The sequence below is a fragment of the Osmerus mordax genome, chromosome 4 (genome assembly GCF_038355195.1).
Source record: "Osmerus mordax isolate fOsmMor3 chromosome 4, fOsmMor3.pri, whole genome shotgun sequence".
Classification (NCBI taxonomy): Eukaryota; Metazoa; Chordata; class Actinopteri; order Osmeriformes; family Osmeridae; genus Osmerus; species Osmerus mordax.
In genome coordinates, this window is record NC_090053.1 from 20329205 (window position 1) to 20434252 (window position 105048).

At 46.1% G+C, this 105048-nt stretch overlaps 3 protein-coding genes, 2 long non-coding RNA genes and 1 pseudogene across 8 annotated transcripts; 2 read left to right on the top strand and 4 right to left on the bottom strand.

The window, feature by feature from the left end:
• LOC136942290 (transcriptional enhancer factor TEF-3-like) overlaps positions 1-6410 on the top strand; it is a 34350-nt pseudogene extending 27940 nt beyond the window's left edge.
• Positions 6411-19567: 13157 nt separating this feature from the next.
• On the bottom strand, positions 19568-21888 carry cdkn1bb (cyclin dependent kinase inhibitor 1Bb). The gene is made up of 3 exons (XM_067235512.1): positions 21172-21888; positions 20737-20866; positions 19568-19868 (listed from the first exon to the last, which is right to left on the bottom strand). Exons 1-2 carry the CDS (start codon positions 21617-21619, stop codon positions 20748-20750), a joined length of 567 nt encoding a protein of 188 aa, XP_067091613.1. The 5' UTR covers positions 21620-21888; the 3' UTR covers positions 19568-19868; positions 20737-20747.
• Positions 21889-23032: 1144 nt separating this feature from the next.
• yars2 (tyrosyl-tRNA synthetase 2, mitochondrial) lies at positions 23033-26490 on the bottom strand. Its single transcript, XM_067235079.1, has 5 exons — positions 25703-26490; positions 25247-25414; positions 24766-24921; positions 24054-24224; positions 23033-23377 (listed from the first exon to the last, which is right to left on the bottom strand). Exons 1-5 carry the CDS (start codon positions 26488-26490, stop codon positions 23218-23220), a joined length of 1443 nt encoding a protein of 480 aa, XP_067091180.1. The 3' UTR covers positions 23033-23217.
• Positions 26491-26910: 420 nt separating this feature from the next.
• On the bottom strand, positions 26911-53880 carry pparab (peroxisome proliferator-activated receptor alpha b). Its single transcript, XM_067235509.1, has 7 exons — positions 53726-53880; positions 43644-43886; positions 41099-41256; positions 39268-39406; positions 36930-37129; positions 31970-32423; positions 26911-31722 (listed from the first exon to the last, which is right to left on the bottom strand). Exons 2-7 carry the CDS (start codon positions 43843-43845, stop codon positions 31478-31480), a joined length of 1398 nt encoding a protein of 465 aa, XP_067091610.1. The 5' UTR covers positions 43846-43886; positions 53726-53880; the 3' UTR covers positions 26911-31477.
• Positions 53881-57211: 3331 nt separating this feature from the next.
• On the bottom strand, positions 57212-97011 carry LOC136942040 (uncharacterized). 4 transcript variants are annotated; one of them, XR_010876571.1, is made up of 4 exons: positions 96617-97011; positions 91120-91186; positions 62992-63082; positions 57212-58233 (listed from the first exon to the last, which is right to left on the bottom strand). It is a non-coding gene; the product is annotated as an uncharacterized lncRNA (long non-coding RNA). The 4 variants fall into 4 exon arrangements; XR_010876572.1 differs by lacking the exons at positions 91120-91186; positions 96617-97011 and adding an exon at positions 80311-80343; XR_010876573.1 differs by lacking the exons at positions 91120-91186; positions 96617-97011 and adding an exon at positions 73718-74155.
• Positions 90577-92935, top strand: LOC136941412 (uncharacterized). Its single transcript, XR_010876524.1, has 4 exons — positions 90577-90784; positions 90866-90956; positions 91145-91234; positions 92318-92935. It is a non-coding gene; the product is annotated as an uncharacterized lncRNA (long non-coding RNA).
• Positions 97012-105048: the final 8037 nt, after the last annotated feature.

Genomic DNA, 105048 nt, shown 5'->3' on the forward strand with positions numbered 1-105048 from the left:
CATTCCATCCAACACAGCTGACTGATCTAATGAAGACCCATGATGAACGGTGGGAGGTGTTTACATTCTGATTGAACACTTGTTGACTGAAAAGAGTTTAATCTCTCCAAAGTCCCCTCTCCATCCAGCAGAGCTCCACTGGTCAGACAGGAACCTGTTGTCGTGACAAACAGGCTCGGGAATCTAACATTCCTGTTGTCTGCTGTCTCCCCAGTGACACATCAACACGGAGACACAAACAGGGGCGTGCTAGCACGCTGGCGGCATGGGCGCTGTCTGAGAACAGCCCTGGAGACTCAGGGAGGAGGACGCAGGAAGGGTGAGGACCTCTTCTGAAGACCACCTCTGTGTGTGCGTGTGTCGCTCCACAGAAAAAAGGCCTGGTCTGGTGCGCCTGGAGGGGAGGGCTGGGAGTGGGGATGGGCTCTGGTGGGTGGGGTGGGGTATGGTGTGGTTTGGTGGGGTGTGGCTGTGGTGGGCTGTGGTGGGGTGGCTGGGTGGGGGTGGTGGTGGGGTGGGGTGGGGGTGGCTGGGGTGGGGTGGGTGTGGTGTGGTGTGGTGGGGTGTGGTGGGGTATGGTGGGGTGTGGTGGGGGTGGGGTGGAGTGGCTGGGTGGGGTGTGGTGGGGTGGGGTGGGGTGGCTGGGGTGGGGTGTGGTGTGGTGTGGTGGCTGGGGTGGCTGGGGTGGGGTGTGGTGGCTGGGGTGGGGTGGGGTGTGGTGTGGTGGGGTATGGTGGGGTGTGGTGGGGTGTGGTGGGGTGTGGTGGGGTGGGGGTGGCTGGGATGGGGTGGGGTGGGGGTGGGGTGGGGTGGCTGGGGATGGGGTGGGGTGGGGTGGGGTGTGGTGGGGTGGGGTGTGGTGGGGTGTGTGTGGTGGGGTGTGGTGGGGTGTGGTGGGGTGTGGTGGGGTGGGGTGTGGCGTTGGGGAGGCTTGGGGACAGGCTTGGGGACAGGCACCATGTGTTGGTTTTGGGGTTTGGGGACAGCTGAAGCTTCAGCTTGTTCCTGTATCACATGTCCTTCATGACACAGTGACAGTGGCCTTGCCACCACTGGGTCTCAGTCACACACACTCACACACACTCCCTGACCCAGTCCCAACACTCACACACACTCTCTGACCCAGTCCCAACACTCACACACACTCACACACTCTCTCTCAGACCCAGTCCCAACACTCACACACACTCACACACTCTCTCAGACCCAGTCCCAACATTCACTCACACACACTCACACACACTCTCTAACCCAGTCCCAACACTCACACACACTCACACACTCTCTCTAACCCAGTCCCAACACTCACACACACTCACACACAACTCTCTGACCCAGTACCCAACACTCATACACACTCACACACACGCTCTGACCCAGTCTCCAACTCTCACACACACTCACACACTCTCTCTGACCCAGTCCCAACACACACTCACACACACTCTCTGACCCAGTCCCAACACACACTCACACACACTCACACACATTCTCTGACCCAGTCCCAACACACACTCACACACACTCTGTCACCAGCCGACCCTCCATGTTTACCAACCCAGTCCAGTGTGTCCCACCAGGCCCCCACTGTCCACAGAGCAGCACTATACTGAACACTGACACACACTCACACTCCCCATGATGAATGAACCCTGTCAGGGTCTTCACACACGTCTGCCTGGTGTTGTTGTTGGTCTGGTGTTGTTGTTGGTCTCCGCGGTGGGTCACCGTCGGGTCACCTCTCACTCCCAGAGTTACGACAGGAATTCCTGATCCACGCTAGAATACCGCAGGAATTCAGGAGTCTGTAGATGACGGCCGGACATGTTTCCGATCCGGGGCTGGGTGCTGTTGGGGCGAGCGAGCGTGCGCAGGGCGAGCGAAGTGCGCCGGCCGGCTCCCGGCTCAGCCCTGACGCCTGCTCTTCTCCTGATTTAGAGGGCGCGTCTTGTTCCCTCTTTGATCCTGCGAGCCCGGGCCGAGGCTCGTCTGGCGTGATCACGTCTGACATGTTTCATATCTGCGCTCCTCTCCCGCTGCCAGGCAGCAGCGGCTGCCTGGCGTCCTGCTCTGCTGTAAAAGTGTCAGGGCTTCAGGAACACGCTAAAGAGGTCTGGAGAGGAGGAGGGGGGAGCCGGGGGAAGATAGCAGGGGAGGCTGACTGCGTTAGCCAAGTGGTCTAGGCTGAACTTCCTGTCTAGTGTTCTGGAATGGGGAGGGAGCCTGTCTGCCTGTCTGTCTGTCTGCCTCTCTGCCTGCCTGCCTGTCTGTCTGTCTGTCTGTCTGCCTCTCTGCCTGTCTGTCTGCCTCTCTGCCTGTCTGCCTGCCTGCCTGCCTGCCTGCCTGTCTGTCTGTCTGTCTGTCTGTCTGCCTCTCTGCCTGTCTGCCTGCCTGCCTGCCTGCCTGTCTGTCTGTCTGTCTGCCTCTCTGCCTGTCTGCCTCTCTGCCTGTCTGCCTGTCTGTCTGTCTGTCTGCCTGTCTGTCTGTCTGTCTGCCTGTCTGCCTGTCTGCAGTCAGGCAGGGACGTGATGTGTGCTCTCAGTCATGCGGGTGTGTTTGTGGGGGTGTGTGTGCGTGCTCAATGATGAGTGTGTGTGTGTGTGCTCAATGATGAGTGTGTGTGTGTGTTAAATTATGTGTGTGTCAGGATAACTAGATAAATACAGTAGCACCAAGGCCAGGGTGGTAGAGTCTTTGAAGATGTGTGTGTGAATGCGTGTGTGTGTGTGTGAGTGTGTGTGTGTGTGTGTGTGTGTGAATGCGTGTGTGTGTGTGTGTGTGTGTGTGCGTGCTGGCCAGGCGAGCCAGCCTGTCTCACAGTACTGTATTGATGTGGGTTCTCCTCTCTACACATGCTAGTTAGGCGGCGCCTCTCTCTCAGAGACAATTCTGCTGGGTGACACACCTGTGTTTACAGTCAAGCCATCGTGTCAACAGTGTGTGTGTGTTTGTGTGTGTGTGTGTGTTTGGGTGTGTGTGTGTGTTTGTGTGTATGTGTGTGCGTGACAGTGTGTATCTATGAGAGGCCGTATAGGCCATAATTCATACTTGGTCTCACATACACGCCATGACCTCACATATATACCATCATACTCTCACATATATACCATTATACTCTCACATATATACCATCATACTCTCACATATATACCATTATACTCTCACATATGTACCATTATACTCTCACATATATACCATTATACTCTCACATATATACCATTATACTCTTGCACATAAACTACTTGGTCTCACATACAACACCATAACCTCACATATATACCATTATACTCTCACATATATACCATTATACTCTCACATATATACCATTATACTCTTGCACATAAACTACTTGGTCTCACATACAACACCATAACCTCACATATATACCATTATACTCTCACATATATACCATTATACTCTCACATATGTACCATTATACTCTCACATATATACCATTATACTCTCACATATATACCATTATACTCTTGCACATAAACTACTTGGTCTCACATATACACCATTATACTCTCACATATATACCATTATACTCTCACATATACACCATTATACTCTTGCACTTAAACTGGCATACTCTCTTACACACACACAAATACCCTCTTATATGCACCATCATACTAAAGTATGACAATATATGTAAGAGACAAATAGTATGTGTGAAACAGAATGTTAGTATATGTACGAGAATAACAGGATGTGTAAGAGAGAATACTTGTCTATGTAAGAGAGAATACTTGTCTATGTAAGAGAGAATACTTGTCTATGTGAGAGAGAATACTTTTCTATGTGAGAGAGAATACTTGTCTATGTGAGAGAGAATACTTGTCTATGTGAGAGAGAATACTTGTCTATGTGAGAGAGAATACTTGTCTATGTGAGAGAGAATACTTGTCTATGTGAGAGAGTTTGATTGAAACGGAAGGCAGTTTGATTGAAAAGGAAGTAGTACTGAATTCTCAGTTCCTGATTGGCTTACACATGAAGAAGGATTTGGGGTAGATGTAGCTAACGCCCACCTTCCCTATCAAGACGAGACTGACTGACATGACAAGATGGATTCATTAATAACATTTTGCATACTCCAAATCCTGCGGCGTCATTGTCAGAAATGTTGTATCAAAGACGACAGCCATACACGGGGGCTGTTTCTAACGCTAACGTTGACAATGAAATGCACCGGCTCTTCAGACCTGGATCAGGTGCATCAAGGAGCGGCAGCAGCCCTCTGTCAGGAGCTAGTCTTAATGCCAGCCAAGTGATGGCGCAATCCCAATATCAAACTCCACAGTATTTCGGTTAAGACTAACTCCTGACAGAGTGCTGCTGCCGCTCCGTGATGCACCTGATCCAGGTCTGAAGAGCCGGCGCATTTCATCGTTAGCGTTAGAAATAGCCACTGTGGATGGCTGTCGTCTTTGATTCCAACATTTCTGACAACGATTCAAGCAAATCCACTAAAAAACTCAAATGTAGAACTCCATAGTTGTTTAGGAAGCTATACCGACCCCCACTACTTGAGTCAAAAGTCCTAGATCAGTTTTTCAATTGATGAAACAAACTATCATTTAAATTAAAGCCAATGCCTGTGTGAATACCGTCCCGTGGCACTGGGGTTTTAACCGTTGACGTCTTTAATTAGCCGAGTGGTCTTTACACCCTTGGCTACTAACCTAAACTTCAATGCCACAACCTGAATTTGATGTAAATCTGTTCACAACATTTTCCAGTTGGGACTTTTAAGATCCTATTTGAGTGTAGGCCCCTATGCCCGATGAGTGCCCGCACCCATTCACTGCAACGAAATAGCTTCATGGATCCGACTCGGAATCTGAGCTGAGACGCCTTGACAAAAAATGTGTTTGGCGTGTGGTGCGTTTTGGAATTGTTATTGTGATGTGTTCCCATCGTATTTAAGACGAAATAGTTTACAAAGAAGAGGTTTGTTAATGTGACTGTATACATATCTCACTCATACTGGCTAATCAGTTAACACGTTAAAGTAGCTTAGTCTACATCCAAAGTCGCTGTCGTGAAACTAGCCTCATTTTCACAAAAAGCTTTGGGGTAAAATTAAAAACCTTTAAAAACGTCTACATTTATCCAATATTATTGTGCACAAGTATTTTAGTATAGTTAATATGTAATTTAATTCCATAATGTCTCCAGGAATAACTGTAAAAACGTATTTCAGGAACGGGTCTGTCCTCCCTACATTAACGCCGCAGCATTTGGAGTATTCAAAATGTTATTAATAAGTCCAATGGCTTCATTAAGCCGCCCACTCTCTGCCATCTTGCCATGTCACTCAGTCTCGTCTTGATAGGGAAGGTGGGCATTAGCTACATCTACCCCAAATCCTTCTTCATGTGTAAGCCAATCAGGAACTGAGAATTCAGTACTACTTCCTTTTCAATCAAACTGCCTTCCGTTTCAATCAAACTCTCTCACATAGACAAGTATTCTCTCTCACATAGACAAGTATTCTCTCTCACATAGACAAGTATTCTCTCTCACATAGACAAGTATTCTCTCTCACATAGAAAAGTATTCTCTCTCACATAGACAAGTATTCTCTCTCACATAGATAAGTATTCTCTCTCACATAGACAAGTATTCTCTCTTACACATCCTGTTATTCTCTTACATATAGTAACATTCTGTTTCACACATACTATTTGTCTCTGACATATATTGTCATACTTTAGTATGATGGTGCATATAAGACGGTATTTCTGTGTGTGTAAGAGAGTATGCCAGTTTATGTGCAAGAGTATAATGGTGTATATGTGAGAGTATGATAGTGTATATGTGAGAGTATAATGGTGTATATGTGAGAGTATAATGGTATATATGTGAGAGTATAATGGTATATATGTGAGAGTATAATGGTGTATATGTGAGAGTATAATGGTATATATGTGAGGTAATGGCGTGTATGTGAGATCAAGTATGAATTAAGGCCTATACGGCCTCTCATATGTATCTGCTGTACAGAAACACAGTTGCCCTGGCAGGTGGACTGTGACAGAGCAAACATGTTATTGAGCCGTGCACTCCTGTCATCGGGACTGTACAGTCACCACAAACCCTGGAGGACAAAGGGAATCTCATCTGTGGCATTAGTACATTCCTTCTTCGTGTCGTAATGTTGGAGTCAACATGCTTGTTTTTCTTGTTTGTGTTTTTGTTTCTATATATATATATATATATATATATATATGTATATATATATATAGATGTTCCAGATGGACCAGAAAATGGAGTCTGTTCTCCAGATCCTGGTGGATCAGTTCAAGCCGAGGGCGGACCTGCTGCGGAAGCCCCCGCCCACCTCCAGCTCCAGGGTCACCGTCATGAAGCGCATGGGAGTCAGCATGGACGAGGGGCAGTGATGTCATCACCGTGGGACGCCGGCGATGGGGATGTCATTGCCACGGGACCACCGTGGCCTCCAGGTGTGGAGATTTCAACCGCCTGGCTGGCTGGGGGGGAGGGTGGGGGGCGACGGGGGGGAAACCATACAGGAAAAACTATGTTTCCCAGCAGCCCCCTCTCTCCCCATTCACAAACCTTCCTCAGCTGTTTTCTCTGTCGCTGACCTTTGACCCAAGAGGAGAGGAACTTGACCTGGGCTGGGATCCTCCACCTGAGGGCGTCTGAGGGCGTTGGGGTCAGGTGGACACCCAGGAGTGTGGCCTGAGAAGGCTGGTTTTCCTCCCCACTGTGTTCTGGGTGTGTGGGACTACAAGGGCTTCTTCTTTCCTGTCCACAGCCCCCCCTCCTGTCCACAGCCCCCCAGGCCTGTCCACAGCCCCCCCTCCTGTCCCAGCCCCCCAGGCCTGTTCCAGCCCCCCAGGCCTGTCCACAGCCCCCCAGGCCTGTTCCAGCCCCCCAGGCCTGTCCACAGCCCCCCCTCCTGTCCACAGCCCCCCAGGCCTGTTCCAGCCCCCCAGGCCCAGGCTGTGTCACCATGCTTCACACAGCTCCTGCTTGTTACACGCCTATGAGGCAGGGCGAAGGAGCCTTCGCCCACTCCAAATATTATCCCAGAGCTAAACAGCTCGTTTTAATGAGGTCATTAACAGGCAGTGAAGTGTGAGAGCCAGGGGTGGACGCCTCGCACAGAACCACCGCCGCCACGGTTACCGAGGAACTCTCCCCGATTCCTGCTGATGATCTTGGCACCGTCCACACCTCCCTCCAGGCCGGGCCCGTTCAGGCCTGTTTGTTTCTGGTGATCGGGTGACATGGAGGGAGGATGGCCTGTGATGTGTTGACTTAGCACTGCGCTAGCCACCGAAGCTAGCGGGCTGGGGAGAGAAGGGAGAGCCAGGATGTGATCTGGCGTTGATTTACTGTCATGGCTAAGATAATAAAAGTAGCCAGAGAGGCATGGCAGGGTCCAGGGCTGAGTTACGCACGGACAGAGGAGGGGTATGATCTCGGCAGTTTACTCAACGGGCCGTGCCAAGGTTTTCATTAGGATACTTCATAGAAGTGCCCCCCCCTTCACCCACTCACCTTTTTTCAGCCCCCCCTTCCCATCTCACCCCACGCTCAAACCCTCTCTCCACTCCTTCAAGGTCTCCAGAAAAAAAAGTGTGCAATTTGAAATAAATGTGTCCCATTAAAGATCTGCTTATTTTTCTCTCTCCAGCTAATTACGTGCTGAATTCCTGGTAAGGCGAGATTACTGTGTGCGAGTGACTAATGAAAAGAATCAGTTGGGTGGGAAGAAAACCTGCGTAGAATTCAAACAGAAGGTAGGAAGGAGGCGTGGCGCTGTAGGAGCAGGAAGGAGGCGTTGCGCTGTAGGAGCAGGAAGGAGGCATGGCGCTGTAGGAGCAGGAAGGAGGCGTGGCGCTGTAGGAGCAGGAAGGAGGCGTTGCGCTGCAGGAGCAGGAAGGAGGCATGGCGCTGTAGGAGCAGGAAGGAGGCGTGGCGTTGTAGGAGCAGGAAGGAGACGTGGCGCTGTAGGAGCAGGAAGGAGGCGTGGCGCTGTAGGAGCAGGAAGGAGGCGTGGCGCTGTAGGAGCAGGAAGGAGGCGTGGCGCTGTAGGAGCAGGAAGGAGGCGTGGTGCTGTAGGAGCAGGAACCCAGAGCTGCTGGTCCCAGTGTCATCCTACAATATGTTCAGGGAAGTGGGGAACAACAACCAAACTATGTAGCTATGCAAGCCATCCCATAATTACAGCAGGCACATTCCTGAAAAGACGCAGAGAGGAGGGGGGATCTGGGCGGATGGGGGGGCGAGGGGGAATCTCTCCTTTTCTTTCTGCGGCAGTGTAAATATTCTCTTTTGCAGTGGTCGAAGATTAGGTTGTATGTATTGTCGAAAGAAAATAAAATAAAAAATAAAATAAAAAGATTGGTTTTACAGAGTTTTTACACATCCCATAAGTTAACCACACTCCTGGACAGTTTTTTAAGAGTTGTATAGTTCTAATACTAACATTGGCTCACTCTGTATTTATTATCACGTGGAATGGGCTTCTAGAAAGCCATCCAGCTGTTGATGAGGAGGGAGACTGGAAAGGGACTGAAGCTGATGTCAATGACAGCCTCAACCCTGAGTGAGACTGCTGTAAATAATAAAAAGCTGTTTCATTATGCATGTGTTCTGTGTCCAGAGCCTTGATTACCAGTTTGTCTCGCTTACCTCTTTGCTTTCACTGGAATCGAACGCTCTCCTTCCAGAGGCCACGGCAGGTGAAGGTCACCCTCTGCCAGCAGAGAGGAAAGGGATTCGGATTCTTTCCTTTCTTTTTTTCTCTAAGACTGCAATCAGGGGAGCGAGAGAGGGAGGGGGGGGGCGAGAAAGGAAGAGGGAGAGAGAGAGACCAGGCTTACTTTGAACTTCCATATTCCATAACCCGTTGAGCAAGACGTGGAGGAAAAGACAATATGTCTCAAATTACCACTCCATTATATTTCCCTTCAAAGGCCAAAACACACTGGGGGTGTACCAACAACAGTACGGCACAAGCAGGGGAGAGAGGGGGGGGGGGCTCTCCAGGGTGGGCTGGGAGAGAGGAGGGGCAAGGAGGAGAGAGGAAGATGAAGGGATTTGAGGAGCGGAGAAGGAGGAGTGCACTGGAGGGGGGGGGGGGAGTGACAGGGCAGTGAAGAGAGGGATGACGTTAAAGGAGAGGAGGTCAGGGAGGAGGAGGGGAAGGAGGAGGAGGGGTACAACACACCAGAGCCATGTTCAATTAGCCAGAGATCCTAGAGGCTCCCGAGTCTTCTACTGCTCTAGTCCTCCCCTGATTTATGTCAGTGGGGGGAGGGAGACAGGGTGGGGGAGAGAAGGGGAGGGAGGGAGACAGGGTGGGGGAGAGAAGGGGAGGGAGGGAGACAGGGTGGGGGAGAGAAGGGGAGGGAGGGAGACAGGGTGGGGGAGAGAAGGGGAGGGAGGAAGACAGGGTGGGGGAGAGAAGGGGAGGGAGGGAGACAGGGTGGGGGAGAGAAGGGGAGGGAGGGAGACAGGGTGGGGGAGAGAAGGGGAGGGAGGGAGACAGGGTGGGGGAGAGAAGGGGAGGGAGGGAGACAGGGTGGGGGGGTGGGGGGGGAGGGGGAGGGGGGGGGAACCCATGTCTTCTGCTGCTGTCTACAGAGGCTGCTCTATGAGCCAGCGAGACCTCCTACTGCCCCACTTTCATCTGAGGATGGGAGAGAGAGAGAGAAAGAGAGAGAGAGAGAGAGACAGAATGAAAGAGAAAGAGAGAATGAAAGAGAAAGAGAGAATGAAAGAGAGGGAATGAAAGAGAGAGAGACTCCCCACTTCAAACGAGGGTTTGATCTCCAACCCAGGGGACGCCAGGAGGACAACCTAAGCGAGGATCTGAGGGAGCAGTAAAATTAAAAAGAATCAAACAGAACTTAAGGCCGTTGAACTGCTCTGCTCCGCTCCCCCAGAACCTGGCCTGAGCCTGGCCTCCAGTGCAGGGCATGTTTCAGTGCCTGAGAGATGGTATCGTCTAGGTAACACGTACTGTAAAGTGTTCAAGCCTCAGATAAGCTGCAGTCCAGGAGAGGAGCTGGTATTTCTGAATGTTTGATCATCCAGCTTTTGAACTTGGGCTTGTGCGTGTTTGTGTGCGTGTGTTTGTGTGTGTGCGTGTGTGTGCGTGTGTGTGCGTGTGTGTGTGAGCAGTCTTAGTGACAGCTCCTGAGGATCTGCAGGAACACCTGTCTGCAGGGCCTTGTGGAGGGCCATCAACACCATGAAAGCAGATATGTGTGAACAGGTGTGTGCATGTGTGTGCACGTGTGTGCACGTGTGTATGTGTGTGTACATGAGCTTGTCTGTGTGTGTGCACGTGTGTGTGTGTGTGTGTGTGTGTGTGTGTGTGTGTGAGGGAGGGAACCAACACTGTCAGCAGCAGCTGATGCAAGCCTCTCATCCCTAAATAGCAGAGATCCTCCCTCTGCTGTCGTTCCAGCTCCCCTCCCTGTCCCTGAATGTTCCAGATTCCCTCCTGAGGCCCGCTGACGTAGATCTCTCTCTGGGAGCCCCTGAGGGGGTGGACACGGATCTCTCCTTCAGCGATGGGCAGCGCTACAAGGACCCCCCCCCCCTCCAGGGACCCTGACCTCTGACCCCGACACGCCCTGTATCGACAGCAACCTCGTCAGCCTCCCTTCTGTTCTTAAACTGTTTTTCCACGTAACTCTTCACAAGATGTCCAGATACCGTGATGACCTTTGAACTCCTCTATGGTACATCTCCCCCTGGGAGACACAACACGGAGGTCAGGGGGTCAGTTTGACCTTTCGTGACCTTATGCCCTTTCGAGATTTCCCTCAGCCAGATGTCGTCGACTGTTGTTGTTCCATCTCGGCCAGCGACCAGAGAGGGTTCAGAACCCCAGAAACACAGCTGTTAGACGGCTACAGCGCTCAGTCTGACGTCCTGGACCAGGCCCCAGAACCCCCTCCCAAGGCTGGGTGGAGCCTGCGGGACAGTGGAGGATGTGGGGGAGGGGGAGTACACAGCAAAAATTGTACATCTGAGAGTGACATCTTGTTTTTAGATTTTAAATCTAGGTGGATTTACTTCTAGTATAAATGCTTTATCTCGTTACTTAATTTAAATGAATGGCCCATTTTAAGAAATGGGCAGTTTCTTAAAATATATCATACTGTACTGGCAGCCAGATGTACTTGTTTAAAGCGGAAGCAAACTCATGACTGATATTTGTAACACTTACATTTGATAGAGCGTTTTTGCAGTGTGATGATTGTGCTCCTTGTTTGCAGCTAGGAGGTCAGGTGACCAGGAAATCAAGTGACCGGGGTCGCTGTGTTTCCCTCAGACGAGGAGTCCTGGCCGGGCTGGAGGGTCCTCTGTGGGGCTGCCTGGAGTCCTGGCTGGGCTGGAGGGTACTCTGTGGGGCTGCAGGGATCGGCCAGGTGGAGCAGTATACCAGGACAACTGCCGCGCTGGGCTGCCTGGAGGCTGGGGGATGAAGCGAGACAGGAGAGGAGAGAGGGAGGGAGGGAGAGGAAGGAGGAAGGAGAGAGTAGATGAGGGAGGGAGGGAGGAGGGAGGAGGGAGGGAGGGAGGGAGGGAGGGAGGGAGGAGAGCAGAGAGAGGAGACAAGAGAAGAGAGAGGGAGGGAAGAGAGAGAGGAGAGAGAGCAGGCAGACGGGATAGGTGGGCTATGAAAACTGTCAGCCACTCTGGTTGTGACGAGAGAGTTGAACTGCTTTGTGTTAAGCAAGGCTTTAGTTGTGGTCTCTGGTTTGACTCATGGCTTGATGTAAGAGTTGTAAGACGAGCTGGAGAACGTAAATGAGGAAGGATTTTCTGAAGGTGACATGAGCATTGCATGGTTTCAACATGACTACGTTTCTGAGAAGGTTTATGTACACATAAATCCTGTCACTCAAACAACATGTTGCATCATGTTGTATTATCAGGAAATGAAAACTTTTACACGACTACAAAAATTGCCACATCCACTTCCTCGAAATGTTGTATTATTTTGAAATGACACCCGACATTGTCACACCCAGTCTGAACACAGCCCCAGTCTGAACACAGCCCCAGTCTGAACACAGCACCACGGCTGAACACAGCCCCAGTCTGAACACAGCACCACGGCTGAACACAGCCCCAGTCTGAATACAGCACCACGGCTGAACACAGCCCCAGTCTGAACACAGCACCACGGCTGAAACACAGCACCACGGCTGAACACAGCACCACGGCTGAACACAGCCCCAGTCTGAACACAGCCCCAGTCTGAACACAGCACCACGGCTGAACACAGCACCACGGCTGAACACAGCCCCAGTCTGAACCCAGCACCAGTCTGAACACAGCCCCAGTCTGAACACAGCACCAGGCTGAACACAGCACCAGTCTGAACACAGCCCCAGTCTGAACACAGCACCAGTCTGAACACAGCACCACGGCTGAACACAGCCCCAGTCTGAACACAGCTGGCAGGACAACAGCAGACACGTTCCAAACGCTCGACTGAGTTTCACACCCTTCAGAGTCATTCTTTTTCTTGCCTGCTGTTAACATCACAGTAGACGGTGTCCTTAGCTCCTGGTGCTGTCAGACTGCCGTCTTACACGGAGAACACATATACAGAACACACACACACAGAAAACACACACACACAGAACACACACACAGAACACACACACACAGAACACACACACACACAGAACACACACACAGAACATACACACAGACAGAACACACACAGACAGAACACACACACAGAACGAACACACACACACACAAAGTACACACATACACAGAACACACACACAAAGTACACACACACAGAACACACACACAGAAAACACACAGAACACACACAGAACACACACACACACACACACACAGAACACACACAGAACGCACACACACACCTCCATCAGCAGTATCTTCGGCTCCCAGATGTGCAGCTGCTGTGTTTAGCAGGCAGGAGCCTCAGGACGCAGGAGCCTCGCAGAGCATCCTGAGCATTCCTGACTAGATTAGACCCACGACCACCGACTGGTCACGAGATTGGACAAAGGGAGAGGAGTGTGTGCGTGAGCCAGAGATAAAGAGACAGACAGAGTGTGTGTGTGTGTGTGTGTGTGTGTGTGTGTGTGTGTGTGTGTGTGTGAGGGCAGGAGGAAGGGAAGCTCTGCCTGCTTGTTTTTGCCTCTCTACCATGCGTGCTTGAGCAGATTTACGGTGATAGCAGATAAAGGCTCTTTGATAGACTGCAGGTGCGCTCGTTTAATGAGCACTGCCGTCCCTCCCCTCCTCCTGCTCACCGGGACTAACGCGCCACAGACTCTCTCCTGCTCGTCTGTCGCTCCACGCTCCGTGACATCACCGCCCCTCAGCCTTTGCTTCCCACCAATCATGGCCTCTGTCTGTCAGACAGTCTGATAAACATACATACAACCAGACAATCATACAACCAGACAGTCAATCCGACAGTCATACAACCAGACAGTCAATCAGACAGTCATACAACCAGACAGTCAGACAGTCAGTCAGTCAGTCAGTCATGCCACCAGCCAGCCTGTCAGACAGCCAGTCAGTGTTGAGGGCTGAACAGGAACACTGGTGTTTGTTTGCAGGCTCTCTCCCCTCCACGCTGGGCTGAGCTCAGGGAGTTGCCAGTGACGTGGCTTGTGGCCAGTGCAGGAAACAGGGAGGAACTTGTGGCTTTTATATTAAGTACTGGGGCTGTTAACAGGAAAAGATAACCTGTTTCTGTTGATTTAGCGAGATGTGTGAATTCAGACCATCTTGGCGCGTTAGTCTCTTACATGTTCCAGTTTATGGGTTGCTGGTATTTCCGTGACTTATTTGTGGTTCTGTTTGGTGAGTTAAAGTGCTTCTGAGTGAGGGTAAGGCAATAAGCGCACTTCTGAAAAACAGACATCTTTCAGCTACAGAACAGAAGCAGGGGGAGTTGAGCTTGCTGCAGGTTCCTGGGGTTCATTGTCTTTCTCTGTGGCATTGAATAAACACCCTGTCAAATTTGAATGTACCTTTTATGATGTGTGTGGTAAAAACAGAGATGGCAAAAGTACACACATCCTTCTCTCAAGTAGAAGTACAGATACTCATGTTTAAAAAGAGAAGTAAAGAAGTGTGGAATCTGACATATATCAAGTTAAACTGCCTGTGTTAGTGTCACGCTGGTAACTGGACCTCACATCATATTAATACATTAATATGATGTGAGGTCAGCGCATTCACCAGGAATCCTTTTTGACCTCCCACATGTGTGGTCATGGGTGATCAGGAACGTCTCTATTCTCAGTCGTGTCGACATCGCTAACTCCCTGTGTCTCATCCAGAACGTGGCCATTCTCCTCGTTGCCTTCTGCCTTGCTCCATGGTCGCTTCGCAGACTCACTTACATTTGTTGTGCGTGTTAGCCAGGAAATTAAAAAACACAATAAATAATATTGATCATGCCACCAAATAAAGTTTGAAACTCAAAGAATGAGTCTGGTTTGAAAATGTAAGAAGTAGAAAGTACAGATATTTGTTTAAAAATCTTAAGGAGTGATAGTAAAAAAGTTGTTGGAAAAATAAATAGTGAAGTAAAGTACAAGACCAATCTACTTAAGTACAGTAAGGAAATATTTGTACTTCATTACTTCCCTTCTCTGGGTAAGAATACATTGCTACGACATTAGGTAGAATGATCAAGACATATTGAGCTCCATGTACTCTTTTTATGGGAGAACATGACTGAGGCAGGGAGAAATTTCATACAAACATTTGAATTAAGTGAGCCATCTTGTGCCATTTGCTAAAATTACAGTAATATTCCTGGATATTACTGTGTCTTCATTGTGACAACCTTGAGGTCCAAGAATCAGCTATTTATTTTTTTTACATATTTTTGTTTTGAAGGGAAACATTTCATTTGACTCATGATTTTCCCCCTTGTGGTTTGAGTGTGAGTAACACGTCTTATCAGACAAACTAAGACGGAACATGGTTAGAAACTGAATAGTGGTCCCTAATCACCAAGCAAAAATCTGAATTATCAACATTTACTATGTTGTTTCTCAGGTCTTTTATGAAGTGCTGTTTTCAAGGTCCCATTGTCCTACCAAGCTGGTGAGACAAAGCTCTGTTATAATTCCGTAACTCAGGCCAGAATAACTGCTGGGGTGTGGAACATTTTGAATATTTGATATTTGATTTTGATTTGTTATCAGCCCCGGCAAGCAAAGTGGCCAGCCAGGAACCTAAAATGATGTCACACACACCACTCCTCTAGTCACCCTGGTCACCTAGTCACCCCACACCCTGGTCCTCTGGTTACCCTGGTCACCCTGGTCACCCTGGTCACCTAGTCACCTGGTTACCTAGTCACCCACACCCTGGTCCTCTGGTCACCCTAGTCACCTAGTCACCCACACCCTGGTCCTCTGGTCACCCTGGTCACCTAGTCACCCACACCCTGGTCCTCTGGTTACCCTGGTCACCCTGGTCACCCTGGTCACCCTGGTTACCTAGTCACCCACACCCTGGTCCTCTGGTCACCTAGTCACCCACACCCTGGTAATCTAGTCACCCTGGTCATCTAGTCACCCTGGTCATCTAGTCACCCACATCCTGGTCACCCGATTCACCCTGGTCATCCTGGTCATCTAGTCTCCCTGGTCACCTAGTCACCCACACCCTGGTCATCTAGTCTCCCTGGTCACCTAGTCACCCACACCCTGGTCATCTAGTCTCCCTGGTCACCTAGTCACCCACACCCTGGTCATCTAGTCTCCCTTGTTCCCTGTGTGCAGCAGACAGCACTTCCTACTCTTCCTCCATGCCAGCGTCTCATCAGGGTGGAGGCTTCTAGACCGGCCCCTTTGTTTGGACGTGAGCCCCAGACACAACAGTGGCCAGGCAGAGGCCCCTCACAATGGGGCTCCGCACAAAGACCCTCACACCGGGACAATGGGCCCTGCCTGGAGGGGAGGGGGGGGGGGGGGGGGGGGTTACCCACCTGCACACTTCACCCTGCCGAGCCTCCTGCAGGTGTCTTCCTGTTGTTGTTTCCTGTGCTCTGGCCTCAGCTGCGCAGACTCAGGAGAACACAGAAGAGCTGCTCTGGCAAGCGCCAAAGCTGACAGGAACTTAGAGGGAGGAGGGGAGAGGGAGGGATGGGAGAGGGAGGGAGGGAAAGGAGAGGGAGGGGAGGGGAGGGAGGGGGGGAGGGGAGAGAGAGAGAGAGAGAGAGAGAGAGAGAGAGAGAGAGAGAGAGAGAGAGAGAGAGAGAGAGAGAGAGAGAGAGAGAGAGAGAGAGAGAGAGAAAGAGAGAGGGAGGGAGGGAGGGAGGGTGACAGAGAGAGGGAGAGAGACAGAGAGAGAGACAGAGAGAGAGGGTGACAGAGAGAGGGAGGGAGAGAGACAGAGAGAGAGGGTGACAGAGAGGGGAGAGAGACAGAGAGAGAGGGTGACAGAGAGAGGGAGGGAGAGAGACAGAGAGAGAGGGTGACAGAGAGAGAGAGGGTGACAGAGAGAGGGAGGGAGAGAGACAGAGAGAGAGAGGGAGGGAGAGGGAGGGAGGGAGGGAGGAGAGGGAGGGAGGGAGGGAGGGAGGGAGGGAGGGAGGGGAGAGAGAGAGAGAGAGAGAGAGAGAGAGTGAGGGAGGGAGGGAGGGAGGGGAGAGAGAGTGAGGAAGGGAGGGAGTGGAGGGGAGAGAAGAGAGGGAGGGTGGGAGGGAGAGAGGGAGAGAAGAGAGGGAGGGAGGGAGGGAGGGCGGGAGGGAGGGAGGAGAGGAGAGGGAGTGGAGAGGGAGGGAGGGACGGACGGGGGGAGGGAGGGAGAGTGAGGACGAGAGGGGAGAGAGGGAGTGAGGAGAGAGGAGGAGGAAGGGGGGAGGGAGACAGGAGAGGAGAGATGAATTAAATGAATGAGGAGAACTAAATGCCTTTGGAGGGTCAGGAGAACAGTTTAGAAGAAAAAGCCCAGTCCATTGTAATGGTTTGCCTTGTAGTTGATGTGATGGAATTTCATGAAATACTGGATTGTTTATTGTAAAAATAAAAACGTCAATGAATACGTAACATTAATGTGTGTCTTAGAGAGATTGTCTCAAATGTAATAGAAATTTGAGGATATTGTTAATATGATGTGAAATGGTTTTATCAGTTATAGTAATAGAAAACCCACAATTGGTGCGCAGAGCTATTATCTTTTGGTCCAAATTGCATATTTCATATAACAATTAAAATAAGTGATCAAGTACCTGGAAACGAGCTAAAAAATATTTGAAAAAAATAATCAAGACCATTTGTCATGAAAGACACACACACTCACACACACACAATACTTAAATCATAACGCATGTTAAAACCTGTATATACTTTACAAGTACAATACACCTTACATTAAAACATTAAATACTACTAATTTTCTGAGAAGGTTTTACATTACTTATCTGCAATCCTTAACTTAATTTCAGTAGCGCCACCATACAAATGTTACTGGCTGCAACAAGTGGTGTGCTTTGCTTGGGCTTCATTTGATTGGCTGGGCCAAACGTCAATCAAAGGGCTGTTTTCAAAACTGGCCGATTTCATCATATTGGGAGTGTCACCGTCTGCTCTGCGCTAGACGACGGTCGACTTTTACAAACTTTTACACACCCTGTACGTAGACGTGTAAGCACAGATATAGGGACATTTCATAATAAAACCCTTCAACCGAGGTGTAAAGGTTATGAAAAATCGTTTAACTACACGGTAGCAGTAATTTGGACGTGCGAATTTGACAATTATGCAGGTATAACTTGTGGCACAAGTCGTGGCACTCGATGCGCACGAGCGGGTCCAGTCAGTCTTCAAACACACAATACTAGCGTTCCATGACAGGCATTAAGAGTCAAGACTCACTTTTCTCTTTTGAAAAGTGGCCTACCTTTGAAAATCCAGGTAGGCCTGCAGTTTGTGCAAATGCATAAACAATGACGCAATGAAATACATACAACTGCCGTGTACCTCTATTTACATAGGCTAGTCTGACAAAGATACTGTCGTTTTGCAACGACACATTCCAAGACAGGATTTGATATACGATTAATATATTTGTGCCACTTAACAGCAAGTTAGTGTATGTGCAACCCAGATTGTTTAGAGCAAGTGCAAACATCAACAAATTAGATGATTCCATTTTCTTTTTTAATTGATTGCAACATATTTTATAACCACACATTACAAAATGCACATCAAATATTTTATCAGGCTCAGTTTGCAACCTTGTAGATAAAAAAACTACCAAAAATATGCTTTTACAAAAAAAAAAAAAAAATTATAATAAAAGGTAAATGCCACTTTGGATAACCGTAATCAAAAACCCATTTTATTCTACATAAAAAAGCTTGACATAAATAAGTTAGTATAATTTCTCAGTGTTTTTACAAAGTTATGTACACAGGTACACCTCAAAGATTTACACACATACACAGGCAAAGTGACATTTCTGAGAAGCACTTTAGATGGATATAGGCCTAATGTTATCGTCTGGATAGCCCATGTCTACGTAAATGAAATGGAAGATATCTGGGATGCATACATTAGCATGATCAGCAGGCTAACAACTTAAATTGTAAAAATAACATACACTATGCATACAACGGGAAAAACAAAGTATACTGGGAATACAATGTGAAGTCAAAACTAATGAAAATGTATAGTACAGACAAATCCTTACTGAAGCAACCATGTATTTGGTATTGTAGGGTATTCCACTAATCAGAAAACCTCCTCTTGTACAAGTCAAAGAATTGCCCACCCACAGTGAGAGAACAACAAGTGAATGTTACAGTATATGAGTAATACTACCTGTGCAGTTAGTATAGTCCTTATCCTTCAGTAAATGAGTACCACACACACACACACACACACACACGCACACACACACACCTCGAAAAAATACAAACCAATATAACTTAACATGCGGGCAGGGAGGAAAATTACAGAGAGAAATAAAACATTCCAGAATTTAACAGAGAAATGTATGCCTACACTGATCGTCTCTAAAACAGGTTACAATAAATATTGGGCAACTTCACATACTACCAAACCACAACGGAAATGTGTAATTTGCTGATGCAACATTTTCCTTGGGTGACCAATCTTAGAGAACTTTGAATTAGTGACATGGAAATGTCAAAAAAAGAGGAAGAAAAATATACAAGGCTACATATGTACCGTTCTTCACTTGAGAAACTAACGGAGAAGGCTCGCTGAATGATGACTGACTAGGTAATCCATGATCATTTTTCAAATGTAGCAGGATTTAATGTGTGTGTGTGTATGTGTGTTCAAAGAAAGTCACACTGCCTTTAGAGGAAAAACAAAATAAACAGCATTTTGGAAACATTTCTTAGACTACACTGCAATTCTTCAAGTCAAATCAAATTCACACGTTTTACATAAAGGAAATTTCTCAATCTTAATACGCTTTATGTGCTACATATGGAGAGGAAATATGATATATATATATATATATATATATATATATATATATATATATATATATATATATATATATACACACACACACTCGTGTGTGTGTGTGTGCGCACACACACACACACACACACACACATACACACACACACACAGGTAGTAAATAAAATAAAAAATGAGCAAAAAAGGAAATTAAACCTAATTGCACACTGCTACATGTGACTGCTTTGGAGGCAGTAACTTTATGAGTGCCAGAACTTAGTGTTTCTGTTCAGTGCGAGTACAGCATCCCCAGCCCCTGGAGACTTGATATGTTTCATTTACTTTGTAGTTCCTCTTCAAACCGGCCAAACACTCTGGATACCAAGGAGAAAAGGAAATACATCTGATCTGCAGCAGGAAAAATAAAGATCTGTTATTGGATACAGCTCAACACTTGTGTCACAACAGTGTGTAGGCTATTCCTTTACAGAGAAAAGTTTGGGATTTTTTCAGTCAGCAGCAAGGTTGAGACAACGATACAAATCAAAACCCACCACAGGGAGTTTGACTCCGACAGAACATCTGAAATCTCCCTGAAACGACTGCATTTACAATATCCTAATTGTTTCTTAATCTCGGTTATAGGCAGTTTAACGCAACATGGTTATCAAATAATGCTGATAGGCCTGTTTACATTCACTACAATAGTCAGATATTGTTATACGAAATTCTCAGAATAGTAGGCCAGTGCGTAGACTAGCGGGCCCTGCCCCTTCAGCCCGGGGTAGTGGTTGCTGACGTGTTACTATAGTGTTGTTCTGAAGACTTGTTTACAGTTTCGTAGGAAACTATACCTCACCGTGGCCACGGTTGTAGTAAATATGCCTATGTGTAGTCCGTTGAAGTTTAACCCTTTCTCACACCATGCAGTGCCTCAAAATATATAGGCCATTTGTTTATACAAAAAAAAAAAAAAAAAAAAAAAAAAAAAACATCAACTGCCTGTAAACGCGAGTAAACTACAAAATAATCTCAGTCGGAGACTATGGCAAGCATAAGATTAAAACGTTGGCCTGTTTTAAGTGTCATGTAACTACTTACATAGCCAAAGTCTCCGGTTGACAGGCTATGACCACCGAATTTTGGCTCACTAAAACCGAACACATCTTCGCCGTGTTCATTTAGCTTGGCCTTACCCCACTGATAATTGTGCTACTGAGTTTGAAGTCATATATTACACATGTCCATCAGTATTTCTTTATATTTTCGGACTTACCATTCTGATCCTCACGTTTGACTTTTTGGGTTGTTTTTCCTGGGTGTGTGTTCCACAGAGTTCGTTATGCCTTGGCAGTGACTAACTTCATCCGAGCTAGTGTGTGACCTTTTAGTTTGGGACGAGGGGTCTGCGAGGAAAAAGTAATAACATTTAGATCAATGAGAGAAAAAATCGAAAATACCACGACAGTTAGAAAAAGAAAGCACTCGGCTATATAATGTGGTAGCCCACCGATAAAACCAAACACAAATGTCCAACATTTTCTCAGTGCGCTATACCGGTAACAAATGTTCCAACTATTTCAACGTCAGGCTACATGCAAGATCAGCTCGCAACGATTTAAATCACTTGATACACAATTCATTGTATCCAGTCGACAGCTACCAAAGTTGGCAGCAGAATATTTTTTACTTTCATCAGCGGAAGCCGTACCATGTGAAGCTGGTCTTTTTCGCTGCCCAGTGCACTGGTCCTTGCGCTCCATTTGACTATCAGACCTCTCGGCGCTTTCACAGGGCTGTCGTAGAGCCACCATGCAATTGTGATTGCCGTTTAGATCCACACTGTTGTTCCCTGACGGACAAACGCCCTTTTCCAATCGTTGCTCTCTGGTGTAGAAATTAGGAAGGTCGTTACAATCCACTAATTCCCATTCAAATTTCCCGTTCACGAGCGGCATATGTTTTGCAAAATCGAAGTTCCATTTTGCAGAGGACGCTTCTTCGATCTCTTGCAAATGTCCCTTTAAATTCTCCCTTAACTCTTCGTGATCCACCGGGCCGAAAAGGTTTCTGCAAGCTGAAGGTTTGGGGTGATCCGACAATCGGGCATCCGTTCTTTCCAAAGTCGGGCTCCCATTTGAAAGACGAACATTTGACATTTTCTGAGAATCAAAGAACGTCCAAATAGGAACACTGAAAAATGCGTATTTCGTCTATGCTTCCCGCGACCGAAAACAGGCGTAAAAACGACTGATCAACACAAACGCACGCATGCCATGCATAGGTCTGGGCAAGAAAAGTTACTGCCAATATGGCAATGTGAGCAAAAGTAGTCTCCACAGATCATCTAAACAAAGTGCCGTAACTGAAGCCACTCCTGTCAATTTCGACTCTCGTAGTAAGAGAAGAAATAACAGACAAACCTTTTCAGTACCCAATATGGCGATTGAGGGCAGGCAGGCTGGGGTAAAAATGATTGACACAGAAAGCTATTTAACACAGAGGAGGGCTTTCATTGGTTAAACAGTGTGAACCCGCCTACTCGTCTTAAGGTGATCATACACGTTGCAACATCACAGCTCAATGAACGCAATTTAGCAACTTGATGTCAACTGCAGAGCAATGATGATCGGACACATGAAATGTATCGGCTCATCCAATAAAATATGATCTGAATACATCTATTTCATATGTTTTTAAATAATGTTAAGACTTATCTCTGATATTTTATTATTACATAATGAATTATAGGTGTTTTCAAGCATTTAAATACAGTACTATGACTATAAAAATGCACTGTAGGTGTAATTATGTACTAGTGAATATAAGGTACCATAAAAAGCACCATAAAAGCTCCAAACATTGAGAATACACCCAACCAGAAACTGAGGCCGTCGGCTCTAATGCTCCAAAACTCAACTTTATAAATTCAGAAAATGAGATTGAATATTTATACTATTATTTTTAATGTGAAGTACTATTTATACCCGTTTTTTAAATGAAAAGATCAGTTCCACAATAAGTCTTGGACACACTTGTGTCAACTGGACTAACACTAAAAGGCAGAAATTGATGTCAGAAAAGTCGAGTTGGCAAAGCATCTCCCCTCGTGACGACTGTATGTAATAATAGATACAAATAATGACCAAATATCCAAAGCAGCTGCCTGTGGATTTTTAAACATATTTTACTAGTACACTCTGTGAAGCCCTTCAACTCCTGTGTCTAACTCAAGTGAAATACAAACATAATCAATCTCAAAATATTACGAATCATCAAAATAAAATGGTGAACTTCCAGCGTTAGTTTTTTGACAAATAAAAAAATATTTGTACTCTCCACAATAATGTTACTACTGCAGCGCCTGTGAACAGTTCATGCCTACTGCCCTCAGGACGCTGGTCCCCCTTCCTGCGATGGGAAAGCAGACAGCGACACCTAGTGGTGTTGACCTCAATGTTCACCACTAGTTACCTGATCGACCAGCTGATTATTAGTCAGGTGTGCTAGATTAGTGTTGGGAGAGAAAATATACAGGCAGGCCTCACTGGACAAAACTCTTCCACGGAATATTCCAGTTCTGATGCATGTTTAATGTTTCATTATCATATTGCGTACAGATCACATCCATACAAACTTGAGTGGACAGCATCCCAATCCACAGGACAAGCGAGCCTCACTTCCTGTCCATCACTTCCTGTCCATCACTTCCTGTCTCTCTGCTGGCTTACAGACAGTCCCTCGGACCTCAGAGTCTTCACAAGTTGAGCCACTTGATGATGTAGAAGTTCTTCTTGCCCACCCTGATGAGTGTCAGGCCGTTGGCCAGGATGTGAATGCCAGGGGTCAGCACCTGCTCTGGATGATCAGCCCGGCTGTGGTTCATCCATACACCCCCTTCTGATACCATGTGGTACCTAGAGACACACACACACACACTGGTGGGAAGAACAAAGGAGAACTAAACAGAGACAGAATTTGACCAGGGGACGAGAGACCCTGGGGAAGTGAGGTGGGAGGTGAGGGTAGGACAGGGGAGGGGAGGACAGGGGAGAACAGGACAGGGGAGGACAGGGGAGGGGAGAACAGGGGAAGTGAGGTGAGGACAGGGAGGTGAGGACAGGGGAGGGGAGGGGAGGACAGGGGAGGGGAGAACAGGGGAAGTGAGGTGAGGACAGGGGAGGGGAGAACAGGGGAGGTGAGGACAGGGGAGGTGAGGACAGGGGAGGGGAGAACAGGGGAGGTGAGGACAGGGGAGGTGAGGGGAGGACAGGGGAGGTGAGGACAGGGGAGGTGAGGACCGAGGAGGTGAGGGGAGGACAGGGGAGGTGAGGACAGAGGAGGTGAGGGGAGGACAGGGGAGGTGAGGACAGGGGAGGTGAGGTGAGGACAGGGGAGGTGAGGACAGGACAGGGGAGGTGAGGACAGGGGAGGAGAGGACAGGAGAGGTGAGGACAGGGGAGGTGAGGACAGGGGAGGTGAGGACAGGGGAGGTGAGGAAAGGGGAGGTGAGGACAGGGGAGGTGAGGTGGGGCCTGGTGGAGTGGGAGGTGGGACCCAGGGCAGGTAGGGTGGCTGAGGTGACGGCCCTACCCTCGGGGGCCCGGGGGAATGGCCCCTGCCTGGCGGCAGGCCTCCAGCACCGTGGTCCCTGGCTCCAACAGCAGCTGGTGGAAGGGAGCCTCGCGGAACAGCTCCTGTAGCTCTGCCTCGCTCATCTGGCCCAGCGCCGCCAGGCTGCTGTGGAACAGCGCGTTGGTGCACCTGCGCACACACACACACACACACACACACACACACACACACACACACACACACACACACACACACACACACACACACACAAACACAGAGACCAGACATACACACATAAATATACCCCACACACATATATCGAGGGAGTCAGATGGCTGAGCGGTTAGGGAATCGGGCTAGTAATCAGAAGGTGGCCAGATCGATTCCCGGCCGTGCAATAATGACGTTGTGTCCTTGGGCAAGGCACTTCACCCTACTTGCCTCGGGGGAATGTCCCTGTACTTACTGTAAGTCGCTCTGGATAAGAGCGTCTGCTAAATGACTAAATGTAAATATATATACCATACATATACATACACACACACACAAAGCAGGGTCATAGGTTGCATTATACACTTTTTGTAAGCAACAAATACGTCCCCCCACACTTTTGATCAAGAAAACTATAAAATTTATGACGGCATTCTCAGTTATTAAAACAGTCTTCCCATCCATATTTGAATACAAAACTCCGCCCTGTGGCTGTGACACACCAGGCAGTGGCTCTTACCTCTTGGCGCTCTCCAGACCCTCCCTGCCATGGACCAGCTTGGTGACCTCAGCGGCCAGACGTCTGTGAGCCGGCCTCCTGCCTGGATCTCCTCTCTGCAGCTCCATCACCTTCTCCACCTCCCCCAGCGGCAGGAAGGTGAACAGCTTCAGGTACCTGCAACAAAACCAACCGACTTTTGATTCTAACCTCACAACAGGGTTCAGTATGCAGTTTCCCTGTACTTAGACACCAGCTGCTGCCACCCCCCCCCCCCCCCCCCACCCCCCACACACACACACACACACACACACAGTAATGAAGCAAGGGAGTTGGACATCTCCCATCCACTTTTTGGGAACGGCAAATTTGTCCCTCCCCAACTTTTTATTAAGAAAACTATAATTAACGACCGCGTCCTCGGTTATTAAACAAAGCTGTCCTCCCACACAAGTTCGAAAACAACCCTCTCGTGGTTAAACTGTGGTCGTGCGTCACCGACCGTTCCACGCTGCTGTCGGGCTGTCTGAGGAAGAACTGGTACAGCTCAAACGGAGAGGTCTTATCCCTGTTCAGCCACACCGCGTTCCCCGCCGTCTTCCCCAGCTTGTCTCCCGCAGAGCTGGTGACCAGCGGAACCGTCAGACCAAACACCTCCTCTCCCGACACCCTGCCAGTCACAAACATCACGTTTCATTCACTTAGCAGATGCTTGTTTTTTTTTTTTTTTATCGAAAGCGAAAGAATTAAAGTGCATATAGAATGTAGAGCTGTCTGACGGTATTTAGGTAGACAAACACACGTGGATGATGTACCATGGTGAGAAATATTGTTTTTGTATACTGGCCTATTGGATTCCTTTTTCAGAGCAAAATGCTGCTAGTTTGTGTCGTTCGCTCATTTGGTCGCGTTGGGGCTGGTGTAAATGTAATTAGTTAGTGATAGTGTTTGTGTTTACTTGTGAATGAACTCGTGTCCAGACATCAAGTTTCCCAGTTGATCAGTCCCCCCGAGCTGAATCTTGCAGCCATGATGCTGACTAAGGTGGTAGAAATCAAATGCTTGGAAGAGCTGGTAAGAGAACTCCGTCAAGCTCATTCCCTCTGGGCTTTTTAGCCTTGACTGGACACTATGCCGGCTGAGCAGAGTCCCCATTCTGAAATGCCTGCCCACTTCTGACAGGAAGGCAACCAAATTCCAGTCTTTATACCAACTCATGTTGTTCAATACAGTCACAGTGCCAAGTTTTTTGGAGTTATCGTGGAAGATGAGTTCGTGGTTGGTGAATATTCTTTGTAAGCTGTCTCTGATTCCCCGAGTGTTCTCTGCAACAACCTCGGCGGACAGCCTCTCCCTCTCGCTGGTTTTCCCACTCGGGTCTCCGATCTGCGCCGTCGCGCCACCGACCACCGCGATGACATTGTGACCTGCGCCCCGAAAGTGCAAAAGACCGATGATGGCAAGTAAATTCCCCACATGAAGGCTGTCCGCGGTGGGGTCGAAGCCGCAGTACACGCTCTGGCTCCCAGACTGGAGTAACCGAGGAAGTTGATCTTGGGCGGCGTTGTCTGGAAAAGCATCCTTCAAAATACCGCGTTTGTTCAGTGATAACAGAAGTCCGCTTGGCGAAATAGAAGATGAATGAAATCTGGATCTTAAGGTAACACATACGGATGTTTTATTTAAAATGATGCATAAACCATGCCGCGATGCATAAGTACATCTCCTTGCTATGGACGCCGCCATATTGGAAAATGTGACAACATTGTGGAGAGGCAGAACTTCGTGCTTGTAAAAAGGTCAAAGCACAGCGCCATCTAGTGTACAGGGTTGCAGACGTGGACACATTTTGGGCAGGTTATTACATTTATGCCAATCATAATAATTATTTTTTACAAAAATAAGACGGACAGAATGTTAAAAAGGTTAAAAAAATGTTCTCACCTTCATCCGTGAACTGCTAATGTAGCCTACTTTCGACTTGTTGAACCATTGTCAGCATGTTTATTAGCCTATAAGATTGTATTGCAGTTTTGTCAACAGGCCAGCAAAGGGCGCCGTATTGCTTCGTAAAAATAAAAAAGTCTCAGTTGATGACTGCAACAAGTTAGTGTTCAAATATTATACGATTTGCAATCATAGATTCACATACATTTTGGACTTTTAAATATTTTTTATTTTGAAATCTTTTAAGTCAACTTGTTTATTGTTTAATGACTAGATATACATTCGTCAAACATTTACAGTCTTGTTACCAAGCCACAGTACACATAACACATCCAAAGGCTGTTTTCCATCTATTTGCATGACACTAGCCACAAAATCACTGCATCAACTCTGACATTAAGGAAATTACAAAACAAAAAGTAAATAAGAAATTTAATTCCTATAGCTTCTGCCCCTGTCATACATACGAAGTTTGTTATAATTATGATCATATTAATTTCTTTTCACATTACTTGTATGGCAGAGTAGGATTCTATTCACTCACCTGACAATGAAAAAGGCGAATGTATCGCTATATCCTGAGCTAATTTCAGACTAAGGAAGACTAAATTCCCTGATACATATCAAAAGTCCCTTGTCAGTTCACAAAACAGCACATCTCTAAATTTCACTAATTACATGACTTGTTTCCTATGGGATTGCGGCTTAAAAGCACTTCCAACCATTTTGTTTCAGTCTGTTTAAATGATTTTGAGTGATAAGGGTATCCGTCATTGTTCATCCTCTCATATGTAGGAACATGCTTTTGAACCGTGGTTCTATGCCACATAAGAAGAAGAAAAAACAGTCATCGCTCCCATAGCTTCCCTACGTATTTCCATCGTGATTTCATATCCTGTCTCTACGCTGTATTGTGTGGCGTCCAATACTGGCACCTTCCAGTTGATGGCAGCTACCGCACATAGGGGTGTCTATGTGGCCTTAACGTGTGTCGTATCATATGGCATGGGCACACTAAGGCACAGATTGTGTGTAGTCCTTCCGAACAAGGACTAAACATTCCAAGTGAACATGAGCAGTAAATGTAAACTACAACTACAGGCGGCGGGAGAATTAGTTATCGAAGACAGTGGTTCTCAAAGTGGGCTCATTGGACCCCTAAGGGTCCGCGAACCATAGCCCGGGGGACCATGAAATAATTTGCCATAAATTATAAAATTGTAAAATTGTGCTTTATCATTAAAAAGTGAAAACATATATAATAATCTACAGATGGGGACCATTTGCACCAATAAAACAAGTATTGTGTCCATTTAAGAGCACCAAGGGTATGCTGAATGGGTTCTAAGACATGGCGTCATCATAGTTCTGCGAGTTATTATTGTACTTTAGCAGCAAGTGAGGAGGTAATCCAGAAAAATAGCAGGATACAACGGGAGTGGGTTACGACAACATACTGCATTTTAGTTACTGCATCTTGTTACTTAAGTACATCTGTTGTGATCCCACTGTGCATTATGTTAAAGTGGACGAGTTATGAGTGCATCATGTCCCATGAGAACAGAGTTTTGCTATAGGGTCACATATAAAAGACAAACCTTTGGCTTCTAACACATGGAGGCTAGCTATAGAGCATCTGTTAATTTTGGATGGTGTAGGGCACACACTGTACATCCCCTTTAATAGGTATTAAAATTCAACCTGAGATCACTGTATTACAGACTAAAACCAGCATAGTTGGAACCACACTGAGCTAGCTTGGCTGTGCTCTGTGGTTGTGTCTTAGTGTGTGAAAGTTAACAGTACATAATGTGTCACAAAATTGCAAGTCATGTGTGTTGCTCTAGTTGAGTCCAGCACATACAGGCTGGTACGTACAGGAACAAATATGACTGCCCTCCCACTCCACATAGGAATGTCCCTAATGGAATCCATATCTATATATATGTATGTATACGTGTATATATATATATATATATATATACACACATATTGAAGGTTACTTTGTTACCCATTAATCTATTTACATTGCACTATTCAACCTTAATATTCAACATTTCAGATATACTCATGAATCTGTCTCTGCTTTTGTATAAAAATACAACCCAGATTCATTATGACACAATTATGTGGCTAAGCAAAAAACAAAAAAACAGAACTAAAACATACTGTACAATTTGAAAACAATCAAAGGTATTTTACAAACAGATGAATACAAATCTGAATTACTGTTAGTAGCTTGTATACCTTTAGGTTATGCGTTTGCAAGCAAGCAGTCATATTCATATGATTTATGCACAAATCATAACTACCACCCGTTTCTGAGAGCAGGGGATAATGGGTCCATTACATCACACAATATCAAGGACTTGTGGATTTAGATGATCATTAGATGAAGAAAAGATACGTACAAAACTTTGCACAACATTGAAACCATCAGAAAAACATGTGCTCGGATGATTCTTACAGGATTTCAACAGTCTGAAGGGTGATGTGGATGTTGCCTGGTTCAAGGGTAACCAGGTTCATTCAATAAAATACCTATAAAAGACCCTAACATTCAGATGCAGTCTCTTACCATGCATTTGTGACATTGCAGAGGAGAAACTCTTCAATGGAAAAGGACAGTTCCATAACATTCATATCCCACTAAAAGTGTATTTTGTAGAAAACTCTGATAACTGTTCTCATGTATCGACAACCCACAAGGAGTTGTGTGTTTACCCCTGGACCTCAACCAGACGAGAAGACCAATGCAAGCCAATCAGGCACTGAGGCAGAGACATAGAGAGAGGCAGAGAGAGAGAGAAACAGACAGGGAGAGAGGCAGAGAGAGAGGCAGAGAGAGAGGCAGAGAGAGAGAGAGAGAGAGAGGCAGAGAAAGAGAGAGAGAGAGAGGCAGAGAGAGAGGCAGAGAGAGAGAGGCAGAGAAAGAGAGAGAGAGAGAGGCAGAGAAAGACACAGAGAGAGAGACCATATGGAGGTGCAACAGGGATGTGTGAGCAGGGGTCTGCCTAGAGGGTAACCAGGTTAACAGGCAGACTGAAGGAGCAGTACAGCCTAGCTCTGTCTGTGTGTGTGTGAGGGTTCAATGCTCTTAAGAGTTGGATCAGCCCTTGAATACAAAACAAGATGGAGTGCCAAATACCTGTGTTTGTCAAAAAGGCATAATAGAGGAACAATACGTATAAAAGAGTCTTATGTCGCATCTTCTCTGAGCACACTTGTGCTTTTAATGTAGCGTCATGATGCGTCATGCACAGTGAACTACACATGTTTGGTTTAGTTTCTTAGACTTTCTTATCCTCGTATGGGGGGGGGGGGGGGGACATTTGAAGTATGGAAGCCTATTGAGGACATGACAAGAAAGAGCGGCATGATCGCAAAGTATGGATCCAAAACTCTTTTTTTTTAAATAATTTGTTAAGACAGAGGGTCGTTCACAGTTTCAATGAGGAACTCACTTTCTGATGTCAAAACACACAATCTCAGAACCTCAGAACCATGCATCCAGGTGGTGGGTTGGGGAAAGCTTTGATTGGCAGTTACTAAGCATCATGTTGTAGGAAAGACTGTGGACGATCCCCAGTAAAGAATCATCATCCGTCCACTAGAACCTCCTCAACCTGTCTCCATGATCAGGTCTTAACTCTTCACCCCAGCTGAAGGAGAAACTTATCTTAGACCTGCTTCTAAGGGTACCTCTAGAAGAGTGAGTTCCGACAGGAAATTAGGAGACTTTCATTAGGACTTTAATATCACTGGAAATCCCATGAAATGATTGAAGGGTCAAACAGCGTATCAGGACAAAAGCTGCCTTGTTTGGAGACACAATCGTCAGAAAATCTGTGGTCGGCACTGAAGTCACTTGGGTGTTTACTGCAAAATCAGTGTGTCATTCTGTAATCTCACCTGAAAGTTTAATTTAAAAGAAAATGGAGTTCTCTAAAATCGACTGCAGGGGTGGGTTGATAAACAGCAGTTTATCTTCCCAGGGCTAGTATGAGAAGTGCATTCTACAGGACATTAATCCTAAAACCAAAACTAAATCTGTTATAAGATTGCATTCTGAATGTGAGCCCAGGTTATTTCATCTGCTTCTGATGAAGGCAGGATATATCTAAACCCAGTGATATGTGGCATGTATGTGGCGCGCTCCTAAACCCAGCACACAACACACATCTACAGTACATGGTCTCATCTCTAACGTCCTAAACAAGGAGCCGGTATGGAAGGGTCACAGGTGCTGGTACCCAGCATTTAGTTCAGTTTTTCCCAATCCTGGCCAGGGCTCAAAGACTGCAACCCTCTTTCTAACTAGAAGGTAATAGCGCCACCTATTGCATCAGAGGATGTTTAGTGGTTCAACCCTATTTTTTTTAAAGGTTTTTATGAAAAAGGACTGTTCAGCACGTACAATAACCCCACCGATTACCTACAGCGCGGGAGGGAGCTGTAGGGGTTCTGTGGAGGAAACATCCCTGACCAGGTCCCCGCAGGGTCAGTACATGTCCCTGTAGATCTCCCGCCGATCAGGACATGTCCCTTTAGATCTCCCACAGGGTCAGGACATGTCCCTGTAGATCTCCCACCGATCAGTACGTGTCCCTGTAGATCTCCCCCAGGGTCAGTACATGTCCCTGTAGATCTCCCGCAGATCAGTACGTGTCCCTTTAGATCTCCCACAGGGTCAGTACATGTCCCTGTAGATCTCCCACAGGGTCTGTACATGTCCCTGTAGATCTCCCACAGGGTCAGTACATGTCCCTGTAGATCTTCCGCAGGGTCAGTACATGTCCCTGTAGATCTCCTGCAGGAGAGGGTGGAGGGACGTGTCCTCTGTCTTCTTGATCTCCTGCACCAGCTGGGCGTGCTCCGTCACCAGCTGCCGGAGGTCCACCAGCTTCTGCAGCAGCTTGGGGAACAGGAAGGTGTCGTCTGGGTGGTTAGCCAGCAGGTGGAGTCGGAGCACCTGGATGATGTTCTCCTGCATGCGCTCGATATGGGCGACGTTCACCAACCCTGGCCGGTCTGAGGGCCATGAGGAAATAAGGAAAGCATTATTGCATACAAGAGTATTTTAGAACCGACAACAAAAACAAAACAATAATATCCTACCCACAAAACACCTGCTTAAGCCCACACGTAGCATAGTAGAGTTAGCAGAGAAACATGTCCACTGATCCCTATAGTCAATCACTTCCTATCAAATGAATTTGAGTTCCAGGTCAATCATATTTTTTTTTATCCACAAATAATAAACATCCTGTGTTCTCACCTCCGCAGCAAATGATGGCCGCCACAAACAGAGCCAAGTCGCTATCGTCCAACTCCAGCGTGTTAAACTTCATGGCGAACTGGAACTTGGGCTCCATCATCTCGCCGAAGGGCTTCCGGAGGCTCTTGAGGAACTCTCTGGTGATGAAGCCCGAGCCGTAGGCCACCAGCAGGCCGTCCTTGTTCATGCAGGACGCCAGCAGGGCGAAGAACGCCTCGTAAACGCCGTACTTCAGCAGTGTCACCTGATCGTTCAGGTCCAGGTCCGAGAACCCGGGGACCGACTTGGCGAACTCTGTGAGCTCGGTGACGGTCTCCACCGACGTGCACTGGCAGCAGTGGAAGATGCGGACTTCGGCCTCCTTGTCCTGGAGCATGCCGCCGCTGCCCACCATCCTGGCTACCACGGTCTGCTCGGCCAGCTGGAGGGTGTCCATGTCGTGGATGACGAAAGGCTGGAGGGAGGAGGAGGAAAAGGTGCAGGTTGAGTGTCTCACTTCTCCCTAAACTGTGGAACACACTACGTGTTCCGGTTCCCGTCAGAAACGCTCCTTCGCTTGGCCGTTTGAAGAATTTGCTTAAAAACGTAGCCTGGCTTTTTAATCAGACCAAGACATTGCGCATCAGGTTGTGTTTCTGACACCAGATCAGAGGAGAGTAACCGCTAATAGAGACAGACGTAACGAACAAGGCTTTCGTCGTAGGTCTACTTAAAATATATATATTTAAGCTAGTGTGCGTGCATTCTATGATTTAGAAGGCCACGGGTCGTTATAGGCCTTTGGTGTCTTACGTATGATTTGTAGAATGAATGGTTGTTTTATCATGTTTTGTTCGACGCTGATGAGATGGATCGGAAAAATTATATAGCCTATCCATCAGAGATAGGCCTAAACATAATTAAAATTAGGCTACCCACCGCACCGTGAATGTTGAATGACACGGTTGGACTGCTTCCTTTATTAAATCCCGTCATTTTGGTGATACGTCCCTTACGAAAAAGAAGTATACTTCAAGTTTAATTTGTAAGTATAAAAAGTATACTATTATCATGGCACTTAAAGTATAATAGCAGTGTACTTATTTATATACTATTTTTTGTACTAAGTAAACTGAATTGGCCCACTTTTTAGGTCATTTAGTACACTTTAAGGTACACTTATAGTGTATTTGAGGTTTGCTTTTGAATACTGTAAAGTAACCTGTGTAGTGCACTTTCAGTTCATGAAGTATACTTCCTAAAGTACCTCAAAGTATACTTTCAAGTGCACTTTCAATTAATGTAAGTACTTCAAGAAGTAAACTTAATAAATGTCCATTTACGATGATTTACTAATATATTTTAATGTTTAATGCCCCTCCAACGCCCCCGATCTTGCGTCACTTGACGAGAACAGGGGCCCGCGATAAGTGACACTGCAGATTATTTACTGAAAATTACTGTGTATACACTCTTGTAGTAAAAATCCAGCTCTTCTGATCAAACGTAACAGTCATTTAACTCTTGGTTACAATGGTAAACCAGCACAACAATGACAATTACCACGCAACGAAACACGGCATTCTAAGCAGACACATATAAAAAGCGAAATTCAATTCAAGTTACATTTGTATTTCGAACAAATGGCAAATTATAACACTATTTACCGCCTTGCATCATGGGAATTGACCAGCCAATGAGCCACGCTATCTTCATTTTTTCACGTCGTTATTTCGTTTTTCAGTCAGTTTGACAGTATAACCTTCAAATGCATAATGCAACCCTTCTGTCTGCTTCTTTTTCAAGTATATTTTTCGTTTTTTCCATTAATACTCCAATTGATCATTATTTGTGTAATAGTATAGGGCTTCAAAATGTTTTGGAAGTAATTAAGGTTATAGCTTCAGTACCAAAAAAGATTCAATGTGCAATTCATAATAGATGGTCCTAGACATGAATAATTTGAATATACAAGATGGATCAAAAAAATGTAACCTGTAATGTACTTTAAAAGTATTTTGACTGTTTTTGCTGTATAATAATAGAAAACGTACATCTTACTCCAGAAGAAATGTATACCATTTTCTGTTACTAAGCATACTTCTTAAAAGTATATCAAAAGTGAACTATTTTCAAAGCATACTTAAAAGTATATCAAAAGTGAACTAAAAGTGTACTATCCATATTTGAGTATACTTATAGTATACTTTAATATACTTCTTATTTGCAAGGGGTGACTAGTTGTAACTTTCCACAAAAGTTGTTTACATTCTTGTGTTGGCGCCTGTGCACTGTTATACCCGACAAGTAGCGCCCGTTGAAAGTTGGTCAGATCCTAGCGTAGCCTTATTGATCTGAAGAGGCACAGATCTCTCTCCCCCTTGACATAGTTTATTGTGTACACATTCTGTGTTCTGCTGCATTACTAGGTAGGTTATCATTCAGCTTACTAGTTTGGGTCATTTATATAGGTATACATTTAGTCATTTTGTTTTGTATAGTGCAACATAGCCTATATATTAATGGGCTAATTATTACTAATATATATAAGCCTAAATATACAAGTAAAATTAGTATTAGTAATGTATAGAGATGTCTTGTGTAAGTTACATTAATATTTTTTCCAACTGTTACTAATAAATAATTGTGTGTTCCCCTCAGAATACCCCAATGTCCTGTGCCTTGGAGAGAACCCCTACAGGCAGGCAGCTCTCCAGGAACAGGGTTGGAGACCCCTGCCATGGTGAAGGTGAGGATGTGTCGGTCGTGACTAATAAACTGTAAAAACCAACAGAAGCATCCTCTAGTGTTCCTCACCGACACCAAATTATAAAACTTTACAAACTCTCGTTAAGTACAGTAGTAGCAGGCGAGGGCGGACAGGCTGGCTGTTTTTACAGGGATGAAACAGCCAGTGAGCGCTTGAGAGTCACACAATGAGTGAAGATTGCCTTTATTTGTAGTTGTAAAAAGCTCTGTCCTTGACCCTCGTGTCCGTGAATTACAACTCAACTCTGTTCAATTCTCACCGTTTTATTACTGGTCTGTGTAGAAGATAAACCAATATCTTTGAATGTTGGTGTCATAAATATTACAACATAAACTCTGGGAAAACCGAGGGTTGCTCCATTAGGCACAATGTTCAAATCTCAGCCAAACAAGTTAGCCTATCTAATCTCCCTTGTTGTGCATGCCTAGCCACAAGAGGGAGTCAGGTGGCTGAGCGGTGAGGGAATCGGGCTAGTAATCCGAAGGTTGCCAGTTCGATTCCCGGTCATGCCAACTGACGTTGTGTCCTTGGGCAAGGCACTTCACCCTACTTGCCTCGGGGGGGAATGTCCCTGTACTTACTGTAAGTCGCTCTGGATAAGAGCGTCTGCTAAATGACTAAATGTAAATGTAAGATACAGAGCACAGTAAGGGCACCAGATATTGTCTGTGATCTGGGCAAGAAACAAAAGAAGAAAACAAGAAGTATTTCCCCCACTTTGTTCCCCGTCTCTCACGGTCATTCAGTGATTGTGTGCTCACTCAGGACCTGCGGTGGTGGAAATTCCCACAGATGCCAAGCCTGCCACCTGTACATGTCCATCAAGCCAGAGCTATGCTAATGCTAGGCTGATGCTAGGCTGATGCTAGCCTGGTGCTAGGCTGGTTCTAGGCTGGTGCTAGGCTGATGCTAGGCTGATGCTAGGCTAATGCTAGGCTAATGCTAGGCTAATGCTAAATGAAAGGCTACATGACAACAACAATTGACTAAACTCACATATTGTGATATAGCTACAGAATGTATAATCTTTAAAAATGTACTTAATATGTTTGTTTAGCATTTTTGGTAGCCTATTGCACGAGTCAAGTAAAAATGTCAGATTAAATATTTAATTTCAAATTACATTTACATTTAGTCATTTAGCAGATGCTGTTATCCAGAGCGACTTACAGTAAGTAAAGGGACATTCCCCCCGAGGCAAGTAGGGTGAAGTGCCTTGCCCAAGGACACAAAGTCATTTTTCACGGGCAGGAATCGAACCGGCAACCTTCCGATTACTAGCCCAATTCCCTAACCGCTCAGCCACCTGACTCCGTTGGATGCAATATATGCTAAAACAAGAATCTTAGACAAACTATTGAATTAAAATTCATAATCGTTGAACAGCACAGGTCACCAAGGAAAGGCAGACCAAATGCCCGTCGTGGTTCAGACTGTGTTGCTCCCAGCGGCCAAACCTTCACCCTGCCTCAACATGGAAGCACTGACTGGAACACCCAAGCACGCGGGAAGTAACCGTTGAAACAGGGGTGAAAGTAAAAGATGAATTCTTCAGCTGACCTATTCTGAGCCTTTCCAGACTCACAAGACAACAGACCTTGACCTCTCCCAGTCACACACCCTCACATCAAAGAATGGAGCAGGGATTGACGTATGGATCTGAAGGGACCATTTTTAGGGCCGATGTAGAAGGAGTGAGTGAGAGATGGAAGGGGAGGGAGGGAAGGGAGTGAGTGGGAGGTGGTAAGAGCACCATAGGAACCCTGGACATACAGCATGTCTTTATACTCGTTCAGCCCACTCATAACAGATGTTTCCTTGTTCATACTTGCTGGCTTGGTCTGCAGATTGGGAAAGCTGTTTCTGAAATAGACAGTTCCTCAAGGCCTGCAGGGCCCACTTCAGCCCAGATCGTATTGAGACACTGACGGCCGTTTTATTGCATCATCTTCAAGCAGAGCAACAAGGACACAAATAAAAACAAAGTTGGATTGCTCCATTGGGAATCACAAGTACACAAGCATGTCCAAAGGGCTGGCAGATCCAGACCTTCTTCCCAACCTACACACACACACACACACACACACACACACACACACACACACACACACACACACACACACACACACACACACACACACACACACACACACACACACACACACACACACACACACACACACACACACACACACACACACACACACATACCGGAGTGCTGGTCTTGCCGGTGAGGATGGTGCGGGCCTTGGCCTTGTTCATGTTGAAGTTCTTCAGGTAGGCCTCGTTGATCTGCCGGGCCAGGGTCTTCTGGTCGGCCAGCTGGGGGTCCTCTACCTCGCGTTCCCCCGTCTGGATCTCCGCCTTCAGCTTCAGCTTCTCCGACTGGGGCATCCGGCCAAAGCGGATGGCTGGGGGGACCACACGTGACGTTAGGGTGTATGTGTGGTGTGTGTGTAATGTATACTGAAACCTACACCTTTTGAAGGAGGCATTCGGAGGTCAACTAACTATAACCACGTTGGGTTTATGAATTGAATCTACGCTGTTCCACACAAGTGTGCATGCACATGCTTGTTTGTGTTGTTTTTGTTTTCAGACCACAAGCATCTCCCAGACAGACAAATCCCAGGTAATCAGATTACATTTGCACTGCTTGTAACCCTTCCACTCTGGCACACACACACACACACAATCTTACCCCAACAGGTGTACCCATAACAGTCCCTTTATTTCTGGGACTTTAAAAGGATAGAAGGGGATCGGAATTTGCTGCTTTCCACCGCAGACGTCACACACACACACACACACACACACACACACACACACACACACACACACACACACACACACACAGTATAATTGCACAGCGCTGTATTAAAGCTTAGTGGCGGACCCATTAGCTTAGTGTGTTCACAAAGTGGAAGCTAAGGTTAACCCCAGCAGATCAGGGGCTGAATCCCCGATCAGGAAGTGTGATCGCTGGGAGAGGAAGTAGAAGGGGGTATCCCTCAGTATCAGCCTTCTGACCCAGCAGGTTGGAGGTGCCCCAGGTAACAGACAGCAGGGATGGGGAAGGAGGGGAGGATGGAGAACTGACTTGCTCGCTGGGGACTGTTAGGAGACATGGGAGGGAGTGTTGTGGGTGGGGTTCAATCATTCATGTTCAAGTGAATTCATGATTGTTATGAATGAGAGAGAGGGACAGAGAGAGAGGGACAGAGAGAGAGGGAGAGAGAGAGAGAGAGAGAGAGAGAGAGAGAGAGAGAGAGAGAACTGATGGAAGCAGAGTGGAGCTACAGCTCTCAGTCCATCTGGAGCCTCAGTGCCTCTGGATTCATTTCCCCCTCCACAGAGAGAATTACATTCAACACATTATTCAACTCAATACAGACTCAAACTACAGCAGGACTACGCGTGTGAAGACGAGAACGAGATCAGGACACTACTCTACACTTATTATTTGGTTCATCTGAATCTTGGTGTAGCACTAACATCCACCCAGACGAGCTATATCTGTACTGTAAAGACCTATGGCCTAGTGAAAACGTTCAATTGTTGTGACGTTTCAAATCTTTTAGACACTCACGTGTGAAAACACACACGTCATCCCAAAAACTGCATTTCGGTCTGTCCTGGCCTCTAAGATCTTAACCTTGGTCAAGGGTCAGCCTGCCATGTTGCATGTTTGCAGGTTGCTAAGGGTGACAAGGTTCATCCAGATCAATACATCCCTCTGCTTTGCGACCTTTACCAGATCCTCCATTGCTGCGGAGGCAGATCATCTTCCAGGACATGGGCAGGAGCTCAGTGGCTCCGTCATAGAGAGAGCTGTGTGACTGTTGGGTGTTCTGTAGATGTGGTCATTTGATACCGGCTTCTTTTTTTGCCATGCTGCTGTCAGCTTGCAGCTAGCTTGTTATGCAGCGTGGTGTACAACGTCATGTGTGAGTGAGCTGATGATGAATCTCTTCAAGTGTGTGTCTGTCCATCCTGTCCCTTGCCCTGTCCCCATCCTGTCCCCATCCTGTCCCCATCCTGTCCCCATCCCTGTCCCCCATCCTGTCCCCATCCCTGTCCCCCATCCTGTCCCCATCCCTGTCCCCCATCCTGTCCCCATCCCTGTCCCCCATCCTGTCCCCATCCCTGTCCCCATCCTGTCCCCATCCCTGTCCCCATCCTGTCCCCATCCCTGTCCCTATCCTGTCCCCCACCCTGTCCCCCACCCTGTCCCCCACCCTGTCCCCATCCCTGTCCCCATCCTGTCCCCCACCCTGTCCCCATCCTGTCCCCAACCCTGTCCCCATACCTGTTCCCAACCCTGTCCCCATCCTGTCCCCCATCCTGTCCCCCATCCTGTCCCCCATCCTGTCCCCATCCTGTCCCCAACCCTGTCCCCCACCCTGTCCCCATCCTGTCCCCAACCCTGTCCCCCATCCTGTCCCCAACCCTGTCCCCCATCCTGTCCCCATCCCGTCCCCCATCCTGTCCCCACCCTGTTCCCACCCTGTCCCCTACCCAGCTGGGTCAGGGCCACCTCTCCACTCACCGTTGTGGGACATGCCGACTGACAGGCACTTCTGGAAGCGGCAGTACTGACACTTGTTGCGGTTCTTCTTCAGGATCTTGCAGCGGCGCTCACACCTGTCGTACTCCAGCTTCAGGCGGATTGTCCGCCGGAAAAAACCCTGAAGAAACGACACGAGAACAAACTAAGAAGAAGAGAAAGGCTCAGTGGAGGCCTGCATGAGCACACACACCCACCTCGCACCCCAGCTCCCCAAATCAAAGTCCGTGTTATCAGAAGCTACCGCAACGCAGGGTGAATGTGCAAATCGACTGTTTACTCAGCACTGAAATGAACCCTAAAGCACCATGATGTATTGACTTTCAGCTTGGCAAACACAGGGACGGTGAGATGAGCTCATTAAGTATCACCTCGGAGCCTTTAAACGACCAGAGGTTCACATCAGCAGACTGTGCCTTACTCCAGCACACATCCACCCTGGACATGAAGCAGCAACATATATAAACCGGCCCTGGCGCCTTATGAATGTTGCGTGTAGAGGAGTATCAGTTTGGACATACATGCTTATCAATTCCACATGGTGTAACCATAGCAAAATCTATCTAGACAAACAGTTGCATGCATCTAAGCGGTGGTCATTCGTGGCCGTGCTGAGGGCTTGGGGTGTGTTTGGGTGGGGTTAACTGGGTGGAGGGGTAATGGATAGGGAATTGCTTAAAAAGCCATTATCCCGTGAAAGGATTCAGTATTAGTTACCCTGACGTTGTGAAAGTGAGTGGAACACTGTTGTGCAAAGACACACAGATGTGCCATGCTCAAGCACGTGTTACGGACAAACTAGGTACAGACAGTAGCCAAGACGCGCACGCACGCGCGCGCACACACACACAAGCACACACACAAAGCTTGGCATGTGTTATTGTGTCTGGTAATAGAATGCTGCTCTGACCTTGTGTGTGTGTACTGGCTACTGTGTGTGTGTGTGTGTGTGTGAGGAAGGGGGAGGGCTATTTTATGACCAACACAGAGCAGCCCTATCCTGGGCTGTCAGGTGTCCACACAGTACGGGGGCAGAGAGGGGAGGGGCGTGTAGAGGGGCACATGCACACGCCTGCTAACATGTCCGTCCGTCTGACAGCCACACCCACAGGGCTCCTCTGTCGCTGCTCCCATTGGTCGACGCAGGGTTCAGCGAGTTCACCCTGACCTCAGTGTTGACCTATGGGGCCAGGGGGCCAGACGTCTTGGTCCTGTTGAGGCCCTGAGCTAGAGCTCCGCCCTGGGGCAGATCCATCCAGCCAGGCACTGCCGACCACACAGGAACATGGAGCTTGTGCACAGTACTGGATATCTATCCCTCAGGTAGAGGCCAACACCTGCAGACCTGACATCAAGATCATTGATGCAGAACCTTTGTGATTGAGTGCTCTGCTCAGAATGCCCATGTGACTCTGTGGTCTCGCAGTCCCACATTCTGATTTGTTTGGGTTTGGTGCCCCAGCAACAACACTGGCTCCGGTTGTTCATCAACACACCTCTTAGACAATTAACCTTGACACAGTCCAGCCTAGAGTGTGGTTGTGTGGTCGTATGTGTGCTCTGCATGGCTGACTGAGTTTATTGATGACGCTGATCCTGTCCATCCTGTCTTTCCTTCTCACTGTTCTGTATTGGAATCGGCCGCATGGTTTCAGTGTCACTCATGCGTGCGTTTGACTCCGTTAATGTTCAAAATAGCCACAGACATATTTCTCCATCGAAATTTGGACTAAAAGGTTGAGAAAAGCTTGAGGCCTTACTGCAGCGGCCTGGGTTCAAATCGGTGGTTTGTGTGTGTGTGTGTGTGTGTCACCTTGCAGCCTTCGCAGGCATGGACTCCGTAGTGGTATCCCGAGGCACGGTCGGCACACACCCTGCACTCCAGGTTGAGGGAGGTGGACGACAGCTCCTCCTGACCTGCCGACGCCCCGAACACCACAGAGGATGGACTGGACGCTGGCGTCAGAGCATCTGGAACACACACACAGACACACACACACACACAGACACACAGACAGACAGACAGACAATACAATTTAGCGGACATGCTGCACCTGTCAATAAATCAATGTGACAACCCTTCAGAGCTCAAGGCATGTGGACGCCCACGAGTAGAGCAGTGATGGCCTCTGACAAGCAGAGCGCAGCTTGTGCCCTCCTCAGAGGCACAGGTGACCGGCAGTGGAAATTCACCAGAGTCCCTGGCAGGTCCAGGGCACACGGCATGTCCATTCCAACCCTCTATTTATACTTGTGTACAAATATGGCGTGTGCCATCACATGAATATTAATATGAATATTGGGCAAGATTAGCAATACAGCAGTTGGTAAGATAAGAAATGTTCAACATTGTGGGGTTAAGTCGCCCCACATGATTTGGTGGTTTTCGGCTGGAAACAGATAAGTACTGTATCTGGTCTCGCTGCCAAGTGCTTCGGGCCAACCGCACGTGCTTGTTCTTACAGTCACTACTAGGACATGCATGCCACAAATACTGGGCTTGTTCTGGGTTTCTCCTGTTACCATGCCTCTCTCTCTACCTCTCTCTCCCCCTCTCTCTCTCTCTCTCTCTCTCAGTCTCTCTTCTTCTCACAACACTCCATTAACAACGTTCAAAATCCTGCTATGCTAAACACATCCTCTGCAGACCTTTCCATGACATCATCATTCGTTTCCATGCGGTTTCCCCCCTCCCCCTCCCTGTCGTCACCCTCCCCCTCCCCGTCGTCACCCACACCCTCCCCGGACAGGCACCCACACCCTCCCCGGACAGGCACCCACACCCTCCCCGGACAGGCACCCACACCCTCCCCGGACAGGCACCCACACCCTCCCCGGACAGGCACCCTTGTTTACATCATGAACCCACTCACTTCCTCACACTGCAGTGTTTGACCCTGCACACTGATATTTTCCACCATGCAGGTGGGTCGTGTTGGCTGCAAAGGATTCAACGTTTGCTTGAAGGAGGGTTTGACAGCTGAGGAATGTGTGAACTCCAGTTAGGGGGCCGTGAGTAGAGGAGCCTGGGGGGCGTGAACATGTTGGTCAGACAGACCCTCTCTGAAGCCTGGTGGGATAGCCCATAACCCCTTTTCCAAAAGCTGGGGGCGAGGTCAGAGGTTAAACAAGCCGAACGCCCTCGTTAAACTCTCCGCCAGAGAGAATTAGGGATTATCCTAAGAGTAAGGGTCCGGGGAATCTGGTTCCTCAAACAACAACGAGATTACAGGCTTGCTGTCTTTCATCCAGGGAGACACTCCAGGGGACAGTCCACCCTGATGGACAGTCATACCACATTGCCGATTCAATTCACACCAACCAAACCTATTTTCACCACAGCTGAAACGCCCTGATGATCAGTCTTGTGCAGAGAGATGGCCTCCATCTGCCATCCCCTCCTTGCTCTTCTGTTACAGGATGGAGTGCAGAGGTGAGAGACCCTTCTCCACCCGGCATGTTTGGTTTTCGTTGTGGAAACTTCTGACTGTTTAGTTTCTAACACCCATCAACAATGCTTGACACCATGACTACCCACTCAGTTGTGTGTCTATCATCAGTTACAGTGTGGTTTCTTTAGCCATTTCACTTATTTCATTTGGCTAAATCTTTGACTCTGGACTATGCTCCCAATACTGTGTCGCAGCCCCTGAGCCTGGTGGGTGACCAGAGCCCCGAGCTTGTTAGAGGCTGTCCTATCAGAGGTGCCTACCCAGAGCCCCGGGCCTGTGAGAAGCCGTCCTATCAGGAGGTGCCTACCCAGAGCCCCGGGCCTGTGAGAAGCCGTCCTATCAGAGGTGCCTACCCAGAGCCCCGGGCCTGTGAGAGGCCGTCCTATCAGAGGTACCTACCCAGAGCCCCGGGCCTGTGAGAGGCCGTCCTATCAGAGGTGCCTACCCAGAGCCCCGGGCCTGTGAGAGGCCGTCCTATCAGAGGTACCTACCCAGAGCCCCGGGCCTGTGAGAGGCCGTCCTATCAGAGGTGCCTACCCAGAGCCCCGGGCCTGTGAGAGGCCGTCCTATCAGAGGTGCCTACCCAGAGCCCCGGGCCTGTGAGAGGCCGTCCTATCAGAGGTGCCTACCCAGAGCCCCGGGCCTGTGAGAGGCCGTCCTATCAGAGGTACCTACCCAGAGCCCCGGGCCTGTGAGAGGCTGTCCTATCAGGAGGTGCCTACCCAGAGCCCCGGGCCTGTGAGAGGCCGTCCTATCAGAGGTGCCTACCCAGAGCCCCAGGCCTGTGAGAGGCCGTCCTATCAGAGGTGCCTACCCAGAGCCCCGGGCCTGTGAGAGGCCGTCCTATCAGAGGTGCCTACCCAGAGCCCCGGGCTTGTGAGAGGCCGTCCTATCAGAGGTGCCTACCCAGGACGGTGGAGCCGTCGGAGCCCGTGTTGGAGGACTGGTACTCGGGTACGTCGAAGGAGCTGAGGGCGTCATCTTCCATGGACTGGGAGATGTCCTGGAGGTCCTCCATGCCCCCGATGAAGTCCTCGCACAGGGGGCTGCCCAGCACCGAGTCCTCCAGAGGGGACGGGGGGCGGTAGTGGCTCTCCATGTCGACCATGACGGAGGACAGCAGGGCCCAGGGCACGCTCACTCATCAGACTAGGGGGGGAGGGGGGAGACATGGGGAAGGGAGGGGGAGAAGAGAGGGAGGGAGATGGGAGAGGGTGAGAAGGTAAGTTCATTTTATAGCGATGCATCAAGGAAGAAACTGATTTACGGTAAGAATCAGAGACCTTGTCTGTGTGTATTCTGATTGTAGATTCAGGTACTCCATTAGAAAATAATTATAAAAATAAAATCAGAATCATAATAATAATACTAAGAAAGAAGACAACATGGATAACGGATTTCATGTCTACGTTCTAGATACATCCTTTCCTCTTGGCTAAAGCGGAATATGATGACGACATGATAGATTTACTAAATAATGTGTTTCCATCACACAAGATGCTAATTAGCATGAGATCAGCAAATACGCAGCCCAAATCAAACTAGCTTGTCCATCCGATGCTGCACACGACATGACTGTGGGTCACATGACCAGGGACTGTGGGTCACATGACCAGGGACTGCCAGCACGTATCGAATGACACAACAGCGGGGCTTCTTATTGCCAAATTCCAAAGACGGCAACCTGATTCCCGAGCCCCAAGGCCACAAGGGAGGAGCTGAGACATGTAGGGCACGAGGCTAGGCTAGGCTAGAATATGCTGGGCTAGGCTAGAATATGCTGGGCTAGGCTAGGCTAGGCTAGAATATGCTGGGCTAGGCTAGAATATGCTGGGCTAGGCTAGGCTAGGCTAGAATATGCTGGGCTAGGCTAGGCTAGGCTAGAATATGCTGGGCTAGGCAAAGCTGAGCTAAAATAAGATACGCTAAGCTAAGCTAGGTTGGGTTTTGCAAGACAAGGCTAGGTTGGGATGGTTATAAACTTAGCTCAGATGGACTAGGCCCTAAGGCTACGAATGAAATGGCTTCTGGAGAGAAGTCAGGGTAGGATCTCAGATACTTATCTTTAGAACATTCTTGAAGGGCTAGAAGGAGGGGACCCTAAATCAGTTCCTAGTGTCATCTCCTCACATCAACCCATCCATCACTAAGTCAGTCAGCCACTTCGTAAGAAGACCAGTGATTGGGGGTTTGAAGACTGAATGGGAACAACTCTGAAATTACCTAATTTTAATCTCCCAATCACCCCATGCAAGGACAGTAGGTGTTAGGATGGACAAAGACTGTTGTGAAAGGGTGGGTGTCCAAGGAGTTTATTTCGCCCGAAGTTATCGAAACATCCCACTATAAGACCATACCGTGTAAAGGCTGTCTGGAGCTGACCTGATTAGACCCCTACTAATCATGAGCGAGCATTAGACACGCTGTACTAGCCTCACGTGCAGTGTAGTCTGGTGCACACATACTTCGGAGGGCAGTCATCTCAAACTCAGGCTGTATTATGCAACTTAAAATTCTTCTGAACTGTGTTTTTTTTTTATAATCGTTCGGGGGGGTTGGGGGTCGGGTTCTCTGTCCCTGTCCATAGCAGGTGCACCAGCCCACGCTGGTTATTATAGGTCTAGAGGTCAAGGTTCGCACAGTGACTGAAAGTAGAGACATTGTGTCAACACACTCAGTGTGCAAATCTGACCTTTGCTATTTATGTTCCTTGCATGTCATGACACAGTCCCACACTGACCCCCTGATCCCACCAGCAGACCAGTACAGCAGAATGCCGTCTTCATGTAAACAATCGGGCTGAAAGGAGACCGATGCTTAATCACTCAGTGGAAGGAACATCCGTCATGTCCCCTGAGAGGTGAATAGAGTAGCTATCTGTCACTACTGTTCTTTAGATATGTTGTGACTTATTTGATTTAAGTAATTAAAGAAAGCAATTCATATTTTGGTTTAAACTGTATAGCAAGAAATGTAAAAGATGCATCATTTACATGAGAGACAGAGACAGAGAGACAGAGACAGAGAGAGACACTAGCGCTAGTTTGACAGAGAGACTAGCGCTGGTTCCTGGGGTAACAGCAGAGCTTTGTCCCATAGGTCAAGCCCCCTCTAGTGTGCGCTCAACCAAACCTGCTGAGGAGGGCATAGCACACACTGAGACAAGGACAGGGAAGGTCACCCCGCTGGGACGGAGTGTGTGTGTGTGTGTGTGTTAGGGTCTGGAGGGGGAGGGGACGATCCATTCTCCCCTCGAGGGACTGACAAAAGACCTCTACCATTAGACTCTGCGATCGCCATGACAATGTCATGAAAATTCCGCCACACAAATCATGTTCAGATTCGTTACTATTGGGAAGTACCCTACGTTTCAAAGCTCAAACAAATCGGCAGGCGCTCAAGCAATTCATTCACACTTACATGGTGAATCCAAATATGATGTTCTACATCACTGGCTTCGAGACGGTTCCGTTGTCACAACTTACAAGTTTGTGGTATGTTAACATCATGGTCATTAAGGCATAACAACACACAAGCTAAGAATAGCCCAAAGCAATCTCACAGCCCTCTCCTCTCACAGTGGGATTATTGCTCCCCACCCCCACATTAACCACAGCATACTGCTAACCCAGTTTCTACTGAGCCACGGGGGGATATCTGGGGGCAACATCAATAATGTAGCCAGAGGACAGGGAATAGAGCTGGCAGAATGGAGTCATGTTCATTACATGACTCAGGTTTACATAGACAGTCTCTCGGGTGTGGGATACCAAGGGTGGTTTGGAATCACGTTCGAGAACATCCATGTGATGGTCTGGTACCGACAGCTGTCTTGGACTAAGGAGCACAGGAGGGAATGTATCATTGCACATGGTTCTGTCAGTTTTCATAAACCACAGAGTATACCAAGCCCAAGAGATCGTCACGACTTACTCTCAATGAGAATGACCTGGATGAGTTAAGGTCAGCTACAACAGTCCTCTCTATTTCTGGAGAGAGGACGTCCTTCTTTTGGCACATGAAACCAAGGCCCTTCCAGACTAGGAACAGCCATGGTGAGACAACAATTGGAGGCACAGAACATTGGAGCAACACCAAAACAGGCTGTAGGTGTGTTTGCTCTTGTCTGACCCAGCAACAATACAACTCGACAGACACACAATGTCCTGCTGGCACAGAGAAAGGGTCTGTCTGTGAAACTGCATAGCTAAAGCATCAATGTCTGGCATGCAGGATGTAAAAGTACGTCCGTTACCGAAAAGAACATAGGAAAGAACTCTAGGAGGAGTATTTTCATGTAAAAAAAATAAGATTCCGGTAAACAAGTCCATACCTTCAAAAACCAAACCTGAAAATTCTCTTCACAGCGTTGGCCTGTGACTACATGGCAGGCAGTCCTTTAGCATGTACGTGTGTGTGTCCGTGAACATGCGTGTGTGTGTGAGAGTGTGAACAAGCTGTACGTTAATGTTTAACCCCCTTGTGCCATGGTCTGAGAGTGTCAGGCCTATGAGAGCAGGAGGACCAGACAGCCTGATTGTGGCCCCAGAACAAGGGGACTGGGGGCTGCCCCTGGTACTGCCTGAGGTATATGTTTGCCGAGTGAGTCTTCACGAGGCTGCGCAGGGGTCGAGCCCTCGGTAAACACCTGAGGAGACCTTATCGCTCGCCGCTGACACACCACCCAGATCACGCTCATTGCTAAGGAGACGGGTCAAAGTGCATCTGGGATGGACAATGGTCCTTTAGCTCTGCTTTACAAGAGAGAAGGTTCTGATATCTGAAGGTTAAAACTAACTGCTAGCAGTTTTTGGACCTAAGCAATGTCAGGGTCTTGAAACGAAGTCGTTGTGCAAAGCTGTTTGATGCCTGACAGACACATTGGCCCCTTTATGGGGTTTAATATGTAAGGACCATTATACATATCCCACAAGTAAAATCTATACGAATTTACAGCTTTTTAAAATGTATTAATGTATATAATCGGAGTATTAATTCTAAGAAAATTCAACTCCATTTACAGAGGTAAATGACTTTTGCATTTCTAAATAAACTAGATTAGCCAGTGCTAAGTCATTACTTCATGTAGAGAGAATTAAAGGTCAAGTTAAACCAGAGGACAAGTTACCCAAGATCTCCCAGCCAGCTACTATTAACCCCAGAGCTGCATGTATTGAGAAATAAAACATTAAACCTAATGTTACGTAAACCCTGGTGGACTTTGTCTTGTGACTTGACAGCAAATCTGGTGTCAAAGAGATAATCAACCTCACCACACTGCAGAAACCCAGAAACCGTACACTGAACAGAGAGATAATCAGCTTTCTAGTAGGGCTTGTTTCTAGTATAAATGGCTCATCCAGTGACTTAATTTAGGTAAACAACACATTAGGCTATTCATTCATCATGAAGACCTTTTATCGAGTTGTCATTTTTTTTTTTTTTTACTGCACTGGCAGCCATATTTACTTAGATTTACATTTTAAGCATAAGCAAACTCATAACAAATATTTTCATACCTACATTTTATAGGGCATTTTTACAGTATAAAAACCAAATCACACACCCATACACACACACACACACACATTATGAGGTCAGGGTACTGTTGGTTTTTCACAACAAGGGTTGTCCAGTATGATAGTATCTCACTAACCCTAACCCTATATAAATAACCCTATACCACTAACCCTATACCACTAACCCTATACCACTACCACAACCCTAACCTTCTGGTACAACCATTGCATTGTTGGCATACCTTTACATTAGCCCCAGCTTCCTGCCCTGTTGCAACATGAACATATAGGCTAATCATTCCTGGCTAGGTGGTTCTCATTGAGGCATGTAGCTAGCGTAGCGTCTCTCATTGAGGCATGTAGCTAGCGTAGCGTAGCATCGCCTGGGTCAGCAGGAGGCATTGAGAAACAACACAGCTGTTGCAAAAATGTTCTTATGATACAGTTGTATTTGATGTCAAAACTTGGGTCTGCCATATCAACTGTAACTTATTTCCAAATCAGTTAGCAGGATCGGATGCAGGCTGGCCTTACAAAATATCCCTAAGGACTGTCTAACGGCAGGAATCTTGGTCTCTTGACAGCTGGATGACTAGAGACAGGAGATACAAGCAAGGGGCCCAATTTCAACAGTATCTGCTCACAGAAGTCAGGGTTTCCCGCAGAAAATGTTGAGGTTCTGGTTGAGGGGGAACATCATGCATGCGGATTGCGACCCGGGGGGGGGGGGAGAAGCCACCTCCCGGAAATGAGTCTCTGCAGGTTGGGATGTCTGCACAGCTACAACAAAGAGGTTTTGTGTACAAGTATTACGGCAGGAATGGCCATTCACGAGACAAAAAAAAACAAAAACAAAGCAAAGAACTGTGACTGCTGTTCAAATTTTCCCTCCTTTCTGAGGTAAAGGACGAGATAAGTTAGAAGCGTTTTCTTCCAGACAACTGTATAGGCCTACGGGTCTTCTTACATTTTCCAGTATGACATCGGTGTCCTGAACTGCTCCGGTCTGGCTGCCAAATCATCCTGCGTGTTTTTGAGGAGGCATGCAGTGTGAGGCCTGGCAAGAGGCCTGGCAAGATGCCTGGCTAGCTCTGCAGCAGCTATCACAGGCCCACGACAGTAGTTACCACCACAAATTAGCTCTAGAGTAGCTACCGCAGGCTAGCGCTACAGTAGCTATCGCAGGTCCAACGTCCACGACAGTAGCTACCGCTAGCTAGCTTGATTAGTTATTTACAGTTAGCCGCACCACTCCTCTCTGCTCTAGGAACCACCTTCATTAACTTAAGCAGAAAATAATGTATTTTTCAGGACTATCTGCGCTGGTTAGTGGAACTCTGGACGACTTAGGAGAGCTTTACCCAATAAGGGTGTCAAGACTGGAGAGCAGCACAGGTAGGTGGTAACTGATCAGGATTTCTGACCGTTGTCTAACATGGCGAACCAAGACATGGCTGATCAACACAACAATGCCGACTTCCTTATTGAAAACAGAGAGAGCGAGAGAGACATGTACAGGTAAAGAGAGCTAGGGCAGGGCAGATTGATGAAGAGAGAGAGAAAGTGAGAGTAACAGAATAAGCAGAGACCAATGTGGATGCAGATACAATTGTGACTGAATCCTATCATACACCAGTCAGAGGCTTTGAGAGTTAAGCCAAAGGGGTTGAAAGCTTGCTGACTTCAGTAGGGTCTTCCTTGTCATTAGCTCACAATCTCCTCTCCAGAGCAGCTTACAATAAATCTGCCAGTCAAACAATCCTATAGATTGAGACAGTCTGCTAGGGTCTGGATTTTGCCCAGGTGAAGGTCGTGCTGAGAGTTTGAGGACACTAGTGGAACAGAGATTGCTTCTGTGTCCCAAGGGTACCGATAGGGAGAAGGGCAAAGGAGAAGAGAGTTTGACAACATGAGAGATCGTCTAAGAGCAAGAAACTTACATTTACATGTAGTCATTTAGCGGACGCTCTTATCCAGAGTGACTTACAGTAAGTACAGGGACATTCTCCCCGAGGCAAGTAGGGTGAAGTGCCTTGCCCAAGGACACAACGTCATTTGGCATGACCGGGAATCGAACTGGCAACCTTCAGATTACTAGCTCGCTTCCCTCACCGCTCAGCCACCTGACGCCCCCTAACTTGTATGCACAAGCTTGAGGAAGAGCGGAGCGTTTTATTGAGTTGTTAGCAAGACTAAATCAAATAATGTTTTGTTTGCATAGCCCTGTTACACGCAACGTCACAGAAACGTTTCACATAATGCCCACAAAACTGCACCTAAACTAACCTAACACCCTCAAGGTGGTGATTATCATTCATGTTAGTGCCCATGAGTGGGTTCAGGAGGGCGAGATATCCCTCCACACATAAAGGACATCCGAATCCGAATCAAATTTAAATCGCCAAGTAGTTTACACAACAAGGAATTTACTATGGTGGGCAGGTGCATACAGTCAACATATACGAATCTTACAAATCTTTAAAAATGTGGTCCTTAAATATATCAAAGTAAGAAATGTGACAAATTTACAACAAAATACTGTACAATATAAAGGTTCATACAAAAAACTGCTGAAAGAGAATGGCGGTACAGAGCCTCGAGCTGAAATCCTCCTTCCACAAGCCGGTCTCTAACCCTCCTGACACAATAACGGGCTTTAACTGTCCTTGATTTTGAGAAAGGAACTCAAGTATCATCATGGATAAGTGCAGGCAAACCCGACAGCTAAAACAAGATTCTAGTTGCTAACATCCTTTCAAAATGCTTGTTTACAGACTCTCAACCAGGGTGGGGGGTAAACTCTCCAGAAAGGTTTGTTGAGGCTGAAAGAACCAGATAGTCCTGTTTGAGGAGAACAGAAAAAGCCGTTCTCTCTCTCTCTGTCTCTCTGTCTCTCTGTCTCTCTCTCTCTTTCTCTCTCTCTCACCATCTTTCACTCCAGCGACTTAAAGCCGTCACTCAGACGTTGATTAGAGGTTTCTGGTTCCACGAGACAAGACTCTCACAAAGAAGACAGAAACGTACTAGTCCCCTGAGATACTGAATGAAGTCAACACGTACAGGAAGTGTGTAGACACATACACACGTAGAAGTGGTTTGAGTTCACAGAGTTTGGCTGTAGGACGGTGAGATATCCGTCGCACAGCGACAGCAAGACATGGCGTGTTTGAAGCTAATTTTTCTAGCACCCTCTTCTGTACCAACAGTTTAATGCATCTAGTTTCCTGCAGCTTCAGTCCCACAGAAGAGCACAGCACACCTTTACTTCCTGTCCTAGTGTGTGGCAAATAAACACAAAACTTGAGTCAAACACCCAATAACACCACCATCGTTTCATTTATCATTTTTAACAACCATATAAAATGTACTGCAATCAATGCACATGGCTGCGTTAGATGGTTTTCCACCAAAACATGATGAGAAATGGGCAGCCTGTGCCAAACCTGCTCACAAATACAAGATCGTAGATCATCAACAAAGCAAGTCTAGCTTTCCTGGGCATGATGAGAGACCGAACACCACACAGTGAAAGAGGACCTTTGAACCCAAGACCGGCTACACGTCCACACGCCTCAGCCGCTGTGGAGACTAGCTTTTGAGGGGAGCAAATAGCAGAGAGGGGGGATTATGTAAGGCTCCCACAGCCCAGCACTGTGCTACTGTCAGAGGAGTGCCTGTACAAGTTATCCAATCCTAGACCTCAAAGAGAATGTGACCTCCATGCCTTTCTGCAGAGCTTCGAACTCTCTCACTGGCTCCCTGTTTGACTGGGTGACTTATCAGAGAAAATACAACAAGTAGGTTGTTAATCACAACTTCAATTCGAGTGAAGAAAACACCAGGCAGTTAGACTGGTACAAGAGACTGGTACAAGAAACTGGTGTAAGACACTGGTGTAAGCGACTTGTTTGACAAGATACAAGAGACTGGTTTGACAAGATCTTGGTAATGTTTAACACTCACAAGGAAGTAAGTAAATTAGATATAATTGTGCCGTTGGCGGGTCAACGATTATCTTAGAGGCAAAATAAAAGATGGGACTTGGATTCAGAGGCGTGTCAACTCACAGCTTGACTCACATGGCAACAAGAACTGCAAGCATGCCAAGACAAGCTGGTGTACACTATGGAAGAAAATGTATCATTCTTGACCCATGCAGTCAAGATTCTATCATCCCAATACGTGTAAGGGATAGAGTGTTCTTCTTTGATTGATGGACCACTCTGTATTAAGACCAGACAAGATATGGAAACTGATTCCTTCCAGCTCTATTTTGAAACAACCCTACAGACCCCTTGATTGTCTCTTCTATCAATTTATGGGTCGCATGGTATATCAACAGAAAATCTGAATTACCCCCAAACAACTTACATGAGCTTATATTATTCTGCTCTCTTCTACTCACAATGTGCTACTGACAACTAGATTTAGTTTCATTGATGCAAATAGCAGAGGAATCAGGGATTGACCCACCACGGTAACTTATAAAACCCCTGACGTGCGAGCAGACAGTTTGATAAAGCAGGCGTTGCAATTTATGGGGAGACAAATTCAATGAAAAGACTGTGAGTGGCACTTAAGACTCATTCAAACTAGTCTTAATTTACAAAGGACCACCAACAAGATACGGACCTCTCTCGCAGAAACCTGACAACAGACTTGAAGCAGAACAAACCTCTAAAAGTGGTCAGTTTTTCCTTGGGGCAGATACTGAGATAATTTTCGGTCATGAGGTACACTATTTTCACCGAATTTCTCCAAACTTTTCAACCTGTCTGCAGGCTTTTGTCACTACAGTCTAAGTTTCTACTCCCTTAGCCTACTGTTGGAACTTCCCTGATTCTAAGTTAACACTCATTTATTTAACTACTCACTTGACACTTGACGACTCCCTTGACATGATCATATGCGTGAATACTTTTCTACTGTTACTGTAATTATGTAGGGTCTAGCAACAGCTACTCAACAGCTACTCAAAGTTAAAGACATGGGAATACTTCCAAATATCACTTTATAATGAGTTTGCAACATGCACTCACGGGAAGGCTAAACAAACGTTCATGTATTATGTCTGTTACAATGTCACGAACCAAGGCTTATAACTAAAAAATACTCTCCAAATTGATTATTCATAGAGGACTATAGGCTACAACAGGCTTACAGCACTAGAAAACAACATATAGATAGAATAGCATGTCCGACGCGCAGGCGTGCTCCAAGTAAAATGATACAAAAGCACTGTCCTTTCAGATGTTTCGAGCAAATGTTGCATTATTTTGCAATACAAAAGAAATAGAACAAATTGAGAAATATTCTACAAATCAGAGAACTCTGAACTGTCTTCACACACTAATTAGGCTATGGCACAGAACTATCCTAGATCAAATACAAATCGTATGACGCTTGATGAAGGATATGCAATTTAATATAAATATATATATCGAGCGTTATTATCTAGGCTGTATTTACCTTACAATGTACTGCACAATCCGAAGCCGCCATATCGTCAGAAATCTTGGTGGATTGAGAGGCTGTCAGCGCGCGATCGGAAGGACGAGGATGGAAAAAAGAGTCCTCTTTCACGCGTCCTTGTTTGTCTCCAAACAGCGATGCCGCTGTCAAAATCCCCCACCACGGCTCGGCCGGACTTGCGCCCACCCGCAGGAAATGACGTAATGACTGACAGTTCATTCGCTGAAGGCTCACACCCCCTGACACACCTATGGTTTCAGCGAATAGAAACGACGCAGTCTCTCCCTTGAGCAGGACGCCCCCTAACCAGGGACTGAAAGCAGGAGGAAGAGAGAGCAACATGGGTTACGCTGCACGTATTCGCAGCTGTGAAAAGACTGTAAGAAAACTCTTAAAGAATACAAGATAAGCCGCTTAAGATGCATATCGGTGTCATATGTATAGCCTATAGGCTAGTAGTGGCCTAAGCAAGCATTCACACACACGATCATTCAACCCTTTAAACAGGCCAAAGTATCGAATCAATTGCTTTCCATTTTAATACGTCAGAAGGTCAATAACATAGAACTGTAATGCAACCAAGATCTTGTCAAGAAACAACTTGTTAAAAATAAAACGTGTCTGAAACGAAAAGAATAATAAAATAAAATGGCAGTTATGCAAGAACACTTCATCCTTGGACACAATGTTGTTGGAGGCGAAGCCTATCGTGCACGGTGCACACGTGCTGTGGTATGTTAAGTAATGCAGCTGTGCTGATTTAGCAGAATATGCATGAAGCCATAGAGAACATAACGTGGAGAATACGTGTTCTGCTCCTCGCGCGGAGGGCCAAATCAAGGATTTGTTAACATTAACGGACCATCTCGGATTGTCCAGCTGTTGCCAGGTGCTGAGTGTGCAATCCTGTCCTCTGATTGCGTGTGTTTGGTTGCTTGTTTCTTCACGCCCTGTCCCTGTTTCCCACTTTTATCATACTGCTGTGTGTCATGAGTATTGCTCCAGAGATTGGGCTCAATCCCAGCCCTGATACCGGCCCTGATACCGGCTGGATACCCCTCGTCCTTAATCCCCGTTGACCAACACACACATAATGGCAAGTAAACACACATACACACAATGGGCGCTAATGAGGACTTTTTGCATTCCCTGAATGTCTTTCTGTGACGAGAGGAACAATGTGTACATTATAGATTTAACTAGCTGCACCACTCCTCAGGAGAGTTTTTAGTCTTATAAACTCCATTCGTGGAGTCATGTCTGAATTTCCTGTCAGGAGTTTGGTTAGCAAGAGATGAACCCGGTGACAATGATTGAGGAACACTGTTTTCGTTCATGCCATATTTGAGACAGTGGAGCAAGATGTCTGATTGAAAACTGGGACGTCTTGACCTCAGTTAACCAGCATGGTCAATCATTATAGGCTCCACAAGAATGAATTCTGAGTGAAGTTGAATATGGTTGACGCCATTAAGAATTTCTGAACGGACTTAAATTAGACGGACTGAAAACTGTCGCCATCTAGCCTGACCTACAGAGATTGTATTTCCATGTTTCAATAGTTCAACTCACCAAAACATAAAAAGTGCAATAAGGACTAAGCTGTCGCGAATATAGGTTTGAATCGTCAGAATCCTGCACAGGGGAGTTCCTACGAGATGTTTGAAGTACAGTAGGAAATACTACAAAGTCGGTTGAGTTGGGGTTGTGGTGATCCTTTATGAATATGGTGGAATATCCGTTTTTCGCCGAAGTTGAAAATGGGTCAACATGTCTAGACTAAATGGTCCTCTACCTCCACCTAGTGCTGAGATTAAATCAGACTATAATATGTTCCTATTGTTGATCAGCCCATCAGTATTTATTTAATTTCTGTTTAATGTATGTGTATTTAATTACACCATGTTATTTATAAAATGCAGTTAATTTTATTAGATATCCGTCAATACAAATGCGATTTTTAGGCTAATTTTCTATTGATTAAAAGTTCCTCTAAAATGACACTGGGTGGCGCTCTTATCCAGATGAAGCCAGGACGTCTCACAGTCGAGAACATTCCACTTGACGCAAACTGGTTCTCCGTGTTGACCGTAGGGGGGGTTTGTGTAGGAGATTGCAACGCACACACAAAAATGCCTGGAATCCCAGCCATAGATGTCCTCACATTGTTCTACGAGAGCTCGTTCAGTGACGCTGGAGTTCAAGAAGTTAACACTGCATACTGGGTCACATAATTTGAATAACTGATTATATAAAGTATCTTTATTTTCTCTTGCATGCTTTGGGGATTCAAAATCATTCTCGTCTTCACTGACGATCACACTGCGCCCAGAGACCTGATTTGGGAGTGCTGTGCTAACAGACATCCACCGATCCAGTATAAATTACATCCAATCGATAACAATATTCCATTTAATGCCATTACCTCATAGTGGAGGTTTGTTGCACCAGCGCGGCGAGTCTCTGCCAGTGAACACTGAACCATTGTCTCATCAGTCTTAGCATTCAGCTCACTCCCCACCGCCGGCAATGGCCAAGTCTCACATCAATTTAATATGGTGGCGTGTGACAGGGGTCTGAGAGGAGCGGGACACACTCATCCACTTTAGCGCTCACTCTTCTGACGCGGCACGCTGACACGCTGAGACGAACCGAGGCTAGCGGGAGCGGTGTTTTATAGGTCGGGAATTAGCACGACCACGGAGGTGCCGGGGGTGACTGCTGCGGGCTTCACGTTTACTGATGTTACTGTAAAAGACGGTCGAATCCACAAATGTAAAATGAAGAAATGTGAAATACTTTTTGGATTTAACGATTGGCACCTGGATTTAAAATAATAGAAGGTAGAAACTTCTGGGCCGCTGGAACTTTATACAGTTTCAGCAGTTTATCACGCACACACACACACACGCACACACACACACCCAGTTGATTCATATCAATCTTGTCACTGGGCGTGGGCAGGAGTGTTGGGGTGAGGGCCCAATATAGTGACCTTGCTGATATGAAATAGCAGTCTGCAGTCTCAGACACTGAGACAGTCAGGCATGTCTCACATCCCTACTGGCTCGATCCTGACATGCACACACTCTCCACCGCCCTCCATGTGTGTGTGGTGTGTGTCAGATTGTGTGGTTGGCCAGGGGTGCTGGAGTACTGTAACCATCATCTGCTGCCACATGAACGCCAGGGAGGGCGGGGGGGGGGGGGGAGCTGGTGCAGCTCCAGGTTCAGGGTGAGTGTGGGCCTCGTGCAGCCTGATGAAGAGGCCTGCCACGAGGCTGGTGGAACTCGCAGGAGGGACAGACTGATAGGATGTTTTCAGGAATACAATTCTTGTTAAAAAAGATTTAAAAAATAAAATATATATATATAAAATGTATATACGTGTATATTCTTTCAGTTTGCATGTTTTTTTTTGTCCGAGCACACAAACACATTCGATGTGATACCAGAAAAGCAATGAAAACAAAGACAGCGGTCCATTTGCAAACGGCCTTATGTGTTTTATTGATTGTTTGACGTCACATTGCTGCTGCTGTAGCTGAAAACACACTGTCATTACCTGAGTCTCTGCACACTGCAGACACCACGTGCTGCAGGACAGACGTTTACCGGGTTTAAACACGGCAGACAGTTGACCTCATTTCGATCCTGGGAGCCGGAGGACCATTCAAATGTTTGTGGATGTCGCCCCCTGTGGGTGGTCTGGAGAAGTGTTGTTGCCCTCCAGGGAAGGCAGTAGGTTGTATAGTTATCTTCTGAAGGGGCAAAATCACTACCCTGAAACCACACAACCTACTACCTCACCCTGTGCGAACATTGTAGGGGGAGGGAGGGGGGAGAGGCCCCTGGAGTCGAGATGTTGCCATGTCCTCGTTCCACATCCAAATACATTTTTATTTCGATTGCGAGGGTGAAATCATCCAATACGAACGACTTAAAAACACCTGTACACTTGTAAACCACACGTTACTGTACGTACGCAACACACACAGGGGAAAGACAGCAACGAACGTACAACACCGTCGGGTCAGTCAAAGCAGTGTTCATCCCATCACACGACACAAGTGGACACTGTCACAGGACGGTGACAGTTCCTGCCAGGGTTCAGACCCCAGCTGCTCCCCATGAACGGTGACATTACAGCCACTTCAGGAAAGACAGTAAGTTGTATAGTTATCTGACAGGAAGGGTGTGACCCTAAAACTATACAACCTACTACCTCACCCCAAAGGGCCGTCGCTTCCTCAGACCCCTGCGCTGCGCTGGGTCCTAGTGCCCCTGGCCACGATTCGGGTAAACACACACAAACACACACCTACACGCACACACAGACCATCAGTACTCTCACACACGCACGCACACACACACACACACACACACACACGCACACTCTGTAGTGTGTCAGGTCTGGAGGAGGTTGGAAGTGTAGGTGTAGATCCGCAGCAGAGCAGACAGCAGGTCTCACCGTGGCTTGTCGTCTTGTCGAGGGACGTAATAACCTTTAAATGAAAATGACAAAACAAGCGTTGAAAACAGTTCCAAGAGGGTTTACCTGGAGCCACAGAATGTTGGTCTGTTGTGGCACACACACACCTACACACATCCTCAGACACACACACACACACACATACACTCACACAAACGCTTGTTCTGTCATGGTTTCTGCTGTTGAGTACTATCAGCCTGATCTGTGAAGGCATGCAAGTCCGTTACATTTGCTTTAGGTTCAGACTCGAGGCATGTAGCTGCTAAACGCACATTGCAAATAAAAAGCAATCATTCCAACAATGTGGAAACAAACTGAGCTCTACAGAGATGAACTCTTTCACTGAAGGGGGTGAGGGAGGGTTTGAAGAAGGAGGGGGTGAGGAAGGAGGGGAGGGAGGGGGTGAAGAAGGAGGGGGTGAGGAAGGAGTGGGTGAGGAAGGCGGGGGTGAGGAAGGAGGGGAGGGAGGGGTTGAAGAAGGAGGGGGTGAGGAAGGAGGGGGTGAGGAATGAAGGGAGGAAGGAGGTGAGGGAGGAGGGGAAGGAGGAGGTGAGGGAGGGGGTGAAGGAGGAGGGGGTGAGGAAGGAGGGGAGGGGGTGAAGAAGGAGGTGGTGAGGAAGGAGGGGGTGAGGAAGGAAGGGAGGAAGGAAGGAGGTGAGGGAGGTGGGGAAGGAGGAGGTGAGGGAGGGGGTGAAGGAGGAGGGGGTGAGGAAGGAGGGGAGGGAGGGGGTGAGGAAGGAGGGGAGGAAGGAAGTGAGGGAGGAGGTGATGGAGGGGGTGAGGAAGGAGGGGAGGGATGGGGTGAGGAAGGAGGGGAGGGAGGTGGGGAAGGAGGAGGTGAGGGAGGGGGTGAAGGAGGAGGGGGTGAGGAAGGAGGGGAGGGAGGGGGTGAGGAAGGAGGGGAGGAAGGAGGTGAGGAAGGAGGTGAGGGAGGGGGTGAAGGAGGAGGTGAGGGAGGAGGTGAGGAAGGAGGGGAGGAAGGAGGTGAGGGAGGAGGTGATGGAGGGGGCGAGGAAAGAAGCGAGGAGGCACACTCTACACACACACACACACACACACACACACCCATTGAACTCTCCATCCTAACCTCCTGGGGTGGATCCTATAACCTCCCCCATCCCCATGTACAGTCTAGTGAAGGGGTGTGTGTGTGCAGGGGTGCGTGAGTACAGACAGAAGGAATCCAGACAGACAAGCCAGAGCGTTTAAAAAAAGGGCAGCCTGGCTTGCGCCCCTCAGCACCGGGTTAACAGAACAGGCTCGGACATCTATTTATACCAGGCTGGGGGAGGGGGGGGGGGGGGGTTAGGGGGGGGGGGGGGGGGGCTGGCCAGGTCCTGTTACACATACTAGGGGGTGGCTGGGATGCAGTGGGGGAGCAGGGGAATCTGGTCAAAGCCAGACAAGCTGACCTCCTTGTAACCTCTGGAGCTGACATGGAGCTTGCAAAGTGTGTCTGCGTGTGTGTGTGCTTGTGTGTCCACACAGTGTAGTCAGTGCCTACCAGCTACCACCCCACCGCCAGTGACCCGGCTGTGTGCGTGTAAAGACTGGATCAGCCAGAGTTGGGCGATTCAGCGCCCGGGTCATCGTTACAGGAGAAAAATGACCTGGGCCACTGTACTGACAGCAGGGGGTCAGGGGTCAGACTCCCAGCTGCTTCCCATCACACACATACACTCCATGCTGTCCACATTTACTCACACTTACTTACATTTACTAACACCAGCGAACAGCCACACGGACCTGAAGATATGTGTGTGTCTTGTGGTTTGGACAGGGCTCTGTGCTCTGCAGTACACTGTACAGTTGTAGCTATGTGTTCAGTGGGTAACACTATCGAGTGTGGATCATTAAGCTGTTTCAACACGGATAGGAAGGAGAACCACAAGGACATCTGGCAGGCTGGCCTTTCTGCTTATCTAGTCATGGCTGCTCAGACACTATATATAATCATGATGGCTTTACATTCTCCACTGCTCTGGGTCCTGGCTGTCCGACCTCCCTCCCTCTTCTTTCTCTCTCCCTCTCCTCCTCCCCCCTCCCTCTCCTTCTCTCTCTCTCACTGCTGCATTGGCATTTTGTCAGCCTCTCTACCCGATAGGGTAATTGACAACTGTAGCTACCACACCACTGGGAAAGCTAGCCGTGACCCTGGTGAGACCAGTGGTTATCCTAAACCTGAGAATATATGTTAGTTCCAACTTAAATCCCTGTCCTCTGGATGAGGACGATCTTGTGTAGGGCGAGGAGGCCAGGGGTGTGCTCGGCCAGTCAAAGAAGCTCTGACACGAATAACGGCCTCATACCAATCCATGGGTTAGGGCATATCAGACTGCATCTGCTGCTGGATATTTATAGAGGCTGGAACACACAGTAGCTAGCTACTTAGCTGCGGCGCTGAACCCTACACTTTGCTAAACTTGCAAACGGGGTTGATCGGTTCATGACCTTGAGGAGTGGGCTAAGTAAGAAACTGGCTGCTGTTGCAACAGTTACAGGAGCTGCATATCTGTGGCTTGATGTTAGCGTTGGTGAAGCTAGTCTCAAGCCACGGTTAGCTCATTAGCTTCCTGTTAGAATTGATGAAACTAGCCTCTAGCTACGGTTAGCTTATTAGCTTCCTGTTAGAATTGATGAAACTAGCCTCTAGCTACGGTTAGCTCAGTAGCTTCCTGTTAGAATGGATGAAGTTAGCCTCAAGCCACGGTTAACTCAGTAGCTTCCTGTTAGAATGGATGAAGCTAGCCTCTAGCTACAGTGAGCTCAGTAACTTTCTATTCAGATTGATGAAGCTAGCCACTAACTACAGTTAGCCTTAGCTCATCAGTACTGGGCATATAGCTGCAGATCAGCGCTTGCCAGGATGGTGGTGAACATTCTGTGCATTGATAAAATGATGAAAGTGGCATGTTTTTCTACTACACAAACACAGACTACAGTCCTCTTTGAATGTTCCTGTAAGGCTTGTGTGTGTGTGTTTGTGTGTGCATGGCTGAATAAGTGTGTGTGTGTGTGTGTGTGCGTGTGTGTGTGGCAGTGAGACATGTGTCCATGTTGAGCAGCCATCTGCTCCGTATAACCATAAACAAACGCAGACCCATGTGAGACACCAAACGAACCCTGTCGCTTCCAAACGGCTGAAGAAACGTATCCGTGCTCTGTTCTCTGGGTAGACGCTACAGATATTCGTCTGGAATGGCACGGTTATGCAATAACATTCTTAATTCATTCAACAAACGCAGTATGGATGCCATCCTGTGCTGTACCGGAGTACATGGGTGGATTGTGGTCGTGCCTAAGGGGACGGATTGCAGGGTTGAGATCAAGGGGCATCGATCGAGTCACCCCAATCTGTTCAGTGAAGACACTGTTGTCTTTAGAGCACAGTTCTAAGCAGTCGACCATATTTCTGAGGAAACGGCATTTGTACAGCCTAGCGTGGCTCCAGAGAGCAGCTCCTTCAGAGAACGGAGATAAGCGCTGCACTCCGTCGCTAACGGCCGCGTCATCAGAGACGTCTCCCCCGCCGTGCCATGGTGAGCGGGGCCGTGCTAGATGCCCGCCCTCAGCGGTCAGGCTAGCAGGAGGAGGGGGGTCCGTGCGGCAGACACCTGAGTAGACCCATGCCGGGCATATGTCGGACTCCAGGCTCCGCGGGAGAGTCGGCTGGGGGTCAAGGCTGGGCCTGGGGTTGCTGCAGGAGCAGGCCAAGGAGGAGAGAGAAGGAGACAGGAGGAGGGATGCCCCAGGCTCATCTGGTGTCGTCCAGATTGCATGCAGGCCGGGGGTCGTCTAGGGCTGGGCTGCAGGGCTAGAGGGGGGGCTGGGGCAGGGGCAGGGGCTGGGGCAGGGGCTGGGGCAGGGGCTGCAGGGCTAGAGGGGGGGCAGGGGCAGGGGCAGGGGCTGGGGCTGGGGCAGGGGCTGGGGCAGGGGCTGGGCGAGGCAAGAGAGAGAAAAGACTGGGGTGGAGTGGGAAGGGGGTGGGCATGTAATTGCAGGTCCTGCCAGCACATTTAGCACAAATGGAAAAGAACAGTTTGTGGCGTTCACCCAAGGTCAGCTCTTAAGAGGTGAGGAGCTGGGCAGGGGCGAGGGCGGGGGGCCAGGGCTGGGGCTGGGGCAGGGGCGAGGGCGGGGGGCCAGGGCTGGGGCTGGGGCAGGGGCGAGGGCGGGGGGCCAGGGCGATGCTTGTTTGTCTGCACTCAGTCAGCATCTATTTAAACCTCTTCCCAAGGAAGGCTAGGTTCTGTATTCTTTCCAGCGTGTATAACTCTGGTTTCCCTCCCCTTCTCTCTGCCCCTCTTAGATCACTATATCCCCACTCTCTGCCTCTTCCTGCTACCTGACTACTTTGGCAGAGACACACAAAATGGCTGCAGGGAGCTGGAAGACAGAGAGGAAGCCATTTTGTAACAGCTCCCGGTCAAGACTGAGAGATGCTGTGCCAGTGAACGTTTACACAGCAGATGTTTGTGTTTCAGCGTGTGTGTGTGTTGTGTGCGCGTGTGTGTTTGTGTGTGCACACATGGGGTCATGGATTGTCTAGGTTTTGGCTGAAAAACATGAACTTACTGTCATTTCCTACTCAGGTAATGAACACAATCAAGCCTCCAACAGAATACAATTTAATAATGTCAAAAGTTACATATTCTATTCTATAATATACTGAGAAAAACAAACAAACATACAGTAACAGATTATTTTATCTAACTATTGCTACACAACATGTATACATGAAAAATTATACAACGTGATATCATGTACTTACAGGACACTGTCTGGGTCTGTTCTGCTTGAATAGGGTCTGATTGGCCAAATGTTCTGCGTCCTTTGAAGGAGGTTTGAGTCTGTATCACTGCCTACAGACAGAGAGAGAGACGGAAAGAGAGAAATAGAGATGGAGAGAGAGAGAGAGAGAGAGAGAGAGAGAGAGAGAGAGAGAGAGAGAGAGAGAGAGAGAGAGAGAGGGAGAGAATATGAGTTCGGGCCAGGGGCTCCACTATAGCCTGTTCACTAACAATCGGGCGGAGCTGGTTCGTGCAGGTGACTCCGAGACCTTAGCGCGTCACTAGCATCTCGTCATATCCCGCAGTCAGGGCACACATCTTTAGCAGGGCGGGCTGTTCAGACCAGGATATTACTGCTCTTCATGCTAGTGCAACACAGAGGATGTTCTCCGCCTCCCTGGCCTCCACCCTTGGTTCTATGTTCCTTTCTTAGGGGAAATGCGTTCCCTGCTCTCTGCTCGGCTGTCGAGACGGCGTCTCCGTTGGGTGCGGCAGGGAGTCGCTACGGGCAGAACCATTACGCCAAAACATGTATCGTATTGTGTTGTACTAACGTATCAAGTAATCTCTACTACTGAGTCCTCGTGCCTGAACCTCATCCCACAGACTCGCCTGGCTAGGAAACTCACCTCCCTCTCTCCTGGGCGACCTGCTCAGCCCAGTGTTGCACGCCCTCGGCCTGGCGTGCCTTCACCCACTCGCTGCATTTGAGCGCAAACTTGTTATGTACAGCGCTGAACGTGCGTGGGTAAACTGGTGAGTGAACTGGTTAAGCTCTCTCCACAGAAGTGTAAACGCCACCCACCCGCGCCACCGTCGAGGAGTTAGCTTGTCGGTGGCGTAGCTGGTTTACCCGGTGTTTCGGTTGTTTGCATGTCAGGGGACCAGGGTTTGAATCCCCGTATGCAGGGGAGAGTAAGAGGAACACCTGTCACACCAGCCTGTGTGCAGCCTCAGGACTCTTTATGCACATTCAATACCTACACGGAGATGAGGACCGATACTACTACTTCATATCACGGGCCTTTGTGTGTGGGAGGGTGTGCAGTGTGTGTGTGAGGGTGTGCAGTGTGTGTGTGTGTGAGGGTGTGCAGTGTGTGTGTGAGGGTGTGCAGTGTGTGTGTGTGTGAGGGTGTGCAGTGTGTGTGTGAGGGTGTGCACTGTGTGTGTGAGGGTGTGCACTGTGTGTGTGAGGGTGTGCACTGTGTGTGTGAGGGTGTGCAGTGTGTGTGTGAGGGTGTGCACTGTGTGTGTGAGGGTGTGCACTGTGTGTGTGAGGGTGTGCACTGTGTGTGTGAGGGTGTGCAGTGTGTGTGTGAGGGTGTGCACTGTGTGTGTGAGGGTGTGCACTGTGTGTGTGAGGGTGTGCAGTGTGTGTGTGAGGGTGTGCAGTGTGTGTGTGTGTGAGGGTGTGCAGTGTGTGTGTGAGGGTGTGCAGTGTGTGTGTGTGTGAGGGTGTGCAGTGTGTGTGTGAGGGTGTGCACTGTGTGTGTGAGGGTGTGCACTGTGTGTGTGAGGGTGTGCAGTGTGTGTGTGAGGGTGTGCACTGTGTGTGTGAGGGTGTGCACTGTGTGTGTGAGGGTGTGCAGTGTGTGTGTGAGGGTGTGCACTGTGTGTGTGAGGGTGTGCACTGTGTGTGTGAGGGTGTGCACTGTGTGTGTGTGAGGGTGTGCAGTGTGGGTGTGAGGGTATGCAGTGTGTGTGTGTGAGGGTGTGCAGTGTGTGTGTGAGGGTGTGCAGTGTGGGTGTGCAGTGTGTGCAGTGTGGGTGTGCAGTGTGTGTGCCGTAAGATCAGGCGGGCAGTGTGTGTGTGTACCCTCCCTGCGAGGGTGGGTGAGTGTGTGGAGGTGAACCAGGGAAACACGACTAGGGCAGTTAGTCATCATTAGTCAGCTCTCAGATTGCAGGGCTGGATGAGCCGGTTGCTGTTCTCTGAGATGTGAAGGGCTGTCCTTCTGGGCCGGAGGACAGCTACAATTATTGGCCTCCACTTAGCCGCGCTGCTGAAGGGTGATCGTTCCCCACGAGCACGCTAATTGCAGCCGAAAACACGGCCTTGCTAAGGCAGGGTCCTTTATATATTTGGTTTCTAACGTTTGTAATTACAGCACAGCACCTTGGAACAGGGCCAGAGCGTGGTTACTGGCTGTGAGTAACCCGACTCCTCCAACCACCAATCACAAGGCAGATTGCCATGCAGGCAGAGCGGTAGCTGAGCCCAGCGTCTGATTGGACGGTGCGGGGTGAGAGGGCGTGGAGGGCAGGAGACATGACTGGGGGAACGGACGAACGTTACCAAGAAGCAGTTTAATACTAGGCATTTAAAAAGTTAAGCTTGAATTTCCGTGCCCCGAATGTAGAAATGAAAATGTTGTGAGTACGGCCACGCCGCGTGCAAGCTGGTGACAGTTGGAAAAAAGTGTCATTTGCAAATTTGAGCCAGTGACAGTGCATTAAGCTATCATAAAACATAAGCTTCAAATTTCTCACTTGATGCAAAAAACTTCTGCATTAAGATCCAGTCAACATTCGGATACAGCTTAGCAGGCCCCAACATCAGACAAAAAATAAATAGCATTTCCCCGATCAGTGATTTTAGATGAAGTTTAAACCATTCCTATGCATGCCTATATCTGACTTGATTTATTTTATTCACATCGCTTCACACTGTCCAGCTACTTTGCAATGGTTTCTTTGCTGTGCGTTCAATTTTCCATAAAGTAAAAGTAAGTTATAACCAGACCTTGAATCTTTTTTTTTTATATATTTAGTTGGATAGAAACAGGAGGTATTTAAAACTGGAAACCCGAATGGAGAAAACAGAAGAGGGAGAGTTTCTGGAAGAATCCTTTGAACACTTTCTGCTCCTGCATTTTTTTGCAGAGTCTGCAGTTTCTCAATGACAGAATCTCCATAGCGACAGAGGAGGCCAGGAGCTCACTCAGTACGAGCCTGGAAGAGGAGCAGGCGAGCTTCAGATCAACGTTATCTGGAATACTGCTTGTCTGGCAGGTACATAGAAACAACCATCAATCCAAACGATGAGCATGGAGGCATCTTCAGACGGTACACGGTGCTGACCAAAAGATTTCAAAACCAAGACTGACCAACAGGTTGCGGCTTCACTAGAGTGCCTTTTCATTTACTTGGAATGGTTTTAAATGGTCACTTCACCTCAGCACCAAGGTGAACCTGCTCTGTAAGGGTCACCATGGAAACAGCCAGGTTTCTCCCAGTGGGGATCAGATGGCTGAGCGGTTAGGGAATCGGGATATTAATCAGAAAGTTGCCGGTTTGATTCCTTGCCGTGCAAAACCACGTTTTGTCCTTGGGCAAAGCACTTCACCCTACTTGCCTCGGGGGGAATGTCCCTGTACTTACTGTAAGTCGCTCTGGATAAGAGCATCTGCTAAATGTAATGTAAATGTTTTGCATGGGGACTTCAGGAGGCAGAAAAAGCCTACTGAAGTCCAGCGGCTTCACGTCTCTGCAGAGTTGGGGTGGTTACATGGATGAATCACATGGGACGTCTCAACTGGCATCCCGATACACGCAGGGAGAATAAAACAGCCCCCAATCTTCAGTGGTCAGCAGAGTAATGGACTAATAGCTTCCATGTGTTAGGAGAGGAGAGAAGAGAGGAGAGAGGAAAGAAAAGAGAGGTGAGGAAGAGAGGAGAGAGAAAGAAAGAGAGAGCGAGAGAGAGAGAGAGAGAGAGAGAGAGAGAGAGAGAGAGAGAGAGAGAGAGAGAGAGAGAGAGAGAGAAAGAGAGAGAGAGGAGAGGCAGGACTAGACTGGAGGTTGGAAACCTACACAGTCTCCTTAGCGCTCTACTTTAAACTGGCCTACTTCTCAAGTAGACGTATTCTTCCCCCTGCTCAGTGCAGCCTGTAGTGGCCACTGTTAGCCACTCTCTAGCTTGTTTAGCTCAGTCTCAGCATGTCTGAGGCTAAGCGCCCAGACCAAACCGTGCTCCAGCCAGGGAACACCAGCCTAAACACAACGTCCATTCTTATTATTTGTATTTTGCTAAACCACAGGAACACTAATGCGCTACTGCTACTCGTGAATTAGTAATAACATTTCAAAGCCATCCTTTCGACCCCCAAAAAACTGGCAGCAGTAACACTTTCATGTTGGGTGGGAAGGTTTTTCAACGATTAGCTAAATATCTCAATCTATAATGTAGACTGCTGGAATGGAAGTGTCCTTGTGTTTTGATTGAAACAAGTGGTGACTTGTTTGAATTCATACAGGGTTGACTTAATCTCCCTGACCTGGATTGACGGGTAACTGCTAACTCATCATATTTTAGAAGCTCCACTCTCAATCTGAATACACGTCTTTTCAATACAGAGGCAAAAACGTCTGATCAAAAACACTGCAATGAAACTATATTTTATACTGTAGTTTAAAACTCTAGTTAATGCACCTCATCTCTGTATTAAGAAATACAATAGAGACATGGGACAAAAAACTGGTAAAGCAGACAGAAGAAACCAAAGACAGGCAGAATCTCTGGCTAAACCTGAAAAGAAATTCCATGTAGGATTTCCAGAACAACAAAAAACACACAAAAAAACAGGAATAGTTATTGTAAAGACGTATCTGATCCATGACTTTAGGAACTGCCATGATCATAAACAAGTTAACGAGAAGCAAAAAGATGATCCCATGCCTTGCCGAAATCAAAAGGAACTTATCGACATGATGAAAAAACTAGCATTGCAACCCGGTTCGTAGCGAACAGTCAGTGCTTTACATGGGGACACAGAGTCAGGTCTGGGCTGGTAGAACCAAGCGGCGTCATGGTGACATGAAATGAGCCTGTGGTGAACATTCTGGCCACTAACCATGATTCACATCTGTATGTTACATTAGTGAAGGGGACAAAAAACTTGGCTGGAATTTGCAATATCACTGAAGCCTTAAATTAAAATGTAAAAAAATAAAAAGGATTTATCCATTCGACAAATTTGGGATTGTGTTTTTACAGCTTGGGGTGTTTTTACAGATTAAGTGCAACATGGTAAATGTATGAAGACGTTATAAAATTATTATAAAAGGTTAAATCAAATATTTTACTTATATACTTTGTATATAATTTACAATTAACAATGTCTGTGTGGCTAAATAGACTTGCTAGACTACACCTTTCAATGATAACGTAATGATCTGCAGTGAGTTAAGGATGTTAAGGTAAATGTTTTTTGAATTACAAAAAGTACAGAGCAAAAATGTCCTCTGACTTGATATTTTTGGGTCGAAATAAATTAGATCTATCTGATCTTTTTGTAAGTAATACATTGTAAGAGAACGATAATAAACTAAATGTATTTTCAACTCTCTGACGACTAAGGAAGCTTTTACAACGACACAGCTTAAATAAACCAGAGATGTGGCACCTTTAATAACATGAAGCCCTATTTCATAGTCAGATATTTATTTAAATAAATAGATTTAACTATGGAGATTTTAGTGTTTGCACAAGTTCTCCTTTTAGTTCCAATATGCTGTAGGATTATGTAACAAAGTTGTGTTTTTTATGGAATTTATCAAGTCGTTTGTATTTTATTTACAATGAAAGGAAAAAATGCAATGCCATCTATCACACTCACAATGGTTCGAGCTATAATTACGAGAATTTCTCATTCTCTCCCTCTATCTCTCAAAAACACACACACACACACACACACACACACACAAATAGAGGAATACTATAGAGAACATTTCTGTACTGACTCTGGCCTGCTTTCTTTTCATTGAGCAATTCAAATATTAATTTATCTATTCACATTACAATGCCTGTTTGCACGCAATGTATTAGAGTACAAAGTGTGTTTCGTTTTGAGTATAGAATACATTGAATGTACAATGTTCCTCCTTAAAACCGAACAATCAAGACAATGAATTAACTGACTCATTCATTTTTGTAATACAATGTGTTGCTAATCTTTGTTGGTTGTTGTATTTATTTTGTGAGTTCACGTCTGCTGTGTTGTGTCTCTGATCGTCGCTGGACATCGTTCTGTTTCCATGGCTCTCTGCTCAGACTCAGAAAACAGAAACCACAAACTGCAGCCTTTAACAGTGTGAGCAGCCCAGGGTTAAACAAGACTAACCACATGCCATGAGGTTTATACATTTTCCAAGTCCACACATCATCACGCTTTTTGTCCGTGTTAATCAACTACGGCCATCACCTACTAGGAAAATATGTTATAATTTTACAGAATTGTGTAACAATATGTGAGGACTAGTAATCTGTTACGTGTATCATGAAAATCTAAAATCTAATAGATGACCTGTAATTATATTACATTTTTACATTCAAATGCTGTGAATTCTACAATATCTTTTTTTCTCCTGTACATTCATTATACATTCTCAAAACCTGGAGACATCTTTCCAGCTAACACTTATTACATTCATAAAAGGCAACATAAACCACAATACAAATCCACTGGCTATTCAAGTTCAAGTTCAAGTTTAAGTCGATGCTCAAGTTCAGGATCTCAGGTATAACCATTCTTTTCCAATTCTTATTTTTATTCTTGTAAGTTCTGCACTATATAAAAAAAAATGCTGTCTTGAACACTGAATACACTGTCAATCTGTGATTAAAACACATATTTTCTGGTTATATCTGTGTTCTGTAGACCTTACAGATATTTCTTTTGCCAATCCTTCACATTGCCAGTATACTCATTTCCAGAGCTTGCAGGTGGCAAACCTGGGTTGCTGGTCTGACTGCAAGTGTGTGAACCACAGCCTGCTCTGGCCTGCTGAAGGTGTGTGTGTGTGTGTGATTTGTCTGTGCACCTACTGCACAGTATTCAAAACGTTGCTTCCATGCTCAATATTTGAGAGCCGTCCTGGCCCTATGATTGGGCGAGGATAGAGTTACAGAGAGAGAAAATACTGAAAATGCTCAGGACCCAGCCATCTGCCCTTCCACATGAAACGCTGCCCTGGACCAGAGCCATCCCCACCACACTGCAGGGTGGGGCGCTCGGATCGCTCGGGGCGCTCGGATCACCACCGGCCCAGGCATAAGTCTTCTTGGAGATGAACAAACAGACAAACGGAAGCAAGAATATGCTCGGTAAAACTACAAGTGGGTACAGTACACTAAAGTTCCATGTGGAGTAATGGAGTGATTGGTAAATTATCACAATATTTCCTCTCAGGAAAGGCATTTCCTCTCACTGTTGAGGCTCAAAGTCTGGTTGTACTGTAATTAACATCTCGTATAATTTCTACACATATTCTGTTCGATGTTTTACAATTAACTTGTTTGTTGATACTGCCAATGAACCCAAAACCGCACAATGCTAGATGCACACAACAGAAACGACTGGTCATTTCCCAGAGAAAAGCAAAAGGAAGTAGAGAATAATCTCAGGTAGTTTGTTCTGATGGCAAACATATTTAAATATTTTTAGGTTTAACATTATTTTATGATTAAAAAGAAATGGACCTGTAGAAAAATCAGATTTGTTCTGACCTTTGGAAGCAGAAATATTCGATAATAACTACATTTGAAAGTAAAGATATTATCCTAACTTGGAACATTCTTAGTTTTGACCTTGGTACAAAGTAGATATTGTGTTATGTGCAGTATGGTGTTTGTTCATTATCATTATCTTATGATAATGATAGTGCTGTGCTATGCTCAAATATAAATGATTACAACACAATTACAAAGTGCACTGTAATCGCAATCATTATTTTTCTTGAGAATGTAAATGTAAAGCAAGTACATTAGCATAGGAATCAGACTAGATCTAAATGTTGCTCAAACTAACACATGCCCACAACAATTATTTTTGGATAGAGAGATGCTTCTTAAAATACTTGAAATAAAAACAAATTATTATTGGATCCTTATCAAATCCTAATTCATTTTTAAGTCTAAAGAGAAAGATTACATGAGCCAAATTGATCGCAACACTACGTATTACTCCTCACATACTGCCACTTCACTCAAAACCGCATCACTCACATGAAACACCTCCACAACTGTGGCCTTCCACTTATATAATGATTACCACAAAATCATATTATCATGGCAGAGATCACCGTTATTGACGCTTTTTAGAAAAAATTGTTTTTGTGACACTAAATTACCACAAGGGCTGTGACAAGTTATATTGAAATACTCCTATGGCTAAGAAGTACAAAGATTTTTTGTCAGTACAGTTTGATCAATTCCGCCATCAAATAGTGCCCTCAGAAATCACACGACAGCATGTCAGGGTTTTTCCTGTTTTCAGAATCATGCACATCCATGAACATTCAGATCAGAAACAACACTGGGTAGAAGTAAACACAGCACATGGAATAGAAATGAATTGTGCAGTGAGTTTCACAAACATTAAACATACTCACATAACGAGCGAAACACACACACACAAAACACACTACACACGAAAACTATATTACTTACACATTTCACAGCCGAGGCAGAAAGTGTCTGAATCTGGAGGTTAAATTCAGATCATCCACTGTGTCTCCTTCCATCCCCCCCCCCCAACGCCACAGCCCCCCCCCCCCACCCTGGCAGGATCCAAACGTCTGCTGAAGAGAAAAGAAAGCAATGAAGTCCTCTCTCCTAGTTGTGCTGGTGCTGGCAGGGCCCACGTCTGCCAGGCAGACCCCTGGACACCCAGCCCCGGCCTCAGCCCCAGCCTCGGCCCCAGCCCCAGCCACGGCCCCAGCCCCAGCCACGGCCCCAGCCCCGGCCCTAGCCCCAGCCTCAGCCCAAGCCCCAGCCCCAGCTTCACGCTGCATGCTCTCTTCCCACTGGCTGGGCCCAGGTCTGGCGGGGCCTGCAACAATAGGAGGCCATGAGGCTGTCTGGAAGTCTCCGGCTAAGCCTGTCTGCTAGTTTACAAGTCTTTGAATGAGGAATGTTAGCAAACAGACAAACAGCATGTCTGATGCATGCAAATAACACAAGCAGCCCAGTCACAGCCTTGGCTAAGGACATGAATTATTCAGCAGTCTGAAAACAGACCCCTCCCCCCTCCACACACACACACACACTCACTCACTCACACACACACACACACACACTCATACACACCATCCCTCCCTCGTCTTTCCAACTCGAATGCCTTCACTAGACCAAGTGAGGTAAAGTATGAATGCCTTCACTAGACTAACACAGTTCTAACACTGAAACACGAATATGCAACAACGTTTCAAAACGGCTGTCGAGAGACAAGAATCGCATGGTCACTCCTGTCGTCTCGCTACAACATTTATATACAGATATATATAAAAGAAATGCTGCATTTTTTCCCCTCTCATTGCCTTTTTATGTCTTTTGTTTGGAATTGGCACCTGTCCCAGAAACAGCTCCAGCACAGCACTCACTCCCGGCAGGAGAGAGACGAGGAGAGAGGGAGAGAGGGAGTGTGTGTGTGAGAGAGAGAGAGCGAGAGAGAGAAAAGGGAGGGAAAGAGAGGCAGAGACAGAGAGGGAGGAAGGAGGAGGTGAGGTACTTCCAGGCGAGTTGCTGGCACCCACCGAGGGCCGTCTTTAACAAGCAGATGTGCAACACGCTCGAAGACAGGACCCCTTCTCCTGCTTGTCACCCACGTCGCCAGGACGATGGGCGCGAGGTCGTCCAAACAGTTGCCCGACAGGAATGGCGCCCAAAGCTCCAGGAGGAAGAGGGCCCGTCTCGAGGAGGGAGCCGAGCGCGGAGAACATTTTGCTCCGAAATACGAAGAAATCAAATAAACACAGCTGAGAAATCACCGACGGAAAAAAACATAACAAACCTGAGGTGGAAATTCTTGTCCAATATTTAAACCCGAATTAAACTAATCGGCAAAAATCCAGAGCGTACTGAAATCATCATGCGGGAAAGAAGAAAAAGGCCCTCAAAAAGCAACTTGTTGCCAGGTTTTGCAGAGCTGTTGTGCAGCTAGTTGCAGACAGAGGGTTAAAATCCAGCTAGTAGTGAAAAAAAAGCGTCTGTCTATGGAAGGGCGGCCTGTGGGGAGGGCGGCCTGTGGGGAGGGCCTGAATGTAGAAATAGCAGCAGACCTTTTTTTCTTTTTCTTTTTTTTTTCCCCCCGCAGATCCCGAGTCTCCCCCTTGCGTGCAGCCGGAGCTGAAAGTATGGAGTGAGCAGAACGGAGAGAGAGAAAAGAGAGGAGGACGGGAGAAGAGAGCAGGCGCAGACTGGAGAGGATAAACCGCTCGCTGATGATGAAATAGGAGGTGTGGCGGAACGCGCGAACGAGCCACTTTTTCATCACACGTCCAACACGGCAAGGAAGTGTACTCGCACTTGAGAGAGAGAGAGGGAGGGAGAGAGAAGGAGAGAGGGAGGGAGAGAGAGAGGGAAAGAGAGAGGGAGGGAGAGAGAGAGAGGGAGAGAGGGAGGGAGAGAGAGAGGGAGAGAGGGGGGGAGAGAGGGGGGGAGTGGGAGGGCAGAAGGCAGCGAGGGGGGGAGGAGGAATGACTGAAATCCAGTCCTCTTGTGCTGCGCAGGCGCAGAGCTCACACTCGCGCTATTCTAGCACACACTGTCTCTCGCCTGCCAACTACAGAAAAAAGAGGAAAAAAGAGAGGAAAGGAGAGGAAAGGAGAACATATAAACACTCAGAGCGGACTCTCCCCCCTCCCCCCCACCCTGCTGAAGGACCCTTGAAATAAGCAACACCACAGAGAGCCGGTTAAATTATTAACCTTATCTCCTGTACCGGGCTGTAGCTCTGGTCGCTGCAATCTGGATGATTGGGAGCACATTCTGGAGTGGCCAGTGACTCCAGAGAGCGCTAAGTCTTCAGCGTGCCACGGGGACTGGCGTGAGTACGTGGAAGAGACTCGCAGCACACACGCTGGAGACAGATAAGCTTTTGGAGTTATTCAGAGGCATGCGGCGGAGGGCTGTTCCTCTCTCTCCTGTCAGGCACTCCTCGGCTCCGAGCGTTACACCAACCGTCCAGCTATTTTGGCAATCGTTTTGGGTGAGACCTCGCTGCTTTCCTAGAAGACAAGCAGCTGCCGCAAGTCCAGCATGGTGTGATTTGAAATCAGAGAAACTCTCGACTGGTTCTACGATTTGACCTTGTTAAGGCTACACAATTAAAACAATAGTTCTCACTGAAGTAAATAAACACTGCAGGAGTTAAAATGGTGAGAGGTTCGTAAAAGAAATAGATCTGAAGAAATCTGTGTTGCAACTCGCTTCCCCTGTCCTCTAAGGTTCCTGCACGCAGACGTGCTCCACCCACTCTGCAAATCCAGATTTGCATGTGCACGACACTCACATGCATGCACAGATTACAGACACAGCATTTGCATGCGTGTGCACATGTAACACGTGCATGCACATAACACACACCTAGAAATCTACACACACACACACACAAATAAACAACATGGCAGAACATCTCTGATGTTTTATAGATTATTCTTTATCTTATTGTCAGTCTCTCTCTTTCCTCTCCCCCCTCCTCTCTCTTTCCTCTCCCTCCCTCCCTCCCTCTCTCTTTTTCTGTCCCGCCATTCTCTGCTCTGCGAGCAGAATTTGGGCTTTTTCCATTTGTGGCAGATTACTGTAACACTATTGTAAAAACAACTTCCTGCCTATTTTGGCTCAGGTTCCCAAAAAACAGCAAAGCTTGGGCTCACTGCTGTAACTTTTCCCCATCTCTCTGCCCGAAGTTTCAGGGGTTATAGAAAGAAAGAGAAATCAGTAAATTATCTTTCCTGTCGTGGACTTAATTCTGATGCATTCGTCCTCTAAAGCTACAGAGGAGAAGAGAGGGGGTGAGGGGGCTGCATGCTGAAAAGGTGCGGAAAAACTTTTCTTGTTTTCTTTTTTTTTTTCAAGCCGTGTGTAACTTTCTGGTGTTTTGTGGAGGACATTGTGCTGTTAGAGGGCTCGTACAGACCAGCTCAACATGGCTGCTGCAGGCTGATCGTGTGCACAGTCTGTGAGGGAGCTTTCATGGTGCAGCCACCACCCTCTCCTCCCAGACTCTGTCTCTCGCTCACTCCGCCACCGGCTCCTCTCCTGCAGGGACGCTTCCCTATCCTGCTCACCAGTCGACAGGTTTAAATAAAACACAGGTGGCTAAACACAATAGACTTGGCAGTGACCATGGAAAATTGCACATTCTTTGTGTAAAAGTACAACGTTTTTAAGGAACGAAGGTGTTCTAAGCGAATAAGTAATGATTTGTTTTTCTTCTTCGTTTTATAAACGAGACACAATGGGATCGTGCATCATCGCTGGCATGAGCCTCAGCCTGGTCCGAAGCGGGGCCGTACGTCACATCTCGCCATGCTTTTTAACCAATAGACCAAAGTCTACGCAGGGCTTTCCAGACAACTTATAACTGATACATACACAGTATATATACACAGTATTTACACACACAGTATATACACACACAGAATATACACACAGTAGTCTTTTTTATTTTTTTACAACCGCGAACAGCCATTCAATGAGGGGAAGCAGTAACAACCAACCATTTTTCAGACTATGTTTGGAGATTGTAATTTATCTTAGTGTGCATGTTGCACTTTGCTATGCAAGTTCACTTGAGGATACGGTTTTGGTTTTGGGTGGCCTGCCAACTTCCACCACTGTTTGCCTCTACGGTGCTCTGCTTGTGTTTGCCTGTGATAAATCACAGGAACTCTGTGACAATATTACAACTGTCAATTTGTAAGTCCTTTATTGAAACCGGTCGTGGGCAGTCTTTTGCACCAATTCCTTTTAATTAAATAAACGAAACCTTTTCCAATAATGTGTTTTCAGTCTGCTTATTTCTGTCAGGTGATGAGAATATTTCCTCTGTGGTGGATTTGATACTGATCGTTTAAAAGAAAAGAAATATGTTTGGGGTTTTTCTGTTAAGTAATTTAAATAGAGTGTTATTAAAATTAAAATCTAACCAGTGGTGTTTTCAGGAAATATAAAATGTCTTCTAATTTTGTGCAACAAGGAGACTCCACACAATCACCCTGTTGTGGCCAAAATAATAAACACATCTTGGCTTCACCAGTCGAGGTAAACTGAGCCAGTTAGTGCACTTGCACCAATTCAGTCGTTCAGCTCAATCAATGAAAATGAGTAACAAAATGGCGGATGCGGCCATGTCATACATTGTCCAGACATAGATTTTCCATTGTCTAAATACAGTCCGGACATAAGATTTTTCACGAATAGATTAAATGAAATTCATATTAAAACACACATGTACCGTTCATGATTTTTTTTTAACCAAAATCCACATACAATGGTTGATCATCGTATTGATTCTTGGCTACATATTTCGTAGCTTTCGTTTAATTTAACCCTTTAGTGACCGCGTTTAATATGCACTGTTAGAATAGCACAGTTGTAAAGTCTTAAAAAGGTTATGAGGTTCCAGGTAGATGTTTTACATATTGATCATTAGGGTGAAGCACATCCATGTCTTTCATTATTTTGTTTTATCCTACACTACACTTGCCAGAAAAAATCATGGTTGATTCACAATCAACAACCATTGCGAATTATACAATATTTTGAAGATCTTATTTATGAAACCTTCGCTGTGGAATAATTTAAGTTTGAGACGAGTTCAAAATAAAATGACAGTTCAATTGTGTTAAATGCAAAGGCATTCCTTACGTTTTTCAAATTCATCTAAAAAAGAAATCTGTGGCAAATTCTAGAATGACAATTACTGAGAAATCTTACAATCACATTGACACTGACTGCGAACACTATCTTACCCAACCTTTCTGAGTAATGTCCCATTCCCTGAAACACTTGCTCTTCCATATAGTACAGAACACACAGAGAGAGCTACGTTGCATGATTAGGATGTTTTTCCATAGTGGTCAGGGTCCCCCTGAAAAACTGTGCCTGAGCAACACAACATTTCTGAAGCCAACATCAGCGGCAGAGACAAACTGCACTCACCCGTCGCTATGGTCCTGGGGAACAGGCCTGTTTCTGGTCAACACCCACAGTGCATCAAACCAGCCAGGCACAGCGCTCTGTGCTCTGAAACAACTGATGTTCTAATAGAGGCATGATTCAAGGGGATGAAACCAAACCACAAGAACGGCCCTAGTCAGATAAAAAAAAAAGTTTTTTTGGACTCTGTCTCGGACGGGGGTCGGGCCTCCGGGGGTCGGGCCTCCGGGGGTCGGCCTCCGGGGGTCGGGCCTCCGTCCATGTCTCTGGGGGTGGTCTGTCCTGAGCCCTGCACATGTCTAAACAACTTCTCTATTACACCCGAGACCTCAGAGGGCACTCCCCATCGAGGAGGGGACAAAGGACCTGACCCTGGGGTCAAAGGAGTTACATGGGAGGCCAGGCAGGTCCATTGAGGATCCCAGTGCTGTTTGCTTTAAGAAGGTAAAGATTACTAACACTTAAACTAATGCAGATTAGGAGGTGATCTCTCGAGGGAAGACCCTCACCAGGCAGTACATCACTGTTTATTAACACCCTGTGACCTTTGACCCACGGCTGTCACCTCAGGCAGCCAACGGGGACCGACACTTTTACTCTTGCAGGAACGCACACACTTAGACACACACACTCACACTTAGACACACACTTAGACACACACACACTCACACACACTTAGACACACACTTAGACACACACACACTCAGACATACGTACACACTTAGACACACAGGACACTCACACACACATAGGAAACAGACCTACTGACACACTCCACTCACACACACACACACATGACACACACTCACACAAGCACAGGACACACACACGACTCACAAAGGACACACACAAGACACACACTCACAGGACAAACACACACACACACTCATAGACACACAATGGCACACATAGACACACATAAATGATACACACACACACTCAAAAACTCACAGGATATACACACACAATCACAAACACACACACACTCAAAGGACACACACACTACAGAGCTGGAGGTGCAACAAATGGTTTCAGCACCTCTGGACAATTTTGGAATTCTTACCTAAATAAACTTGATAGAAAAAACAATCACTATGTAATTGTTGTCTTATCTATATCTCTGAATTCCACACTGGAACAATATTTGTTAACACATATTAAGAATCAAGCAACAAGAGTGTCCTGTTCCTTTCACTAAATCAGCAATGTGTGTTAAACAAGGTTAATCAAATATGCATCTCCTATAATTAATTCTGATATAATAATGTAATTGTGTATTTATTCAGATCATTAAAATATTTATCAGCAGCAACAGCATTACGACCCCTATACCAGAGTAACATCTTACAAACTGCCACGAGGCTAAAGTTCTGCTCACAAAATGGTGGACGTGCATGCGCAGTATCAATCCTCTAGACACTAAGTTGCACAATGTGCTTTCATACGCTTTTTATGTTTTTAACTTCACTTTTCACTTTCCTCATTGTCTTCAGACCTTATGCATCATACATCAAAGTTGGTCAAATAAGATATTATTGTGTAAGTGTGTGTGTGTGTGTGTGTGTGTGTGTGGGTGGGTGGATGGATTGAGGAGCGGAGGTACTGACTCAACAATACAGTGTGTATCCTTATAGAACAACTTTACATCTTAGCAAACTATTAATGACAATATCATATCAAACATGTTTTAATTGTGCAATGTTAGAGCTGATCAAAGTTGTTTTTAAGATAGATTGTATTGGGTATTGGCTGTAATTTCTCCCCACAAAAATTAGAAGAAACTGTCCTGTCATGAAATGTGACTCGTTTTGTTATAAATAAAGATCTACAATATAGAAATAAACCAGAATTTAGAAGGCTTATAATACTGTATACATTTTGTCTTACATAAAAATCATGTAAGAAATATATTCTTTCTCTACGGGTAAAGTCCAGAGATGTTTGACTGTAGAGAAGCCTGATTGCTCTGTGTGTCTATATGTTGACACTGCATTTGCAATGTAATGTTTATTTGTACTAAACAACTTCTTAAATAAAATGTTGAATCAAGTATTGAATTAAAATGATGTGGATCAACCTGTATCTTTTCCTTGTTGTTTAAAAGGATACAGATTTATAAAATGCATTGATTGATGCAGAAATAAAAATTATATTCATTGTGAAATACATAATGTCTTTGTATTGGACTTCAGGTCTCAAATACACATCTATGTTATAAGAAACACTGAAAACTGTGTATAGCAATTCAGATTATACTCCAGTACTGGCTGATCATTACAACCACCGAACCATTTTCCTTAGAATTAACCGAAAATGTGTTAAGGAGATAGTGAGTTTGGGAACCATGGTGACTAGATAGTGAGTTTGCGAACCATGGTGAATATGTGTTGAACAATTCAAATAACAAATAACTAACAAGTTACATGAATGCATTTGTTTTAGGTAAGGCAACAGGGATGCAAATCGAAAACCCACAGCATTTTAGTTATTGAAAAGGATTACATATTACACATTTATATTACCTTGATATTATACAATTTTGAAATTATTCAAATTGACAAAGTTAGTATTGAGATATTCTCAGAGTTATAAATTGGGAACTTTTATAGGATTAACAGATATTTGGCATTTGCCCAGAAGTAACAGAAGATTTACTCAAATCTGAGAAGCATATGCATTTATGAGAGGCTAACTTGAAAACCAGAATTTATTAGGAATTACTTTAATAAAACATATTATAAAAGGAGTAAAAGGAGTTGGACCAAATTATAATGAAACATTACAACATAACATCGGCTAAATAGTTATGTTCATTCGGTCAAACTTTTGTAAGTGTAGGCTGCTAGTCATGTCTAAGAAATGTATGTTCTTTATGTTTTGCAGTCCTAGTAAAAATGAATTGTTTTTAAAATGTCTTACTATTTTACTTCACACAGTTTAAGGGATATTACAAAACAAATTTAGGGTGAATGGTTTGTCGCAGTATAGTAGTCAAGTGGCATTTGGAATATCAGGCAATTATCAATGAAATAAATACTGACTAAATAAATACATTTCTTAAATGGTTTGCAGGATATTTGTAACATATGTTTAACAATGTTCAATGTCCTATTCATAGTCGAAAATTAACATTGATATTACAGTTTATGAATGCCCAACTGTATTTAACAGTCGGCCGTTTTTAACATTCTCAGGCTTTTAATGTTTGTGTCGCATGAAAACATTATTATTAGATATCTTTCTAAATAAACAGTTTGTTATTGAACTTACTGTTTTGTTTGATTATCAAAATATAATAAAACATCAAATCTGTTGATAAAATGTGAAATGAAAGCAGCCAGAGTGAAGCGTAACTTACCCTGGTCTGCCTCACAGGACTCTTGAGAGGAAACAGGGAGGAGAGGCAGGCAGAGTAAGACTTTCCTGGGAACACAGAGGAGAATATAACCCCTTTCTGATATGGGATCATGGACAAGCTCTTTCAAACTGGATGTGTCCATACTGCTATTAACAACAGTTAACCCATCAAGAACTGACCATATTGTCTGGGGCATCGATACACTATAAAGATAAAGGTAACAGATTCTCACGATTAATCAGCGCTGAGGCCAAGTCATTTATATATCAAAGAAGTATTTGACTACATACATTTTTTGTAATTTCTTTACCAATTTTGAGTGAGGAACAGAAGGGTAAAATTTAAGAGGCCACTGCAGATTTTACCCTTCTGTTCATCAGTCAAAATTGTCCTTCTCAACTTTTTTTTTAAAGGAAAGAAAAAGGTGCAGTGGTCTCTTAATTTTTCCAGAGCTATATATGATTTTAAATCATAATCTTACACATTCTTAACAAATGCTATCTTGTCCTATTCTCAGCATTACAGCTGCATGTCTGTACAAATAACTCCTGAACAATGGACAATAAATGTCAAAGCAAAACGAGGCTTCTCATGCACTCCGAAGAGGAAAAGTACACAGAAAAGCGACGCATCTTTCGAGATATCTAGAAGATCGAGTGGAACGGTAAACGTCAATCCCCCTCCTTTTCGCCTTCTGACCAGCCTTCGCCAAGCTCTAACATACCTCCGCTCCCGTCTGCGTTGGTTCCCCGAGGGCTGCTCAGTCCGGTCAGTTGTGTTGCCCAGAGAGCCAGATCCAGCCCAAAGCTGCTGGCCCAGGCCTGCTCAGGCCCCGGTCTGAGCCACGAGGCAGGGCCATGGTCAGCGTGGAGTGGGCTGTAAGCCCCCGGATGAACCTGACACACCCAAACTGCTCACTAACACACTTAGACACACCCTCTCCCTGTGTTCACGTCCTCCACCACCCTCTCCTTGTTCATATTCTCCACCTCACGCACTCAAACACACTCTCTCCCTAAATACTGTACCCGACACCTTGCACACTCAAACACACTCTCTCCCTAAATACTGTACCCGACACCTTGCACACTCAAACACACTCTCTCCCTAAATACTGTACCCGACACCTTGCACACTCAAACACTGCCCCTCGCACACAATCCCTTTCAAGCGATTGAACATAGAACAGTGGTGACAGCAGATGGTGGACTGTGGTAGCGAGTGAAGCTGCTTTTTTAACAGGTGTAATTCTGTGACTGTAGGAGCGGCACTTAAGGTAACAACATTCCTGGTCACTGACCTCGGCATTCAGCATCAGCAGGTGACGGGAGTCTGCAGAGCCACAGCTTAGACGTAACGACACAGAAACGACCGCATCTCATTTGATGTTTTTATTATATTTTGCGTGTGCACTCTCGATGTGGTAAAAAACAATAGACACTGGGCATACAGTGACAGTGTTTCAGACAGGGATCCAGAGCCTTAGCTTAACGTCTCTGGGATTTCTGGAAGTGGAATCGATGTCACGCTGCTGTTCAGAAACACCTGAGCTCCACAACGTCAACTTTTTAAATAAATACAAGCACCGGATGGATAAATACAGGATAGATTGACATGTACGATTTTAATGAAAGTGATATATTTCTGCAACATACCACATTTAAATACCTCACTTGTGAAGTGTGAAAAGCATGTTTTATATGAACAGCTGAGTAAATACATGGTTTGTTAACAAATGGGAATTTCCTAGAAAATATAAATTACTTTAATGGTATAAAGATATATATTTTTTATCACCTTTTTTAAAACACAAATCTTTATACATGCAATGTATCTGACAAAGCAGCACAAATAAGGTTTTGGAGGAAAACAGACTTTGGAACCCGATGCCTTGTTTATGCCACAAGAACATTTCCTGGCCCCTCAGCCCTATGAAACATATTTCCTGTCATTCCCAGTCCCTGTGAGCCGCAGCCCAGCCCATGCTAGGACATTCATGTCACCTCTTTACAGCAGGGTCAACTGGGGACCAAGCCCCTCACAAGTTCAATGATCGCAGCCTGGGTAGGAGTGTGGGCAGCCTGGGGGGAAATTCTACATGACAGCCACTGACCTCTCACACCGGCCAGGGGTCAGAGAGAGGCTGTGGCACGGGGAGAAGAAGTCAATCTTATCTTTCCTTTCCGGAACAGCCTGTGTGTGCAGTGACAGCAAGATGATCTGGAAGGCTTTCCAAAACCCACACTCATTTGGACGGGAGCGGAGAGTCGGAGCAGGGTGCGTTTTAAAGAAAGTGCTGAGGGTAGCCTTTTTGGTGGCCCAGGCACTTGACGCAGTCCCTGTCCAACTGTGGGATCCCTCCGTGACAATATCTGTCGCTGTTCGACTGCCAAAAACTGTCAAATCATATTTTTTTATGGCGAGGAAGTCACAGTGCATTTAAGGAAACTTTGTTGGGAACTCTCCTGTGTTTACCAAGCCTCACAAACAGGACCCTTACAGGGCAGAGAGTTCAGGAAACAGAAGGTATGAAAGATGCATAGAGGCTCAGCCTTTCTTGGTCTGCTGTCTCAAGTGTGTTTTTGCCAGCATAATGGGGCTGATGACCTGGCACACTACCAGCAGCTAATGCCCCTGCAGTTCGCTCAAATGTCAAACCCAGCAGAGACAGAAAAAATAGAAGTGGCATTCATGATCTGAAGGCAGCACATGCTGTAATGCACAGACCCATAGTGACCTCATCCAGGGGCAGGCCGAGAGAGGCAGTTCCCGGATGCTTCAGGATTTTTTTGGGGGTTGGTTCGCGTTGAAAAACCTCTCTCCCGTAATGTCAGCCGGGGTGAGAGGGGTGTGGAGGGAGGAGGGTGGAGCTGGGGGGTGTGGGTGAGAGAGGGGAGGGGGGGGGAGGAGGGTGGAGCTGGGGGGTGTGGGTGAGAGAGGGGAGGGGGGGGGAGGAGGGTGGAGAGGGATGGGAAGGGGGGAGGTTGGCGGAGAGTGATATTTTTTTTTTGGAAGGGTGAAAGCTGCACGGTCATGTGTGCGAGGCTCATGACAAAAGGCTCTTTTATGTGCAGCGTATACAGATAGAGGAGGCTCCTTTGTGTGCAGACGAAGATCCCATGCCTGGCTCTGCCTGCGGCGAAGTAAGGGAGGAGAGAGGGGGAGGCCGGAGGGGAGGGTGGAGGGGGAGGAGAATGGGTGGGTAGATGTGGAGAGGGAGGAGGTGGGGGAGGAGAGAGGGGAAGGGTGGAGGAGGAAGAGGAGAGGGAGAGAGATGAGAGGCAGTGAGGGTGGGTGGGTGGAGGAGAAAGAGGGCGAGGAGAGGGAGGGAGGGAGGCAGGCAGGAGGAGTAGAGCGAGTGAGGGTGGAGATTGAGCAGGAGGAGAGGAGGAGTGGCTCTGGCACCAAGTGCCATCACTGGGCCAGGGAGAGGAGGGGTGGGGGTTAGGGGAGCGTGATAAAGACGACCCAGGCAGCCCTGCTTTTGCCAGGTCTCACAAGAGTCCCAGGGGCTGGCAGGAGGTCAGGACAAACGCTACTGGGCTCTGTCGGGGAGCAGCCGCATCACATTCACATTAGGCACTGGCTTTGTATATCGGAAAATTAAGGAAACGGCTGCAGCCATCAAAAGCCCCGTTAGGCTGCCCGATATGATTGATGCGGTGGGCAGAGTTGTTGGAGCTCAGACTGTGAAGTTACAACGCAGCATTGATTACAACAGGGATAAGTTTGCGGCTCTGCAAAGGAAGATGGAGGACATGGAGACCTTCCTGAAGAGTGGACGTGAAAATTGAGTTGCGGCTACTCGTCAAAACAACTACCCCAATCTTATCCACTTTCGGCCCCGTAACCAACACAGGCCTTGGCCAAGGCCGTCGCTGGAAAACAACTCCCCTGGAGAGCGCTGAAGCGAGACTATCTTGCTCCTCCCTCCCCCCCCCCCACCGACATCTGTGGCTTGGTCTCTGCCCTGGTCATGACCAAGGATGTCTCCTGGCCAACACAATCTGCATAGGGAGAATCGGACTGATTGTGGCCTAGGTCGAGGGCGCCAACCCAGACCTACTCACACATTAACTTTCACCTACTACAGATATCACCACCCCCCCACCCCCATCCAACGCCTTCGCCTGCTTGTTTCCCCACGTGTTTTTGTAAATGTTGTTGTGCTTATGTGCTGAGGTTTTTGTCTGTTCCCACACTGTACTCCTCTAGGAGCATTGTCTGGGTGTTGCCTTTTTCTCTCCTCCTCTCTCCTCATGTTATGCTCGTCCTGTCTACCCCCTTGTCATGTTTGTGTATTAGAAACTGCAAGTGGCAGCTCAGATCTAAGATGGATTCGAGAGACCGCAGATAGAGTGCGGCTAGTTTGGTTTGTTAAACGTTTTAGATCAACACTTGTATTATTGTTTTTGTTGATTTTATGTAAAGCACTTTGAGCTGCAATTCTTGTATGAAAAGTGCTATATAAATTAAGTCTTACTTACTTACTTACTTCACACTGCATTCACCATCGCCGTTCATAGCTACTCATACGGGAATCGAACATGACTGTGCTTGTAAAGAATCACACCATTTCATCTCCCCAGTTGCAAACGCTGCCAGGCCCTGTGAGCTGTGCGGGTCCTCAGGCAGACGGGTGTTCTGGCTGCCCACCAGGTCTCCGCCGGGACTGGGCGGCTCCCACTGACGGCCGGTCTGGTGAGCGCGCGTCACATCCTGCCGATGTCATCGTTCTCCCCAACCGCCCGCCCCACCCCGCCCTGCCCCGCCAAGCTCCGCCCAGCCCTCCCGGCCCAGCCCCTTCCTGGCAGAGCAGCGCCGTGCTGGGGGCAGACACGCCCTGCCAGGACGCCCCCGTCACACGGCGCGCCACACTACGGGCCGCGCACAACCAGGCAGATGGAAAACACACACGCGCGCGCGCTCACGGACACACTCGCAAACATGTCCCTGAACACGAGGGATTGAAACGGGGTGATTGCGCACGCACACACACGTACGTACGTAGGTGCCCATACATGCATTCTCAGTCTGATGTACACATGTACACACTCACGTTTCTACCAATGCCGAATAGGGGGTCCGAAAAGCCAGGATAATTAAAGTGATTTGATGGGTTTGTCTGAGGGCTGTCTTGGTTTGTTGGCTTGGACCTTCCCCACGCCCTGTCCGCCTGCAGTCTGTCTTCCCACAGGGCAGGGCTGAAAGTCTGGCACACACTCCTCCACACTATCTGAGCCCCTACTGGCACCCTGCACGCCAACTAAGGTATTCCAGTCCCTGAACACCACATAATCAACACAGAGAGACTGAGAGAGCTAGAGAGAACTAGAGAGGATACAATTTCTGGGGAAATTGTAGGGTGTGCTTGCTTGCGTCGGTTGCACAGGGGTCTGTATATTTTATATAAAAATGCATCGGGCCTACTTATTATTTATAAAGATTACATAGATTTAAAAGCATCTTTTTTTTGCTGCTCATTTACAACTCAAAATACGAGTGAAGTGTAGAATGAAATATGATGTCTTCTCATTTCCCCTGCAAGAGGCAGCTGACAGGCTGAATCAAAACGAATACATTTGGCAGACCGGTGTACAAATGGACCTAATCTCTATGACTTAAACGTCCTTTTAAGTTGTCCCTTCTCGTGATATTTTCAGGCATTTAGCCTACTCATATTGCATTCATTCATTAATAAAGAACCCCCTTTGAAGATTATTCTACGACTTTACCGGCAGAAGATAGAATCGCGATTCAAACAGTACCATCTGCTAACTGAAAATATGCCCCCAAAAACGTAAATAAGCTTGACATTTATTTAGTGGAAAATAGCTCATTCATAAAAAGCTCACTGGTAGCGATCATTGTCAGTAACAACTCAAAATGCGATATAGCCCTGTGTGGAGAAGCTGCCCCGGTAAATTCTACTACTACAGTACAGTACTAGACTACTGCTGTGTTCGTCTTGATAGCGATTGCGTTGGTTGAATTCGATTAAACGTTCCGTTGTACGGTTTAGGCTGAAATTAATTATTTTCATGAACAGATTGACAAAGTTTAGGCTGTGGCAATGAAGTTCAGGTTAGTAGTCAGATAGTTTCCCTACGGAAAGACTTTTGAGTAAGGGGAGTGCCGAACATGTTCTGTTGCCGTTTGACTTAAACAGCTGAGGAGTTGTTGTTAGCTACTCACACTAGTGTCTCGGGTACAGTAGGCTACAGCGTTGCAGTGAGCTACACTGGTTTGAAACCACAGGTAATGGTAATTTCACCAACAAATCGTTTACTAATGTCAGAATAAATCCTACAACGAAAATGTATATGTGAGGAATGTTTATTTTAACGATTGAAAACAGATACATCATAGACCACTGTAGTATGTGTTGCCCGGGCAACACAGGCTAATGTCATGATGCTAATATGTCAGTGAAATAGTAGACTACTGTTTCCGAAAGTAGATGTACTTCCTTAATAATATCAGCTTATATTGTACATTACACATCACAATTGTGTGTCATATCACAAAGTAAAATGAGTAAATATTTATCACCCTGGCCTCTTTGTTTGTGGCGTTTCTGCAGCTGCCTTGCAGTAAAGCTATAGTTAGCCTAGCTATCCCCCAAGTTAACAGATGTGAAACGAATGTTCTGCCAAAGGTAGTCACGCGTGTTTTCGTGACATTATTGCAGACCGGTGTAAAAATTGACCTAATCTCTATGATTTAAACGTCATTTTAAGTTTTTCTCTTCTCATGATATTTTCAGGCATTTAGCCTACTCATATTGCATTCATTCATGAATAAACAACCCCTTTGAAGATTATTCTACGACGTTACCCGGCAGTAGTAGATGGAATCGCAATTCAAACGGTACCATCTGCTAACTGAAAATATGCCCCCCAAAACGTAAATAAGCTTGACATTTATTTAGTGGAAAATTGCTCATTCATAAAAAGCTCACTGGTAGCGATCATTGTCAGTAACAACGCAAAATGCGATATAGCCCTGTGTTGAGAAGCTGCCCCGGTAAATTGTACTACCACGGTACAGTACTAGACTACTGCTGTGTTCGTCTTGGTAGCGATTGCCTTGGTTGAATTGGATTTAACGTTCCGTTGTACGGTTTAGGCTGAAATTAATTATTGTCATGAACAGATTGACAACGTTTAGGCTGTGGCAATGAAGTTCAGGTTAGTAGTTAGATAGACTTTTGATTTAAGTAAGGGGAGTGCCGAACATTTTCTGTCGCCGTTTGACTTCCTAAACAGCTGTGTACTGTAGCTAGATGTTTTTGTAGTGTGTCTCGCGTAAGCTACAGCGTTGCAGTGAGCTACACTGGTTTGAAACCACAGGTAATGGTAATTTCACCAACAAATCGTTTTCTAATGTCAGAATAAATCCTACAACGAAAATGTATATGTGAGGAATGTTTATTTTAACGATTGAAAACAGATAACGCTACATCATAGACCACTGTAGTATGTGTTGCCCGGGAAACACAGGCTAATGTCATGATGCTAATACTTCAGTGAAATAGTAGACTACTGTTTCCGAAAGTAGATGTACTTCCTTAATAATATCAGCTTATATTGTACATTACACATCACAATTGTGTGTCATATCACAAAGTAAAATGAGTAAATAGTTATCACCCTGGCCTCTTTTCTTGTGGCGTTTCTGCAGCTGCCTTGCAGTAAAGCTATAGTTAGCCTAGCTATCCACCAAGTTAACAGATGTGAAACGAATGTTCTGGCAAAGGTAGTCACGCGTGTTTTCGTGACGTTAGTGACGCAGTGACGTTAGTAACGTCAGTGACTGTGGCTAGCAAATTAGCCACCGTTAGCTTCACTTTTCGCCACAAAAACTTAACTTACGCTTAAACCATGCAACGGAACGTAAATTCCAATAGAAGCAACTCAATCGCTACCAAGACGAAACTTTTGACACCTACGTTGTCTATGTAGGCCAAGTATTTACTGAGTTTTAGGGGGGCAAAAAGAAATAAAAATAATAATAATAATAATAATATATATGTGAGAGAACAAAGGTTGTGCTCTCGCCGAAGGCTTGAGCACACCCAATAAGACTGAGAGAGAGGAAAGGATAAACAGAGAGGGTGATTGTGTGTGTGTGTGTGTGTGTGTGTGGGGGGGGGGGGGTGCTAGAAGAAGTAAAGAAAAGACGAAGAAGAAGAAAAAAAACTGTTATTGGCATGTGTGATTTTTCCAGCCTGCCTCAATTGACCTGTAAACCTCTCTGACTGGAACAAATGCAAATAGCTCTGACTTGCTCACACGAAAATACTGAAGGCTATTCAAATGAGCTCGCTTTCACAATGGTGGGCCGGCCGGAGCAGGCTGAATATACGATCTATGTGTGAATGGCCCAGTGTGCCCGAGGCAGGGGCTGTGAGGGCTCCGCAGCCACCAGGCTGCCTGGCCTGGGATGCCAACCCCTCGGTCCTCCCACGCTTCCATCACAAGGCCCGGACGCTCCCCACACACACATGCTGATGGACGTTTCCTCTGATAAATACACCGACGATGAAGCCGCGGCCTCTCACAACGCCCCACGCTCGCCCCGCGCTCGCCCCGCGCTCGCCCCTCGCTCGCCCCGCGCTCGCCCGCGCTCGCCCCTCGCTCGCCCCGCAGCTCGCCCCTCGCTCGCCCCGCGCTCGCCCCGCGCTCACCCCGCCATTACGTTTAACGGATTTGTCATCCAGCAGAGTTGTGGTTTCCACGCTTCTTAATCAATCACACTTGAGCTTTTCGGTTACATTTACACCCAAGTTCAAGTTGAAGGTCGGGTTCATGTTCAAGTTCAAGTTCAAGTGGAACATTTTAATTATGATTTGACATGCAGGTTTGGGATTCCAAAGTATAGGTTGAAAACAACAAGAGCTGTCCAGCCTATGATCTGGTTTAGGATCCTGTATTTCCACGGTGCTTATGACATGCAGTGGTTCCCCAGCTCTGTCTTCATTCAGTTTATCTGTTCTTCATGACTCAACGTTCTTTGTTCCTGTCTGTGTTCTGCTGTAAAACCCGTCTGCGGACTGCTGTAGAACCCGTCTGTGTTCCGCTGTAGAACCCGTCTGTGTTCTGCTGTGAGTGTGTGTTTATTTGATCCTGCATGTTATTTTAATCTCGGTCTCATCCCTACAGGATGAATGCTTCAGCCATTACTACAAATAACAATATCCTCTTATCAAGCTAAATGGTAAATTCATACAGATTAAAATAAAAATTCTATATTCAATATAATCACTGTTTTTGTAACTTAAGTTACAGAATATTTACTCACTATTTTTATTAACCTACATTTTGATTACATATTTTAGTCTCCATTATCTGATCATTAAAACTGTGTGATTACATATGCTGGATTTAATTTAACATGCAATAATAATCCTGAAAGGAAAAGTATTTGTGTAAGTGTGATTGTGTTCATATTCAAGCTTACCCTGTGAAGCATTTCACAAGGAGAGAGGGGGGGGTATTTAAGTACGCAGTGGTACTAGTTTTACAGGAACTGCCACTTACATCTAAACTGTACATTTTATGTGAAAGTGTGCTGTCCTGTACTGTTTGGGTCTTGCTTACTGCCCAGGAATGTTTTGGTAATATCCCTTTAAGAGCTCACTGAGCCTGCAGCCATGAGCAGGTCTCATTTCCACTTTCAAACTTCATTTTCAGCCCCGGCAAAGCTAGTCGCTCTGGAAGTAAGCAGCCACTTTCTCCGGCAGCCAAGTTTCCCAGAATGCTTTGCAAAGGTCTGGCTTTGTTGCTTGTGTTAACTGTTAAGTTGCTCGTCTGAACAGAAGGTAAAACCCTTTTTGGTTTTCTCGGTTCAAGCAGACTGAATTCACGGGTTTGATCTGACACTGTGTGAGAAATTCAAATGTATTTAAGTGCAAAGTGCGACAAAACTATTTTTTATATTTCTGGATTTTGTAGGTGTTTCTGTGTTAGTGTTGTTTGTGATTGTGTTATGAAGGTGCTGGGGAAATACAGGAATATTATGCCAGAAATATTTTTTTTAGATTTTATATCTAGATTTTTTTAAATGCTAGTTCACAAACTAATTTTAAATCTTGAAACTTGTCAGTGGTTTTAGTTATAGTGAATGTTGATACATAAGAGCTTTCATTTTATCATTCATACAGAAAATATAATCCTAAACCTACAGTATAATGCCTCAGGAGATCTTATTTAATCCCTTTTTTCCAGTCAGAGCCGACTCTTCTCTGTTCCATATGGTGAGTGGGACAGAGCAGGCAGCCTGCAGCATCTGGTGGACACCTGGAACACTACAAGTCACACCAAAGAACAAGAGAGGCCTTCTGAATCTGCAAAGTCACCAAAATATGAGTTCAGAGCTCTCGTGCCAGTTTGAAAAGCTCAGAACACAAGCCCGAGGAAAGCAACATAGCAACGGAACATAGCAACGGAACATAAGAGTTCTGTATGTAAAGGTCGGTGTGTAAAGTTCCGTATGTAAATTCCGTATGTACGTAGATAGAGGCAATGTCAATAACAATCAATGTTTAACACAGATACATTCAGCCAGGCAAGACAGGTTCTGGTATGCAGGTGCCAAAACCAGACCTTGTGAATTACAGCCCCGCAGTCCCACTGATGTCCAAGGTCAGTGAAAGCAGGGTGAGAGAGAAAGGCAAATAGGAGATTGTGGTTTCTGCTGCCCATAAAACCCTACGCAAATAAATGACATTGAATAGGATACAGAGAAATTCAAGTAGCCGAGTACTTGAATGAAAGTAATGAGAGTAGAAAAAGATGGTTAACTTACGTCTTCTGCTGACTTGCATTCCTAGAGTCCATCTTGTCTTCTTGGTTCTGTGCCTCCAGGCCATTTGCTGTAAAATGGCAGAAACGAAAGCACGTCATAAAACAGCAACACTAAGGTACCGCTAACAATCTATTAAAATACCTATAAAAAATATTGCGCAAACTGAGCATATCATTACCCATTCTCTACAAAACCCACAGCCCCCCACCCCAGGACTGGTTCCTCCAAAGCAACAATATCAGACTCACACTGGAGGAACCCTCATTTAGGAGCGCTAACAGCCTCGAGTGAGACAGCGCAGAGGGACGGTCATCGACACTGTGGCGATTAGTCCAGACAAGTCCGATGTCTTACAGCGACACTGTGGCGATTAGTCCAGACAAGTCCGATCTCTTACAGCGAGAGTGCCGAGTCTTTAATGACGGCCCAGAAGCCGGGCCTGGCTGGCTGCCGGCCGCTGGGGGCCAGGGGTTGGTTGTGTTTACAGGCCATCGGGGGCAGAGGGCCGGTTGTTAACGCAGGGGAAATGAATCCCTGGAGCCACCTCACTAAACCTGCACCGTTCCCGTAACCATGGCATCAGACAGGTAGTGTCTGGGTCACAGGGCAAACACGGCCAGGCTTCGGTGTCGGGTCGTCAGTTCAGAAAAGGTTTGGCTCGGTGTGAGCAGAGTACAAGTGAGGGGCGCATTTGCGCAACCTCTCGCGTATACACACACACACACACAGCACGCACACACAGACACACACACATACACACACACAGACACACACACATACCACACACACACACACACACCACGCACACACACACACAGACACACACACCACACACACACACAGACAGCTGACCTAAAACTGATTAGTAAACATAACCGAGGGGGGTTTCCATTAATCATTAAAGGTTTTACCAACCTCTTGTTTTCTCTAAGCCGCTCATTTGAGATCATATTTAAATGCTACGGTACGTGAATTGTATATGGTTTAGTTTGGTACAAACTTAAGGCAATGTACAGTACGGTGGTTTAATTGTGGGCTTAAATAACATGGTAGGGTAATCCCTGCTGCATCATGTCTTTCTTACAAACAAACAAAAAAAAGATAAATGTCACAGCAACCCACTTTCACAAATGATGATTCCCGACGTCCCTGAACAGCCCTGGAAAAATAATCACTTGGTTTCTCTGTGGTCACTTAGGTTACAAAGTGGCACTAAGAAGAGTGAGGGAGTTTTGGACAACTGCATCAAACAGAACTTTCCTCAAGTACACAGAGCTGCGGCCTGTCTACCCTCCGAGAGGGCCACATGATCTCTCCGTGCCTCGCCTCCATTCGCCAGCGCTCTCCCTCCTCTCCTGTTGCTATGAGACACACCAGCCCAAGCCAAGGCTTCCACAATTCATTACTGGACGAACAAAAGCCAAGCAGCTGGACAAAGCAGGGCAGACTAACCCAAACCAGCTCCCACTTAACACACACATCACACCTCTGAGTGCAATGACTGACATACAAATGGACAATTCAAGGCTTCTCTTTTCAAAAGTTTTTTTTTCATTATGCCCTGGGATATATGGGCCAAATCACATAGATTACCACCGTGAGAGGTCAATGGCTGGATAATTTTGCACTCATTTCAATACCCTGTGAGAGGTTTCTTTCTGATTGCATGGTGCTGAAAGGATGACAATAATGTTCAGTTGGGACTCGTATAAGGTCTTAACGAAGAACCACGGTACAAGTACACCCGACAAACATATCGGTCCATAAAAGTGCACCATTTAAATAAAAAGCTGATCTGTATCATACAATTTCATACAACAAAGGGAATTTGTTAGGAATTGTTTTGCAAAAAAATATAAATAAATAATCTCTGCTTATTTTTTCCTTGTTTAAACTGGATTGAAACATCCTTCGGATCAACTCACATTGTAAATACTTCAATAAAGACAAAATATAACATACATCTATAATGAAGCTATGGTGGCTCTAAGATAGAATGTCTTGCATTTTGATCAATGCTTAATGAGTTAAATGATGTATTACATTTTAATTATATCACCCATACTCAAACAGAAATATCAATATGGCAGTTTGAGTGGTTTGAATCCTAAGAAACCTGCCTGGCAACAAGTATACAATATGGTGCCGAAGCTTGAAAAACCTTGTGATGAAAGTGCACAATCATTTGTTTCTTTTGGCAGGGAGGTGGAGGGGTTAAACTGTGTAACAAAGATTTTTTTTCAACATAATTTACAGCAAGGAAAACCAGCATTAATAACTGCAATACACCACAGTGAAACAAAATAACCTTTCTCTTTGGCTTCTACACCCCACACCCCCAATCTGTCTGGCCTAATTATGACACCGCCTACATTTCCTTCAACCAATCAAATCCCTACGTCCTGTTGTCCTCATCCAAAGAAAGATCTGTCAGACCAATGAGAATCCACCTCCTCTTGTACTCCTGCTCGCACGACAATCACTGTCTGAGAAATGCAGGCGAAAAAGCAATCAGTCATCCTAATTAGGCTGGTTGCCATCCGCGGGCCGTCATAATTCAGCCTGGGAGCCGGGAGACTGTGGGCAGACAGGGACCAGCAGCTGGGCTCAGCCCACCACCAGCTCATCCTAACCCAGACCCTGAGGGAGACCACTCCCTCTCTCCTCCCTCCGGGCCTGAGGAAGACGGTAACATTATTAGTGTTGGGTTGGGAGGGGGCCGAGTCTCCCCCTCCCAACCCAACACCTCTCTCACACTCATCTTTCACCGCACTGCAGACTTTTGTTCCTGCAGCCGCTAGACAGACGAGCAGATAGCTGCGAAGGATCTGGATTTTAAGTGGCGAGGACAATAAACCATGTCAATTAAAAAGATAGTGAATGTAAAAAGATCCACAGAACACTATTTTGTGTGGTTCAAATGAATGTTTAAAAGACCAAAATGTATTAGATTTGGTATTCTCCCAACTGCCCCAGTAAAGAGTTTTCAGTGTGTGCTGAATACAAGGAACCAAGCTCGTTTTCCCTTCGGTATTCCGAACCAAACAGGAAGTGATGGTTGCATTCTACAGAGATTCACTTTATTTTCAGGACGTGGTTGACTCAGGAACTGGCTTTGCCTGCTGCATCTCTAAAGGACCTGAAGTTTTCTTGGCAGTGAAATTAAGAACTACGAGTTCAATTGACAATAAAAGCAGAGTGAAGTAACAAGCCAAATTGCTGGCCACTTCAGTCCAGAGGCTCATTTTTCCAAAATGATTCACACTGGAAAGAAAAGCCTTCCCCTGTCCTCAGATGAACTTAGTGTGCTCTCAGTCAGCTCCAACAAGGAAACACTGAGGGTGGGAGGGAGGGTGCATGTTGACAGAGAGGGAGGGAGGGAGGGAGGGAGGGAGGGAGGGAGGGAGGGAGGGAGGGAGGGAGGGAGGGAGAGAGGGAGGGAGGGAGGGAGGGAGGGAGGGAGGGAGGGAGGGAGGGAGGGAGGGAGGGAGGGAGGGAGGGAGAGACTGAGAGGGAGAGAGAGAGAGAGAGAGAGAGAGAGAGAGAGAGAGAGAGAGAGAGAGAGAGAGAGGGAAGGAGAGAGAGAGACTGAGAGGGAGAGAGAGAGGGAGAGAGAGAGAGGGAAGGAGAGAGACTGAGAGGGAGAGAGAGAGAGAGGGAAGGAGAGAGAGAGACTGAGAGGGAGAGAGAGAGAGGGACTGAGAGAGAGAGGAAAGCAGCCATTACTGCAGATTCTCTGCTCGTTACAGAATTAGGTCATGCATATAAAACCCTGAAACGCAGACAGAGATAAACACACACTACTTTGAAAGTACATTTTCCGTCATAAGGGAAAACCACATGGATATTCGACAAGAAAAACACACACAGTAAGAATCAAAGCCATGAAGATGTCATCTGCCATGGTCGCGTGTGCTGGAGTGGGACCTGTAATGACCAGTCACCCGGCTGAGGCAGTGGCCTCTTTGACACCTCTCAGATAAGCATAGAAAAGAAGGATGACTTAGAAGACCGTGTCTGCTTTATTGGCAGGTCAGGCTCTGTGTGTGACCTGGCTCCTGCCATAGACAGCCTATAGTCCCCCTGTAGCACTGACATCAGACTGCTTCAGTCACCATGCCCAGCTTGCCTTACCATCCACTAGAGCCAGTACAATACAAACGTGATTGACATTCAGATATAGAAGTTTCAAAACTATCTTTTTTTATTATTATGTGGGAGGGCCCGGATGAAAAATCACATTGTGTAATATCACACACCATTCCTTGTCTCTTTGTCATGTCACCAGAAAGCAGAAACGTGTATAGTTTATAATAACCCTTATTATAGGGTAATCATTTAACAAGTTACGTATACATAGGAGAACTTAGTAAAGGTCAGCTATCAACAGGTTTTCAGCCAGACAACAGCCAACAGCTTTCTTTAGGCAAGCCTGTGTCTTAGCCAGAAAGGCTTTTTCCATGACTTCGGTACTTGGTTCTACAATAGCTGTGGGCATTTCAATGCAATGTCGACATGAGAAACAAAGTATTTTAAATACGGATTATGACAGTGGTGAAGGGACTATGTTCAGACTAAAATCGACTGTTGTTATGTGTGTGTTTGTGAATGTGTGTTGGGGAGTGTAACTGGGTTTGAATAATATGTCTTTCCATTAGTGCTATGTTGTCTTTCAAAGGTGGCATTCAGGTCAAGTTTGGCTTCTTTTCTTTTTTTAACTACCACTGTTGCTTCAGCTAGAGAAGTACAAATGCGCAGTCAGGTAATTTTAAGACTGTTCTGGAAGGACTTTCTGCTTGGCACAGCTTTAAATTCAGTCACTTCTATCATAGCAGCACCTTAACAAACACAAACTAGGTTACCTACAGTAGCCTACACAGGGAGGATCAAGACTGAAAAATTGCATAATCAAAAGGAGTAAAAATATATATGTTGAGTCGAGATGGAATATTTTCCTAGGAACTGCATTTGACAAACCGTCTTGCTCTGATATTCTGACATTCAAACAACAATTTAACAAACTACCATCGCATTAAATCGTAATTAATTTCCAAACATATTTCCCAATTCCACTCGATACATTTTATTCATTTATTTAAGGCCTTTCATTTTTACAGTAATCCCATTACTACAGATACAGTAGATAAAAGGTAAAGCCTCTTGAAATAGAAACACAACACAAACACAATATTCTTGCTTTTGCATTAGCCTACTCAAAAGCAACAAAAAAATATGCAGGCTACAACAAGTTATTAATTTATAGGTTAAATTCAAGACATGAATTCTGAAGACCCACCATTTCAACGTATTAAACTTGCTTATATGTTCCTAATAAAACTTCCAATTGAATTTGAACGTGTACATGTCACATGCACATCACTGCGGAAGGTCAGTAGGTAAAAAAAATGACATTGGCGACACAAAGTTGAACTTCTTCGGAGGACAGGTCTAGGCTATGAAGGAAAAAGGGTTAATTTTACAGAAATTATAAACTTACAGTTTGTCTGATGCAGAGAAGTCTCATCGCGCGCAAACATCCGTGCGACTGTTATGGTAGTGGGTTGAACATCGGACACTACGGGGAATCTTTCAGAAGACAGCGAATTCGTTAGTTGGTAACAAATTCATTTTGGAATTTTCGCGCTTTCATGTTGTCACGAGCGCTGTGGAGACAGAGCGAGTGCGTGCTCCGTCGCCGTTCCTGCCTTGCCGCTGATGACACAATGTGTTCCACACAGCGAGATTGTCACCAATGCCGATTACATGCAAACTGTCTAGAGGGCAGGATTTCAAATCTCAGAGAAAGCTTTTCATCTGTCCCATCCGGTTGGTGTAGGCTACACGACCAGTGTCGGTTAGATGATGCTGTCCTTAAACAACCATCCCCGCGGCCTCACGAATCTAACTCAAATCTATAATGACTCGGTGAGCTAAAACAAAATTTTCATTGATCACCGTAGCCCAGCCTACGGCTTGGCTTTCTCTTCAAAAATGTCTCTTTAAAATGTAATGTTTGTTTTTCCGTAGACTGGCATCGTTATGTCCGAGACATTCTTGTTTTCTACACTTTAATGGAGGGGGAAAGAAGCAGAGAACGAATGTGTTAAGAGAATCAGAATAGTTTGAAGACTTTACTTGCACATCACACTGGTATTTTCTACAACACACACACTATAATTCTGTCGTCCAATCCATGTAAATCCAACGACTATTCTGTTATTAAATTCCTAATGTTATAAAGTTATTTAACTAATTCACTTGGCAGTGATATGTTTCATTAGTCTCTTATCCAGTGCAATATTTGTATATATAAATATATAGGCTACATGGCTGACGTTATTGTTGTACATATCCAAAACATTTTAATTTGTTGAGAAATAATTTTGAAAAAGTAAGAAAGGAAATAAATGTCATGACGTTTTTATATCCATTGAATAGTTTGAATAAACAAATCATGTTTCCCAGCTCATACTGTGGTTAATGTCAAATCCTGCCTGACCGAAAGCTCAAAGCATTTATTAGATCATCAATGCTTTGAGCTTCATTTGGTATATTAATCAGAAGCAACACAAATACCTGCTACTTACTTTACAGCTTTTTGTAACTGCAGAGCATGTGAGTGGGATGAAACTTATTTTGCAACAACTGACCCATGATGCAGCTAAGAATCAAAGATTGAAGCATTTACGATAGTAATAACGTAAACAATGAATATATATACATGAAGTGCGAACACACTCTTTGCCACTGGAAATGGAGGCATTGGGAACCAAATCCAACCAAACAAATCCCACTTCTACCCGGCAACAGGTTTCCATTAGCACAGACCCATTCCAGTTTCACCCTACTGCTATTAATACTAGCATACACAAAAGTGTCTCATGTTTCTGCAAAGCTGCACTTTGATCAGTTTTCATGATCAGTTTTTCCCCCGTGAACAGTGGTGGCGAAGGACACACAACCCTGCTGACCCCGGCTGCACAGAGACAGGCCTAATGAGATTATCTCTCCAGAGTGTGACTGTGTGTCTGTGACGTCTTTTCCCCAGATTGCGCACGCAGGCTGTTCAACCTCAGCAGTCATGTGACATGATCACTGCGGTTTGGAGTAGGAGATTACAGGGCAGGGTGAACGGGTTCGCAAGCCCGGCAACTCACAGCTAGAGTTTTGTGTGTGTGTGTGTGTGTACACGCCTGTTTACAAAGACTGAACCGAGCTGGTCGGAGATTTCTGACCCCGATAGACAATGCACCAAAAGAACACCCTGTCCTGCAGTCATGTTGATCCTCTGTTGTCCACAGTTCTGTATTGGCGTCCCCAACACACAGTTGAGAATGTGTGCTAATGTGTCTGAAGGTGGATGTGTCTCAGGAGACACGTGCTGTGCTGTGCTCCTCTGTCATCAGGAAACTCTCATCTCGTCATCACCTCTCAGGATTAGGAAGGGGGACGCGGGGTCTGGCCTGGCCCGGCCCGGCCTGGCCCGGCCCTGCTCTCAGGAGAAGACGCGTGGGATAAAGCCTGGGTTTATAGCCCGCTGACTCCAAACTCCAAAGGAAAAAGTTCACTTTCGAAGTCCAGCAAGACCTCTTGTAAAGGTGCAGTCGCCCTCACCGCCCCCTGCTGTGCATTGACTTACGACTCATGAGGAGGGATACAAATGACATTCTGCTCGTGAAACAAGTGGACGACTGTCATCTTGTCGGCCGTTTGACAGCAGCAGTTCAACTGCTTTTGTAAGTCCAAACTCAATCGCCGTACGCGAGACTATGAGAAAGAACTATACAAAATCACACTGGAAAGATGAACTTTTCCCACCAGTACACTGGTTCAAATGGAAAGTCATTAGAATATGACTCGAGCCTTGTCTGTATAACTATCTGTTATGGTAATTAGGTAAAGAGGCCATGTCATTCCACATGGTCTCTGTCTTACTTCTAGCTCTGTGCCGCCCGCCTCAGCTAAACAAAGACCTTCTTATGCTCCCTAATCAAGGCTCCAGACACAAGACGCTTCGCACATCCAAATGTGAATCCACTTGATATTTAGATGAAGGATTTACAACTTACTTTCTCTTCATGTTTTTTCTGTATTTCGTTGAGTGTGTTGTCGACAGCAGCTTGTGGAATCCAGCACAGAGAGAGGTGTCTAGGTCTTTGTGAGGTGTCAAGCTTCTCTTGAATGTTCTTCGGCATAGAGTCTCCAGACAGGCTGGAGACTCTATGCCCTCTTAAGCCCTTCTTATTTGTAAACAAACACGTTTTCCAAGCCTCATCACGGTGTGGACTGGGAATGCAAAGCAACAAGACAAGCAAGTCATTTGTCAATGGAGTTAGGAGATCCTATTTGTTCCCCCAAGCCTAAAGCATTTTTTGTATATAATCAGGTTTGTCAGGTTATATTTGTATTATACCTTTTATTATACATTTTAAATAAAACATTTAACTTAATGATCTATTGTAAGCTGAATGCTGCATTATAAAGCAAACAACAGAAGAGAATTGATTTGGGTTTGATTTTCATAAACAATGTTCTCGTCCCAAGCTAGCATTCTCCCACGTATGTGCTAGTCTGAGATTCTCTCCCGAGGAGAACGTGCTCATTAGAACCCCTGAGAACCTTTAGTGGGCTCCACCCCTCGCGACGACACATTCATGAATGACTCAACATGTGTCTGGATCTGGAACCTGCCACAGCTTAAAATACACCCCGGCATGCCAAGGAAGCGCCTCCCAGCCCACCATCTAAACAAAATCTCATTGTTCCTGTTTTCCATAGCTGGGAAAGGGGGGGGTGTGCATTCCCTTCATCACCCCTCTCCCAAAGAGTCTCACTCCCCCAACACCATCCTCCTCCAGGTCTCCTCGCTCCCCCAGTCCTAAGGGGTGTTCCCGGGTCGGTAATTAGACAGGTCTGCCTCTCTGGTTCTCTGGCCTCATGTGGGGGTCCCTCCCTGTCACACCTCCCCTCTCTGCGCACCCACGCTGGCTGAGGAGGGATTATCTGATGGTGAAGCTATGGCGCACTCCCACTACATAAATCTGCAATTAGTTCAGTTCAGGACGGAGCTTTGGTGGACCAGCCTTTACCCTTCCCACGGACCCTCCGTAAACACACACATAAACAGACACACACAGATACACAGATACATAGACACACATAGACACACAAACACACACACACACATAGACACATACATACATACATACATACATACATACATACATACATACATACATACATACATACATACATACATACATACATACATACATACATAGACACACACATTGACATGCAAACGCACACAAACACACGTATAGACACATACACACACACACATACACATACACACCCTTTCAAGCACACAAATTACAGAATATGCATGGACATGGAATCAACCAGACCACTACATACAGCTCACATGTCCCGGCTCTTGACTACTGAAGAACAATAATAACAACAACATATTGATTAATTTTAAATGAATTACAGTTTTAAATGTAATATGACCTCCACCTATGGACTCCACACATCTGGTCTGGTGGAGCATGTGCGTCTTATCATGTTGTCAGCCACAGTGACAAACTGAAATTAGTTAATATCTTATTACAGTAAATTGCATGTTAACTTTGGCTGCACTGCCTTCCTGTATAATTCTGCAGGCCTCGCAGTGGCCAGAGAATCCTTAAATGTCGGCATATTAATAATCAGTATTTCAGCAGGCGTCTCGTGTTCGATGGCTCCGTATGGCTGGAGGAAGCTGGGCCTGGATTAAATGAGCAGTAGTATTTGAAGAGAAACACAATATTTTGCAGTGGAGTATCTCAGAGGTGAACCTGGGCTCTGTGGTCTAACGAGTCATTCAGAACCATTCAACACCAACAGATTGTTTTCGCTGTGAGGGGAATATTCTATAACATCTGTCACTGCAGTAAAATCACTTGATACAGATCTTCTAACCGGCCTCGTGAATGCGAAGGTCACCTGATCCGTTCAGAAAACTGCCAAGAGAAACGATAACAGCTTGAAGAAGGAGAGGATGAAATGAAGACCTGGAGCGATGTCCTCTCCCTTCTTCATCAATCGCTGCTTTCCACCAGAACCAAATAAATGTCCAATTTAACAATGGTCTGAATGGTATGAAATAGTAAAAACATGTATTCCCTAATGATTTCAATTTTTTTTCCATTGATTTTATGTGTATAAACATCAAGTCACTCCTTAATCTTTCTCCTTGTCATTAGTTTACTTCCAAGGGAACATAATACATATTATATATTTTTTTATTATAATTACATATTATTTTCATTATTATAACATACAGTACTGTGCAAACGTCTTGGAAACCCATTATTTTCCCCATGAATATTGTCTTGAATATACTTTTGTTTAGTTTTTTATATATTTGGGCGGCAGTATAAAAGTGTAATGTTTTGTTTGATCTTTTCATTGCATTATTTCTTGAAGCGTTTTTGCTTTTATTTGTGCCTAAGACTTGCGCACCATACTATGTGTCGCCCACGTCTTGGTCTTAGGAAACTGGACAGCACCTCTGGGATCAGTCTGTCTGACTTGGGTCACGTGTCTCCAAAACAACAGCTTAGTAGCTTATTAACCAGCATCCCTAGAGATGAACCCTACAGAAAGATCAACACAGCAGCTCACTGTAAACACTGCCGTCCTCACGCACGGGGGTCAGATCAGAACACAAAGTGGGACGACAGCTCTGGATGTGTCCTCCTCCAGTTTGACCTTTGCCGATCTGCCAGGTGACCACAACACATGATGTTAGATATCCCTTAAATTGAGTCAAAGTACATTTTCTCTGCAGGAGACTAACATCAATAGCACACACTCTGGTCGTACACAGCAACACACACAGACACATCAGGACTCTACTGATTCTGGAGTAAATTGGGTCAGATTCTTGGACTCTGTTACCTTGCCCGGGGTCAAAACTTTCTGACAGCGGTGCCTCTGCTGTCCTCACAACCTGCTCGTCACCTCAGACAAACGGCACAGTCAACTCATTCAGCCTCTCCGCCTAAGGTCAACAGAAGCTACAGTTACACCACTGTTAGAAGACACTGAAGCCACAGCAAGTCCCACAGAGGAGTCATGTGGCCGAGGGGAGGGTCATTCCAGGGGAACAGAACATGTGGCCAATCAGGCACTTTATCCTCTCAGTGTGGCAAAACTGTGACCCATATGCGTCAACGTACTGCAGGGGATTCAAGTTGACACTGAACTTTGCCAATAAACAGGGTTAGCAGGCTGCTCTTATCCTCTCTCTGACCTATTTTCTGAGGACGACTCACAGTGTCTCTCTGCTGTTTGTCTCGTTTGTTATTAAGCCCGGGCACAGGGATAGGTTTAGGTTAGGCCGACGTGTCTTAACAAGATATTGTCTCTGCTAACGCCTTTGAATTAGATCTCAACTCCAGGGCAGGGAACTAAGTTTGTTCTGTCACCTTGTAAGGTGAGTTGACCATGGGCTCTGTATTACTACTCAGCATGCCGCTATCTGCTGTTTAAGTAGATACTTTTTACAGTCACTTTTTGTACATTACTTTTTACAATCACTTTGACACTAATTTCAGAACCTGAATTTTAAAACTCTAGACTCAAAACTCACAACTGATGATCAAAATGCAATTTTTCTAAATGCTAACACAATTTTCAATTGCTTGGATATAATACACATTCACCTTACATCATTTGTTCATTGAACTATAATCATCTGTTCAAAATGACACAACCAAACATCAAAGTATCACCATTTTAAAATGAAATTCACCCATAACATCTGAAATGTCTGTCATTTCCTTACATTACAATGATTTAACTGTCATTGGATACTACTGCTCAAAATGATAAGTAACTGTTGCATTACTCTTAATGCATAGTTTTATATGCAATATTCCAAGTTTAGAACATGAAAGTTTCCGTATAACGAGATCCATTGACACCAATTACCATGAAACATGGACAAATTGGACTAAACCATCATGTTTTCAGATTTGAAAACCAGCAGCACGTGGAGGTACGCAGGCCCTTGTACTATAATTGTTTTGTCAATTGACAGCCTTGTACTTGACCCCATACTCTCCCTTCCTCAACCCTATTGAGGAATTGTTCTTCACATGGAGGTGTACGATAGGCACCCTCGTGAACAAGTTGCTCTTCTCCAGGCCATGGATGAGGTGTGTGCAATTACATCACAGCAGACCAGTGTCAGGCCTGGATTCACCATGCCTAGAGGTTATTTCAGAGATGTTTGTCAAATGAAAACATCTATTGCGATGTGGGTGAAAACTTGTGGCCAAATCCACAAGACAGGGTTGATGGATTGCTTTGATACAAAAAAAACAAAGAAATGTTGTAATTTGATTGTATTTCATCAATACATTTCTGATTTTGCTCAATGATTCCACTGTCTGTAGTATTCTCTCTTAGTCCATTTATGGTTATGTAGTATCTTATGAAACATGTATGACATATTTTGTAGAACAATATTTAATTATTGTACAAACAACTACATTGTGAAACTAAGGGTATCTTGTGTAAGATCGTCTGCTAAATGACTAAATGTAAATGTAAATGGATGATCTAAGTGAATTTTCCTATGGTATTTCATGATAAATTCGTTTTTTGAACTAATGATTCTGCATGCGCAAGGTGTCTTTAAAGATATGAACATACAATGCTATGCTTTGAACATGTGACAGTGTGTGTTACAAGTAATGAGTGTTTCGAGTTTTGTATCTAGAGTTTTGAAAAAGGACATCAAGGTTCTTAAAATTTGTGTCAAAGTGATTGTAAAAAACTATAACTTGGTTTTGTTCACAAATCGAGAAGGAAAGAACAAAGATTTAGGACTGTATTTACAAATACAGTAAAATATATTTACAGTAAAAAAACACAAATGAAATGAACCCACCCCTCCACAAAAGTAAAAAGTCAGTGTGGCTCTGTTTCTCTTTCAATGTGTGTTTGTGCATGTGTGTGTTTGTGCATGTGTGTGTGTTTGTGCATGAGTGTGTGTGTTTGTGTGGACATTTTGACATTCACCTCAAATAACCTCAGAGGATTTGGGCCAGATTTTCTTTGAGCGTGCATGATCAGTGGGCCACACACAAACACAGCACATAACCGCTTTGTCAACACCGCAGTTATAGTGTAGATCGTCAGACAGTCAAAGTTGTCAAAACGGCTTATGACAAACATTACATTGTGTTTAACAAAGTATAAACTGTTTAACTTTTGGCTTCACGCTTCAAACCAACGTTACCATTTTAACCTACTCAGTTTCACTTGCAAAATCCTCTCCGAAGGTCACTGTGTACACTAACCCAAAGAAGGAAGGGCCTACAGTGAGCCAGTGAAACACAACACACTGACATTCTTTCACCATCGCCAGCACTCGAAAACCTGCTTGAGATAACACCAGTGAGACAATGGAATAATTAATGGTCGGGCTTGTGGATTTATGGCTGCAGGACAACATTCCCTCTCCTCCAGGAGCCGTGACGACCTCTGTGAACTTACAGCACAGCAAGGAACCAGGCACCCGGGAGTACATGATAACATTACTGTACAGCCTGTAGTACATTATAACATTACTGTACAGTCTATAGTACATTATAACATTACTGTACAGCCTGTAGTACATTATAACATTACTGTACAGTCTATAGTACATTATAACATTACTGTACAGCCTGTAGTACATGATAACATTACTGTACAGTCTGTAGTACATTATAACATTACTGTACAGCCTGTAGTATATGATAACATTACTGTACAGTCTGTAGTACATTATAACATTTCTGTACAGCCTGTAGTACATGATAACATTACTGTACAGTCTGTAGTACATTATAACATTACTGTACAGCCTGTAGTACATGATAACATTACTGT

Coding starts and splice junctions, on each gene's coding strand:
- pparab (XM_067235509.1), bottom strand. CDS start 43,845: ATGGTCGACATGGAGAGCCACTACCGCCCCCCGTCCCCTCTGGAGGAC. Junction 32,424..36,929: donor CCGGCAAGACCAGCACTCCG/GTATGTGTGTGT, acceptor TCCTCCCTCCAG/CCTTTCGTCATCCACGACAT. Junction 31,723..31,969: donor GGCCATCATTTGCTGCGGAG/GTGAGAACACAG, acceptor CATGGCCCTCAG/ACCGGCCAGGGTTGGTGAAC.
- yars2 (XM_067235079.1), bottom strand. CDS start 26,490: ATGGCGGCGTCCATAGCAAGGAGATGTACTTATGCATCGCGGCATGGT. Junction 25,415..25,702: donor GGACACGAGTTCATTCACAA/GTAAACACAAAC, acceptor TGTGACTGGCAG/GGTGTCGGGAGAGGAGGTGT. Junction 24,922..25,246: donor CCCGACAGCAGCGTGGAACG/GTCGGTGACGCA, acceptor GTTTTGTTGCAG/GTACCTGAAGCTGTTCACCT.
- cdkn1bb (XM_067235512.1), bottom strand. CDS start 21,619: ATGTCAAATGTTCGTCTTTCAAATGGGAGCCCGACTTTGGAAAGAACG. Junction 20,867..21,171: donor AAAAAGACCAGCTTCACATG/GTACGGCTTCCG, acceptor TTTTCCTCGCAG/ACCCCTCGTCCCAAACTAAA.